Below are 144179 nucleotides of genomic sequence, written 5' to 3' on the forward strand. Positions count from 1 at the left end.
GGGGGGAAGAGAAGGGTGCAAGGTAGAGAGGAGATGAGTGCAAGGCAGAGAGGAGATGGGTTCCAGGTCTTGTGAGAAGGGTGCAAGGGGGAGGGGAGAAGGGTGCAAGGTAGAGAGGAGAAGGGTGCAAGGCAGAGAGGAGATGGGTACAAGGCGGAGGGGAGAAGGGTGCAAGGTGGAGGGGAGAAGGGTGCAAGGCGGAGGAGAGAAGGGTGCACGGCGGACAGGAGATGGGTGCAAGGCAAACGGGAAAAGGGTGCAAGGTAGAGAGGAGAAGGGTGCAAGGCAGAGGGGAGAAGGGTGCAAGGCAGAGGGGAGAAGAGTGCAAGGCGGAGAGGAGATGGGTGCAAGGTGGAGTGGAGATGGTGCAAGGCAGAGGGGAGAAGGCTGCAAGGTAGAGAGGAGAAGGGTGTAAGGCAGAGGGGAGAAGAGTGCAAGGGGGAGGGGAGAAGGGTTCAAGGCAGAGGGGAGAAGGGTGCAAGGCATAGGGGAGAAGGGTGCAAGGCGGAGGGGAGAAGAGTGCAAGGCAGAGGGGAGAAGGGTGCAAGGCAGAGGGGAGAAGGGTGCAAGGCAGAGGGGAGAAGGGTGCAAGGCAGAGGGGAGAAGGGTGCAAGGCAGAGGGGAGATGGGTGCAAGGCAGAGGTGAGAAGGGTGCAAGGCAGAGAGTAGGGTGCAAAGCGGAGGGGAGAAGGGTGCAAGGGGGAGGAGGGAAGGGTGCAAGGTAGAGGGGAGAAGGGTGCAAGGCAGAGGGGAGAACGGTACAAGGCAGAGGGGAGATGGGTGCAAGGTAGAGAGAAGAAGGGTGCAAGGCAGAGGGGAGAAGGGTGTAAGGCAGAGAGGAGAAGGGTGCAAAGCGGAGGGGAGAAGGGTGCAAGGCGGAGGGGAGAAGGGGAGCAGGGTGCAAGGCAGAGGGGAGCAGGATGCAAGGCAGAGGGGAGCAGGATGCAAGGCAGAGGGGACCAGGGTGCAAGGCGGAGGGGAGAAGGGCACAAGGTGGAGGGGAGAAGGGTGCAAGGCAGAGGAGAGAAGGGTGCAAGGTAGAGAGGAGAAGGGTGCAAGGCAGAGGAGAGTAGAGTGCAAGGGGGAGGGGAGGGGAGAAGGGTGCAAGGCAGATGGGAGAAGGGTGCAAGGCAGATGGGAGAAGGGTGCAAGGTAGAGAGGAGAAGGGTGCAAGGCAGAGGGGAGAAGAGTGCAAGGGGAGGGGAGAAGGGTGCATGGCAGAGGGGAGAATGGTGCAAGGCAGAGGGGAGAATGGCGCAAGGTAGAAAAGGGTTCAAGGCGGAGGGGGAGAAGGGTGCAAGGGGAAGGGGGAGAAGGGTGCAAGGCAGAGGGAAGAAGGGTGCAAGGGGGATGGTAAAGAAGTTAAAAATGTGCCCCCCATCGGAAAACGGGAAAAGGGTGCAAGGTAGAGAGGAGAAGGGTGCAAGGCAGAGGGGAGAAGGGTGCAGAAGCCGAGGTGGGCAAAGCCATGCTTGAAGTCAAGTCAGGATCCCCACTAGATCCATGTCCACACCACATTTACTCTCAGCTAACCCCTGTAATTTGCCCTGTCGTAACAAAAGTTCTGAATCTTTCCTTATGCTCTGCTACATTCCCAAGATCCTGGAAGCAGGCCCTAGTTACTCCGCTAGTAAAAAAGGCAGGATTAGATGTTAATAATCCTGCCAACTACCGGCCAATATCCCAGTTACCCTACCTCTCTAAAGTGCTGGAGAAATTGGTCAACAGATGGCTTTCCAGCTATCTGGAAATTAATGAACTGTTGGACGATTCCCAGACGGGTTTCAGGGTGAACAACAGTACTGAAACAACACTGTTGGCGGTGACGGATAACATTAGGGCCCAGGTAGATCAAGGCAAGACAGTCGTTCTGATACTCCTTGATTTATCAGCGGCTTTTGATACCGTTCCACACGACCAATTACTGAAAGCCCTGGAAGGGAAAGGTATACGAGACAAGGCATTGGGATGGCTAAAATCTTTTCTGGAGGATCGAACACAATCAGTGTGTTTGGGTGACTTCATATCTCCCCCGCGAAACATTAAATATGGGGTGCCCCAGGGGGCCTCACTCAGTCCAACTTTGTTTAATGTTTTCGTTTCCTCATTGGCAGCCATTGGAAGACGGTGGGGTGTCGAAATGTGTTCTTATGCTGACGACACCCAGTTAATGGTTACCATTGATGAAAAGGATGATCCTAAAACCCGACTGATAAACTGCCTGACTGAACTGGCCAACTGGATGCAAGAGCATTGTCTGAGATTAAATGCAGACAAGTCAGAAATCCTCTTGTTTGGCAAAAATCCCCAGCTCTGGGATAACAGCTGGTGGCCAAGCAACCTGGGGTTGCCTCCGAATCCCACACCAAAAGCAAAAAACCTGGGAGTGGTATTGGACAGTGCTCTGTCCATGAAATCACATGTCTCCACTGTCTGCGGCAAAAGCTTTGCATTGCTGAAAATGCTCAGACGAGTTTTCCCCTGGATCCCGACTGAATGTAGGAAAACTCTGGTTCAGTCATTGCTGGTGAGCAGATTGGACTATGGCAACTCACTGTTTGTCGGAATGGCAGACTATCTCTTTTCCAAACTGCAGATAGTACAAAATGCCGCGGCAAAGGCTGTCTGTAATAAAAAGAAATTTGATTCGGCTAAAAGCTGCATGCGAGAGCTTCATTGGCTCCCGATGCGACAAAGAGCCAATTTTAAATTACTATGTATCACACACAAGGTGCTATATAACGCAGGCCCTACCATTTTACATAATAAAGTTGAATTCCACAGACCACCGAGGAACCTCCGATCAAGTACATTAGGAAGAGCCACCACCACCCGGGTGAAGACTGTCAGGATGGGAGAGCGAGCCTTCTCGCATCTGGCGGCTACTAAGTGGAATGAACTTCCTCCCAGTCTTAGACTGACAGATGACCTTCTGTCTTTTAGGAAACAACTAAAGACACTACTCTTCCCTAAATCAGAATAAATCATCACTCAGTGTGGTTATTGTACCTCTCAGCATCCAACTTTAGCGCCGTGATATCCTACTCAGGATGATTGTTAGCGCTCTATAAATAAATTAAATACAAATAAATACAAATACAAGGCAGAGGGGAGAAGAGTGCAAGGCGGAGAGGAGATGGGTGCAAGGTGGAGTGGAGATGGTGCAAGGCAGAGGGGAGAAGGGTGCAAGGTAGAGAGAAGGGTGCAAGGCAGAGGGGAGAAGAGTGCAAGGGGGAGGGGAGAAGGGTTCCAGGCAGAGGGGAGAAGGGTGCAAGGGAGAGGGGGAAGGGTGCAAGGCGGAGGGGAGAAGAGTGCAAGGCAGAGGGGAGAAGGGTGCAAGGCAGAGGGGAGAAGGGTGCAAGGCAGAGGGGAGATGGGTGCAAGGTAGAGGGGAGATGGTTGCAAGGCAGAGGTGAGAAGGGTGCAAGGCAGAGAGTAGGGTGCAAAGCGGAGGGGAGAAGGGTGCAAGGGGGAGGAGGGAAGGGTGCAAGGCAGAGGGGAGAAGGGTGAAAGGCAGAGAGGAGAAGGGTGCAAGGTAGAGGGGAGAAGGGTGCAAGGCAGAGGGGAGAAGGGTGAAAGGCAGAGGGGAGAAGGGTGCAAGGCAGAGGGGAGAAGGGTGCAAGGCGGAGATGAGAAGGGTGCAAGGGGGAGTGGAGAATGGGGCAAGGCAGAGGGGAGAATGGTGCAAGGCAGAGGGGAGAAGGGTGTAAGGCAGAGAGGAGAATGGTGCAAAGCGGAGGGGAGACGGGTGCAAGGTGGAGGAGAGAAGGGGAGCAGGGTGCAAGGCAGAGGGGAGCAGGATGCAAGGCAGAGGGGAGCAGGGTGCAAGGCAGAGGGGACCAGGGTGCAAGGCAGAGGGGAGAAGGGCGCAAGGTGGAGGGGAGAAGGGTGCATGGCAGAGGAGAGTAGAGTGCAAGGGGGAGGGGGAGGGGAGAAGGGTGCAAGGCAGATGGGAGAAGGGTGCAAGGCAGATGGGAGAAGGGTGCAAGGTAGAGAGGAGAAGGGTGCAAGGCAGAGGGGAGAAGAGTGCAAGGGGACGGGAGAAGAGTGCATGGCAGAGGGGAGAATGGTGCAAGGCAGAGGGGAGAATGGTGCAAGGTAGAAAAGGGTTCAAGGCGGAGGGGGAGAAGGGTGCAACGGGAAGGGGAGAAGGGTGCAAGGCAGAGGGAAGAAGGGTGCAAGGGGAATGGTAAAGAAGTTAAAAATGTGCCCCCCCCCTCGGAAATATTTCTGCGTACGCCCATGGCAACACACACTACTTTGTGAGAGAGAGTGGGAGAGAGAGTGGAGTGAGAGAGAGAGTTTAGAGAGAGTGGAGAGAGAGAGTGGAGAGAGATAGAGTGTAGAGAGAGTTGAGAGAGACAATGGAGAGAGAGAGAGTAGAGAAAGAGGGTGGAGAGAGACAGTGGAGAGAGAGACAGTGGAGAGAGATTGGAGTGGGAGAGTGTAGGGAGACAGTGGAGAGAGAGTGGAGAGAGTGGAGAGGGAGAGAGTGGAAAGAGAGAGAGTAGAGAGAGAGTAGAGAAAGAGACAGTGGAGAGAGAGTGGCGAGAGAGTAGAAAGAGAGTGGAGGGAGAGAGAGGAGAGAGAGTGTGGAGAGAGTAGAGAGAGACAGTGGAGAGAGAGAGTGGAGGGAGAGAGAGTGAATAGAGAGTGGGGAGAGAGTGGAGAGATAGAGTGGAGGGAGACAGTGGAGAGAGAGAATAGAGTAGAGAGAGAGTGGAGGGAGACAGTGGAGAGAGAGTGGAGAGAGAGAGAGAGAGAGAGAGAGAGGGAGAGTGAGAGAGTGGAGAGAGAATAGAGAGAGAGAAAGTGGAGAGAGAGTGGAGAGAGAGAGAGTAGAGATAGAGTTGACAGAGTTGAGAGAGAATGGAAAGAGAGTGGAGACTGACTGACTCAGAGACTGAAGACTGACTGACTGAGAGACTGACTGGCTGAGAAACTGTCAGAGAGAGAGAGAGAGAGAGAGAGAGAGAGAGAGAGAGAGACTGACTGACAGAGAGAGAGAGACTGACAGACTGACAGAAAGAGAGAGAGACTGGCAGACTGGCTGACTGACAGACTGACTGACTGAGAGAGACTGACTGACTGAGAGACTGAATGACAGAGAGAGACTGACTGACTGAGAGAGAGAGACTGACTCACTGAGAGAGAGACTGTGATGGAATTGGGGTCACGGTGTGTATGAAGCTATGCAATGCCTCTTAAGATTGCTATTGTCTATTAATAAAAATGTATTATCAAAATGTGCTCTTTGTAGTTACATCTGCTTTTGAAATACTGCAATGTCGCATTGTCTAATGTTTTAAAACGGAAATGAAAAGGAGTAGTGGATGCACTTTTGTCAAAACTGAATGATGAGTGGGCCCGATGTTGTATATCATGACAGGAGTTTGCATCAGAAAACCCACCTAGAATTGGGCAAACTTCCCTGGCGTACTGATGGCAGAGACCCTGTAATGAATGAACCACCACCTATGATAGCCTGCTGGCAGACTAAGCCCAACCTTTGACTCTACCATCCAGTGTTACTTATAACGGCTGGATTAGTTACAGTGGTGTAACAATAGCCCCGCATCCCCCGCAGTATGGCGGGTCGCTGGCCTGAGAGCTCTAGACTGGCACGGAGGATGGGAGGGGGGCCCCCTCCATGTAGTTTGCAGGGGGGCCCCCTCAAGTTTCGTTACGCCACTGATTCGAGAGTTCACTTCTAACTAGCAAAGTTTGAAATGCTTTTTCATTAAAATCTTGTTAAGGAATAAAAGCGCGGGAATGTTCTTCATTTTCAGTCGTGTTCACATTCATTGTCTATGAGAGGCGGGCAGGTTTCCATTAGCCGAGTAATTTAAGAGCGCAGTAACGGCTGTCAGATTCTAGGGCTGCTGGTGAAAATCTCTGATTTAGAGATGCCATTTCGGCGCCAATTATTACTGGAATTAGCATCAGCCAAACCAGCAATCTCATAGCCCCAGGTAAGTGCAAGAGAGGAAACGGCATTAGCATTGTATTTCCAAGCCTCCGGGACGCGCCTTCTGTCCCATTACTCACGCGCAACTCGAAAGGGAAACCGAGGAAATGTAATCTAATCTGTAATCGGAGTCCACATTGGAGGGACTGTGGTGGCCTCCCAAATACAGAAGAGAGCTGGTAATATTTCAAGTATGGAAAACACAAGCTAATGAAGAAATGTGCACGTTCCTTGACGGTCAACGCGGGCCGTTACACCCATGAAGCATTGGCAAAAGAAAACAGCGAGCAGAACCACACGAGACCTGCTCAAAACCATCAAGGGACCCCAACCTGCTTGCGATGACGATGGCCCCTCAACTGCTGCTGGTGGTCCTCGCCTTGGGCTCAGGTAAGGAGGATAAGTCTTTATTAAAAAAAAGTCGCACAAATTCCATGCCGCAATATTTTTTATTTTTTGGCACAGAAAATGACGGGATGTGCTCAAACGGCAAACTCTGTCCCCGAGTGGTCATTTTGCTCTACCTAGAAAGACCCTGGAGGGTCGGATGCTCGGAAGGAGGGGTTCTCGCGTTCCTTCAGGTGATTATAGACGCCGATCTATGGGACAGAAACGACAGAATGATGTCGCCGAACCGCATTTCCATTCTTTCGTGTGATCCTCGCCCAGTGGCGGTATTTCTTTTTATGGGCATTTTAAGTACAGTACAGTCATTCTGTTTGTTGTAAATATGCGCCTACAATTCGAAAAAAACTTTAAAAAAATCGAAAGACACCACTTCGGATAAATGTACAAGACCAATAATGTGTAGATTAAATACAACTTCATTTAAAAGTGGGTCCCAACTCCGGTCCTGACACGAGGGTAGTAACCATGCCGACCGGTACCAACAAGTGCGTCTTTATTAAATATGCACTTTTCTATGTTCGCAGCATGCACAGACAGTGCTGGCTTTGTATAAATGTCATCACTGCACTGCTGCCGCGTTTAGCACTTATGTTAAAATTGTTTTTTTAAGTCAAATAAAAAACTAATTAAATGTCAGCTGGTCAAGGAGTCGTATGTTAATGATTTTCCATTAAGAAGCATCGTTGGTAAATATATTGTATTCGGACCTGACTTTATTGCAAACTCTAAAATTGGAATCCGACACCTCTAAGAGAAGGAGTTTTAGAAACTTTGGACAAACCAAAATCAGTCGGCGTTCACTTAAACTAGCTGACAAAAAGCAAGGGCTTGTTACATTGAAGAAAGTTCAATCCATGATCATCCACAGATGATGTGGCGTCTACAGACTTTGGAAACAAGAGACCGCAGTTCTAATCACTGCTACCTTACCACACTAAACGGTGTGATCCTGTGCAAATGATTGTATCTCCTGCCATGCAGTTCTGTTGTAGAAACCCTTGCAAACAATTAAATTCGAAGTCGATAATGAACATTTACAAATGCATTCGTTTTAACTTCACCTAACTCTCTCTCTCCAAAAACCCTGGGCCCTTATTTATGAGGCCTTGCGTCAGTTTTGCGCCGCCTGTGCGTCCCTTTTTTTTTGGTGACGCACCAGCGGCGTACAAAATGCGCCTTGTTGTGCCATATTTAAAAAGTGACGCATCTAGTTAGATGCGTCACTTTTTAAACCCCTGCGCCACATTATACCTGCGTCAGGTATATAATGTATGTTCCCCCGCAAAAAGCCTTGTAATAGTGATGCAGTGAAATCTATGAGATTTCACTGCGTCACTTTTAGGATGCTGTTGCGTCAAAATCTTGCGCCTGCCTCACAGCAGGCGTAAGACTGACGCAAGCCCTTTCACATGGGGCTTTCACCATGTGAAAGGACGCATTGCTGGAGTTGCGTCACTTTTGTGACACACTCCAGCAATGCGTCACTTTTGCGCTTACAGATGCGTCAGAAATACTGATGTATCTGTAAGTCCTTGCGACATGATGCGTCATACATTAAATATGACGCATCATTGGTGTCGCAAGGAGTGCGCAGTGAAAAGTGACGCATCGCTGTTTTCACGCAGCGATGCGTCACTTTTCATAAATGGGGCCCCTGGAATTAGAAAATATGCCGTAAGCTTTGGAGAAAGGGTACGATTCGGACACTAGTGTATGTATTATATGTGACAACTTGCACTGGTTACTCACTTCTCTGAGACTGCTTGGGATTTTATTTATTTGAAATTAAGTATATTTTGACTGTTGCTCCCTTATCCCATGGCTGCTTACCATATGTCAGGAATTACCACCATTAAGCCTGCGTCCAAATTATATGAGTGAGAGCACCTTCAGGCCGTGCACGCCCACAGTATGACGTGAGCTACCACTATAATGCAGAGGGCAGCATTATAGCAGAAACGGTGCCAAGGATGTTCGCAATATGTCAAGAATTGACTCTGTCGTGAGATAGACGTCCACGATCTGATAAGCATTACCAGCATTCTGCCAGGGTGAACATTCTGCCAGCGTTGGACACTTTAGTGCACTGAATTCCCACATTATGCCAACTACACTTCCATTATGCTACTATACTTCCATGGGACACTGGATTACACAATATGTAAAAAAGTACCACTGTTCAATCAGAACCAGCATTAGAACATTGGAATGTTGGGAGCTCCATTGAAGACAATGGAGTACTCTGGGCTTATAATGGCTGGTATAAGCCTGGAGCTCCAACATTCCAATGTTTCTTTGTTCACAGCTCTGGCTGTGAACAAAGGCTTCAGGGAACCTGAGGGGATTCCAATCCCCTCACGCTCCCAAAAGGCTTTGTTTTTTTTGTTAGAACATTCTGTCCTCTAGTGACAATGTTCTAATAGCCTTATAGCCCTTCGTAGATGGGCTATACCGCTATTAAAGTCCCTCTCCCTTGTTAAAGGCCCTCACCTTCGGCTCGGGCCTTTAACGCTGGAGAGGGCCTTAAATAGCCGGTATAGCCCTCTACGGCGGGCTATAAGGCTATATTATACCAGGGAAAGGTACTCATTCTATGTACGCCAATGCTATGCCTGGAATTACCACAATTACACCAAGGCCAGCATGTTACCATCAGTTAGAAATGTGTGCCATGGATGCCTACAAGTTCACACGCATTTTTACCATTGTGCCAGGACTAGCATTTACCAGTGTTGAGCAACATGCCATGGACACCCACAAGTTGCCAAGGTATGCCAACATTACGAGATGGTCAGCATTTCAACATTAGGCAAGATCCCATGGATATGCATATAAAAATAGCTACCCTAAAGTTGTATTACGTTACTGTATCCCTAGTAGCACTACTCAATATGAGTGCTGGGCATGTCAAAAAATGTAAAGGGCTATCCTCACACACCCCCAGGTGTCATGCTTCATCATAGGCAGCCATCGCTCTCTAGAAATTCGGTTTGATAGAAAGTGGGCCTACACCTGAAGACATGGACACACTTCTAATTATTTAAGTGGGGGCCCGCATGAGTAGTGAGTTAAAAACCAATGTAATCACCCAAATTGCATTAAATTGTGGGGTGTATTACTTGGTATTAAAATCTGGACTGGGAGATTAGGGTCCTATTACCCCATCAACACTTTTACCGTCGTCAACATGTTTCTGCCCATGGCTTTAATGAGTCTGCAGCATTCTTCAGGACGAAAGACGGGCTCCGAATATTGTTAGGGGACCTAATACCCCATCACCACTCTTACAGTTGTCGACATTTTTCTGCCCATGGCTCTAACAAGTCTGCGGCATTCTTCAGGACGAAAGACCGGCTCCTGGTATTGCAATATAATACTAAATATTGCTTTTTTGTTAGTGCGACCTGTGTCTGCCTCTAACCTAAAGTGTGATTCTTAGATACCCAGACGTAGGATCTTTATCGCCCCACGGGAAAAGGGTTCAGGGACCTCTGTAGTCACACGTGCCTCAAGGTACGTTCCTGACCGTACACCTAGATGCCTAGGTTCACGGTGATGAAGAATGCCACAGACTGGAATGACCTGCTTGGGGTCTACAGCAGACGGTCATTGCAATTGGAGAACGGGTCGGGCCTGACGGCTACCCACTCAGATATCGGTAGCAGGGAAAGCCTGGAGGCCGCAAGCACAACATAACAACAAGCATTTACAATGCAATGGTTTTGCCTTTGTTAAAGTTAGAGCGATTGGCATTGCTCTTGACATTATTTTTATTTATGTTTTTTTTTAACATAAATAAATGGCATTGAATTGACCCCTTGTAACCGAATATGAAACTGGGTTAGTGGCAGAACAGTCACCTGAGAGGGGCTGCAGCAGGGGAGGTGATTGGGGGAGGGGAGAGGGGTTGAGGGGAGATGGGTGGGTGGGGTGAACATGCAAAAACTAGAGGTGGGCTAGAAGGTTCGACCCAGATGCCCTGTTCTGGTTCGGCTCGAGGTCCTCTGGCAGTCTCGAGCCAAAAGCAAGCAGAGCCGAGAAGAGAAGCAGGTGCTACTGCTGGGTGGAGAAACTAAGAAGAGAGGGCGAAAGGCAGAGCAAAGGAGCCTCAGCGAAGCATTCTAGAGCCAAAGAGAGAGAGAGAGTGCGGAAGAGAAAGAGACAAAAAGAGAGACAGAGGAGGAGGGAGAAAACGAGGGGGCGAAAAGAGAGAGTAGCAGACTAAGGAGAGAGAAACTGACAGAGAGCGAAGGATGGAAAGAGCAAGGAAGAGAAAGAGACAAAAAGAGAGACAGAGGAGGAGGGAGATAACGAGGGGGGCGAAAAGAGAGAGTAGCAGACTAAGGAGAGAGAAACTGACAGAGAGCGAAGGATGGAAAGAGCAAGGAAGAGAAAGAGACAAAAAGAGAGACAGAGAGGAGGGAGATAACGAGGGGGCGGAGAGAGAAACTGACATAGAGAGCGAAGGATGGAAAGAGCAAGGAAGAGAAAGACAAAAGGAGAGACCGAGGAGGTAGAAAACGAAGGAGGGGTGAAAAGAGAGAAACGGACCGAGGAGGGAGAAACTGACATAGAGAGCGAAGGATGGAAAGAGCAAGGAAGAGAAAGCCGAGGCAGAGAGCAAGATGGAGCGAGGGTGATGGCTTAGCTCGTTTTGGCTGCTAGAGCCAGGCCCCTTACCCAAGTCTTCTCTGGCCTGGCCACTGTTACCGACGACTCGTAAAGGCCTCAAAATCACAACGTAGTTTGTGTACACAAACACTTTGTATGAGTCTTTCCACTATAAAAACGCATTTAAATGTGATCATAAAGTTAATGTTTTCACGGCAGGAAAGGGTTTGAATAACTACCATGCTGGGAGGGGTGCTGGGGGGCTATGCAACTCAACAAGTGGGGTATACATGCAAATAACAAGAGGAAACTTACGATGTGTAGATTTCCAACCTTTTTCAAAATGTTTGTGAATTGACCCCTGTATTTTTATCAGTTAAATAAAAAAATTGCTAAAGTAGATAGGTCTATTCTCCTCAACTCCAGCAGATACCTTAATGCGAATGCCCTTCGATAAAGTTATGTGTAACCTTTGGGTATGTGTAATTTTTGGGTACACCAACATATTCACAATTTCAACTGAACTAGTGTGGCTTCAAACCATCTTTTGTACATACTCAAATAGGATCTTCCTTTTCCCAAAAGCTTCCTTGACACTAATGCAGCATCCGCAAAGATTTCGAAATTTCCAAAAACAAGCAAATTGGACCAGTACAGCACAGGCAGCCATTTCCATCGCTGGAGGGGCACAAAGGCCGGAACAGGCCGCAGCCGGGGCCTCGAGTAGGCCACTCTGCCGCTTCCCCGCCTCCTTCCCGGGGTGCCGTTCTTACCTGCTGGACGGGGGTGTTGGGCCCCGGAAACCTGCTGGAGCCGTTTCGGTAGGGTGAGGGGGCCAGGAGCCGGGTCCGGGTGGAGTGCGGCCGCCGCGCTGTGTCTGTGTCCGGGCTCCGGGGGCAGGGAAGGAGTGGGGAGGAGCCGTCGCCGCGCTGTGTCTGTGTCTGGGCTCCGGGGGCGGGGAAGGAGTGGGGAGGAGCCGTAGGAAGAGTGGAAGGCGGGCACCCCCGACAGAGCCACCCCCAGCCGCGCCACCCACCAGGGAGTACGTTTTAATACAGGGTGGAAGCAGGGGGCGGGAAGGGGTAGAATTGGCAGGGGGCGGGAAGGGGTAGAATCGGCAGCAGAGCAGATTAACGGGCATTGTAGAACGGGAACGGGGGCCGGAGACACGGAGTGCGGGAGGGGGGCAGGAACGGGCATTGTAGAGCGGGAAAGGGGGCCCGGAGACACGGAGAGCGGGAGGGGGTGGGAACGGGCATCACCAGCGGGAGGGGGGCGGGAACGGGGGCCGGAGACGCTGCGAGCAGGAGAGGGGGTGGGAACAGCGGAAAATTAAAGCAAGCACTCACCTGGACTTCTTCCGGGTGCCTTCATTGCCGGACCAGATTCGGGGGCGTTCCCGGCTTTTGGCTGACGTCGCGTGACGTCGGCAAAAGCCAAAAAATCTCGGGAACGCCCCCGAATCTGGTCCGGCATTGACGGACAGGCCCATCGTCCAATGGCTAGGCTCCATTTATGGAGCCAGCCAATAAATGACGGGAGCCGTTCCAAACCACACTACAGTACTCATTAGGTTTTCGCCTGCGCGAAAAAGATGCGCAGAGCGCATCTTTTCGCCAGGCAAAACCTAAAAAGGGGGGCAGTCTCCCAAGGGTGCTGGCTGTGCTGGAAGTGCTGAAAGAAGCTAGAGTCCAATGCATCAGAATGTGATACTTAATAGATGTGATATTGTGTGAAATCATGGATCATGCAGATGACAAAAAGAAATGCAATGTTTATGTTTAAAAATAAACTGCAGCTGTTATGCATCAGCTAAGACTCTGACTTTGATTACACAAAGGTAGGTAGGAATCACCTGGTTGCAGCTGGAAGAGCCGGGAAAGTTGATTCTCGAGACTCATGCTTAGAGGACCTCCTAAATGTGGAGGCAGCCAATTGGTCTGAGATTGAAAACAGACCAGACTGCAGTTGGTTCCCTGATTGTCCATATCAATAAGTATGTTGTTTTGCTTTATTTCACATTGACAGCAGAGTGACATGATGTCGGTCCTGAAGAATGTATCAACAAAGGAGGGAGTTAGAATGCCACAGCATCTGGTCATCAAGGCAGAAACTTGTCGACCTAGTTTTATAGGGAACATCCATGTCCCCATTCCTCACACAGTTTTTAGCTCTATCCACTGGGGATACTTATTACATATATTTTCCTCTGATGAGATAGTTTTAAATCACTTTTGAATTATTTTTTGTACTCTGCCCTCACTGATTGAAACCTTGGAGGAAAAAACCTCACACTCCTCTCCTGAGGCAGAATTGTAGCCCACACTGTGTACCTTGCGGTCGCAGTGTGTAAGAGGGAACCCAATGATGAAGCATGTCACCTCTGGGTGAGTGAGGGTTCTTGTCTTTAGAAAGTAATTGCTTCCTATTTTTCAAACAGGTTCATAACCCATATTTACATTTAGTTAGCACACCATCCAGTTACTTTTTGTGAGTAGTATAGTGTACTACTTTTTGTGAGATTATAGGTAGGAATTGACGCCTGAGCAAGCCTGTAGGCGGAGGGAGGTTCACTTGCACGTCTGGGAGGGGTTCTGGAATGTGCAAGGGATATCTCCAGACAGGTTTTAGCAGTGGACATTATCCCATGCAGCACTACAAGGTGGCAGTAATAACGACCACTGTGTGAGGGCCAGCATTTTACCAGGGGAATCAACCCCTGAATAAGGGCAAGCAGTGTTGGACTAACTGCTCTGCCAGTATGGCACTGCCCGATGGGCCAGCTTGAAAGGGCTAGTGCACAGCCTGTTTTTTTCGGTCTCAACACGGCCCACAGGACCAAATAAATAGCCTATACACTGGCCCTTTCACGCTGGCCTATTTAGCAGTGGCCAAGCTGCCCAAAAGGCAAGCCCAAAACTGTTGGCAAGATGCTAACAATTACTTTTATTGAGTGAAGGGCATCATTTCACTGGGGTGGACAATGGGCATAGCATCCTTACACACATCCATGTGTGCACACATTTATACAGCTAAACAAACAAACAAACACAAACTTTTTTTTAGAACTTGTGTTCGGCTGGCAAGCTGCTGTCCCCACTCCAGCCGCGCCAGGCTGTCACTCCTTTCTCCATACAGCCAAAGGCTGCTCTTGGTAGGTGCTCCCATGAGAATGCAGGGATAGACGGGCCACCTTTACTGGTCACGCAGATAGGGCATGTGGATGTGCCTAAGAGGACAGCAGTGGAAGATAGCAAATGGGCTTGCCAAGGGGGAGCGAGGACAGGAGTAAACAGGAGTGCATGAAGTGGTAGGGATATGGCCTGCCCAAGTGAGGGGATTTAAGGAGTGAAAGAGGGGCAAGCGGGTGACATTCAACATTGTTGAGGAGAAGTACATTTGTGCTTGGGGAACCCGGGGATGGACAGTTATGGGAGCTGGTGGAGAGGAAGGTGTATCTGCTGCTAGTGGGAGAGCTTCTTCCTCTAAGGGAAGGGTTCCTTTTTGTGCTTGCCAGAAAGACTAACAAAGGGAGCTCATATTTTACCCTTTATCATATGAGGGAAGGTTTTGTCTACCTGGGTAACAACAAGGTACATAATTTTGTCTTAAGGTGTGTGAGACATCTTTTTGGGAAAACAGCCACAATAGATTCGCCTAAAGATGCTGGTACGCAACACAATTGATGGGAAACAAACACAAAATTACATTTTTGTAGGCATGTGTCCTTGGCAGGTGAATTATCCAACTGAACTAAATACATTTTTCTTTTGATCTCATATCATATTTTAAAATGAATATCTATATTTAAAATTTCATGTTTTCGTGTATTTATAGATGAAAACGTAGTTTTCCATTTTTGTAAACGTAGATAATTGACTGGCTCTGATGGAAAAACTTAAAATATTAAAACGATGAAGCAAGAATTCTGTCTCCAACATGTTTTATGGAATTAGAAGACTTGATAACGAAGCTTGAGTTGTAGATTTGTTTTTTATTTATGAATGAATTTTGAAAAACTTGGCACACAATGGTCGAAGTGCATTACAAAAAAATGGAAACTGTGATGCTGCATACAATGGGGATAGTGTGAGGGAACGTGGGTGGTGGTCAAAGATGTGGCTCAAAAAACAACATATTCTGTAACTTTTTTCTGTCTTTAACATTTAGGAAACTAAATATAAAATAACACACACCTCTGTTAGTTAATGCATTTCACCAGAGAGCCACAGAATTGAATCTTGGTTGGTGCAGTGGAGATTTGACATGTGTATGTTTAGTATTACAAGGTCGCAGTCTGTGATAAAATCACTGTCAACATGTAAGGCATTATTTTAAACTTGCACTACACACAGAGTAAGAAAGTCTGATACAATAAACACAAAAAGGTTTAGGATGAAAAAGTACTTCCAAATATAGATTTTAGTAATACTGTACACAGTGCAATTTTTTTAAAACTGCCTTTAGCACACACTTCACAGCTTAGCTGGTAGCTCCCTTATAATACCTATCAAAAGGAATAAATGTGTGTCATTTCAAGACTTCAAGTGATTCCATCTATTAACCCCTTCACTGCGGCGGCTATTCCGCCGCAGTGCTAAGGGGGCGGGGCGGCCGCGCGGCGGTCGCATGCTGGTGACGGAACCGCTCCGTCATCAGCCGCTGTTGGGCTGTGCTCATGACAGAGCGGTTCCGTCATGGCCCCGCCGGCTCAATAGAACGCCTAGCGCAGGCGCGGAATCCGCGCCGTGCAGTCGCGGTGGCAGGGCCATGACGGAACCGCTCCGTCATCAGCACAGCGCTACGGCAGCAAAGGGTTAAAGCCAATACCGACTTCCAAGCACCATTTACATTTGCAGATTGACCAGTTGCACACATTTACATTTCTTTAATAGAAGCAGGCACCCTGACAAGAAGGCTCGTCTAGCTGTCTGCCCTCCCTCGGATTCACAGCAAAGTCTTACACTTCAGCTGCACCATTTCAACTATCGGAATTAACTGTCCTGGGACAGTTGTCTTTCCACTGAAAGTAGGGGAACAGTTTTTCTAAAATTAAAAAAAGTGCGGTCACATCATGTCCCTCAGAACTCCCCCAATTGGACCACTGTCTACAGGACACAAAGACACTTCAGAGGCTTGATCCCCAATGGATGAATCAGCTTTAAAGGACTGTAAAAAATCAGGACAAAGAGTAAAAAAACAAAGGACAGAGGGTTGAAATTCAGAACACAAACTCAGGACATAAGGTCAACTTTGCAGACACTTCCAAGGAGAGGCCATACCCCACTACTTTATTGTTGCATTTATTTTCTATTTGCTACCTGGCACAATTTATTCACTACAGTCTTTCTGTGATTGCCTCTAGGTATACTACATTCAGTTGGCTGGCAGACTATGTCCTTGTTCAATAGTAAATTAATGCCCTGGTGTCCAAGGCATCATCCCAGTCCAGATTTACCCAAACGGTCCTCGAGAGAAAGCAACAGCAAAATATTGATTATGTTTCTAAACATTTTAAAAATTAGGGCAAACAGTTTGGGAAACATTAGGGTAAGTGACCATCTGCAAGTTTAGACAAGTTCAACAAAAACATCTGGCTCAACTCAACCTCCATTCAACGTTTAACCTCAAAGAAATAAATGAGGCAGAGCAAATAGTGTTGGCAACAGTCTCACACCCAGGGCTTTCAGTGGAATGAAAAAAATCTAGGGGGTCCCTCAAAGGGGCGTGGCAGATGTAATTGAGGGCATGACTTAAATACACCCAAGCTAATAATCTGTGCTTAGCATAGTGTGCCGCCCAACTTGTACTTTGCTTCTTCTGTCATTACAGGCAAATATATAATACTGATACAACAAGTAACATTACACCTACAACAAGCCAGGGCTATTGGGTTTGCCAATGGTTGTAGTCTGTGTAAGATAAATCAGGAACAACTATGGCTTTGTTGTATAGAATATTCTGTAGCTACTTTGTTGATCGCTCACCGTCAGGTAACTACATATATAATAGCGCACATCTTAACTGAAAAATAACTAAAAGTTAAAATAATCAGTTGGAAATGCACTTTTTAATGCCCTGAAACCTCTATTGGTGAATGTGATCACTAAAGATATATATGTGTACAACCAAAGGCCCACATAATTAAATCCTGTTTGGTGCTGTAGGGAAAAGTGACATGTATTTTTAGTGCTAGGAGGCCCCTGAAAACAACGTGAACGTTTAAGTCATTATTTTAAACGTGCATTATGCACAGTATAAGATAGGCTGCCACTAAATGCACATATACATTTATGTTAAAGATAAAAAGTGCTTCTAAAGTATACATTTCAATAATATGCAGATTATACCTTTTTTTACTAACTGCCAATTTGAAGCACATTCCCCATAGTTTAGCTTGAAATACCCTTACAGTACCTCTCAAATAGAAAGTATTTTGTCATTAGGAAGTTTCATGTGACACTATCAATTACATTAACCGATTGCAAACATTTGCATTTATTTGGGGAAGCAGACAGTCCACCCTGGCAAGAAGGTTTGTTTCTGTGCAGCTGTCTGCCCCTTCCCAGAAACACAGCACAGGAGACACTTTAGATGAGGAATCTCAATTGAATATTTTTGTCCTTAAGCTGAAAGGCTAACATTACTGGCAAACAGCAGTAAAAGTGCATTAAAAAAAGTATGGGAACTGTGATCCTGCGATGCTGTGTGCAATGGGAGGGGCGAGGTCAAAAACCTCTACTTAATGCACTGCCGAGGCCTGTAAGCGTGACCAGAGAGCAATAGAATTGAATCCTGGTTGGTCCATTGGAGAATAGTGAGTTTTTAATTATTGCTACGTGGTCCCTGCTTGTCACAGAAAGCACTGTGAACATGTAAGTCATTATTTTAAACTCGCATTACACGCAGTATAAAATGGACTTCTACACAATGCGCCAAAATGGTAAAGATTACAATTAATCCTTCCAAAATATAGATATCTGGAATAACCAGACTGTAGGAAGAGCAGATTTTGTTAATAGCTGTCAATTAAAAGCACACATTTTACTGCTCAACTGGTAACTCACTTGCAATACCACTCAAAAAGAATACATCTATGTCATCTGGAAGCTTCAAATGATTCCGTCAATTAAAGCCAATCCTGGCTTATAAACATTCTTTACATTCGCAGATTAACCAGTTGTGCACACTTACACTTCTTTTAGGCAAACAGGCACCCTGGCAAGAAGGCTTGTTTCTTTTTTTTATAATTTTTTTTATTTTATTGAAGTCCTTTAGTGACACCATAAATCATAACACAAAAGCAGGATAAACACAAAAGCAGGATAAAGAAGGCTTGTTTCTTGTTTAGCTGTCTGCCCTGCCTTTGGCTTCATTCCCCTGCCTTACACTTCAGCTGAAGCGATTCAACTGTAGGAATTAAAATTCCTGTCCCAGGACGGTTGTCTTTTGACAAAAAGCAGGGAAACTGTTTTTCTTGAATTAAAAAAGTATGGGGATGTTGTGCCCCTCAGATCCCTCCCACTTCGACCTCTGCTGACAAATTTAAGACATCAATCACGGACATTAGGGTTAATTTATGGACGGTCCATGAAAATTAGGAAAATGTTGTCACCCTATTTTAAGTTTTTTTTTCTACAGTTGGACACTGGGCAATTTTTTTTCGGCAGAGGGTCTTTATCCACTCTTAAATATACTTTGAATATTTGAATGCAGTACAACACATGGAATGGGAGGAAACTTACAAGGCAGATGTTTTAGGGCTTGCGTCCGAAACAAAAGCATATTTCCATCTAATTATGCATGTGATGTGCATATATTCACACATTTGTGATGACTCACGAAATTGTATATTCTTATTCAAGACAATTTACCAAATCATACATTTTCAGGTATACTTCAGTGGAATTTCCATATGGCAGGTAATCCAATTGAGCACACGTGCAAATGTACTTTTTCCCTTAAAATTCATTTTTTCCATGGGGAGTCCATTATTACAAGTGGAGAAAAGCTTTGGCTAAAGACCCCATGAAAAGGGTAAAAAATATTTTACTCCACCATCTATAAGGATTTTTTAGCTTATATTTCCAAGGTGCAAAACAACCTACAGAAAATTTGCAAACAGAGACAAGTGTTTGCTGATGTGCGTACAGCTTTTACTGAGCAGCTACTGCCCTTCTCCACACAGAATCTGCCTTCTGGCTGATCCTGATTATGAATGAGGAATAGAGACCTCTTGCTTGCAGATCAGATTTTTATGTATGTGTACAAAGGTACAGATTTACTAATATTCCACACAACACAACCAGGCCATGCAGCAATCTACCCGCTAAGTTGCGTTGTGTGATAGGGAGAGAGCAGATATACATATATCTCCTAAGATATAGTGCACTTTTGCTCTCTCCTTGCTCTGGCACACTGTGTGCTGCCTATCACCAGCTCAGGCCCCCTTACGTTATGCTGCAAGGATGCCTGCATTACAGGCATGACTGTTTTTGTGCCCAAAGGTATACTCAAGAGACAATTTTCACTTTCTATGAGTGATGCAAAGTGCATCACACATAGAGGAAGATACAAGAAGAAATTAATATATTTCTCCTTGTTACATGTCTAGCCGGTATATTCACCATTTTGGTGCAAAGTCAGTTTTACAAGTCTTTGTAAATCTGAGTTTGTATCAAAGTACATGGACGAATGCACTGGAATGCCCACGCTCCACTCACGTAATGCCTATGAGATGCAAAGTACTGCAGGGCAGCGCCATGCGCTACATTGAGTTACTCTGTACTTCCTAACCATGCTAAGCCATGCAAATCAACTTTGCATGACTTAGTAAATGCCAAAATGGATTTTGCGTCAGGGGTATATTACAAAAGTGACACAACCCTGACACAGAATCTTAGGAAATCTGGCCCAAAATCTTTTACAAAGTGGGTTCTGTCAAGTTTTGGCCTATATGAAGGATAATGGTGCATACCTTTCTTCCCAACAATAAATGTATGTAGGAAATACAATCTGGATCTGTAGTGTAAAGAGTGGTTTGTACAAAGGATTGTAGAGTATTTTTGAACTTCACAACTTTGCATAGTGCTAAGCTGCTTGTGCAAAAAAAGGGCATACGAGTGAGCAAGAAACCATTCTTGTTGTTACTTAAGGGTGCTCTCTATCACAATGAATGTGCAGGCGACAACCTGATGCTGGAAAATGTACATTAGTGAAATGTGGACCAGCTGTTTGAAACAATAAGTCTATCTTTCACTGTGCAGGCCACAGGAAGTCCTGCAGGAATCACCTGGGTTCCAGAGGACTCTAGTTGATCCCCTTGCCCCCTTCAAAGGGGTGCCCTCAGTGTGCCCACTGACTATGTGACACTTCTTTGTGGTATACAGTCAGTGCCTCCTAATGTATCTGTAACAAGGTGTGGGCAGAGAGGGGAGTGAGGGAACTCCCCTTTGAGATAGCTTTGGCACTCTGTGTGTGCTGGTGTGTTTTGTATTTCAGAGGTGGCTCTGCAAGCATCGGTGCCCCTTCTGTAACATTAAAGTGCCCCAGTGGCGCAAAAAGTGGGCACATATGGCATTTGCGCCTCCTTGGGGACTTTTGATAATATAGATCAGGGTCCATAATATAGATTTGATGCACTGCATTTCTCTTTCTCACAACATTAACTGGGTGCACTGGGTGCTGACTTGGTCAGTACTTCACAAAAAATGCACTATCCCCACCACAGAGGCTAACTTGTGGTGCCCTGGGGTTAGCGCACTAGTGAAAAACTGAGTGGCTATTTGAAGCTGCAGATTGTGATTCAAAATGTAGATGGCAATAAGCCTGCATTTTAAAGGGGGACAAGCATCCCACCACAGCATGCAGTGAGGGACTGCACCCACATACAAGGGGGATGCCCAGGGGTCAAACAGACTGCACACCGCCTCTCTGTGGTGTTTAATTAGTGCTCCCTTGACAGCTTATTTGCCTCAATGCCCACTTCTTTATTACAGCGTGAGCACATAGGCAAACTGTTTGGGGCCACACCCTATTCACATTTAATAGAGAGTACACCTATTTGAGATTGTGGCTGCGCTCCATGTGCTGCAGCACAATCTGTATCACAAAAGGGGTAGCTCAAGCTTCTGCAGCCACTTCTGTAATATCAAAGTGTCCTGTGGGCTCCAAAAGCGGAGAGGCGGGCGGAGGAGGGGCAGGGTGAGGGGTACTAAAAACCGGAATAAATAAAACTAATTTCGTAGCGTGCCCTGCATCGCAAAATGCGATGCAGCGCGCGCTACAAAATTCGTTTTGTTAATTAAATTGTTTACTTACCTCCAATTATCCATATTCTGGTTTTTAGCCCCCCACCACCCTACCCCTCCCCCGCCCGTCTCTCTGCCCCACCGTAACTCCCTCCACGGGCCGCGGCTGGCTATCAGTATTACAGAAAGGGAAGCACAAGCGTCTGCGGCCCCTTCTGTAATATCACTGTGACCCCAGGGGCGCACAAAGCGAGTGCACATGCCCGTTGCACCCCTGTGGCACAATGTATAATACAGGCCCTGGCCGGAAACCCCAAAAATATTTTGATGTTTTTGCTGCTAAACATGGCTTCTTTTCAGCCAGAAAATAAGGACAGGTAAAACAACTTTCGATTTTTATGCAGTTTGGCGTTGCAATTTTTCTTGCTTAGCTATGGAATGACCTTAGACTGAATATTTTAATTAATGGTATGATATCTATATTTTATGGTCCTTTGCACATTCTTGTCCTTGCGCTTTGCACCAAATGCACTATAAAAGATTGTTGCACTTTAACACCAGGAACAATTGCTGCAATACTCCACTTACATTTGTCAAGATGCTTTTTTTAAATTCTTTATTTTATATTTATTGTTTTCAGGAAAAATACACCCTGGGACACGAAGAATTGAGTAAAAATATAAAATTGCAATGTTGTCCAAATATATTTGTAGCATTGACCAAAATAATATATAAATCAAATGCATACCTAAAGACTTTCGAACTCTGTTTTTTTCAGAAAGTCACAATGTTGGGATACTCCAAGAGCATTGGCTTCCTGTTGCAGCCCATCCATACATATGCAAACAAAGATTCATAGATAACTGCTGAAGACAGAAACACTATGTGTTTAAAATGCACCTAGTCACACAGTACATTAGGGCTATGTCTATCACCTTGTGCAAGGTGTGACAGCTGTACACAGATACCTGTTCAATTAGCAGCGCATTCACTCATTGAATGCAGGTGTTCGTTAACCAGTGTGTCAGGTACTCATGCCAAAAAAAACCCAAATATAATTAATGATCCATAATCAAGTCTTTCAGGGGGGAGATGTAATTCAGTTGCTAAACTGCGTACCTTGGCACTTGGGTAGCTAGCTTACAATGCCAGCCTCAGCACTGACAGAACAGTGTGTGATTCTCGGTGAATCACTTATGACTAAAAATGTAAATATGTCAGATGCAACATTAAATATCTGAAAAGTTATTGTGTAATTCAAAGTTGTGAATCCACTGTTCGTGTACACGATCTTGTAAAATAGTTTCCCATCCTTCCACCGCTTCCCCTTAATCTATAACACTCAGCAACCTAAATTCATTCACCTAACACATGTTCGCACCCCCGCATCTCTGCACACAAACACACACACATGGAGACGCGCATACACACACACACATACAGCAACCCATTTCAAGTTTTGCCTTAGCCATGCCACATCAAATGTCATCTTCTCTCTTCATCTGGGTAGATGTTTTGACATAAGAGCAATTTTTTCCAATCATAAGCAATATCTCTCAAAGGAGAATTTGGATACAATTATAATTAGAACATTGGAATGTTGGGAGCTCCATTGAAAACAATGGAGTGCTCTGGGCTTATAATGGCTGGTATAAGCCTGGGGCTCCAACATTCCAATGTTTCTTTGTTCACAGCTCTGGCTCAGGGAGCCTGAGGGGATTTCAATCCCCTCACGCTCCCAAAAGACTTTTTTTTTTGTTAGAACATTTTGTCCTCTAGTGACAGAATGTTCTAATAGCCTTATAGCCCTTCGTAGATGGGCTATACCGCTATTAAAGTCTCTCTCCCTTGTTAAAGGTCCTCGCCGTCGGCTCAGGGCCTTTAATGCTGGAGAGGGCCTTTAATAGCCGGTATATCCCTCTACGGCGGGCTATAAGGCTATATTAATTCTCCAGATATACTGACTCACATGGGGCCCGCAGCGTCTCATCCATAGGGACTGAGGGGCCCGACCCCCACCGTTTTCCCGGCAAGAAGATGTCTGCCAGGCTGAACAAAGGTCAGCCTGACAGACACTCTTCTTTTTTTATTTTTTTTATTTTACCTCATTCCGCCAACTTTTTTGCTGGTATAGCTCTCACCCCTTAAGAAAAGAGGAACAGACAAGCATATCCCCACACAGAGTGCTGCTGTTTCCACATTCTCCTCACCTCCCGTAGAGACAAGGACGGAGGGGAGACGGGACATCCAGCATGCATGGCTTAATCATTGTACCCACTTGGCTATTGTCTTAAACTGCATACAATGACAAGACCTTCTCCAAACTTTTAAAGTCACAAGCAATGTCAGATTGACTCATATACTTAATGCTTCTGAGGTAGTCTACAATAAGTGGGGAATTTTTCGATTTCCAAAGTCTGCATATCTCCCAACTCACCAACAAAATTACATAGAAAACACATTTTGTTATAACTTCATTTGGTTGTAAACAAGCTTCTGGATGTAGTTCAAATGATATAAGTCGAGGGCTTACCTCCATTCGCCCACAGATCACTTCCTCTATAAAGTTGAATACTGACAGCCAGAAGGAGGCGATCTTCAGACACTGCATAAACATGTGCATGTCATCTGCTAATGGGAGCATACGCTTCAGAAATGCATATGGATTCCCAGTCACTCTTGAGAGCCTGGCCGGAGACCAATATACACTATAGGTGGAAAACAGGTGATTTCTCTTAGGTGAGGCGGCTTTCACCACTGTAAGTAGTATGGAGAAGGAGGCTTGCCATGTTTGTATTAGATCATCCTCCTCATATCTCTCTACCCATAAGTTAAAGATGTCTGACACACTCTTATCATCTACCTCCAAGAAGGCCCAGTACCAAATTGAGACTTCCCTTGTAAGTGGACCAGTTATCATTGCCTGTTCTAACCATGGCTCATCTTCCTCTTCCACCCATTCTTAGTCAACCCACCAGGAGCATAGCTGGTAATTTTTAATTTGTGTTAGTTTCTCCTTAATACAATTGCTTAGGACCTTTCAGCTCACTAAACTAGAACCCATTCCAAGATCTGTTCAGTAACCTAGACCCACAGATTTTAAGGGTTGGCTAAGCTGGTCTATCAAACAGTCCTCGGTGCCCGATGGATTCCAAATCGGTGCCAAGGATGAATAGTATGGTATACCTAGCCTCCTTCAAAAGTATAACCATGTTGTTAAGGTGGTTTTCAGGATCTTCAACCTCAACTTTTTGAAATGCTTCAGATCCCCATACTTTAACAAAAAGTGGCACGGCCCCTTACTTAGTTCTCCAAGCAATGCCTGAAAGAGTCTCCCCATTGGTGAGCTGTCCAGTTTGTTCGCTAACATACGAAAGTTCTTAGAATGGAAAGCATAAGAATTTATGGAGCTTCTCCTCAGTTTGTTCCATGCTATCCTGGGTCCCTTTGATGCCCAGATAAAGCTACTTATTTTTCCCTGGAGCTTAGCAATATCCTCTCTTTGAAATGTCAATGGTATAGAGTTAAAAAGAAAAGGGATTTTTGGAAGGATGATCATCTTAATCAAATTACCTCTATCATATATACTTAATGGTAAATTTGCCCATCTTGCTAACAGTCTCCCTACCTCCTGGCTCACCTTTTTCCAGTTAACTTTAGGGATTTCTACAAGCTTCTGTGTTATTAATATACCAAGGTAACTTATTTTGAATTTTTGCCCCCAGCTACTGTTTCCCTGACTCCAATCTATAACTTTGGTTTTATATACGTTCACCTTATACCCCTGATATTGTGCCAATGCTCTGAGCCTTTGCTATCAGGATAGGAATTGCAACCTGCGGATTGGTGGTATAAAGAATCAGGTCATACGCATACGGAGCTAATTTCGCTACTATCCCTGGTGTTTTAAAAGGGATTATAGTAGGATCCGCTGCCATTTTCTGTGCAAAGGGCTAAATATATAGATTGAAAAGGAGGGGAGACAGGGGACATCCCTGTCATATACATCTGGTAATATGAAACCAGTCAGAAAGCTCCCCATTAACCAACACCCTAGCTTTAGGGAGGCGATATAGTTTTTTTTTACAGAAGTCACTATGTTATGTGGAAATCTAAAGCTCTTAAGGGTTTGCTAGAGATATGTCCAGTGCACTTGATCGAAGGCCTTTGCTGCGTCTAAGGCCACTATAGTTAAAGGCAATTTCTGGGCCTCTGCCATATCGTTCACCCACATCATCCGATAACTGAGCTCATTTAACTGCTTCCCTGGATTAAACCCTCTCTGATCAGAATGTACAATGACCTTAAAATGCCGGTGCAATGCTCCTCACTGCCTTACTCATTACTATCTGCTTCCCTCTCTCGTTTGTCTCACTTTCCGGCCCTTCTCTGTCCCTTCCTTGGTGCTGTGACTGCATCCCCCCTCCGACCCCACTTAATAGAACTCTGCTTTTCTGTATATAGAGATAACTCTAATCTCTAGTATATGCAGTAGACCTTTGTACTCTCTACCATTCCTATGTGACTCTTAGAGTATATCCATTCATATCCCTTCCCTATGTATATAGAGATAACTCTAATCCCTAGTATTTGCAGTAGACCTTTGTACTCTACTATTCCTATGTGACTCTTAGAGTATATCCATTCGTACCCCTTCCCTATGTATATAGAGATAACTCTAATCACTAGTATATGCAGTAGACCTTTGTACTCTACTTTTCCTATGTGACTCTTAGAGTGTATCCATTCGTATCCCTTCCCTATGTATATAGAGATAACTCTAATCACTAGTATATGCAGTAGACCTTTGTACTCTCTACCATTCCTATGTGACTCTTAGAGTATATCCATTCGTATTCCTTCCCTATGTATATAGGGATAACTATAATCACCAGTCTCTTCTTTGTGTGACTTTACATCTTGTACATTTGCAATTTTTTTCTGTGTGTATCTTTTATGTAACACATGTAATCCTAAGTCCTTATGTTTTGCAACTAGTTCTTATGTCGGGTAGAGTTCGTGCTACATAAAATCGCATTACATAAAAAATTATTATTTCTTAAAAACCAGCATTACTCTTGAGGCTATCATCCCTGAAAAGATCTTATAATCAGTATTTAAGAGCAATATTGTTCTATAAGAATGTGCTCTTGTTGGATCTTTGTTTGGTTTCAAGTTTAAGACCACCGTTGCCTCTGACCAAAATAGGGGTGCATCCTCACCCCCTATATAAATAGTATTGAATATATCTTTCAGGGGTGTAATTAGTATAGCCATAATTTGGGTATAGAGCTCTACTGGGAGGCCATCTGGCCCACCCACCTTCCCAATGGTCATTTTCCTGCATTGTGCGCTGATTTCCTCTTCAGTGATTTCTGTCTCTAAGAACCAATTTTGCTCACTTGTTAATTGTGGCAGCTCCGTCCCCCTTAACCAGGTGCCTTTACATTCTTTCCTTGGTTGTATATCTTCTTTAAACAGTCCACACTTGTATCTCCAGGCTTTTCTCCTTATATCCGCACTAGTATTTAAGAGCACCCCAGTCTCTAAATTCATCAAATTAAATATTGAGTTTCTAGTCCCTTCCGTCTTAGCCTTCCACGCCAGTAGTGAACTACACTTTTCCCCATATGATAAGTGCTAGAGCTTACTCACTTCCCATTAATCCTGCATTATTTTATCTAGCTTAGCTTCATATTTCACCTGCAAATCTTTCAGTTGCCTTCGGAGCTCTAGTACCGTAGCGGTTCCCTAAAGCGATGCCTTCCGAAGTTCACATTCTTTAGTCTTAATTTCTGTGATTATCTCTTCATCATTCTGCCGCTCTGCCCGACTCTTGCCTGTTATAGTGGAGCTTATTATTGCCCGCATATATGCTTTAAAAGCATCCTGGATTACTTGTAATACGGTAGAGTCCTTATTATAATGGAAAAAGTCAGCTGTCTTATCTGCCAAGTCTAAAACCACCCCCTCCTCTAACAAAATAGTCCTATCCAAGGTCCACCTTCTTTGCCTTACTTGTTGATGATGATTTAATGACAGAAACACCGGCGAATGGTCCAAGAGAACTGCGGGTTACAGCCTCATCCTCGCCTCACTGCTCCTGGTCCACCAGACAGTAATCAATGCAAGAGTGGTGGCCATATTTTTTGCTATAGAAAGTAAAACCCCTATCCGCCCCCCTCCCACACCATATGTCTACCAAATTAAATTCCATCATCATATTTTTAAACTAGCAGGTGTCTTGGGGAGTTAACATATTTTGCTTTAGATGTTCTACCAGCTCCTTATTTAGAGCTTTGTTAAAGTCCCCACCCAATATGATTGGTGCCGTGGTCTCCAGAAGGCAATATATGAACTTTACTAAAGCATCTGGGGTATCATTATTTGGGTCATTGTATGTTGCATATGTCACAGTTTTGACTGGATCTCTATGCTAGCCACCAGCAATCTACCAGAAGCATCCGCCTTATACTTTAATAGCCTTATTCCTGAGTTACTTCTGATGACTAAGGCTACTCCTCTCATGGAACCTCGCTGGTCTGAGCACACTACACTCTGTACCCAACATAGCTTACTAAAACCGGACTCAAACTTCTTTCGTTCCAAATTAGTTTCCTGAAGCATTATAATGTGGGCCCACTATTCTTAAGATATTCTGCTACCAGACCTATCGTCTTCCTTGCACTCAAACTATTAACATTCCAGGATAGGAACTGGGTCATATTAGTCTTATTCATGTTTCTCTCCGTACCATGTACCTGTTGCACCTTTCCTGTCCAGATATCCTGTGCTGATAGAGCCCTGGAGTAATCTTAAACTGATTACAAGTTATCAAAATGAGGACACATTTTTTATTCTTTTTTATCCTATGCTCTCACCACCCTGTGCACCCATTCCCCCACTCCCCCTAGAGGAACCCCCTCTCCTATCCCAAGGTGATAGAAACCGCCCTTCGTGACCCCCCCCCCCGAAGAGAGATATTCAAATCTGCACTAAGCAAAGTGAAAACACAATTGGGCTGGCCATTACTATATATTCTTCAATTGATATTTGTGGTAGTGGATCATTACACACTGGAGCAAGATGTTGCAGCGGAGGCTCCCACCATTTGTACTAAAAGAGCGTCCACCTCTTCTGGGTTGCTGAAGTTGTGCTTCTTATTCCTTCACATGATTGCCGCAAACTTAATCTGGACCTGAGCTCCTTTACCACGCAGGTCATTCATCCTGGAGCCTAACTCCCATTGCCTCTGTGTAGTCCTTTTACCTATGTCTTATCTCACATGCTAATTAAAACACTTGAACTACAAGGATCTCTCCTTCAAAACATGCCCCAAAACCAGTTCTTTAACTGCGTATATAAGAAAGTTGACCACATTTTCCTCAGAGTCTTCCTATTAGATTTCAATTTAAAAGGATCTCTATGCACTCTTTGGATTTCATTCTCAAGATCTATATCTTGCCTATCTTGTAGTATGACCCCTCTTAGTAGTTTAAAAATAAAGCCTTTTATATCCCCTTTTTCTGTACCTTCCGGGATATTGAGAATCCTCAACTTATTGCACCTAGACTGTGTTTCAAGACATTCCAGATCTTGAAGGGTTTTGTTTTGTACCTTCAAGTCCTCTATGTCATGGGAGTTCTGTGTCATTTCGGCTGACAGAACCATCACCTCACCTTCGAGAATAACAGTTCGTTGTGCAATGTTATCCAACTTTTCTTTCAACACCACACACTTTTCCAGGATACCTCTTTGATTGACCTCTTAAATCTCAAATTTCATAAGAATACCATGCAGCAGAGTTAGTATAAAGTTTCCCAACTGATTCTCCACCTTTCCCCCACTCCGGGGACTAGCCTCAAGCTAGTTAATACTCCCCTTAATGAGTATCTCAATGGTGTCTTGAATTTGTATTGAGTTAGCACCCTCCTGACCTCCATCTACCAAGGTGCTGAATGGAGAAAAACGATTGCTGAGGAGGAATGCCGGCGGTCTCTCCACCACCAATCTAGCCTGTATTTGACTTACTACCCCCACCCCCGGGTCGAAGCTGCGGGCCTTATCTGCTCCATGATTTTAAAGTAGGAATTAAGCGAGGGTAAAGGTTTGGGAAATCAGCGCACCTCCTTTGCAAAACACTGTCTAGGTCTCCCCACCGCTTTTGCCGGTTTAAGGGTCGGTGACACAGTAATCACCTCGCAAACTACCCGCTCTCTTGCTCTCACACCCTTGGCTTTATTCTTTATTTCAGATCTTAGCTGATACCTATTCCTTACTTGCAATACTGGTGGATACACTTGGTGAATGAGCCGGGATATCTTTCTCACCAACGCCCCTCCTTGCTACAGTAACTGTATTTGTACTTTCAACTTCTACCTCCTCCAATAACCCCTTAGAAGTAAGAAGTACCTGTGTAAATGGGTCCCTTTCCATCAGTACCTGCTGTGTTCGCATGGCTGTACACCCTTCTTGCTCACTTTTGCGCTCTTCTGGCTCCCAGCTCCATATTTCTCCAACTGCAGAAAGCCATTATTGAGCTTCTGGGTCTCCCGTGCCTCCTCCTCGTGGTGCTTCTCTTTGCCGGTAGTTTGCCAGACAGTGCTGTCTCTGCCTGCCCTGACCCGAAAGCCTGCAAGTGCTGCCGCAGCCCGAGACCGCTTCCAAAAAGCTAACGCCCAGCTCCAAATGATCCGATGATGTCTCGCATCGGGTCTCCTCTCCTGTGAGATATGGTGTGTGGAACGGGGAGGACGTATACTCACCTAACCCCCACCTTCAGAACCCAGAAGAAAGTACACTCTCACACATTTACATTCCAGTAAGAATCACTGTTATTTCCAGCCTGAGTCTCTCTCTCTCTTCGCTCTAGGAGCTCCAGCGACCGGCATCAGCCCACCGCCATGTTCCCCTGACAAAGACTCCTCTTGTTCAGATCAGGCAGCCAGGGGCTATTCAGGCACTAAATGCTCAGGCTCCTGGCTGCCTGAGCTGAACTTTGCCAGGCTGAGGGTTTCACAGCCATGTGGGCTTGACCTCCCCAGCCTTGCAAAAGTGCCTTGAGGCCTTCCTCCTTATGACAAGTGTTAGCGTCACCCATTGCCTCGGGCCTGGACTCTTCAGTTTTAAGCCCTGAAGTACCCAGTGCAGATTGCCAATCAGTGACACCTCGCCTCAGAGTGGGATGGGGTCAGCAGCCTCACTGATCCCATCCCACTCTGTGACAAGGTTGGAACTGCTGCCTTAACCTCATTGGCTGACCTAAGGTCGGCCAAGGAGGGAAGACAGCAGTCCCAACCTTCCTGGGACTTCTCAGGCTGTCCTATTGGAGATGTGCATTTAAGGTAAGTTTTTTTTTTTAATGTTTGGTGCATGTTTGTATTTATGAATGTATGTGCATTCATGTGTATGAACTTGTTAGCAAGTGTTTTGAATGGGTGTGTGTGCATGTGTGAATGAACGGGTGTGAGTAATGTGTTTGTGTGCGTGTGTGCCCCCTCACCCCCTCCCTGGTAAAATTACCGGCCACCACAGCATGGTGTCACTGCGTGCCATACAATATTGGCTTCCTTCACACGGTCAGCGGGTGAGGAGCAAATATCACCTAGTGACAGAGAAGACAAGCTGGAAGACCATTGCAGAGAGTGGCTTTCCAGCTTGTCTTTTGAGGCTTTGACCAGCAAATATCTATTAAGGGGTGTCAAAACACTGCAGGATGATGGCAGCAGCCTCAGCATACTTTGGTTTGTTTTTTGGAGGAGGGGAGGCTGGTGGGAGGAGGGGGCAGAAGCGCCTCTTGGTCCTATCTCAGCATGATGTCCAACCCCCTCCACGTCCCCTCCCCTCCCCAACTTTTTTGAGGGGGGTGGTCTGAACTTTTACATCTTCTAAAAGCATTCACCAAAAGCACCAGTCTGTACTATATATATTTAGGCTCTTTACTCAAGTTTTACCCTGGTACTTGAGAGACTGAGTGCAGCTCAAAGTGATGCTCAGCAGCAATTAATAATATTAAAAATAATGGGTATTGGGCAGGATACTAGGTTTCAGATCCACTTCTCTGGATGCAGAAGTCTTTGTGAGCCTTCATTACATACAGTGTGCACTGTCCTATTTAGCGGAAGTGCCTGTGCAGACTGGTACAGTGAAACAAAATACCAATAATGCACTTCCCCCAGGTAAGCGGTAAATTCTAACCTGCTCTTGGGCAGTGCATTGATGAAAGGCAGAGTGGCTGTGTGAAGCAACCAGTCCACCTTTTACAATGCAGTCAGCAATGCGGCCTGCATTTTAAAGGAAGGTCCCGTTGCAGGCCAGTGCAACATGTGACTGTGCTTGACTACAGGGAGGATGATTGGGGAGTCCTCTGGACCCCTCTTTTCCCTGTTTAGGGTGTCACTCAAAAGTGCACTAAATATGTTCCACCTCTTTGGGGTGAATAGCTAGCGAGTTGGATGTGCTGAGAGACTTAAGTTATTCTACAATAAGAGCATGCAGCCATAGCCCCTAGAAGTCAGCAGTTTACTCAACCCATGCCTACCTAGTATGGCATAGTGAGTCTCCACACGCCAGTTTGCAGATAGTGTTTGCAGCCCAAACCTGTCCAGCATACTCAGGGTAAATGACCCAGGAGTTGTAAATTATCTGCCACAGCTGTGGGCCAGCTCTCACATTTTTTATTTACTTGAGTTTTATATAGCGCTGGCTAGACCCGAAGGTAAGAGAGTGCTTTACATGAGGAGAGTTATGTAGGTTACAAGTTACACATTGTTACAGAAGGTACATCAATTTCAAGTTACATCTGTTGGTTCATGGCGTGTAGAAGGGTAAGGGGGTAACGTAAAAGGGCGAGGAGGAGGGAGATTAAGCGGAGAATTGGCACAAGGAAAAACAAAGCAGGCAGGGGTAGAGAGATTCAGGGGAGAGAGGAAAGGAATAGGGGCGGCAAGCAAAGAATGAAGGAGGGTAGAGGTGGGGACGGCCCACCCGGGGCTTTGGGACCCCTCAACACAACTATGCAAACAGAGGGCGAGCCGTTCTGAATAGTCATTAACCCCATTGCTTCCAGTTAACAGGCTTACATGGTGGTGCTTCACTTTCATGTGACCAACTATTACCCCAGTAGCTTCATCAGCATGGCCGATGTTTGGGTGCGATTAGTTCCGCAAAGTCCTGAAGAGGCCATAAAGCACAAGGCCAAAACGCATCAACCTACATCTTCCAGGATCAACGCCTAACAAGAAAAGCAAATACCAAATCTAAAATGTTTTGATAGACCGATGATATAGTCACAGTTTATGCAATTTATTTGTTTACTGCATTAGTAGGTCTATTCTAATTTGTCACTCCTTCCTTATTTGGTTACCATTAACAAGGGTTGCTTGCCCGTCACTGTGTGTACACTGTCTACCTTAACACTATTGCTTTTTCAGAACATCTGTGTTCCTCTAAAAATATCAGTAAGCTTCATAAGAAGAGTGGACATGCTTTATTAATTTGTCTATTAGTTGTTGCTTTGTTTTCCTTCCTTTGAAAAGTATGCAAATTAAATTTAGTATAAGTAAATTTTGTTTTGAGAATAATCTGTTGTTGCCAGTGACTTTCTTTACAGCAGCACAGCAATGTATCCATGCAGAATCTTACTTAGGGCCACGTGCATCAACATTGCCATTTGCGATTCCTTATTAGCGAAAAATAAGGAATCGCTAATAAGGAATCGCAAATGGCTATGCATGAAGAAATTGCTAAATAAATTGTGATTTCTTAAAATTCCTTAATTGCGACTCGCAAATTGCGAATCGTAATTAAGGAATAGCTCCCCATTCATTCCTATGGGCCTCGAGGCCCGTAATTAGCAATTAGCGAATCGCAAATTGAGAATACGATTTCAAGGGTGCAGGTGTGTCCAAAGGACACCCTGTTGCACCCCTGAAATCAATCTGTGCACATATGTTGTGCACACACATGCCCTAAGGGCATGTGTTTGCACAACATGAAACTTTGAAAAATGCACAAAAGTGCATTTTTTAAAGTTTTCGCAAATTACCATGAGGTTCAACCTCATAGTAATTTGCTCCCCCTAAGTACGAATTAGCTATTTTTTCAAAGTTTCATGCATTGCATTTAAGGAATCTCAATTTGAGATTCCTTAAATGCAATCGCAATTTAAGTCATCGCAATTTTGCGATTTCTTCAATTGCGAAAATAACAAAAAATTATAATGCATCCCAAAAATTCAAATTGCATTCGCAAACGGACGATTTTTGCGAATCGCACCATTTGCGGATGCAATTTGAAATGACGCATGTGCCCCTTAGAGTATTAAAATAACACTGCTTTAATTCCTAAGGGTGTCTTTTCGCACCATTAAGGTGATAAATAATAAGTTGACCTCACTTTTGAATTGTATGGTTTTATCCTGCTACAGCCTTCTCTCTTAGTTGTTATTACCTTGTTCTCAGTAGCCATCATTGGTGGTTTGCCCATCAGTCCAACTCAGGTGTCAGGAAATAGAAGCCGGATCAAAAAGTAGCAGAGTTTCAGAGGTAGCATCTAATACTGGCATGGTGCTTACTTTTCCAGAGTACATGTCTACTCATGTCCTGTAGAATTAATAACATGGTTGCACAGCATGTCAAATTCAAGAGCAAGAGTACATCTGTTTCCTCTGTGGGAGCAGAAAGGCAGTGAGGGAGAAGCCTTGTGAGGCAGTAGAATAATGATATTTTTTTCATAAGACGTATGCACCCGGGATAATGTAATTAGGGCAAATATGTTAAGTGCTCCTCATGTTGGATGATGTGAGGGTGCTGTCTTCCATGTTACATGAAATCATTCCTCTTCTCAGGAAGCTTGGTGGTGGACGGCGCACATCCCGGGAACTCCACCTTGCACCAGCTGGCAGAGCACCTGTTGTGGAACTACAATCGGGGAGTAAGGCCCGTCAGGGATTGGACGATCGCCACAACTGTCTCCATCGACCTCATTGTTTGCGCGGTGCTTGACGTGGTAAGTGGAGGACTCACCAATGTCAGCATCTCAAGACCTTAGGAATGACCCTAGAACCGGAGTGTAACACAGAATGATGGATTCGTACCTGCAGGGGGCACGGAGTTTCCAATATCTCACAGATATTCATCAGCCTTGGGCTGAATGGGGGCCTGCCTGAGGATTGGCCTGCAGGGGGCTGCGTTAACCGCATGCGCGCTAGCGGTTTTCCCGCTGAGCGCTGCGATTTCGAAAATCCCGCGTTACGTGACAAGGTCAGTTCGTCACACGCGCAGCGCAGGTAACGCCCATGACAAGCTGACCTTGTCACGCGCATTGAAGGGGTTAAACCCCTGCTTGGAACAGACTGTTAGTCCTGCTTTTTAGATAATATGGGATTAGACCCGATTGGTCCAATTCACAATGCACATCACAGAGTTACGATGATGATTTGCAGACGACGCGGTACTCTTATCACGCACCAAAAATGGTCTGCAGCACCTTATTGATAGCTTTTCTGCCTTTATAGCCACACGGAATCTGGTAATCAATAAGGGTAAAACTTTTACCATGGCATGTGGGAAAAAGACAAAACACAATAGGACCTTCCTTCTAGATAACGTTAGGATAGAACCCGTCAAAAAATTCTGCTATCTAGGGATAACCTTCTCTGGGGACGGGGGCTGGACCAGCGAACAGGAGACTGTAAATCTAAAGATGACGAGGAACATCAATAGCATCTTTAGATTTGCAAATAAGTTAGGGAATCGCAGAATTCAAGAAATGATTCATATTTACATCATGAGGTGTCTGTCATCTGCATTGTATGGGGCCGGCGTTTGGGGACACAATAAAAGTAGCTGTAAGCTGCTCCAACACCAGGAAAATCTTTTCCTAAACCGCATATTGTGTACCCCGGCGTCTGCTTCCATAGAGATTTTGCACAGGGAAGTGGGTTTAGCATACGTTGGAGACCTGGCAGCATTACGCCCCCTATCCCTGTGGAGATCTATCTGGTCTAAAGCAGAAACCAAATTCACCCAATCTGTCATCAAGGACTGTCTAAATCTAGACAACCATATGCGTATTCCCTGGTTTAGGCACATTTGGTTCTGGTTTAAGACAGTCCTTAACCACGACCCCCTGTTGAACCCAGAATTGGGCATCCAGGTGACAAAAAAGGAGTTTAAAAATCTGTTCCTGGAAAGCGCCAAGAAGGTTAGGTCCGCGAGATATGTATCCCAACATACATATGTCTTCTATAACGAACATAACACCGTACAAGGTTTTCAACAATATTTGTCAACTGTCACCAGAAGTTCTCACCGTTTTGTTTTGACTCGGTTGAGACTGGGCACTGCTCATCATCTAGTGTCTTTTCCTCAAATTAGAAGGAGTAGCACTTTGCCCTGCCCATGTGATGGGACATCCAAACAGAGCTGTTGTCACTTTATGCTTTTTTGTAAATTTTATATTCCTTATAGGAAATTGTACCTTAAGCCTTTATTCTTAAAATTTAATACAAGAAGAACCAAAGATGCTTTGCAATTAATGTTTGACTTGAGTAGCACAGAGGTTTGCTTCCGTGTAGCTTCCTACATTTTAAAATGTGTTTCCCACAGGAAATCCATTATTTTATGATGCATATCGTCACGATATCATGATTTTAGTAATTTCTGTCTACCATTGATGTATTGGTGCAATCCTTCTAAACTAACTGACTATATTTATTGGATGAAATCACTATAGATTATGAATTTTAACATGTTTTTTAACTTAGTAATTAAGCTATATGTACTATTTCACCTCTATCTGATAAGTATTGGTAATATGCACTGCGTCACTTTACAACTGAAATTATTTAACACTGTATTTGTTTGTAACACATGTATTCTTGGGTGAAATACCATTATGATAACGCATTTTTTTTTCTGATGATGTTTTATGTATGCTATATGGTTATATTTTATACACCGAATAAAGCATTTGAAATTTGAATTTGATTTGCGCATATTTGAAAACATTTTGCATAGATTACACATTTATCAAAACCACTTTAAGAGAAGGGAACATAAATATCCCTGCAACCATCTATTCCTAAATATCCACTCATGTGGATATTCTGGTTGTATGTTCCAAACATGCTATTCCCGACCACGCGTGGCTGAACAACGCAGTCTTAAGACTGACGCATGCATGTTTTGACCATGCATGCCTTTACAACGAATTTGGCTTTAAAGACATGTTGGGTAAAGGAATATGCGTGGTTCAGGTTCAGCCCGAGTCCGGATGTTTGCCCTAAAACCTAGCCACCTGTCATGACCAAATACCCCAGCCCTTAAAACAACCCAGCCCCTCCACGCCCTGAGCCCTAAAACCCAGCCCCCATTTTTTAATTCGACCCGACCCCCTGCCCCTAAGCCCTAAAACCTTCACCTCTGAAGTCAACCCTGACCCCCTCCTCTCTGCCCTGAGCCCTAAAATCTTCGCCCTGTAACTAAAAAACACCCTTGCCCCGCTCCCTGAGCCCTAAACCCGTCTATCAATCATTGGCTAGATAAATATGCTTTCAAGGCGCTTACACAAGGAAATTCGATAGTGAGAAAATATACATTTCAGTTTACCTATCCTATGCGTAAACCAAATAAGCACTTGAATGTATGTTATGTGTAGACAGAAACAAACACCGCTCAATGTGGTCTTTCTAATGGTCATAGGGCCATATGTATCAACACATTTCCCCATAGACACAGAATGGGCAAAACCCTTTGATACATATGGCCCTTAGTCTCAGGGAAATGCCCAAATCTATCCATCACATCATTTTAGTAACAGTTGCATGGACTATGGCACAATTATGGTGCTTTAAAAAAACCAAATGTATTATGCTCGGGTACAACCAAACATTTTCACATGCACTCCTAGTTCCCCGAGTGCATTCCAAATACTTTTCTACATGGCAGAAAATACTCTTCAGTTTCCTTAGCTTAAAAGAAACGTGCAAATGAAAACATTTCTTTGAATTTTCATTTCAACCCTGCTTTCGAGGTATTACTTCTGCTCATAAAGTGGAAACAAGCATGTGAGTAATATTCGTCTGTCACATGAATCTTGTTATTACCACAGAATTATTTTTCCGAAACTCAATGAATAGATATATTTTCTGCGAAGTAAGAAATTTAACCAAGATAAGGCCAAGCAGATTGAGTCCATAGTTTTATTTCTTTTTATTCGTGCTTCTCAATGTGAAAATACACTGAAAAATCCAAGGGAAAGGAATGACTGCTCTTCCTTCAATGAAGATGACAAAACTTAGACATTCAGGGCCTTATTTATGAAAACTTTCGCATTGCTGCGTGAAAACAGCGATGCAACAGTTTACACTGCGTACTCCTTGCGACATGATGGATGTGTCATATTTACTGTATGATGCATCATGTCGCAAGGCATGACAGATACTTCAGTATTACTGACGTTTCTGTCAGTGCAACATTGACGCATTGCTGGGGTGTGTCTGAAAACAGGGGCAGCTCCAGAAATGTGTCCTTTCACATGGGGGTGAGCCCCATGTGAAATGGCCTGTGTCAGTCTTACCCCTGCTGTGAGGCAGGTGTAAGACGCAGAACCGTCCTAGAAGTGGCGCAGCGAAATCTCATAGATTTCACTGCGCCACTTCGATGAGGCTTTTTGTGGGGAAACGCCCATCCTGTATACATTATACCTGACGCAGGTATAATGTAGCGCAGGGGTTTACAAAGTGGCGCATATGCTTAGATGTGTCACTTTGTAAATAGGTGCATTTTTTACGCTGCCGCTGCATCACAAAAAGTGACGCAACGGCAACGCAAAAGTGACGAGGGGCTCATAAATAAGCCCCTCAATCTGCACAATTTTCGTATTTTACGATGAACAGTGCAAAGAGCAGGTGCAAATCGTGTCTCTGCAGAATATGTGTTTTAAACACCAACAAAAATCACCCAACTAAAGCCCCACTGACTAACATATGTCAACATTGTTTTCTCCGGGATTTATTATGTGCGTCAGACAACAAGTATATTTTGTTCCAACAATGTCAACTCTGGGAGCTGTGACATGTTTTAGTCACTTGGTCTTCGACCTCAGGTTACTCATCATCACCACTGAAGACATATTGGACCAGATGTATGAAGCATCCAAATAGCGATAAACAAATTGCAATTTTTTGAAAATTGCATTTCAAGAATATGTATTTGGTATGCACAAAAATTCTCATGTTTTTTTTGTGATCAGCTATTTATTCTATGCCTTATTTAGGTGATCACATTTTGCGGTTCTCTAAATTGCAATTTGGCTCGCAACCAGAGAAAGTCACTTTTTGGCCATTGACTAGGACCCCACAACCAGGAAATGTTGCTGGGTTGAAAATTGTTGCATATTCATGCTGGAGATTAAGCTGAGCCTCAAACTGAAATCCTCTTGAGTTTGTGCCATCAGCCATTCCAAATGATAAAAATGATAAGGGACACTGAGAAGGAGGCTGGGGCCAGAAAACATGAACTAAGATTTTCAGAAAAACAACTGGAAATATTGACCGAGGACTATGCTGGGCACCATGAAGAACTGTTTGGTAAATCATCTCTTACAGTACTTGTTTCTGGCAAGTAATTTAGGAGAACAGTAACTCTGATGGAGTGACACAGAGATACACAGAAGAAATATGAAAGCAGTTAGAAATTAGGTTTCTGGTTGGCAGAGTCCAAGAAGGAGCCACAATTCTAGTCAGGGTAAGTGACAAACACACTCTAAATTGATCTGTTTTCACCCCCTGGTAGCTTGGCACAGAGCAGTCAGGCTTAACTTAAGAGGCAACATGTAAAGTATTTGCGCAATACTTCAAACGGATGTATGTTGTTACCACGCGATGTATTACATCGCAGTACTTTACAACGCTCTTTTACAACGCAACCACGACTTGCGCTGTAGGGGTGCTGGACTTAGGAATAGTTACATTTACTATTCCAACACCAGCCTTCGTACAGTAGGGAAGGTGTTGGAATAGTAAATCTACTACTCCTTAGCCTAGAGCACCCTCCAGCGCAAGTCGTGGTTATGACTTGCGTTGTAACTGCACTGAGGGGTAACATCCGCGTTGTAAAGGATGTTCCCCACTTCAAACAGTAAAACAGTGAAAACACTACACAAAAGGATTCCACACCAAGTTAGACAACTAGGACTTAATTTAATAAATAAATCAAGGCCAAAATGACAACATTCCAGTAAGTAGAACTAGAGATAAGATTTTTTAAAGGATAAACTGCAAAGTAGCTCTTAGAAGCAATAAGCGCTTATCCGGGTTATCTGGTTGCGCTGGACTGGGACAAAGTCAAGAATTCAGGCCAACCGCAATATAGCACAGGCCTGATACAGGGACCCAGTGAGGCCCACTGAACAAAAGTACTTTAATCCTGGCTGCATTGACAAAGATGCGGGGTGCAACCGAGCGATGGGTCGGTGTTCCCTGAGCAGTTTGGGTGATGTGCTTATTTTCTCCATGCAACTGCAGCTGTGCATTGGCCCTGACTGAGGGTGATGCTCTGGGTTTCTCCACTCAGTAGAGACAATGCGCTGATCATCTCCACGCAGTGGCGACGATGCATTGGTTCTGAAATTCTGATTCCAAAGGTGATGCTCTGGTTCCAAATGAAATGCAGCAGTCCTGTTCCCACAAGGTCTGTGATGCATCAATTCTGCTCTCGTAGCAGAGGATGCATCAGTTCCACTGGAACAAAACACCTTAGGCCTACTACCAATGGTCCAGGACTGGGGTGGCACCACTTGACAGGGCAGACTTACAGATGGCAGAGTCCAGGTGCAGGAGCAGAATGATTGGAAATCTAAGACTTCAGATCAGGAGGGCAGCCAGGATGTATGACATTACAACGCATGCTTTTACCACGCATGCCTTTACATTGCAAGTTTTACAACGCATGCTTTTACAACGCATAGTGTTGAGGGGTGCTGTATAGTGAATAGTTTAATTTACTATTCCAACTCCAGTCCCCGTGGATAGTAGGGAAGGTGTTGGATAGTAAATTAAATCTATTCCCTATCTTAGAGCGCCCCCCAGAGCAATGCGTTGTAATGGCATGCGTTGTAATAGTTGCGTCGTAAAGGCTCTGCGTGGTAAAAGTTGCGTTGTAAAGGATGTTCCCCGGCCAGCCAGGAAGCCCTTGGAATCACTCTGGGTTCTGGGTTGGAGAGATGCAGATCCAGTCCTTCTTACTTCCAGGCAAGAGAGCAGCACACAGCAGGTCAGCACAGCAAGCAGGAGTCCAAAGAGCAGGGTCCCAGCAGAATGGTGGGCTATATAGCAGCACAGCCGTCCTTCTTTCTGGCAGAGCATGCACAAGTCCAGACGTGTACTGAAGTGGTGGTGTCTGAAGATCAGTTCTTATTCCCTTTTGGGCCTTTAAAGTGGGGGAGACTTCAGAGAGATGTCTTTGAGGTGCAGAGAGTCCCTTCCCTTACTGCCCTGGCTGCAGTCTCACTTCAGGGGGTATGCAGTCCTCTGTGTGAGGATAGGACAAAGCCTATTCAAGTGTAAGTGCGAGACTGTGTTAATCTCCTACTTCCCATCCTGCTAAGGATGGCTCATCAGGATGTAGAGAGTCTTTCAAGTCACACTTAAGCTGGCTTTGTGTGTGGCTGTCTAGAGAGAATGCACAATGTCAGCTGTCACCCACCCCAGATGTGTATTCAGAGACAGACAGCAGGCATCAAATGGCTAAAGTAAGAATATGCAAAAACAACAAGTGATGGACTGAATGTGGATCAATGTCACACACTCCCCCAGTCAAAAGATCTGGGCCCAAATCCATCGTTTTTTTGCACTCCACACCACCCTGGGTTAGACAATGGCGATATGCAAATCAGCTCTGACCCTGTTGCCCCATGGGAACAGTCCAGTCCGAACTACAAAAGCCATGTCCTTCCCAGAACGGAATCAAGCATCCGAGGACCGGACCGGTTTCGAGGTAACACCTCTCATCAGCCCGGCTAGCTTGACTCCAAGTGGTGTGGAGTGCCTGGGACCCACGTCTGGGCATCCCCAGCGCACTTAGGGCGGCAATTGCAAAAACAACAAGTGATGGACTGAATGTGGATCAATGTCACACACTCCCCCAGTCAAAAGATCTGGGCCCAAATCCATCGTTTTTTTGCACTCCACACCACCCTGGGTTAGACAATGGCGATATGCAAATCAGCTCTGACCCTGTTGCCCCATGGGAACAGTCCAGTCCGAACTACAAAAGCCATGTCCTTCCCAGAACGGAATCAAGCATCCGAGGACCGGACCGGTTTCGAGGTAACACCTCTCATCAGCCCGGCTAGCTTGACTCCAAGTGGTGTGGAGTGCCTGGGACCCACGTCTGGGCATCCCCAGCGCACTTAGGGCGGCAATTGCAAAAACAACAAGTGATGGACTGAATGTGGATCAATGTCACACACTCCCCCAGTCAAAAGATCTGGGCCCAAATCCATTGTTTTTTTGCACTCCACACCACCCTGGGTTAGACAATGGCGATATGCAAATCAGCTCTGACCCTGTTGCCCCATGGGAACAGTCCAGTCCGAACTACAAAAGCCATGTCCTTCCCAGAACGGAATCAAGCATCCGAGGACCGGACCGGTTTCGAGGTAACACCTCTCATCAGCCCGGCTAGCTTGACTCCAAGTGGTGTGGAGTGCCTGGGACCCACGTCTGGGCATCCCCAGCGCACTTAGGGCGGCAATTGCAAAAACAACAAGTGATGGACTGAATGTGGATCAATGTCACACACTCCCCCAGTCAAAAGATCTGGGCCCAAATCCATCGTTTTTTTGCACTCCACACCACCCTGGGTTAGACAATGGCGATATGCAAATCAGCTCTGACCCTGTTGCCCCATGGGAACAGTCCAGTCCGAACTACAAAAGCCATGTCCTTCCCAGAACGGAATCAAGCATCCGAGGACCGGACCGGTTTCGAGGTAACACCTCTCATCAGCCCGGCTAGCTTGACTCCAAGTGGTGTGGAGTGCCTGGGACCCACGTCTGGGCATCCCCAGCGCACTTAGGGCGGCAATTGCAAAAACAACAAGTGATGGACTGAATGTGGATCAATGTCACACACTTCACCCAGTCAAAAGATCTGGGCCCAAATCCATCGTTTTTTTGCACTCCACACCACCCTGGGTTAGACAATGGCGATATGCAAATCAGCTCTGACCCTGTTCCCCATGGGAACAGTCCAGTCCGAACTACAAAAGCCATGTCCTTCCCAGAACGGAATCAAGCATCCGAGGACCGGACCGGTTTCGAGGTAACACCTCTCATCAGCCCGGCTAGCTTGACTCCAAGTGGTGTGGAGTGCCTGGGACCCACGTCTGGGCATCCCCAGCGCACTTAGGGCGGCAATTGCAAAAACAACAAGTGATGGACTGAATGTGGATCAATGTCACACACTCCCCCAGTCAAAAGATCTGGGCCCAAATCCATCGTTTTTTTGCACTCCACACCACCCTGGGTTAGACAATGGCGATATGCAAATCAGCTCTGACCCTGTTGCCCCATGGGAACAGTCCAGTCCGAACTACAAAAGCCATGTCCTTCCCAGAACGGAATCAAGCATCCGAGGACCGGACCGGTTTCGAGGTAACACCTCTCATCAGCTAGCTTGACTCCAAGTGGTGTGGAGTGCCTGGGACCCACGTCTGGGCATCCCCAGCGCACTTAGGGCGGCAATTGCAAAAACAACAAGTGATGGACTGAATGTGGATCAATGTCACACACTCCCCCAGTCAAAAGATCTGGGCCCAAATCCATCGTTTTTTTGCACTCCACACCACCCTGGGTTAGACAATGGCGATATGCAAATCAGCTCTGACCCTGTTGCCCCATGGGAACAGTCCAGTCCGAACTACAAAAGCCATGTCCTTCCCAGAACGGAATCAAGCATCCGAGGGCCGGACCGGTTTCGAGGTAACACCTCTCATCAGCCCGGCTAGCTTGACTCCAAGTGGTGTGGAGTGCCTGGGACCCACGTCTGGGCATCCCCAGCGCACTTATGGCGGCAATTGCAAAAACAACAAGTGATGGACTGAATGTGGATCAATGTCACACGCTCCCCCAGTCAAAAGATCTGGGCCCAAATCCATCGTTTTTTTGCACTCCACACCACCCTGGGTTAGACAATGGCGATATGCAAATCAGCTCTGACCCTGTTGCCCCATGGGAACAGTCCAGTCCGAACTACAAAAGCCATGTCCTTCCCAGAACGGAATCAAGCATCCGAGGACCGGACCGGTTTCGAGGTAACACCTCTCATCAGCCCGGCTAGCTTGACTCCAAGTGGTGTGGAGTGCCTGGGACCCACGTCTGGGCATCCCCAGCGCACTTAGGGCGGCAATTGCAAAAACAACAAGTGATGGACTGAATGTGGATCAATGTCACACACTCCCCCAGACAAAAGATCTGGGCCCAAATCCATCGTTTTTTTTCACTCCACACCACCCTGGGTTAGACAATGGCGATATGCAAATCAGCTCTGACCCTGTTGCCCCATGGGAACAGTCCAGTCCGAACTACAAAAGCCATGTCCTTCCCAGAACGGAATCAAGCATCCGAGGACCGGACCGGTTTCGAGGTAACACCTCTCATCAGCCCGGCTAGCTTGACTCCAAGTGGTGTGGAGTGCCTGGGACCCACGTCTGGGCATCCCCAGCGCACTTAGGGCGGCAATTGCAAAAACAACAAGTGATGGACTGAATGTGGATCAATGTCACACACTCCCCCAGTCAAAAGATCTGGGCCCAAATCCATCGTTTTTTTGCACTCCACACCACCCTGGGTTAGACAATGGCGATATGCAAATCAGCTCTGACCCTGTTGCCCCATGGGAACAGTCCAGTCCGAACTACAAAAGCCATGTCCTTCCCAGAACGGAATCAAGCATCCGAGGACCGGACCGGTTTCGAGGTAACACCTCTCATCAGCCCGGCTAGCTTGACTCCAAGTGGTGTGGAGTGCCTGGGACCCACGTCTGGGCATCCCCAGCGCACTTAGGGCGGCAATTGCAAAAACAACAAGTGATGGACTGAATGTGGATCAATGTCACACACTCCCCCAGTCAAAAGATCTGGGCCCAAATCCATCGTTTTTTTGCACTCCACACCACCCTGGGTTAGACAATGGCGATATGCAAATCAGCTCTGACCCTTTTGCCCCATGGGAACAGTCCAGTCCGAACTACAAAAGCCATGTCCTTCCCAGAACGGAATCAAGCATCCGAGGACCGGACCGGTTTCGAGGTAACACCTCTCATCAGCCCGGCTAGCTTGACTCCAAGTGGTGTGGAGTGCCTGGGACCCACGTCTGGGCATCCCCAGCGCACTTAGGGCGGCAATTGCAAAAACAACAAGTGATGGACTGAATGTGGATCAATGTCACACACTCCCCCAGTCAAAAGATCTGGGCCCAAATCCATCGTTTTTTTGCACTCCACACCACCCTGGGTTAGACAATGGCGATATGCAAATCAGCTCTGACCCTGTTGCCCCATGGGAACAGTCCAGTCCGAACTACAAAAGCCATGTCCTTCCCAGAACGGAATCAAGCATCCGAGGACCGGACCGGTTTCGAGGTAACACCTCTCATCAGCCCGGCTAGCTTGACTCCAAGTGGTGTGGAGTGCCTGGGACCCACGTCTGGGCATCCCCAGCGCACTTAGGGCGGCAATTGCAAAAACAACAAGTGATGGACTGAATGTGGATCAATGTCACACACTCCCCCAGTCAAAAGATCTGGGCCCAAATCCATCGTTTTTTTGCACTCCACACCACCCTGGGTTAGACAATGGCGATATGCAAATCAGCTCTGACCCTGTTGCCCCATGGGAACAGTCCAGTCCGAACTACAAAAGCCATGTCCTTCCCAGAACGGAATCAAGCATCCGAGGACCGGACCGGTTTCGAGGTAACACCTCTCATCAGCCCGGCTAGCTTGACTCCAAGTGGTGTGGAGTGCAAAAAAACGATGGATTAGGACCCAGATCTTTTGACTGGGTTGAATGTGTGACATTGATCCTCATTCGGTCCATCACCTGTTGTTTTTGCAAACTCGCTATAAGTGTACTGGGGATGCCCAGACGTGGGTCCCAGGCACTCCACACCACTGGAGTCAAGCTAGCCGGGCTGATGAGAGGTGTTACCTCGAAACCGGTCCGGTCCTCGGATGCTTGATTCCGTTCTGGGAAGGACATGGCTTTTGTAGTTCGGACTGGACTGTTCCCATGGGGCACAGGGTCAGAGCTGATTTGCATATCGCCATTGTCTAACCCAGGGTGGTGTGGAGTGCAAAAAAACGATGGATTAGGACCCAGATCTTTTGACTGGGTTGAATGTGTGACATTGATCCTCATTCGGTCCATCACCTGTTGTTTTTGCAAACTCGCTATAAGTGTACTGGGGATGCCCAGACGTGGGTCCCAGGCACTCCACACCACTGGAGTCAAGCTAGCCGGGCTGATGAGAGGTGTTACCTCGAAACCGGTCCGGTCCTCGGATGCTTGATTCCGTTCTGGGAAGGACATGGCTTTTGTAGTTCGGACTGGACTGTTCCCATGGGGCACAGGGTCAGAGCTGATTTGCATATCGCCATTGTCTAACCCAGGGTGGTGTGGAGTGCAAAAAAACGATGGATTAGGACCCAGATCTTTTGACTGGGTTGAATGTGTGACATTGATCCTCATTCGGTCCATCACCTGTTGTTTTTGCAAACTCGCTATAAGCGTACTGGGGATGCCCAGACGTGGGTCCCAGGCACTCCACACCACTGGAGTCAAGCTAGCCGGGCTGATGAGAGGTGTTACCTCGAAACCGGTCCGGTCCTCGGATGCTTGATTCCGTTCTGGGAAGGACATGGCTTTTGTAGTTCGGACTGGACTGTTCCCATGGGGCACAGGGTCAGAGCTGATTTGCATATCGCCATTGTCTAACCCAGGGTGGTGTGGAGTGCAAAAAAACGATGGATTTGGGCCCAGATCTTTTGACTGGGGGAATGTGTGACATTGATCCACATTCGGTCCATCACTTGTTGTTTTTGCAATTGCCGCCCTAAGTGCGCTGGGGATGCCCAGACGTGGGTCCCAGGCACTCCACACCACTTGGAGTCAAGCTAGCCGGGCTGATGAGAGGTGTTACCTCGAAACCGGTCCGGTCCTCGGATGCTTGATTCCGTTCTGGGAAGGACATGGCTTTTGTAGTTCGGACTGGACTGTTCCCATGGGGCACAGGGTCAGAGCTGATTTGCATATCGCCATTGTCTAACCCAGGGTGGTGTGGAGTGCAAAAAAACGATGGATTAGGACCCAGATCTTTTGACTGGGTTGAATGTGTGACATTGATCCTCATTCGGTCCATCACCTGCTGTTTTTGCAAACTCGCTATAAGTGTACTGGGGATGCCCAGACGTGGGTCCCAGGCACTCCACACCACTGGAGTCAAGCTAGCCGGGCTGATGAGAGGTGTTACCTCGAAACCGGTCCGGTCCTCGGATGCTTGATTCCGTTCTGGGAAGGACATGGCTTTTGTAGTTCGGACTGGACTGTTCCCATGGGGCACAGGGTCAGAGCTGATTTGCATATCGCCATTGTCTAACCCAGGGTGGTGTGGAGTGCAAAAAAACGATGGATTAGGACCCAGATCTTTTGACTGGGTTGAATGTGTGACATTGATCCTCATTCGGTCCATCACCTGTTGTTTTTGCAAACTCGCTATAAGTGTACTGGGGATGCCCAGACGTGGGTCCCAGGCACTCCACACCACTGGAGTCAAGCTAGCCGGGCTGATGAGAGGTGTTACCTCGAAACCGGTCCGGTCCTCGGATGCTTGATTCCGTTCTGGGAAGGACATGACTTTTGTAGTTCGGACTGGACTGTTCCCATGGGGCACAGGGTCAGAGCTGATTTGCATATCGCCATTGTCTAACCCAGGGTGGTGTGGAGTGCAAAAAAACGATGGATTAGGACCCAGATCTTTTGACTGGGTTGAATGTGTGACATTGATCCTCATTCGGTCCATCACCTGTTGTTTTTGCAAACTCGCTATAAGTGTACTGGGGATGCCCAGACGTGGGTCCCAGGCACTCCACACCACTGGAGTCAAGCTAGCCGGGCTGATGAGAGGTGTTACCTCGAAACCGGTCCGGTCCTCGGATGCTTGATTCCGTTCTGGGAAGGACATGGCTTTTGTAGTTCGGACTGGACTGTTCCCATGGGGCACGGGGTCAGAGCTGATTTGCATATCGCCATTGTCTAACCCAGGGTGGTGTGGAGTGCAAAAAAACGATGGATTAGGACCCAGATCTTTTGACTGGGTTGAATGTGTGACATTGATCCTCATTCGGTCCATCACCTGTTGTTTTTGCAAACTCGCTATAAGTGTACTGGGGATGCCCAGACGTGGGTCCCAGGCACTCCACACCACTGGAGTCAAGCTAGCCGGGCTGATGAGAGGTGTTACCTCAAAACCGGTCCGGTCCTCGGATGCTTGATTCCGTTCTGGGAAGGACATGGCTTTTGTAGTTCGGACTGGACTGTTCCCATGGGGCACAGGGTCAGAGCTGATTTGCATATCGCCATTGTCTAACCCAGGGTGGTGTGGAGTGCAAAAAAACGATGGATTAGGACCCAGATCTTTTGACTGGGTTGAATGTGTGACATTGATCCTCATTCGGTCCATCACCTGTTGTTTTTGCAAACTAAAGTAAGAATATGGCAACTTTCTAAAAATCGCATTTTGTGTTCTATTCTGAAGAATGTTTATAGCGCACAGCTATCTGATCGGGCCTCCCAGACATCTGCCAGATAGCTCAAGTGCACTTCCAGGTAGGAGACTGTTAGAACTGGCACCATTGGAGTGGGTCTCCCTACCATTTTTCGCGTTTGTCTCCTCTGCGTTTGCTGGTGTTAGATGCTTTGGGCGCTTTGCCACTGCCATTCAGTGCTACATCGCAAATGCTCCCTATTGTAACTTGACTGTACGAATTAGTATTCCGATAATTGGCTCATTTGGTTTACCTGTTATTCCCTAGTATAGTGCAACGTGCGTGCCCAGGGCTGGTAGACCGATTACTGCTGGTGGGTCTGCAGCGCTGATTGCGCCACCCACAGAAGCAGCTTGTAAAGTGTATCCCAGACATGCCATTGCAAGTTTGCGTGCAGTCCAGAACTGCCGTGCTTATTGTGAAGTGAACCCACTTCCCAGTCTCTAAACCTTACCTTGGCATCATGTAAGTCACCCCTATGGCAGGGTGCATTGTATGTGAAAGTTAGGACATGCCTTGGTCTGTGTAGCATGTCGTGATAGTAAATTACACTCCATTTCGATTTTCACTATTGCAAGGCTATCTGTTCCCTTAGACCACGATGGGCAGTTTGATTATTACATTCTATAATCCTAATTGACCCAAGGAACATGATAGGAAAGTCGAACTTAGTATGCCTGAGCTCAGAATATGAAAGGGCATATTTTAGTGAAGATTATTTTTATATTCATTGTTTGAAAATACCACTTTAAGAAAGTAGATATTTTCTTGCCTGAGCCGTCCAGTGTGCTCTGGTGTTATGTGTATTGGCTGTCTGGTTTTGTAGGGACAGGGCAGGCTGAGCCTGACCTGGATTGAATAGAGAGATCTGCAGTTGGAGTATGGGAAGGGGTGACCCTGTGATCTGAGCAGGGCGGTGCATGGCAAGGTGAATGATGTCTCCACCTCCCACTGTGCGTCTGATGGCAGCCCCCCTCTTCCTGAAGGGCAGGATGCAGCCTTGTAAACAAAGTGCTCCAGGACAACACCAAATTGGTTCTGGCTGGGTTCAGGGGTTTTGTGACTTTTGAGAACAAAGACTTTTTGGGGTATAAGTATCTGTGCAAAACCCCCTACACAAAGTGTTACCTCTGGATGTCAAGATGAACCTCTGTCGGTGTAACTAGAGGAAGAGGACTCTGAAACTTTCATCCTTCTTGCTCAAGCAACTACCCAAGGGCCTGATTTGAGCTTGCTTCCTGCCGAAGTCTCAGTGACATTAGATTTCACCCATCAGCCGTCCGGATTCCTATTTGAGGGGGATCCTACTCGCAGGTGAGGCCTGCGATTCTCTGTTGAGAATTCCAGAGCCTCTGGTTCTACTGCGGGGAACGTGGGCTGAAAGTCATCGCATCGCTATTGTGGGCCGCCGCAGCTGAGGAGGGGCTGTTGCCACAGAGAGCCCGCCATTGCCTGCGTTACCAAAGTCATCGTTATCGCTATTGTGGGCCACCGCAGCTAAGGACCTGTTGCCGCTGAGAGCCCACATTTGCCTGTGTTACCAAAGTCATTGTTATCGCTATTGTGGGCCACCGCAGCTGAACAGCTGTTGCCGCTGAGAGCCCGCATTTGTCTATGCTACCAAAGTCATTGTTATCGCTATTGTGGGCCGCTGCTGCTGAGGAGCTGTGCCGCTGAGTGCCCGCATTTGCTGTCCTACGAGAATCATCGCTCTTGAGGGCCTCTGCAGCTGAGGAGCTGTGCCGCTGTGCGGCTGTGTGCCCGCATTCGCCGTCCTACGAGAATCATCGCTATTGTGGGCCACTGCAGCTGAGGAGCTGTGCCGCTGAATGCCCGCATTTGCCGTCCCACTAGAATCATTGCAATCGCTATTGTCGGCCACTGCGGCTGAGAAGCTGTGCCGCTGAGTGCCCGCACTAGTCCCCACTTCGAGCATCTTGTTACCACCTGCGTGTACCGCTGGGTGCCCGCCTTTAAGCCCCGTCCTAGGATTATCGTGAGTGCACGCCGCGGACCGCTACAGCTGGGAGCTGTGGCCGTTGCGAGTCCACCTGTTATCACTGTGGCTTCCTTGTGAGACTGCGTGCCGTACCCCTTTAAATCTCAGGTACATTGTGCACCACCAGGTCTCGTGGACCTCGAACTCATTTCATTCCACACACTTTTTGAGTGCCTTTATTGCCTTTGAGGTGAATCTGTAATTATGTGTGATCTCAATAAAGCTGTAAGTAAGTAAGTAATTATGTGCATTGTTCTTCCTTGAGCGCTTTTTAGCCTTGTGTTCATTCTATATAAAGATAACTATTTTTCTATAACTGCTTGTGGTGTCCGTTTGTAGCGTCTTCACTGCGTTATTGTGTATGGTCATAAATGCTTCACACACTGCCTCTGAGATAGGCCTGTCGCTTGTGCTACCAAAAGTAAAGAGAGTTTCTATACTTTAGGCGAGTATTCACCAATCCTTGTACAACCACTCCTGGAGAACGATAGCCAGCATAGCAGTTTTCTCAGAGTTCTTAAAATTCTGAAATAGCTACCAGCAAATTTCTTGGCTTTCATTTCCATGGAAAGTTTACTGTCAATCCAAAAGCCTAGGCTTTTAACTACTGGAATGGGGGAGAAATGCTCACCAAGGTAGACTGGCAACGAAAGTTCCAACCAGCGTGAAGGATTGTTTCTGACGACTAATACTCCAGTCTTTTCCCCATTCAGTTTTAGGCTATTTGTGGGCCCCCAATCTGCTACCCATTTTAAACAGGTATTTAGTTGGTTGGAGGTTTTTCCTGTTTCTGGAGTAAGGGATAGGACAATCTGAGTGTCATATGCTTAAGATGGTAGCGCAAGGCCGTGTGCTTGCACGATCTCAACTAACGGAAGCACATATAGGTTAAATAATGTGGTGCTTAAGGAATAGCCTTGAGGGTCTGTGCGTTTTAAGGGATGACCAGCAGAAAGCATGGATTTGTTGCAAACCTGGAAGCTCCTATTTCCAAAGAAAGCTTCTAGCCATTTGAGTGCCACTGCAGAGATTCAAGCCTCCTCCATCCTCTGTATTAGGATGGGATGGGAGACAGTGTCAAAGGCTGCAATTTGGGTGGTCTGAAGCCTGTTTGGGTGGGGGTAGAATACCTTGTGTTTCTAGTTAGGAGGACAGGTATTTTATTCATATACTAGATAAAGGCTTTGCTCGCCACTGGAGCAAGGAAATTGGTCTATCATTTTTGGCCCGTTATGGATCTGCCAAGGGTTTTTACAGTAGGTGTTTTACAACTGCATGTTTCCACACAGGGAGGACATTCCCACTGTCCAAGGAATGATTTAAAATGTCTGTCAAGGTGGGCAGAACTGCATTGCCCCCTTTCCTCAGTATGCCTGGTGGTGATGGGTCCAGCAGTGAGCTTTTAGGGTTTCTTCTGTGACCTCTTTGCTGATAGCAGCAAAACACAGTCAATTTGGCTGTAGCCACATAATCAGCATGTAGGGCCATCCTCGGACCAGGATCTTTTGCCAGGGAAAAGAAAATTTCAGAATTGCAATTTAAAATCCAACTCCATCATAAGTTGCGATTTTAAGTTGCGATTCCAGAGACATCAAACTTGGATATCCAAACTCTTCTCAATAGGAAATTACACTTCTAAAACGTAATAAGATAATTCCAATGTTGTCCAGTTGGAAGAGATTGGCCTTGCAGTAGAGAAAGATGCATTTAGTAGTTTTTCCTACTAGGGCATGTAAAACTTAAAAGTACATGTTCTACTTTTTAAATGTTCTAAAACACAAGAGAGTCCCTAATTGTTTGAAAATATCCTTGGGCAAGGTCCCTTATGTCATAAAGGACCCACTCTGACCTAAGAAACACAAGTATAAGTCTAACGTAGTCCTTGATCTCAGTCAGACTAAGGCAAATAAACCAACAACAACCAAATGCAAGTTAGAAACTCAGGGTCTAAGAAATAAAGTTAACAATATAAGAAATAAATTAAAATTAGAAATATAAGTCTTGTGGCATCCGAAAGAATTCCTTCAATATATCTTAAAATCAATAATTTTATTAAAATTCATGACATTACAATACATCACATTGCATATTCCATAATCATACAAAACATTATCATAAAAACCAAAGAGTCGACGCGGCGTTTCGGTGTCTTGACGAGTTAGTCACACCTTCAGGACGGTTTTTAAAATCACTAAAAAGAGAATGCCACAAATTAAACATTGTTTAAGACTTATATCTAAAAGACCCAGAGTATTATCACCTATTAAATTTCCAATATTACAGTCCTTTATCATCACCAAACATTCAAGTTCTCTAGCTAATTCAAATGAGTTCATGGCATCACTATTGTGTGTTACCTTCAAGTGTCTTTCATGTTATCCTCATTTAGATTTTACAGATTAAACACTGATCGACTATGTCTAGTCTACATACTGTCATATTATGCAAAGTTTTGATATTCAAGCATCAGACGCTTTCAGAACTCTTTACATTTATCCAACAAAACATTGCTTAGATCACTAGTGTCATCTCTAATGTTGTTGCAGTCTGACAAGTATGTTCAAAGTTATAGGTGTATAGTACACATTAACCCCAAGGTTGCCTTTATACACTATAGATGCTTACATACCTTGCATATCAAGTGAGACAGATATTGATTAATCGTCTTTGTTTGGCCTCTATTTCTTAATCCATTAGAGGTATATTAAACCATTGCATAAAATATTTCCACCTACAAAAATAAAATTATTTTCACATGACCTTCGACTATTACTCATTGAATTACATTGGTCTGTTTCTATAAATTAATTAACATGACATTATACCTTTGTCCAGATGTCTATATGCTGGAGAGGTTTGCTGCACCAGGGATGACCACCGTTTGGATTGATTGGTTTTGTACACTTCAACTAGATGTAGACAGAAATACTCACAATGCCTTTTTGTTGATAGGGTAAATCTTCTAGTTATGGTCAAAAAGAAGTATTTATTGTATATACATTTTATAATACCTTTCGTATTGAAGTTAAGAGTCACCTCATGGGGTCTGGAGGGGCTATGGATCCTTCCTCCTGCTTCCGACTTTATGCGTCTGCTTTTATTCTTTCTTTCTTTTTCAATCTCTCTATTAAACATAGAATGACATAATTATAATGATGCTTGTCATCTCTATGTATGCTAGCGTCTATTCTTAAATACTTGTGTATTACTCTATGCTTCATGGGGGGGTTTATTTTAGCCTTATTCTGCGATATGCCCAATTTCTGGGTCATGCTCCACACGTGTTTTATTCAACTTTAAATGACGTAAAGGTTGAATACCCCCATTCTCCTTCATGTGCATGTTGGCTTTTAAAGTAAACCTTGTTTATAATCTATTTCCCACTCTATTCCTAAATAGGGGATGTATGGCATGCACAACGACCGCAGAAGCGGCTTCATTAAACATGATGTTAGACAATAGTTGATCCCTGTTGCATGCACGGTAAAATCTAAACCGGCATGTTCACAGACCACAAAAAAACGGCTCCGCTGTATATACATTTTACAGTGTGCGCGGAGATTTTGTTGTTTATCAGCTACATAATGCACCGTTGGAGTTGTCACCTGTGGGTGCAACCGTGCGGGCGGCCCGGTTTTAACCCTTGGCCGGTATGCCTATAGCCCCAAATGCGCTGGTGGATACACACGTGTTGGCTGCTCGATATTCACAATTCGCCGTTATGCTTAACGTGACTGATGCGCAACCCGGCTTTAACCAACGATCGGTATGCCTAAAACGACTAATGCGCAGCCTGTCGGCTTACCTTAATTACGTCCAGCGGCCTCCCTGTCATCTACCTCCTGGTGCAGCATCCGGGATAGTGACGAAAGGAGCCCCTGGTCTGTTTTATTTGCCATATCCGGGTCAAAGGGGATGTCCCTTCCGGTCACGTGGTACGTGACGATTATTTTGCGGATGAAAGTGCAAATTCGTTCGTTTAATTATTTTTCTGCTTCCTATTTTCTTTGTTATTGTTTATGCTATCGGTATCTAAATAACAATGGTATTATTAAAAAAAGGGAAAAAAAAGGAATATTGTTCTAAATAATTTTCGTAGGGACCTGAATTTAATTATTTTTATCCAAATGGTTATTTTAAATAAGATGTAAGTCGTGCTAGATGTTATTCAACCCGTTTTTTTCTCATTAAAAGTGGACATGTGTTATCACATGCAAACCAATATATCTTTATACAGCCGGCGACGGCCATTTTGGAATGGGACTGCGTTATGCTATTGCTACCAATGAATATGTCAATATATGACGTTTAATCTATGTTACAGATGTTAAGTAAAGTTTGGCTAGTTGATGTGTTGGGGTCACATCTCCTTTATATGTCTGATTGTCAGAAAAAAAAACTTTTTACTCTCATGGTTATGATATTTTTGCCTTATTATGTGAGAGCTATTACTTGTTAATATGGGGTTATCCACTTATTTTTTCTGGTCTCCACGTTCCATTCATAAGTGGAGTAGACCTCTATTGCTAGTATGATCTTTTTATAGCTGCCCTGCTATTTTTGTTTTATTTTAATTTATTTCAGTAAAGGGTTCTGCCTATTGATTTAGGAGATATCTGCCCCTAGTAGATTCCTGTGTCTGTGCCAAAGCTGTTTGTGTCTGGTGGCACAGATATAGTAGTACTTTTTAAATGCACTGCACAATGGCCTTGGGTTGTCCAGGGCCTATCTTAGGGGTGACATATATTAAACAAGAATTGCATAGCCAATAGGTCTCACCTTTGGGACCTTATAAGTGTTAAGCCAGAGGTGAGGTGTTGTTATAACAAGTCTGCAGACTAGGGACATGTGTTTAAAAAATAAGAAAATAATAAATGGCAGCAATGTTTTTAAAGGCAAGTCTTTTCTCTAAGAATCTTTATAATTAGTGCGGAAATATGATTCCTCACTAATTTTAAATCATTTTCTGCAGCCTGGTGACATGCTTAGGAGGGTGCTGGATGAATTTGTTGGTACCACCAAGAACTTATTGGGCTGACCCTGTGGCTGTTGTTTTGGTTTTTAAGTGCAAGCTTGTGCTCTATACTGTTTCCAGTAAGAATGAACTCCATTGCTGGATTTTCAACACAAATGTGCACATCATTTTTGATTAACATGACTGAAGCTTTGAGAAAGACAAGCAATAAAAAACTCCCAAAAGGGTCTGCATTGCCACGGGTGGACAAATGTCACCTGATAAGGTAGTTCTGTTGGCTAACACACTTGCTGCACAGAATACTCTCAACTTCAGGAGAAAGGCTGAAAATCTAGTAAGAGAGGTTAATGCGCCAGATGCAGACTGTCATATTAATCAGCCCCCTGCAATTCACAGAGAGTCTGCTCAGGTGGTGAATGTACCTGCAGCAGAGATCTCAATACCAGCAGCACCTTACAAACAAGAATTGTAGTGAGAAAGCATGCAAGGTTAATGAACCTGCTGCTGAGATTTTAATTCTGTAGGTCACATGTTCTCACTTGAATAAGCCAGCTCAGAAGGCACCAGTCAATGAGAACTCTATGTAGCCTGTAGGCCATATGTAAGATGTGCAGTATGACAGCTCAGAAGACTAATGCAACTGTTGAAGACATATGTATGTCATCTTCAAAACACTTGTTAACACTGACTAAGACAACTGATAGGTTTCACCTACCTGCCACAGAGATGTGTGTGTAGCCTGCAGGGCCCAGGGCAGGATTCTAGGGAGAAGACGATGAAGGCTTGCGGAACCTGTACCCGAAAGGTCAGGGATTCACTTTCAGTTCGACAACTCAGAGGATTACTGCACCTTCAGCAGAGGTCTCTTTGTCAATTGTCACCTACAGTTTAGAAGTCTAGTAGGACAACTCCGTGGGTTAATGCCTCTTCAGCAGACATCTCTTTGTCATCTATAGGTTAGAAGTCTAGTAAGACAACTAACTCCATAGGTTAATGCACCTGCTATAAAGATCTGCATGTAACCTGCAAGTGACAACATTTAATCCAATAATACAAACATGCGCGGCATGCCTTTGGCCAGCGAGAGCACACATTGAGTGGTGAGAGAGCGTTCAGTTTGTGCTTGCACAATTTCAATGGTCAGATATGTATAATGCTGGTATCTACATTCATAATCAATTAAAGATTACTTGTTTAGAGTAAAGATATACAAATGTACTTTTCCGCATGTTGCTGCTGTGAGCAGATTATACAGTTGGAGGCTTTTTTGAGCTGGCTGGCACAGACCTGGAAGCCACTGTTACTCAGAAACAAAGAATTGGAAAATCCTTTTCCACTAGGCGCTGCGTGACACGTGTGTGTATACAGCGCTACCGCCAGTGTTGCTAAGCTCTGTACACACATGATTCATAACCCAGTGTCGTGGAGCTCATGTTATTGAGGCCTTCTAAAGGAAAAGGAAAGTTAGCTGAATTTTAGCCGGTGGCCTCCATATCTCATCCGCGACTGCACAACCCACTGAACTACGCCACAGTGTCATAAAGGTGTCTGCCAGGACCCCTTGCTCGCTTCCTGCCACTGACCCACTGCCCCTGCTCGCGTCTACACGTGCAGTACACACAAATCACTATAAAAACAGATTCATAAATGGCGTGCCCGCCCATTCCATGTTGGCGATTATTTTTTAAAAGTCCACAAACCAGCACATATGCGATCAAGGGTGTTACAAAACTATACGCGCAGACAATTTTTTTCAATCAAGTATAAAACAACGAAAACCACTTAGAAATTATCATATATATATATTAGTTTCACGTACATGTTGTCCATTCACAAACACAGAAGTTGACCTCTAACCCATGCACGAGCAATAAACAGTTTAAGCTGTGAATGGGAACAAATAAAACCCACGACTCTAAGAGGGCAGAGACAACTGATCTGCATTCCATATGCGGTGAGCTTTTGGGATCTGAAGTAAACCAGCAGAAAAACTCCCCTAGGGAATTTCAAATGTGCATTTCGGGAATACCCAAAACAACATAACCTGGGCCCCCTCTCACACGTGTCGACAAGGCTGAAGACAGCTGAACCTGATGGTCTGGCATCGCCAAAGGTGCCCCCAGGCATTCGACATGTAAACTGCTGATGACACGGGGCTGTGTCTGATAAAACGCGAGAGAGATGAAGAGGGCCACTACGAGGGACGAAGCACGATGGCGAGACTCGCACAGCGTTTCACTTGCGGGAGCGAGCAGAGGCGCCATCTGTTTTGAAAGCACAAGCACGATAATTGCTAACAGATAGTGCTGCTGCTCGCTCCCCCAAGTGAAATGCCAAACGTGCACGTATGCCAATAGAAACCAATGCAAAACATGCACGAGTTTCAAGCAAAGTCCTGAGCAATGCCAAAAGGCTCCCTTCTAAGCAGCGCTTGCACGCTGTGTAGGCAAGCCCTAAAAAGGAAGGTTTGGGACTGGCAAGAGGGTTATCTTGCCAGGTTGACATGGCAGTTTACAACTGTACACACAGGCTCTACAATGGTAGGTCTGAGACATGTTTAGAGGGCTGCTTCTGTGGGTGGCACGATCAGTGCTGCAAGCCCACTAGTAGCATTTATTTTACAGGCTCTGGATACATGGCTTGTATGACAGAAGCGTACATGGCTCAAACATGCATGACTCAACAACGCGGCCCCAACAACAAATGTGTCTTACCGAGGCATTCCTTTACCACGCATGCCTTTACCAATCAATTTGGTTGTAAAGGCATGATTAGTAAAGGAATACTTGATTAAGGCGCATTCGCCCAAAAACTGCCCCAGACCTGAAAAATGTCCCTTCCCTCCACCCTAAGCCCTAAAACTTGCCGCCATGTCTTAAAAAATGATTGTGATCCCAACCCCCTGCCCTGAGCTCTAAAACTGCCCCAGCCCTGAAAATTGTCCCCCGCCCTGAGCCCTTAATCTTGACCCCCCACATCCTAAAAACTAACCAGACACCAGGCCCCCACCCTGATCCCAAAATCTCACCCCACAGCCCTATAAACTACCCTGACCCCAGCAACCCCCTCTGAACTCTAATAACTCAACCTCCACCCCTGAAAACGACTCCGTCCCTCACCGCCCTGAGCCTTACAAAACAAGTCCCCAGCCCGAAAAACTACCCTACAACCATGAACCCTAAAACCTGCCCCCAGCCATAGAAATCTACCCCCACCCATCAAAATCTGGTCCCACCCCCACTTACCAGACGACGTTCTGAAGCTTCCTCTCCCTAGCCTTCTTGTTCCTCTCCCTGCACATCTAGACTGTGCACTGCCTTAACCACGAATATGCGAGGTTACGGCATATGTGTAGTTAAGGCAAGTGTGGTTGCGCTTGCGGGGGGAACAGACATGCATAGCTCAGCCTCCGTTGTAAAGGCCTTTTCCCGGGCACATGTAGTGCCCTTTACTAGGGACTTATAAGTGAATTAAATATGCCAATTGTGGATAAGCCAATTTTACAATTTTCTAAGCAGAGAGCACATGCACTTTAGCACTGGTTAGCAGTGGTAAAGTGCCCAGAGTCCAGAAACCAGCAGCAACAACGTCAGCAAAAACAGGAGATCTGAAGGCAGAAAGTCTGGGGAAGTCAAGCCAGGGCTAACAAAAGTGATGGTATGATCTCAGATCCAGGACAAAAGAGAAGGTGTCAAATAAGCTAAGTGAGGCCAGATCAACCCGAGGAGGTCCTTCTACCGTCCCGCCACCAACTGCAATTAAAGAACTGATTCAAACAACTCGGCAGCCTGAATCTGTATGTAGATGTAGTTTGATTAATACATCTGACACTTCATGAACCTCTTAAGGTAGGTGTAATATTGAATCTATAGCATACTTTTTGGGCTTTGTAAAAAACATGCACATTTAGACAACCTTTAAGATTCTTGTGTCACTAAATAGCTAATATACTCAGTATAATAGTTTACAATATACATTTAGCTTACTTTCATAGTGCATTATGGGATATGTAGTTATCAAAAATAATTTGAATTAGGTTGACATGATTTTTTTGTTTTGCCAACAAAACAAAACATTTTAAACCATAGTTTACTACATACAAAAAATATTGTTGATCAGTTTTCAAACAGATATTACTGCTCAAGGAAATGATGTTCAGAAGGCGAGGGCCATGATGAATCTCTAATGCTCCTTGATGATCCTATTGATTTTGCCAGCCAAGACACAACAACCCATGCTGAAACTATGAGTCCCCAAGTTACACATTGTATACAGTCCTTTAAAGAAGGTGTTGAAAGAGGCATATAGAGTGTCACCTAGGAACCTGTAGTGAGGTCAAGACAACTGTGAGGAAGATTTGGAGCTCGCACTTGCCATGGTGTTAACACACAAACAATCCAACCAAATGCTGGGTAATGTAAATAGGGCAGAAAATGTGCAAATCTTATAGTGGATTGGATGCATCAATGCTGAAGGTTCAGCGCCTGCAACAAAAACAAATACAACTTGTCAAATTGGTAACAAAGGAGAAAAGCATTACATCTAGTTTACAAAATGTCGCAAATACTCTTGCGGAAAACCAGAATTCTATTGATTAAAAACTTGACAGTGAGAGAGCGCAATTTGAATAAAAAGTATATCTATACCATATTTATAAGCATATCGCATAAACGTAGAAGTTGTAACGTGGAGTAGCACTTGTAGAGTAAAATTAGCCGATGTAACCAATGTAGTAGGAAATGTATTTGTATTCACTTTAGATTAGAAGGCCCGTATACGTAGTGGGCTAATATAGAAGTGTATAGAAATGCTTAAGAACAGTAGAACGTGCAAATCAGAATAGATGTACGTATGTAATTATAAAGAGGAGAAACGTTACGAAGTGTAAAGTGAAGAAATGTGCAGAGCATATATAGCACGGTGTAAGTATAAGGATGAGAATACAACATTTTATTCTATGTAAGATGTATTTTATGTAAGATGCATTCGCTTATAATCAAGTGATTTGCTAAATTCGATTATATATAAATGTGTGTTAAAGGTTATACTGTGTAGAAGAGTTTGTAGGAATGTTAGAAGAGTTTGGTCATGTGTGATTTTAACCTGACTGACCAAGGGTTCGCAGGAGTGTAGTCCGCTGTATGTAATTTAGTGGGCTCACAGGAATCGTGGATAGCCTTGATCTGTACGTGCGAGCCAAGAGTTAAAGGTCTTGTTAAATTTAAGGTGACAATGCTAGACGAAGTTTATGGCCTAAGTGAGATAAGAGACGCTTGGAATTTGGGTCTTGTTTAGAAATGACCGTTCACAGGACCAAATGAGGTTACGAATACAGTCGTAAAGAATAGAGTTCTGATGAAGTGATAGATTTTGATCTGAAAGTGTCAACTGGAATGTCAATGAAGTCACCAGCAAGAAGACGAAGATGGCGTCTAAGAAGAAAGGTCAACTTAACGGACGACGCGAAGAGACGAAGCTATGGAAAGACCTAGAAAATGAGCTCATGAGAATGTGTATGTAGTGGGCGTCGAAGGGGCGTTCCATCCATACGGTGATTGTGTATTTAGGGACAGCACCCAGGGGAGAAGAGCAGCACAAGAGCTCAGAGCGCAGAACAGAAGATCAGAGCGCAGATGGCCTGAGGAGTCATAGAGAGAGAAAGAGCAGAGCGCAAGAGAGCAGTAGGCCGAGGACCCTTAGAGAGCGGATGGGTAGGCAGAGAAAGGGTACTGCTTCTCGACATAAGTTACCATTAGAGGCTAAGAGAGTTTGAACTTCTTAGGAAGTCAAACTGCTGACACCTTTTTTAGGGTAATAGGAACTTGCGAAGTAGGGATGACATCTAGCATAGAGTAGGGACAGATTTAACCTGTTTATTTTTTTCTTTAGATGATGCAACGGAACCACTTTGTATCTATGCTTTTTAATCTGCTGATTCTTGAATTGACTTTAATCGTTTTCTTTTGTAGACTTAGGTTCTTTAGGGAATTTATGTTCCTTTTAGTTCCCGTGTATTTGTTGAATCTTATCCTGAGAGGATTGTATATGCACTTAATTCTGATTTTATATTAAACTTCTTAAACTTTATCAGTCGTAAGTGGTTCTTCAGAGTTGCGTCAGTCTATGGGGTTGGTTTAACCTATGTGGGGTTTGCCTTTTACTCAATGACAGAAAATAATCGATCCAAAATTGGAAGAATGAGATAGGTGTCTAGGTGATCAGAAAAGGTATCAAAATCTCATTCCCCGCAGTTGGTAGCAGAGAAAGATGGTTTTCTTCTTGAGGAAGGCAACCTAGGTCAGGTCTAGATTACCCCAAGGTCCCTAGTCATCGGCGACCAGAAGAAGAATCCCTGCCGAAGAAGGTGCTGACGGTGCGAGAGAAAAGCAGCAGAATCGGTCGAGAGTGAGTATAAGGGTCATGCGTTGCCAGATTGCGGTGTTTTGTGTTGTACCTGTGTTGTAATGTCAAGCGGAGTTGAATGCCTGTAGTGTGATTGAGGGAAGGTTGTGAGCGCGCGCAACCGGATAAAATCTTAAGATCCAGTGAAGGGCTTAAGTGGTTCGGGTGTATCGAACACCCAGAGTAATTTGTCTACCATTTTAAAGGGGGTCATGAGGTACCATTGATCGCCCGCAGACCGATGATAGGGGGAGTGTTTGAGTGAGTGTATGAGTAACGGACGCTGGTCGTACGTTTACTGTGTGTAAGTAACCTATCAGTTAAGGCGAGCGTCCGAAGTGAGAGGAAGACGTTTCGTCAGTTGAGGTGACAATTACAGTTAGACTGTGGCCGTACAGTCAGAGAAAAGTGATTGCTTGGACGGAAGTAGTCATTTTTCGGCGTATGAATGAGACGTATGCAAGACCGCGAGGCAAGCTGAGAAAGGAGGGGAACTGCTGCAGAGGGGATGAGTGACGTCAGCGTAGAGCCGCGCTGAGATTGGCCGGTTGGTGTAGAACCGCGCTGGGATAGGCTGGTTAGCGAGAACCGCACAGGGATTGGTGGTTGTCATCGGGAAGTAAATAAGGAAGAGTAATTAAGGAAAATCGTAGATTACTGAAAATGAAGTGTTTTAAGCGTTTAAGGGCGATCTTTAAGAGAGATAGAGGAAACTTGTATGCAGGAGAAGAAGCTCCACCAGAAGGCACACCAGCTTATTATATGGCTGTGAATGTAGGCTTACACTCAATACTATGGATCTTTGAGTGGAATAAGCTAACAGAAGGGAATAAGGAACTGACGTTCCCGAGATACGGGACGTTTAAGCTAGAAGTATTGAACCAACTGAAAGCAGTAATGCTTGCAACGAGACCTCTACCGAGGCCAACACAGTTCGAAGCCCTTAGTGCATGGTTTAGAGCAGCACACGAAAAGAGCTTGAATAGACGCCAAGAAAGAGTGAGACGATCGGTAAAAGCAGTGCAGGATGCTAAATGGGACGATGAAGCTAAAAAGTGGAGAGTGCAAAAGATAGAAGCAGATAAACTGTTCACAATGCTAGAGACTACGGGAGAAAAGAAACCTCTAGAAGAAGATGAGGATAGCGAGCCAGATGAGGATCTGATAGAGAGGCTATTATTAGATAGACCACCTCCGTACAACAGAGAAGTCGAAAGTCCCGAACTACAGCAAGGGGACGGAGCTAGGTGGGGGGAATATAAATCGCTCCCCACATCAGAGTGGGATCCTAAGAAAGGTGAGGAAGTATCTCAATCTAGTCCCGTACAGAGAGTAGTAGGACGATTCGTGGTCCAGAAGGTGCCCGAAACGGAGCATGCGAGGTCATATCAATTGCCGGATGCTCTACAAGTACCTGTTACCATAGGTCCTATAGTGTCAATCTACAACCCAGAGGGAGCTCAGCAGGAGGAACAGGCACGATGGGACAGGGAAAGGGCAGAAATGGAAAGTAGGAATAATACGATCAATTCCCAAAGGCAGTTGCTAGGACCAAAGAGTCGGAGTACCCCATTAGATTCAGCAACGGGTCCCTGGATAGAACAGGGGGGTCAGAGAGGACAGATGGATCTGAGGGGACCGAAACCGAAATCCTTTAAGGAATTAAGGGAGTACTTGAAAGAATGGGATGCTGCCGTAGAGACTCAGAATAAAAGAATAGAAACAGAAGCAGAATGGAGAGATCAGGATAACAGGATCCTCTCTCACTGCGGAGCTGGCGAAAGCAGCCCGGAGTGGCAAAGAGGGAGTCAAGGAAGCAAAGGAGATACTTGCCATACCACCAGTGGCAATAGACAAATGTGCGAAGACAGGAGTGCAGGGTGTGGGGGAGTGCCTCGCCTCATCCTTAGTGAGGGGGAACGAAGGACGCAGGAGTACCGAGATAGTTTCAGGTGCACTCACCATGCCCCAGGCGAAAATGTGCGACATTGGAATCACGAGAATATAGGGAGTCGCGAAAGGTCTCGCCATACATCCGGTGATCACGGACGAGATTGCGGGAACATGGAGGACCGTGAAGGATCTTATCGTTTATTGAGCGACACCAGACAGCAAGGGAGTTGCAGTGCTTTAGAACAGAACGGGGGATCCTATCTCGCACCTAAAGAGACCGATCCGAAAAGACAGGATGCAGTGATGGGGAATAGATCATTGTTCCACCATACCCCAAGGGAGGATGGAAAAGCTTGGGATCTAGAGAGGTGGGAACAAAGAGAAGCAAGAAGAACTCCTCATAACTCACCTGTACCTAGACGTAGGACTCATAGTGGGGGTGAGAGAGATGTAAAGGAACCACCTAGGAGTGAGATACTGAGAGCCGAGATAAAAGCAAAACGGCTCGATGTAATGAGTTTAAAATCAGATTTGGAGGACATAATAGACAGTACATTGCCAATGGAAAGGATAGAGCTGTATGAACCGGATGAAATACTGTATATGTCTAAAGATGTTACTCGAAAAGCGAGGTCAGTTCATGAAAATTTATCTAATTTGGCGAACAGGTATATGATAGACCTTTCACGAACTAAAGCTTTACAGGGTAACCATAGGCTAACGTGCACGGATCAGGATCTAGATGAGCGTAGGACGATTGGGCTGAAAGTACACATAAAGGAACTGATCCTGAGTATCAGAGTATGGAGGGATTTGGATAAATGGGAGGAAAGATGGTCCAAGAGGGGATCTGTTAGAAGGAGTACACTTACGAGGTCCCCAGATGGAGAACTAATGCGAATGGAAGCTTTCCCTTTGCGAGAAATCGCGAACGGAAGCTACGTGCATGTGCCCTGGAGTAGGGGGGATTTAGCGGCATTTACCAATTCCTTTCCAAAGCTAAGGGAGAATCCCGTTGAGTGGTATAAACAGGTAGAGAGGTTCGTGAAGATCTCTAAGGTACTGTGGATCGATTTGAACACTCTGTTTGATATCGTAGTACCCGGAGATTTGTGGACGGCATGCAAGCTTAGTATCGAATGGCCCACTTGTGAACCCGCGAGGGATGCACAGACGAATGGTCCGTCAGAGAGAGTCATGGAAAAGTACGAGAGGGTAATTGCATGGTTAAAAGAGAAAGTGCCGGTGCAGGACATAGACTGGGTTAAAATAGATCGAACAACTCAGGAACCTAAAGAGACCGTTCACGAGTTCTATGAAAGATTGCTGAAAGCATTCAAACAGTACAGTGGATTGGACGTGATGGATCCCAAAGACATAGGACAGTTTGTGTCGAAGTTTGTCCTAGGATTGAGACCAGACATAAGCCTGATGATTCAACAGCATTTGATCTGTTGGCAAAACAAACCTTTAGATGAGATTCTGAGGTATGCAAGGTACTGTAGCGATGAAATAGATTCGAAGGCAAAGAAACTTAAGGAGAAGCTGATGCTAGTGCAGATGCAATCAGCTGGAAAGGGTGGACAGCGACAACAGGGAACAGGAACACTAGGAAAGAAACAGAATAATCAAAGCAGAGATGAGGAAGAAAGACCGAGACCGAGGATAGATATTGCGACACTGAAAAAGACAACGAGGTGCCATCAGTGTAACGAGGTGGGACATTGGAGACGCGAGTGTCCCTATAATGTTGAGACGGGGGAATTAGAACAGGAGGAGGATGAGGTTCAAACCAGCATGATAAAGGGAACAGCAGTCCCAAAGGGAAAGTTTATCAAAGGGGGGACTCAGACTCCTCGAGCCCCATTCCCTCAACCGCCTCGAATTGCAAATGGAGGAAAAACTTACAGACAAATGCCACTGTTCGTAGGAGGAGAAGAATGCTACTACGTTGATCCCCTTACGGGACAACGAGTGAATAGAGAAGAAGACTGTACTCTAGGAGCAGCTCTGGAGGTAGATCAGAGAGGACCATATGTAGAAGCTGAAGTAGCTGGATGTCCTACGACCTTTTTGGTGGATACAGGGGCCACTCGATCCACTTTGAGATCAGCGGTAGTCCCAGGTCTGCCAATGTCGGGAGAAACGATTCAGGTGGTAGGAGTCGCAAATAGGAGAATGACGAATCCTCTGACAGAACCAGTGTCAGTGAAAATAGGGAATTACAGTGATGAACATCAGTTTGTGATTTGTGATTCTAGTCCTGTGTGTTTGCTAGGAAGAGATCTGTTGTGTAAACTAAACTGCACAATATATTGCACACCTGAAGGAGTAGAAGTGCAGACTAACGATGATGATGCCGATTTCAAGGTTGTAAACTCGCAGGAATGCGTGGAACTATACCCTACCCTAACGGTGGAGGAGCTTCCACAGGATTTGAAAGAGACTGTGTCAGCTGAGGTGTGGGATTTTACTGGAGAAGAAATAGGACTGATCAAAGGAGTAGAACCGGTAAAGATCATGGTAAAGCCCAATGCCGAGTATCCAAGAACACCACAATATAAGTTGACACCGGAGACGATTGCAGGAATAAAGCCTGTGATCGAATCCATGATTAAACAGGGAATACTGAAGGAGATCGTGGGAAGTCCATGTAACTCCCCGATTATGGGTTTGCAGAAGCCTAGTGGGAAATACAGAATAGTGCAGGACCTTCGAAAGATTAATAATATCGTTGTTTCATGTTGTCCAGTGGTACCGAATCCATCAGTGATATTGTTTCAGATACCGTTCCAAGCTGAATGGTTCACAGTGATAGACTTGTGCCAGGCTTTCTTTTCGATTCCTTTAGATGAAGATAGCCAATATCTTTTCGCTTTTAAGCTGGAAAATCACGTTTTAACATGGTGTCGTATTCCCCAGGGGTATACAGAAAGCCCATCGATTTTTAACCAGCTGCTGAAGAAAAATCTTGAAAGTCTAGTGCTGCCCATGAACTCGGTTCTGGTCCAGTACATAGACGACCTCCTAGTGGCGTCAGAAACTGAGGAAGCTTGCAAAACAGACACCATCACCTTGTTAAATCACTTGGCCGAGAACGGACACAAGGTGTCTCCAAGTAAATTGCAGTATTGTCTGACCGAAGTGCAATACTTGGGCCATAGGATTGAAAAGGGAAAACGGAAGGTGTCTCCAGACAGAATAGAGGCGATCATGAAAATGAACGTGCCTAAAACACAAAGAGAAGTCAGGATGTTTCTAGGCATGGTCGGTTATTGTCGGCAGTGGATAGCCAACTTTTCACTGAAGGCAAAACCATTGTTACAACTGACGCACAAAGGAGTGAGTGATCCGGTACCATGGGACAAAGATTGTTTGATGGCATTTTTGCAGCTGAGGGAGGACTTGTGTCGTGCCCCGGCTTTGGGAATGCCTGACTATGGGAAGCCATTTTTGCTTTACTGCTGCGAAAAAGAAGGTTGCGCTTTAGCAGTTTTGGCCCAGATACACGGCAATGCGCGTAGGCCAGTTGCTTACTTTTCGGCTACATTAGATCCAGTAGCCGCAGCGTTGCCCGGATGTCTCAAATCCGTTGCTGCAACGGGTGTCAGCATTGAAAGATGTGAAAATGTGGTAATGGGACATCAGTTAGTGGTGTACGTACCGCATTCTGTGGAATTGTTAATGACCAGGACCAAGACTCAGCATCTGACGAATAGCAGGCTCACACGCTATGAGCAAGTCATATTGGCTGCTGAGAATGTGACCCTGAAGAGATGCTCTGTTTTGAATCCTGCTACTTTGATGCCACTTCCAAGTGATATTGATGATGAAATTTGTACAGATCATGACTGCCTTGATGTGACTGAACTATGCACCAAACCGAGACCAGATATCGTAGATGAGCCATTGACTGACCCCGATGAAATTTTCTTTGTTGATGGTTCATGCGTAAGAGACGATATCGGTCAGCTGAGAGCAGCATATGCAGTTTGTACTATTACTGGAGTTGTGGAAGCCGCCTGCCTGGAAGGAGTACATTCCGCTCAGGTAGCTGAAATTATTGCTTTGACGCGTGCCTGTTTGGCAGGCAACGAAATTCGAGTCACCATATACACCGATAGCCAGTATGGTTTCGGGGTAGTTCACGACTATGGGCAGTTGTGGTCTCAAAGAGGGTACATGACCTCCTCGGGTTCTCCTATTAGGAATGGAGAATTCGTGAGATTATTGTTAGAAGCATTGCAAGGACCAACAGCTATCGCAGTTGTCAAATGTGCCGCGCACACAAAGAATGTAGACTTTGTGTCGCAAGGCAACCGTTATGCCGATGAGGTAGCACGTTATTGTGCAGAACAGGGGTATTCTCACACCAATGTAAAAGTGGGGGGAATACAGGAAAGAACTGATTTGACTATGTTGTTAGACACTGTGGATACGTGGGACGAATTAAAATGTGTTCAGGAAAATGCACCAGATGATGAGAAAAAGGGCTGGGAAACAGCTGGATGTACAAAAAGTGAAATGAATTTTTGGATTTCTGCAGATGGGAGAGCAGTTTTACCGAACGAACTTGTTAGTCCAATGGCAAGGAAATTGCATGGACCAGCACACATAGGTAGAGATGCTATGGTGAGAGTATTCAGACAAACGTGGTTTAATCCGAAGTTTAGAGTAGCGGCAGAAGCTGTATGTCAGCGTTGTGCGATCTGTCAGCAACTAAACGTAGGAAAGAGAACACCAGTCACGTTGAGTCACATAGGGAGGTCTGGAGGGCCTTTCAATAGAATGCAGCTGGATTTTATTGAAATGCCCAAGTGCAATCGACTCAGATACGTTTTAGTGATTGTCTGTATATTTTCTAGATGGGTTGAAGCTTACCCTACACGTAGGTGCGATACACTCACAGTAGCAAAATTGTTGCTTAGAGAGTTGATACCGAGGTTTGGGGTGCCATCCTCTTTGGAATCGGACAGAGGAACTCATTTCAACAGCGAAATAGTGAAGATGCTATGTTCAGCTTTGAGTATCGATCAGAAGCTCCATTGCAGTTATCGACCAGAAGCTTCAGGGATCGTAGAGCAAATCAACAGCACAATTAAATCCAGACTTGCCAAAGTTTGTTCATCGACATCCCTGAGTTGGCCTGATGCACTTCCATTGGTTCTTATAAGCATACGTAGCACACCAGATAGAAGGACAGGTCTCTCTCCACACGAGGTGCTAATGGGGAGAGCTATGAGATTGCCATCGGTTCCGACTGCAGCATTGTTGAACATCACAGACGATTTGATCTTGGACTACTGCAAGGGACTATCTGATGCCATTCATTCTGTGTCCCTCCAGGTCCAGGCTGCAGAGGTTCCATCAGCTCAAGACCTGTGCCATGACCTGTGTCCAGGGGACTGGGTCCTGGTGAAGAAGCATGTCAGGAAGAGCTGTCTAGACGTGCGCTGGCGAGGACCATTTCAAGTCATACTAGTTACGAACACTGCAGTAAAGTGTGGAGGCTTGCCCAACTGGATACACGCCTCACACACCCGAAGAGTGCCAACACCTCTGGAAGAAACAGCTCCTCTCTCGGATGAAAATCCAGCAGAAAACGGAGAAGCCACAGAGAGGGAAAGCCAAGCTGTAGAGGTGATTGAAGAGGCTGAGCCTGTGTCGGAGCAGGCTGATGACGGTCAAGACACCAGTGAGACCGAAGCTGTCTCAGAAGAAGAAAGTAGCTGGGAGTTCGACTCAGACATCGAACAAGCTATAAGTGATCAAGAGACGAGTCCAAGAACAAGGAGCAGGAGGACAAAGAATGGAGAAGCTAGTTGGCTGGAAAGAAGGAGAAGGTCAACCTTGAGAGCAAATCCAGAGAGCACCCTTGTCCCGATCGCTGAAGATTCAGATCAAGACGAAGAAGCTACGGATTCAGGTTCTGAGAGTCCGAGAAGCTCAAGAAGGGTACATGTGCCCTGCAGAAGGTACGCCACCCCTGAGTGGACTTATCTAGCAGATGTCTTGGGGACAGAGATCTGGGAGAGTGAGAGACGTGAAGGTGATCAATCTCGATCCATTTGTGGCAGTGGAGATATGGATGTTGACGCCTGGAATCGAGACTGAGGGGTTACTGACTTTCACACTTCCCATTCCCCTTTACCTAAGTCGGATCAAAGACCTAGTGCTAAATCGATTAGAGTTTCCGACTTTTGGACATCAAATACCAGCACAGGAAGAAAAAGTTATTCGTTTGGAACTATTGGAATATGTTATTAAAGCTGCAGGTACGAGAATAATTGTAGATGCATAAAGACTTTTGTGTTTAAGCTATAAAGAAGAAGATAACCTAGCGCCGAGTGGAAAGAAGAATAAAATTAGGGATTACATTTAGAGGACGGAGAAGGGTTAGGGTTGTCTGTTGCTAAAGATAAAGAGACATTGTTGTGAAAAAGAGACTTTTTGTTGATTAAAAGAGCGCTTCGAATAAAGAAATAAAGACTTGAAAAGAAAACTTTTCCGCGAGAAGGAAGGAACTACGCTGTTTGATGACATGGAGAACGACAACCCAAACCGAAAAGCCAAATGCATAATAGGTACACTAATAGCAGTAGTAATTTTTCTTATTATTACAGTAGTTACCATATCATACATAGTAGGACATACAAGCATAAAGGAGACAACAGATGTAAAGCCTGTAACGACTTTGAAACCTGCTCTTGTTGGGAAGAAGGAGGAGAGCAATGTCATTCGTGAAAAGGCGTTACTGGCAAATGAAGCTCGTAGATTACACGTAGATGAGTCACAGGGAAATTTTAGATCAAATGCATATGCCAAACTATTGTATGAGTATATCGATGCCATGGAGGCCAAAGATTGTTATGTCTGTATGCAATTGCCGGCTTCCGTAGATGAAGGCATCAGATATCATCATCTCCCACTGACTTATGGGATAACATGTAGTTTATTGCTCAGTATATTTTATGGTAGAGAAGGGTTTGAGTACTACTTTTCAAATTATGATTCGGTACTGCCTGAAGTCCCGAATTATAAACAAATGAATAAGTGGGACTACTATAAAAAGGAAGATAGATTGGCAAAATTCTTTCTTCCTTGGGATACACTAGATACTTCATATGCACGCAGAAATAATCTGACTTGCAAAGTGTCAGAGATAGAGAAGAAGTTCATAGGACAAGTAGATGACAGATACAGGAGGCAGAAGATTCTAAAAATGTCAGGACAGTGGAAAACTGATTGGACCGAAGAAGAAAAAGCACATAAAAAGAAGGGTAGCAATGGTCCAATAGCTTTGGATAGAACGCAGAAAGGAAAGTTATGTTTAACTCGAAGCAAGACATATTATGAGAGTGTATTTGTAGGTGAAGTAAATTGCGAACATGCTTTTAGGTTAGAGTACTATACGAAGGATTTCCTGAAAGAGATGCAAGTGATTCCTAATGTATATTTTGTATGTGGAAGAAATGCCTATGTAAAACTGCCTGACAATTGGTATGGTTTGTGTTACTTGGCAATTGTCTTCCCCAAAATATATCATGCAAAGGATTTAGAGATCATAGAAGGAAAGGCTTCGACAAGAACGAAAAGAGAAGTAGGAGATGCTGAAGTAGTTGGAGACATATTTGGAGCAATGTTTCCTATGTTAGGTTTAATACTTAACGATGTTAAGATCAGGAGACTAGCTACAGTTGTAGATAGATTATCTGCAAGTACTGCAAGGTCATTGATGCTAGTAGAAGGAGAGATGCAGTCGATTAGAGCAATGGTTCTTCAGAACCGTCTTGCTTTAGATGTTCTGCTAGCAAAAGAGGGCGGAGTCTGCAAGGCTCTGAAGGTTCAAGAATGTTGTACTTACATTCCAGATAATTCAAAACCACTTGAGAAAGTCATACATAACATTACAGAGATACACCAAGAAATCGAAGATTTAACAAAAATAAATGTTTGGGAAAAAGTAGGTCATGGAATGGGAAAAGTTGGAGATTGGTTTGCCAATTTTGGCAAAAGCATTGTGTGGTATATATTGAAACCTGTCTTGATAATATTGATTTGTATAATCACATTGTTAGGGTTAGTGAAACTGTACAGATGGTATAGGTCGAACCGGTTACAAAGGTCCATGAGAGAGCAAGAAAGGAGATTAGCTGCTTTACAAGATCAACAGTATAAAAGTTTAAGAGCTCTCGAAACGATAAAAAGAGGGAATCTTGTAACTAGTTCTGTGTAAGGTGTCATTCAAATTGCAATTAGTGATGACCCCTAGAGGTCATCAAAGGGGGGAACTGAGAGAGCGCAATTTGAATAAAAAGTATATCTATACCATATTTATAAGCATATCGCATAAACGTAGAAGTTGTAACGTGGAGTAGCACTTGTAGAGTAAAATTAGCCGATGTAACCAATGTAGTAGGAAATGTATTTGTATTCACTTTAGATTAGAAGGCCCGTATACGTAGTGGGCTAATATAGAAGTGTATAGAAATGCTTAAGAACAGTAGAACGTGCAAATCAGAATAGATGTACGTATGTAATTATAAAGAGGAGAAACGTTACGAAGTGTAAAGTGAAGAAATGTGCAGAGCATATATAGCACGGTGTAAGTATAAGGATGAGAATACAACATTTTATTCTATGTAAGATGTATTTTATGTAAGATGCATTCGCTTATAATCAAGTGATTTGCTAAATTCGATTATATATAAATGTGTGTTAAAGGTTATACTGTGTAGAAGAGTTTGTAGGAATGTTAGAAGAGTTTGGTCATGTGTGATTTTAACCTGACTGACCAAGGGTTCGCAGGAGTGTAGTCCGCTGTATGTAATTTAGTGGGCTCACAGGAATCGTGGATAGCCTTGATCTGTACGTGCGAGCCAAGAGTTAAAGGTCTTGTTAAATTTAAGGTGACAATGCTAGACGAAGTTTATGGCCTAAGTGAGATAAGAGACGCTTGGAATTTGGGTCTTGTTTAGAAATGACCGTTCACAGGACCAAATGAGGTTACGAATACAGTCGTAAAGAATAGAGTTCTGATGAAGTGATAGATTTTGCTCTGAAAGTGTCAACTGGAATGTCAATGAAGTCACCAGCAAGAAGACGAAGATGGCGTCTAAGAAGAAAGGTCAACTTAACGGACGACGCGAAGAGACGAAGCTATGGAAAGACCTAGAAAATGAGCTCATGAGAATGTGTATGTAGTGGGCGTCGAAGGGGCGTTCCATCCATACGGTGATTGTGTATTTAGGGACAGCACCCAGGGGAGAAGAGCAGCACAAGAGGTCAGAGCGCAGAACAGAAGATCAGAGCGCAGATGGCCTGAGGAGTCATAGAGAGAGAAAGAGCAGAGCGCAAGAGAGCAGTAGGCCGAGGACCCTTAGAGAGCGGATGGGTAGGCAGAGAAAGGGTACTGCTTCTCGACATAAGTTACCATTAGAGGCTAAGAGAGTTTGAACTTCTTAGGAAGTCAAACTGCTGACACCTTTTTTAGGGTAATAGGAACTTGCGAAGTAGGGATGACATCTAGCATAGAGTAGGGACAGATTTAACTTGTTTATTTTTTTCTTTAGATGACGCAACGGAACCACTTTGTATTTATGCTTTTTAATCTGCTGATTCTTGAATTGACTTTAATCGTTTTCTTTTGTAGACTTAGGTTCTTTAGGGAATTTATGTTCCTTTTAGTTCCCGTGTATTTGTTGAATCTTATCCTGAGAGGATTGTATATGCACTTAATTCTGATTTTATATTAAACTTCTTAAACTTTATCAGTCATAAGTGGTTCTTCAGAGTTGCGTCAGTCTATGGGGTTGGTTTAACCTATGTGGGGTTTGCCTTTTACTCAATGACAGAAAATAATCGATCCAAAATTGGAAGAATGAGATAGGTATCTAGGTGATCAGAAAAGGTATAAAAATCTCATTCCCCGCAACAGTTTGACCGAAGTAATGAATAGTTTTTTCTTAGAATTACATCAGGATAGCATGAGTCGGAGACGCAGAGAACATCATTGCTCAGCATGTATGTCAATAAATCCCATACATATACCGTATCCACAGTGTCACACCTCACCATGAACTTAGAAACTGAAATGGGGCACTACGATGGAGATGTAGCTTGAGGCCTCATTCAAGGTACAAACAAACATCACAAATTGCTAATGGCTCATAAGTAGGAGCAGGTAAAAGTGAGGATCAGTCCAGGGTCAGAGGAATTTTTGCAAGAGAAAGTCTGAATCTGCAGAGAAGCAGGAATAACAGTGTATTTGGGGGAATGCATGACCTACGACATCTGGTCGGGGCAAACACGAGCCTTAGTAAAGGACAATTGATGTACCTTTTGTTTTACCTTTGAAGCATTAAGAAATGCGAATTATTACTTTCCTTGCATACATTACCATACCTGAAAATAGGGAATATTTTGATTTTACAAACTGCAAAGTGTTTTCTTAATTTGTTCATAACTAATATTTAATATTAAAACTTACCCTGAAAATTAATGATTTGTTAGATTGGCACATCTACTCGTCGTTCTGCTGGCCTTGACTCGTGTACCTGAGGTGCTAGCAGCTCTTCGTCCTCCTTATCAGACTCTGACGTCTTTAATTCTAATCCTTTTCTAATAGCATTATTGTGCAGAATTGCTGGGCACCACCAATCTCATATTGTTTAGAGTTCCAAAAGAATGTTCAATTGCGCCTCTTGTTCGTCTGTGGTCAACAATGTAACAACACTCACTTTTTGTAGAGGGGACAGATATAAAGTCATTATCCAGGAGACTAGGGCATAAACACTGTCAACTACATACATCTAATAGCAAAGTAAGAAACAATACTCAAATAATAAGTTGTTAATAGTTACAATTGCTTAAAAAAATACCCAATAAATATCCTTCTTCAAAATCCCCTCTTCGTGGACTTGTGTACATGCCACTATGACTAAATATGAAAGAATCGTGGGTGCTATCTGGACATTGGGATACAATATCGCAAATCACATTTTTTACATCATACACCACTTGTATATTTAGTGAATGCATATTTTTACAATTGCATAAATACTCAATATCAAATGGTGTGCAGATAGACACACGTGTACTATCTATACAGCCAATCACATGTGGGAAAATTTGCAATCGTATAAAACCCTAATTTTGTATTTTTGTGAATCTTGTGCATAGTGAGGAAAATAAATATTAGTATTTATTTGCATTAGCATTGCATCCAGGAATGCACAAAAACACTCTTGATAGGGCACTCTGTGAATGCCCACCAGCTGCAGCTAAAACACCTTGGTAACTACCAGAGGCTAGGTGGAGCAAAGAACATAAAACCTGCTCATGGGTGGGATTTGAATTACTTCTCAGAGTATTACTCTCAAGCAGTGGCTTTAAATGAGCCATGAGTTCCAAACTTGAGGCACTCCTTAGCCTGTATTTTCCATATAGTTCTTCCTCAGTGTGTTGGAAAATAATCATTCCGATTCTAAACGTCATCTCCTATCTCCTGCTCCTCCTCTGCAAACCAGCCAGTATACCCATTCTTCTTGCCATCGCATATAAAGCTGCCATTGTTGAAGCTGCAGATGCATTATGGGGCTGTTTTTATAGTTTGCATGTAATTACCACCAGTTCTGAGTTGGTGGTAAAATATAGGGACCATCGGGCCATATGTATGAAGCCGTTTTTGAATCGCAAATGCCGAAATTCGCAGAATTTCGGCCTTTGCGACTCGCAAACGGCCGTTTTGCACGTTTTGGAATGTATGAAACATTCCCAAAATAAGGAATTGCAAACTTGTGCGATTCCTTATTTTTCCATAGCATTTAGGGAATCGCAAATTTGCGATTCCTTAAATGCTATGTATGTAGCAATTTTAGCTTGCAAATTTTGTTTCAGAATTCGCAAATTACCACCAACATTCAGTTGATGGTAACTTGCGAATTCTTCCAAAAATGCACAAATTGGCATTTTTAAAGGTGGCATATGATGCACACACATGCCCATAGGGCATGTATGTGCGCCATATGCACACACATGTTCTTTTCAGGGGTGCAGCAGGGTGTCTTTGAGACACCCCTGTACCCTTGCAATAATTCTCAAATTGCGATTAGCAAATTGCGAATTCGCAATTTGAGAATTATTTTGCATTCATTCCTATGGGCCTCCTGGCCCATAGGAATGCATTGGAAATTATTCCTTAATTGCGAATTAGCAAAATGCGAATTCGCAAATAAGGAAGCTTAAGAAATCGCAAAAAAAAGCAAATTTGTTCATACATACCATTTTTCATTTCCTAAATAGCGATTCCTTAAAATTCGCTTCTTAGGAAATGCAAAATAGTTTGATGATACATATGGCCCAAAATCATAATTTTGCGACTATTCCCAATTTGCAAATAGCTCGAACATAAGGAAAGCGAATCACTGACACAGCTTTGTTAAAAGTGACTCCCCTTCCTCTCCCAAAGGGTTCTGCCTGTAAAACACCATGTTTGAGATGCCACACTAACATGTTCATGGCGAGTGCTCTGCTGCTCTTTGTCCCTAGGTTTGCTTCTGTATCAAATATCGACAAATGTAATGAAAACAACAGAAACAACAATGAACTACTTGACAGCGGATTTGAAAGACCAGTTGCTGATGGATTCTTTTATGAAAGTTTTTCTGCAGTAAAATGGTCTCTGTGAGGCGCTCTGCTGCCACCTGGAGTCAGATCGGCACTATATCAAATATATCAATATTAATATTCGTAACAACAATAAAATACTAAAATGCAACGTGGATAATGCAGTAAAATATCATCTACATCACCTTATACCTGAAAACCTTTCTAATGTGCTATGCTACTCCTGGTGTATGGCCTGCACTATAACAATTAGCTAAAAATAAAACTAACACTGGCTTCAACAACCAAAACAACAAAAGTATTAATAGTAAGAACGATAGCAATAATGATATTAAGAATAATAACATGCCAAAGAACTCATAATTAAATAATATTTAATAATTATCCTAGATAAACGTTACTTAAAGCTTGAGAATCTACTCGGACAGTAAAAAATATACTCGGCTGCACCGTTAAGTTTATTCCACGTGATTTGAAATACCTTTTAGATATTTAAAGAAATAGTCATAGTCATGACTATGATGCTGGAGCCCGTAGGAAATTATTTCGGTGAAGCCAGGTATTGTTCGGAGAGCTGGGCCCCTCGAAGATTTAGAAACAGTAAAATGCGTGAATGCTAGTAGTGTCCTAAAGGCCAGAACAGGTAAAATCAACCAATGCAAGGTAATTTTGCACTTGTGTGGTGCTATCTTGCACCTTATTTCTGTTCTGAGAAATTCACAAAACTGTTCCATTACATTATGGTGTATATTTTAATCCTGTTTAGGTAAAAATCCTGTTGCAGGAGCACCGAAAGAACGCAAACAGTGAGCTGCTTGTATTTGTAACGTTTTTCAAAGCTTTTTTTGCAAAAAAACAACCATACATCAAAAATGCACATTTTACAATAAAATATAATACCAAATCCCAAATTTATATTCCATGTAAATTCCTATAATTTCCCTGCATTTTTCTGATGTTTCAAGAAATGACACTAAAAAAAGTACACAAATATTGCCCTTCCCTAGTTCAAATTTAATTGCTGAATTGATCGCTGTTGTGAAAAATTGACTGATGATGCTGAATTACCCAGCAGTTGTGACGTTTATCTGATCCGGGCCGTATCATAGAAAGTGCCCTCATAGCGCAACAGGCATGTGCACCCGCTTTGTGTGCCTGCTTTGTGCACTTCTGGGCACTTTACTATTACAGTAGGGGCCGTAGACGCTTGTGCGACCCCTTCTGTAATATAGATCTTGCTAGTGCACACGTAGCGCCAGCACTATCTTTAGATTGCATTCCCTCATTTTCATTGGTGCGTGGTCCGATGCAAATGAGGTAATCACTTTGCCTATGTACCTGCGCTGTATTATGGAAGCGGGCACAGAGGCAAACATGCCTATACCACAAAAGGGTGGCGCAAGTGCAGCACTTTGGAAGGGACATAAGGGGCCCCATGGAACCCTCAGACGTCCATTTGGAGGTGGGTGCAGTCACTCATCTCACCTGCCTGCAAGGGGATCTCTCTTGCGTCTTTAAAGTGCAGGCGGATCGCCAACAGCACCGTGAAACACCGAGTGGCTTTGAAGCAGCTGATCCGTATTTCACCTGAATGCGCTCCCCCCAGAACAGCACGAGTTTCCCGCTGCCCTGGGGGCATCACATTCATGATAATCAGCGTAATTTCCCTGTTTCGCACAGCACACCTATTTAAAGGTGCGCTGTGACGAAAACAGGGTAAGTGCACCGTATAACTAATACGGCCCCAGTGTCTAAGATCATGTAGAGGGAAATGGATAAATCAAGTATCTGACAGCTACAGCACCCTTGATGCAAGTGAACCAAGGTCACACATTGTGACAGCCAGGGAACTAACTTTATTATAAGTAAATGGTAAAATCGCTCTGTAGGAATGCTTAAATAAAAAGCATGTAATTTTTGCTCTCCACAGAGACTGAACCACTTTACATAAGTTAATCAATGTGCTCAGTAGACATGTATGATATAGAAAACTGTGCAGTATTTGCCTCAAAATTGAAATAGTGGGCGAGCCAACCAAGGCACAAGTCTTGCTCTGGCCAAATGCCTGACTGTGGGCTACCCCTGTCTCATTGGACTAGCGATGTCATCATCAATGGTTCCTCCTGTTTCTCACTCTAATACAGCTTCAGAACAATAAATGCTAAATAAGCAACGGCTGGCGATTATGAAATCTGAAAGGGTGCTTTTCTGCTAGAAGTGAAATGTGATGTTAAGCCATTGAGTCTATGAGGCCGATTAGCTCCGACCCTAGGTCGGAACCTTTCCTACGGCATTGTAATCAGCTGTTCAGATTTGTTTCTGTCTGACCCATTTAGATGGAGTCGGTCCGAAAGGAATCCTAACTGGATTTCTGAATGGCTTCTGACGGGCTTCGGAAAGCTTTCAGTAATTCCAAGGGCACCTCCGACACAGAAAGGCTGTCGGAAGACGACTTTGGGGGCCCCCAGCAGTGCCCCAATGCGTACATGGCCTCCAGTTGGAGGCCAAGGGGGCACCTATGGTGTAGATCCCTTCACCCTGTGGCAGGCACCTTGAGGTGCCTGCCACATGGTGCACGGATGAACTCCACCTCTTCTCTTTACAATGTAAACATGCATTCTGGTCTGAATGCATGCTCCCATTGTTAGGAATATGAGTGCGACTGAACAGTGTTCGGTCGCATCCTAATTGCTGGGTTGGGACCGCCAACAGGAGGTCAGTCGGTACCAGTACAATTCGATGTCGGGCGGACTCAGGTCTGTGCGACATCGTAATCAGGTCCTAAATATGCAGATTTTCTGCTATGTGGGTATTTCACACAAGCAAGATTAGGGAAAACACAAGCCCTACAGGAATCGCAGAATGATCGTAAATTTCCATCATGTGTTTTGCATCAAATGGTTGTACAACTCCGCTATATGAAGGTTTATGCCTCTGCATGGAGAAATATATATACTTTTTTGTGAATTGGGAATCGGGAATATTGTGGTATATTTATAAATACATGAGGTACATCTTTAAGCGTAATGTTTTGAGTTTGCAAAGGCTGAGGCAATGCCACAGAAGCACTTTCGAGTCATTTGAGTAAAGATAACAGATATAGATTATTCCTTAAGCATACTTAATCTAATGCAATGGTCTCCAAACGTTTTAATGCCACGCTCCAATGTTAAAAAGAAATGATTGGGCCTCACACAATCTCCCCCCAATGACAAACATTTTTCTCACAATTATCCTCTGAAATTAGTGGCTCTGAACATTTTTAACAAGTAAAAAATTGCAATTATGTCCAGTTACTCCTTTTTAAAAGAAGTAAATGCATCATTGCCAACTCTTTCTATTGGCAGCCACATCCCCCCAAAAGAGTAAAAAAATACACTGTGTGATCTTTTATCAGAGAAATGGGAGAAAGAAATTGAGAGAAATTTGGAGGACTGCCTGGCACCCCAGTTTGAATGAATGAATGAATGAATAAAATATTTAATAGAGCGCACGGTGGCCGAAGCGGCTTCCTGGCGCTGGGGACCTGATCAGAACTCAAACAGAGGGGACCCAAGGAGATTAAGAAGGGAATGCCTGAGAAAAGAGGAAAGTTTTAAGGGCTTTACGGAAATGAGTGTAGATGGGGATGGAGTGAATAGAGAGAGGAAGACTGTTCCATAACTGGGGGGCCAGGACTGAGAAACGGGTGCCCCCCGTTCTGGATTTACGGAAGCGAGGGATGTGAAGGAGAGAGAGAGAGGAGGAGCGAAGGGTGCGAACAGGGGCGTGAGAAGAGACAAGAGAGGTAATGAACAAAGGCGCAGAGCGGGAGTGAGCCAGAAAAGCTAGACAGGCCAGTTTGAAAAAGGATCTGAAACGAACAGGGAGCCAATGAAGAGATTTGAGAGCCGGGGTGATGTGAAAAGATTTAGGGAGGGAGAGGATAAGGCGAGCAGCTTGATTTTGAATGGCCTGTAGGCGGCGGGATTCGTAAGCAGGTATGCCCACGTACAGGCCATTCCCATAGTCAAGGCGGGAGAGGATGAGGGCCATGACTATGGATTTGAGTGCATCGGTAGAAAAAAAGCGTGAGATTTTCCGAATTAAACGAAGAGAGAGAAAGCAGGAGGACACAACGGAGCTGATCTGACTGTGCATAGGTAAGTCATGACTGACTTTGATACCGAGAGTGCGGACAGAGGAAGAGGGGACAGGGGGGGGCCAAAAGAGAGGGGCCAATGTGCAGGGGACCAAGGGTTGGAGGGGCCACCAGTGAGAACAAGTTCCGTCTTGTCTGGATTGAGCTTCAGTTGGTTAGCGCTCATCCAGTCAGAAATGAAAACTAAAGTGGAGCAGAACTTGGGAAGAGAATCAGGGGTAGAAGAAAGATCAAAGACGAGCTGAAGGTCATCAGCGTAGTTATGCACAGAGACCCCCAGCTCAAGGAGAGAGGTGATGAGGGGGTGAATATAAAGATTGAAAATGAGAGGAGAAAGAGAGGAGCCTTGGGGAACACCACAAGTGACTGGGCGGGGAGGTGCAGAGAAACCGGGGAGATGAACTGCCTGGGACCTATCCTGAAGGAAGGACGCCAGCCAGGAAAGGGCCGCGCCCCGAATGCCCGCTGCGCTGACACGGTCGAGAAGGATGGAGTGGTCAACCGTGTCAAACGCAGCGGACAAATCGAGAAGGACCAGGGCTTGGGGGAGGTTAGAATCGGCCTTCCCCTTAAGCTCGTCCAACCTACTATAAGACACCTACTATAAGCCAGGACGCAATAAGACGTTACTGATGCCCGATTACAGAGTGACTCTTTTCAATAAAAATGCAGCTCTCTTACATGCATTCCGTTTGTCTCTGTTTCTCAGGGGAATAATTAATTCTTCTCTTGGCCAGAGTCTGGCACCCCCACCTCAGACCAATTAAGGCCCCAAGAAGGACCCGAACCACAGTTTGAAAACGTCCTAATGCTTGGAGAAGGTGTGGATCCTGACTATTGACTACAGAGCAGTGAGGGACATTAACATACTCGACAGAATATTGAGGGATGCAATATTAAAAGATAAGTACCTGCGTAGATTTCAGGGCTCTCATTAATGTAACGTTTTGCATCGCAGGCGTAAAACAGCAATGCAACACTTTTTATTGTACCCTCCTTGCGACACCATGGATATGCTGTATTTGCACTATGGCGCTCTATGTCGCAAGGATTGATCAGATATGTTTGGAATCCTGACGTATCTAGTGGCGCAATAATGCCGCTTCACTGGAGTGGGTCAATCAACTGATGCAACTTCAGCAATGGTGCCATTGCATATGGGCGAGTTCCCTGCGAGGGGCAGTGGTTCACTTCTCATGCCTGCTTGAAGGATTTGATGCAGTCAAGTCATAGAAGTGGCGCTGTGAAATCTCATAGATTTCACTGCGCCACTTCTGTTAGGATTTTTTAGGGGGGAACGCACACCCTGCATACATTATACCTGACGTATGTATAATGTAGCACAGGCATTTAAAAAGTGACGCATCTGCCCAGATAAGTCACTTTGTTAATAGGGCGCAGTATGGCGCAATGATTACACTGCTGCAGCGTCACTGAAAAGTGATGCAACGGCTGCGTAAGGCCTTCATAAATAGGGCCTCATATAATTAACTCCACATATATATGCCTTGACGATATATATCTTTAAGGTGCTATCCATATACACTTTTGTTATTTTTCCCTTGACATTGTATTCATGATATTTGTGTGCCACAATATTCTTTTACTCAATATTCAATCCATGGAGCCTGTTACGCCCGTGCCAGGCCCAACCTAGAAGTTGTTGACTGGCAAGTCTTCCAATTTTCTAACCTCTTTTTCTTTCTCAGACAGAATTCTTAACTCCTTTAGATAGAATCAAGACTTTATCATAATACAGCTTTTTCTTTGTTTGACATAAAACTATTATTGCATGATAAAGTTTTACACCTCCCCATAGACCATACTATTACTCTGCACAGTAATTAGCGTTTAGAAAATATTAATATCAAAAATCAAAATCCGATCCTACCTCATTGTTCTCTTTAAAGCGACACGTATGTACTATTTACTTGCTCTCAATAAACAGACCTTAAATAAAAGTCAAAATCCACTTATAAAGACATCTCAAAGGGCCGATTCGTTAGACATCTCACAGGCCCTACTAGTTAGTAACTCAATTCCACTGGGCATATTTCATGGAATTTCCTAATTCTCATAGAATTTCTCACACACAAACCTAGACACTGGTGTAAACTATTGTGACCAGTGCAAACCGTTGATATTCCACAGAAGTGAACACTTGCAGAAACAAGTATTGTCAAAGCCAATAGGTTTCGCCTCTGCAAAGTCTATTAGTTTTGCTAAGTTTTTTTAGACATGTTACACAGCGTGTCATGGCTTGAAGTTAAAAAAAGTGATATGAAGTGGTCAATGCTGGCCGCGTCAAAGCGCTTAATTTTCTTTTTTTAACAAATCCAATAGATTTCGCAGAGTTGAAATCTTTTGGCTTTGACCATGCTTGTTTTACATTTCACCTGAGAGACCCACAGAAGGGGATTTATGATACTTCTTTGGTTTAGTTACCTCTTTTCAATTGTATCCCTTTAATAGCACTTAAAACCGAATTTAGGGCCATATGTATCATCAAACCATTTTGCATTTCCTAAATAGCGAATTTTAAGGAATCGCTATTTAGGAAATGCAAAATGGTATGTATGAACAAAATCGCTTTTTTATAGCGATTCCTTACCATTCCTAATTTGCGATTAGCAAATTGCTAATCGCAAATTACCTATTCATTTCTATGGGCCAGGAGACCCATAGGAATGAAGGGGCAATTTGCGATTAGCAATTTGCTAATCGCAAATTAGGAATTCTTTCAAGGGTGCAGGGGTGTCTCAAGAACACCCTGCTGCACCCCTGAAAATAACATTTGGGGGCATATGGCGCACATACATGCCTTAAGGGCATGTATGAGCGTCATATGGCACCTTTGGCTGTTTGGAAAAAAGCTTTTTTAAAAGAATTCGCAACTTACCACCAACTAGATGTTGGTGCTAATTTGCGAATCCTTATGGGCATTTTTTGAATATTTTTTCTTTGATACATTGCATTTAATTAATCGCAAAATTTGCGATTCCTTAAGTGCAATCGCAAAATAAGGAATAGCAAATTTTGCGATTCCTTATTTTGCATCAAACATGTTACATACATACCATTTAGCTAATTAGCATTCGCAAAGGCCGAAATTCGCAGAATTTCGGCCTTTGCGAATGCTAATTAGCTTGATACATATGGCCCCTGATGCCGTGCAGAGTCTGACCAGCCTGTATCTTTATAGTTCTGGCTGCCTCTCCGGTGCTTTGTGACAGCGGGAAACTGAAGCGTTTTCTGCAAAAAGCAACGCTTGCTAATTTGTACATAAAAGGTCAGATTTAGTGCTCCTGTGCAAAATCAGAAAATGTTCCTGCTGGAGTCCAATCACATGAACAGCAGAAGGTGGACCACTCTAAGCCTGATGCTGCACACGGGCTTTAGTGTGTGTATATCAATTGGTCGACAGCATACGGTATTCAAGCTTGAGGCTGTGTACCGGTGCTTGAGGGGTTGTGCACTCCTGCACGAAAAGATGTGTGTGTGTATGTGTATGTGTATGTGTGGGAGTAAAGGGGGGGTCATTGGGCAACTGATAGAACATTTCATGTAAGTACACCACACATGCACACTTGTGACCACACAGCAGAAAGCTGTTGGGGAGCTTCATGTCGCAACAATGGACAGCATGGTAGTGCTCCAGCTGTCTGTGATTAAAACCTTTATTTAAAAGTACCTCCAGAAGCATGCAGCCAGTGATAAGACACTGGCGCACCGGAAGCAGTACTTAGTCCAGGCTCCACAGCACTACAACAGAGGCGAGGAGGAGGCACTGACCAGCAAGGAAACAAGAGTGATGTTGGAGCTGGAGCCACACAGGAGCCAGCCAATGGTAAGTAAAGTGACATAGGAGCCACGTGGGAGCCAGACAATGGTCAGTAAAGTGACATGAGAGACACAGAGAAGCAAGAAATGGTAAGATACGGCCACATGCATCAAAGTCCGTTTTTACGATTCCTAATTTGCGATTTTTACCGAATCGCAAATAAGGAATCGCAAAACGGGATGCATGATTAAAATTGAATAAAATTTGCGATTCGGTAAAAATCGCAATTTTTACCGAATTGCAAATATTATGCGTATTCCAATTTGCGATTGCCAAAAGCCCATAGGAATCAATGGGAATTGCGAATTCGCAAATTAGAATTCGCAAAATGTTGATGTATTCCATGGGTGCAGAAGGGGGTCCTGTGGACCCCCCTCCTGCACCCCTGAAATTTATTTTGAAGTGCATGTTTCAAACACACATGTCCTAAGGACACGTGTGTCTGTAACATGACAGTGTTTTAAAATGCAAATTAGAGCATTTTAACACTTTTTTCGCAAATTACCACGAGGTTCAACCTCGTGGTAATTTGCACCCCAGATTTGCAAATTCGCAATTCTAAAATTAATCATACATTGCTTTTAAGGAATCGCAATTTTGCGATTCCTTAAAAGCTATCGCATGTTTGGAATTCGCTAAAAATAGCGACGAGGACGCGACCAGCGCCGCCAACTATGCCCAAATCTGCCCGCTGCCCTCACGTTACACCCGGGATGCACTGCTTAATCTACGAGGGTCAGCTCACGGAGGTAAGCTCACCTTTGAAAACACAGCGTTTCCTCTATCTGACTTCACCCACAAGGGCTTGATCTTGGGAGGCCTACTGAACGTCAGATCTCTACCTAAGCATGCTACTGAAATCAATCTCCTTATAGAATCCCACCATCTAGATGTCCTTTTCTTAACTGAGACTTGGACACATGCCGACTGCGATATTGATTTAGCATCTGCCTGCCCTCTAAACTTCAATATTCTGCATCTCCCCAGACCCAAAGGCCGCGGTGGCGGAGTTGGCATTATCTTCCGAGCCTCCTGGCAAATAAACACCATAGACATAGACCCAGTGCCCGGGATTGAGCTCTTTGGTCTGGCCATAAATTGCCACCTAGGAGATATCTTCACGGCAATCATTTGCTACCGACCTCCAGGGGCATTTTCCATCCCGCAACAGCAAGCACTTCTCACGATTTTTACAAACCTGGCAACCTCCCACAACAAACTAGTTATTTTAGGGGATTTTAATCTCTGGCCAAACGGCAGCCTCGATACAGGGCTAGACAACCTCCTGCTGTCCTGTGACAGCGTGGGGCTCCACCAATTGGTTAAGCAACCCACCCATTGTGCAGGCAATCGACTCGACCTTATTTTTTCGAGTCCTGATCTAACACATGTAGGCGACATTTTGCCTATGAGCTGGACGGACCACTCACTTATCAAATTCTACATCACCAGCACCACAACAAGAAAGCCCAACAAAAGCTTTCTACCAGAATTTATGTACCGAAATTGGAAAGCCCTAGAAAAACTAAGCTCCACCACCAAAGTCTTCAATGTGGAAGAAAGTTTCTCTCCTGCCAGCTCGGTTGATAACAACTACAGATCTTTCAGCACGAGGATAACATCCATCACGGACTCTATTGCCCCACTGAAACATTGTAAACCTAAAGGCAGAGCACCTGCTCCTTGGTACAATGACTCCCTGAAAACTCTCAAATCAGCTTGTAAACAGGCTGAGAGGAAGTGGAGACTATGATATTGTGACAACAATAAAACCCTCTGGAAAAACAAGCTCCGTGAATACAAATCTGCTATCGCAGAGAGCAAATCGTCCTACTACTGCTCCACTATAGTGAACGCAGCCAACAGTTCAAAAAGCATATTCCAGATCCTGGATAACCTCATACACCCTGACTGCGCCAAGAAAACTATCCCCCCATCTCAGACCCTCTGTGACAATCTCGCACAGTTTTTCACGGACAAAATCGAGACCATCATTAACAACCTGGCAACCCCCCCATCACAAAACACTCTAACCTCCCCCGGAGCTGTTTCCGCCAACCTTGATCCTCCAAGTTTAGCATGCCCTCCTAGGGAAAGTCTCCTGGCCTTTCCCCAGATCCCCGAAGCAGAATTTGAGAGACTGGCACTGGGCATCACCTCCGTGTCCCCCCTTGACCCATTGCCCCCTAAAATCTGGAAAGCATGCGGGAACAAATTATTCCACACCCTTCGGAGGATCTGCAATCAATCTCTCTGCTGTGGACTCGTTCCCAACCCCTGGAAGCAAGCCCTCATCACCCCGCTACTGAAAAAACCATCTCTGAATCCAGAATGCCTTTCCAACTTTCGACCCATATCACTTCTGCCCTTTCCGGCGAAAGTGGTGGAACGATGGGTCAGCACCTGCCTGTCAACATACCTTGAGCAGAATCACGTTCTGGACGACTTCCAATTCGGATTTCGTCCAGCCCATGACACCGAAACAGCAGTACTTACTGCCATGGAAGAACTTCGAGTACGGGCAGACAGGGGCCAAGCCGTGGCCTTGATCCTATTGGACCTGTCTGCCGCATTCGATACTGTCAACCACGTGATCCTGCTAGAGAGGTTGAGAGAGGCTGGGGTTGACGGCACTGCCCTGCTCTGGTTTCACTCTTATCTCAGTGATAGGAAACAGGCTGTATCCCTCCCCCCTTTCCAATCTGCCTTCTCCCCAGTCCCTCACGGTGTACCCCAGGGTTCCTCTATCAGTCCGATCCTTTTCAATGTTTACTTAAAGCCACTGGTCACTTTAATCAAAACCCATAATATGACTACAGTAAACTACGTGGACGACACCCAACTCATTTTCTCTTGGGAGGGGGAAGATTCCATCCCCATGGAAGCCTTCCACGACTGCCTAAGAGACACTGCAGGCTGGTTACACCCTAATTCCCTCCAATTCAACTCCTCGAAAACCGAGGTTTTGTTCTGTCCTGCGAGCCAAATCCCTCGCCTTCTGCCTCTGGAGTTCTGGCCCCCGGAAAACCCAGATAATCCGCTACCTGTCGCCAGTGTTCGTAATCTGGGCGTCATGCTAAATAATAAACTTAGCATGGAAACGCAGGTAACAAGAACAGTCGCCACCTGCTCGGCCCTTATGCGTTCATTACGTAAAATCCTGCCATTACTACCACCTCAGGCCCGAGCATTGATAGTCAGGTGCACTATTCTTAGTCGCCTGGACTATTGCAATGCCCTCCTGCTCGAATCTCCTACGGTACTGTTGGACAGACTCCAACGAGTCCAGTCGGCAGCAGCCAAATTGGCCCTTGGATGGACCAGGAGATCCTCGGCCACTGCTGCCCTAGCCGAGCTTCATTGGCTTCCCTTGAAGCAACGAATAGCCTTCAAGGCTCTCTGCTTGGTCTTCAAGGCATTACACGGATCAGGACCAAGATCCCTACAACAAATGTTTTCTTGGTACATCCCAACCAGAACTCAACGATCCGCAACCGCCTGCCTTGTGACAGTACCCAGATTTAAGAAGGCCAGGATCGGGGGAAGATCTTTCAGAGTAGCTGCTGCTAAGCTTTGGAACAGTCTGCCTGCCGACATTCGCCAAATTCCACAGCTCCTACCTTTCAGGAAACAAATAAAAACATGGCTCTTCCCCTAGCTTTCCCTCCACTTCCTTCCCCCATAATCACTTCCCATCGCTTCTAACCCAGGAGTAAGCTTCTCAGCGCCAGGATACCTGCCAGGTGACAGCTGCGCTCTACAAGTGTTTTAAATAAATAAATAAATAAATTTCACCAAAAATGCTTGATGCATCCCAGAAACCTATTTAGGAATCGCAAACGGCCGATTTTACCGAATCACACCGTTTGCGATTCCTAAATAGCTTGATGCATGTGGGCCTAAATGTAAGTAATGGGAATGTTTCAAGCCTCTTTTAAGATTTATTTTTTAATACAGGCGATTTCGTAAGCATGGCCCAAGTGCTGTGCAGACAAAACCTAAAACAGCAGTCCACGAATGTAAGTTAGATTTATTCCTAGAAAATATAACCTGATATATATTTTTACAGTACACATTCACCCCTTGGGGTAGCTTGCCACTGAATATCATTTAATTGTTGTTGCACAACTCAGTGCCACAAATTTTATCATTCTCAGGAAGATGAAAGGCTGAGTAGATTTGCTGGGATTGGAACCCGTGACTATGGCCAAGCACAATTTTTGACAGCTGTCCTGTTACCGCCTATCATTAACGAGGGAGTATTTGTTGAGCCAAAGCTTTTAACAGACGAAAATACTAAAACTGCTTGTGTCCCATAGGTCTCCGAGTCCACCACTGCACAATCTGGTCACTCGCTTCTTTCACATGATCTCTCTCAGCGACACATGGTTGAACGCCTTGGCCAAACCTGATGAAACACGCCATCGTGCTTGCATTAAGGAGCTATACAGTCTCTCGTTGGCGCTGGGTTTTGCCTACCCTGAGACTGATGTCTCAGTATATTCCACTCCATTGACTAAAACTCCCCAGCCAGGCTCAGAACATCTGCTCGCGTTCATGCCTTTTCTCACGTCTGGAGATAAAGACTACGCGAGCAGGGATTTGACAGTACATTTTGTAACCACCAATTGGAGTGTAAATAGGCTCCCTCTGTTAGGAAGACTAATGAATTCTAATTCTCCAAAATACCCCTTGCTCTTAACAAGCAAGATGGAAAGATTCCCAAAATGCAGAGTGCGGCAGGCAAGTCTAGTGTCGCTGTCACTAGACAACTAATTACTCCTTCCATCTGGTGCCAAGGAGCGTGTTTTATAAGGTGATGCCATTTGGCTTCAATATCAAGCTCACGTTTCTCAATGTCAGACATTTTGTGATAAGGGAGGTTGAAGTTGAGATACACGCCTCGTTTTGATGGAGTATTCAGTCAGCCAAACCGTAAATGAGGCCCTATGAACTAGATGTGCGGAGCATTTTTGAGGTGGCAAGCGTCCCAATTCTCAGAATCGGGCTGTTTGTGACAACAAAAATGCCTTTTCGATGTTGAAAGCCCCAATTGCGATTCAGGAACTTGTTACTGAATCACCATTTGGGTTTTGTGATTTGGTATTTGGAATGGGCATGTTGAGGAAGTCCCTTACTAATTCCGAATTGAAATGGTGTGTACAAATGTTTTGCTACTGAAATGTGGTCGCAAAACTTTCACAATATACCACCTTTTTAAATGGTGCTAACCCCTTCGCAAATTGGAAGGGGTCCCCCAGAGACCCCTTCCTGTTTGAAAATGGTTGGCAACATATTTTTTAAGAGCAGGCATTAGACCAAGGGACCGCTGCCTACCTCTTAAAAAAGAAACATAAACGTTTATTTTTTTAAATTTTTACATGCATCCTGTTTTCCTTAACGGAAAACAGGCTGCTTTTAAAAAATATATATTGCTTTATTTAAAAGCAGTCTTAGATATGGTGGTCTGTGTAGTGGCTCACAAATTGCGACCTACCTCATTAATATTCACGAGATAGGTCTAGTTGCGAACGACTATGAATCTCTAAATGAAACTCAATGAGGAATAGCAATTTCCTAAATTTGATTCGCAAAAAACCACAAGTAGGAAATCGTTATTCCTAATCTTCGTACATCAAGCCCCATGTTTTTTGTGGGAAGAGGGAAGAGGTGAATGTTGAGATGTTGTCTGAGGAGCAATAGAGTGGTTTGTTGGGAGAACAGTTTTTTTAAAGAGCTGCTCGTTTTGGTTGTTGGGACAACAGGTGACTCTTGATTCGCGCTTATTCACTCCTATAGCTTCAGCACTTTGTCCTTTGCTGATGACACTCAGCTTCTGGTCAAAATTTGAGAATCAGTTGGTCAATTTCATCAGACAGTCAGAAGGTTGTCTGCTGTACTGGGTATTTACCACTGGATGTTCAACATTTTTTTTTTAATTGGTGAAATGACTGAGCCGTTGCCTTTTGCAGCGGACACTGCTAGTTGGGTCTTGGGCTTTTTTAACTTGGCAAGTTTCCTTTTCCGGCAGCATAGATGACAAATCTAGTAAGCTTATCATTTGTAAGCAGTTTATGTTACTTGAAAAGCACTATAATACAAACTGAAGTGGCGCTATAGAAAGCTGAGTAAAGAATAAATAAATAAATAAACAAATGCAGGGCAGTTGGTTTCCATCCTTGGATGATGCGGAAGAATGTTCTTCCTTTTCTCCCAAGCGACCATGTGATAATATTGCTTCAGAGGTAGGGGCCTGTGTGCTGTCTTTTCTTGATTGTTGTAATGCATTGCCATGCTTCGAAGTCTCCCAAAAATGGCAGTAAGATTGGTGTGAAGAGCACATAAGTGTTAGCAAGAACTGCACACAGAGGCTTCCTGTAAAGTAAGAAAACTTTTTAGGGCATATTCTCATGAACTGTTCTCTGAGTTAGCGGCACTTTATCGCAGCCAAAGTGGCAATAAGTATATCGCCCTATTCACAAGCTGGTGCTAACATTTGATATCACCAGTTTACCTGTGATAGCAGCCGCAAAATACATCGCCACAGATGACACCGGCAATTAATACCAATGATATGCAGAGTAGGTGTTCCCATGCAAAAAGCAGTGACAACGCAACTTTGCAACATTGTCAACGACCAGTCAGATTGGCGATAAAACCCCAAAACATGCGATAATGAGCGTTAGCAGGAGGGATTTAACACCTACTCTTACTTGGTGTAAAATAGGAACAACAACCTGCACCATAAAAGGGAGCTCAGCCCAGAGCCACACCTGAAGAACAACAGATGCAGCTCGGACACCCAAGAGGGCCACCACACCCACCGCCACCACCCCCAGGACCACCCCCCACAAAGATGTTTTGCATCAACTTTATGAAATCATGAACAAAACAATTCGCCTGATCTCACACAATTTACAACAATTAACATTCATGTGTGGTCAGAAAAAGGAGAATCATTCATTCATCTTTGAATTTCCCAACAATTTTTTTTATTCAAATTAAACTCAAAACAACTATTTGGAAGAGTCATGGCGGGTCTTCTCTAGACAATCTGTAAGTCACAGCCTGCAAGACAAAATTCAAGATAAGGTGTTTTATGCGCTCATCAAAGGACAAAGAGAGAGAGAAAGAGAGAGACAAAGGAAGGGAGAGAGAGAGAGAGTGAAAAGAAGAGAGGGAGAGAGAGGGAGAGAGAGGGTGAAACAGAGAGAGAGAGAGAGAGAGAGAGAGGGAGAGAGAGAGAGAGAACGAGAGGGAGAGAGACAGTGAAAGGAAGAGAGGGAGAGAGAGAAAGAAAGGGAGAGAGAGAGAGAGACAGTGAAACTAAGAGAGGGAGAGAGAGGAAGAGAGAGGGAGAGAGACAGAGAGAGAGAGAAAGAGAGAGAAAGAGAGGGAGAGAGAGAGAGAGTGAAAGGAAGAGAGGAAGAGGGAGAGAGAGTGCGGACACTGCCCACCCAGGCCTCACTGCTCAACTGCTGCCACTGGTATGTCTCCAACCACGTGCCAGTATACACTGCAGTCCACCAGGTCCCTTATGTGAAGCAGAGTCCAGATTTATGAATGGCATGGTTCAATTAATTGCACACGCATCATCGCTTGCCCACCCCTGCACACACAGGCTGCTGCACCCCAGCCCCTCCCGCCGTCTAATGGTGATTGCCCACCCCTGCGCACCCATGCCTCAACTCTCACCTTCCACCACTGGTGTGTCTCCAAGAGGGCTCACCACGTGCCGGAGCAAGCTCCAAGCCCGGGGCCCGCGACCTTGGCAGCCTCCACATTATGTAGCCCCGCACCGTGGGCCACCAGGTCACACACATGATTCTGGGTCTTTATTTTGCAATGGCAGAGATCATATCAGTGCACACGGTATCATCGCAGACAGCACACCCGCTCAGCTCTTTAGGTGCCACTAACTCTGTGAACCGCGAGGCAAAAGCCACGTGGCGGTAGGCCCACGCTGCCTGCTGGCTCAGGCCTACACTGTGGTCCAGCAGGGTTCACACAAATCTTTACCAGTCCGGACCACCAGGACGGCGCATCATCGCAGGCTGCACACCCGCTCAGCACTTAAGGTGCCCCTACCTTATTGCACCGAAAGTCACCGTCCCGTGACGGTAGGTTCGTGCCGGCCGCAGTGTATCCGGTGCCACCAAGTCTGTGCAACGCAAGTCATTGACCCTTTATGATTGAATATCTTGGTGTGGAATCCATCATGTCACCTCCGGCAGTGGGGAATGTGATGTGGTCGGGCCCTAGGTCCTCATGCATAATAATAACGACACGGATACACCCAGATAGACAGTTCAAATGTCGTCAAACACGTGCGCCCAGCCCTATTTATTGACAGAGTAACGTGTCCTGTGATGCCTGTGCTGGATGGGAGTGGTCTGGATGTAAACCAGCCCTCAGGGAGTGGCTGTGGCATGCTGACAACTAGACCAGTGAGCAGCAGATCACTACAGGAAAGACCTGAGACATGTAGCGTTGTTGTCCCCCCTGTAAGCGTAAGTGGAGTGGGCTGGCCTGGCGTGTGCCAGTCCAGCGTAGGGGTGTGAACAATGACCACAGGGCTTTGAGCGTTGTCCAGTCCTGGGCTGGACAAGGAAGTAACTGTGTGCCTCTGTTGTAGTGTCGGCGCCACCCGGACTGCAATCGGTGACTCAACTCACACAACACGAGAAACATGGAGGCAACGGGGAATCATTGACCTTACATTCTTCCATACTTACACACTTGAATGATCATAGACATGTCACATCTGTGTGAATTTGAATGTTTAATGCACATTCAGTGGAGTGTTGCAGCTGGAGCACTATGGACCATGCAGCCCCCACTTTACATTGTTGGGAATGACAAGTATATCGAAAGAGTTCAGTCCGCAGTCTGATTGCTGTGCATTGGTAACCAAACAGAATATGGCAGTCCATGTCAGGGTCCAAGGTGAGTGTCACAGAGTGTATCGGGGGACAGTGGAAGGTGATGATGCAGAGGGCAGAACCAAGCAGAAACAGGCCATATGGCAGATATTAATGCTACTGCGTCCTTATTACCACTGAGGCAGAATCTTCTGCATTTTCATCCTCTGATGTATCATGTGCCTCACATGTGGGTGGTTTTATTCTGTCTCCAGCACTTGTGTGGCAGTGACACATCAGGGGCCGGAGGTGGAATGTCTGCCGCACTGTGTGGCACTAACATTTCAGTGGGCTGAGATGTGGATGCAGCAGCATTCATCCGTGCCAGGCCTTGTGGCAGCAATGCCATGAGGAGGGTCTGCAGGGCATGGAAGAACCCAGATACCTCTCGCTGGTGTGCAGCCATGGCAGCCGCTCTTTCCTCCTGCATCCGCTCCATGTTTTCCATGATCCTCCGCATGTGTCCCAATTCCCGGTTGACATCACTGGAGCCACTCTGACTAGACAGTTGTTTCTTGTCTCTGAGTCAGGACTCCAGCAATGTCAGCCATGGATCGTTGGAAAGCATGGAGTGAACTGTGGGTGTCTGTTATGGACTATGAGTGGTCCCTGATGGGACTTAAACACCCACGTATGACATCTAGTTTGGCTGCCATGCGGTCGAACCCCACTCGCACCTGTTCAGCCATCTTCTCCTGGCTGGTTGTGGTGGCCTCCTTGCAACTCCCGGTGGTAAGATTAGCACCTCCATAGCATAGCTTGCTAAACAGGTTTGTGTGGCTTGTCCTCATGTAACACAGCCAATGCGTCATTTCCTACACCTGGGTAACCGATGCGCAGGAATTTTGACAGATTTCAGGCTCTGTGTCAAGCTTGCCCATGGTGCGTCACACATTGTCAAAACCATAAATATCACTGCATGGATTTTACGATGGATTTTACGGGGGATCGCCTACCTTACAGTATATAAATCTCTGCATGGCACAGCCAGTTCTGGCACAGGCATTTTCTGACGCAGGCCTACCAAAACTGACACATTTGGCCAAATGCATCTAATTGTAAGTATGGAATACTGCCTGTGCCGCCATTGCATCTAAATTAGTGGCATAACGGCAGTGCAGCACTCTTATGAATAAGCCCCCTATGGTGTAGTGAGGTCCGTTACTAAGTCATAGGGTTCATAGGGACATCCAGGAGAGTGGTGAGAGACCATCATTCTGTGATATTTTTGTGGAGCATACGTATGCTTAGGAAGTCTACTTGTGCACCCCACTCTATACACATGTTTTATAGTCAAGCTTCAAGGTCCGGTGCAGAACATGCTGGAGTGCACATTATTTTACATAGACTTTCTTTGCTAAGGTACACTGGGGCATATTACCAACAACTAGCGATAATTATCGCTATGTTGGCTTAGCGGCAATATTTTTATCACCGTGCCGCGGCGATTTTTATCGCTTAGGAGCCTTGCTATTATCAAGTTTTATCCCCTAAGCGATAAAAATCGACCGAAATGCATGAATATTGCTGAAAAGTCAGCGATATTCATGCATTACCGAGCTAATGCTCTTAGCCATGTTATCCACCTCCCATTGGATAACATGGCTAAGAAATGCTCAGGGCAGGTGTTAGCTTTTGGAGATATTCGCGCTTAGCGCGAATATCTCCAAAAGTTAGTAATAGGAGATAGCGATGTTAGCGACTGTTTCAAGTCGCTAACATCTTGGCACGCCCACTTTGCATGTCATTAGTGATAAATTTCACTGACATGGAAAGCGGGGCCCAAGCTGGTCGCTATCTCCTACTAGCAGTCGCTAACTGGTGTTAGCGACAGCTAGGTAACAGGGAGATAATTTTATCTCCGCTTTCTTGGCTTTTAAAGCCAAAAAAGCGGAGATAAACCCCCTTGATAATATGGCCCACTGTTCTTCTTACTGCAGAAACTGTACATTGTACAGCAATGTAATTATAACATGCCCCCCAAAAAGAAAATGAAGTGTAGCGTGAGACTTGGCCAAGAAAAGATTTACATGAGATATGGTAGATAAAAGATCCATATAGCAGCCACAAAAGTGGAGTAGGTTTCATCTGGAATGAGTAACTCCTGCACTTTAAGCCCACAGTATGGCAGTAAATATCATGATGTGGAACATTCTGATTAATGCCTTGCAGACTAATTAAAGTGGGAGAAAGACAGCCAATCCATTCAGTGTCAGGAGCAGCTAAAGCGCTGCTTTGTCAAGGATGGAATAGTTACCATTGTCCAGACAGACATGAATAATGAATGAGGTTGCAAGAGCTGAAGACTTTTATGGCAATTCCACTTTTCCGCAGGATATTTCAATATATGAATTTGAAACTTCGTAGCATCCTAGCTCAGGGAAAACAAAAACAGATAATGTTAGATTGTTTTTAAATCATTATTTCATATAAACCTCGGAAGTATTTCTATTTGTAAAAAATATTATCCGAACAAACTCGAAACCAAAAGTCCCATTCAGTTAGTCTGAAATAATTTGTTTTGGGAAGAAATGTATAAATATTGTCATATTTGATTGAAATAATCTACATGAAGTTCTTCGTTTCCAGTGGTGGGGGCAGTGGGTGAGCAATTAGATCAATCAGGTGTATATATGTAATTGTTTTATAAAAAATAGCATTAACCCCTCTAAGGCTGTTTACTAATCTTCCGTTAGCTTATACTCCAGATTAAAGGAATGCTGTGTAATGTAAAAAAAGAAGAAAAAAAAGGAAAAACACAAATCTTGAAAAGTCATGCTAATGGAAATTTGGGGGCATATTACCAGCAATAAGCGATAATTATCGCTATGTTGGTTTAGCGGCGATATGTTTATCGCCGAGCTGCGGCGATTTTTATCGCTTAGGAGCCTTGCTATTATCAAGGTTTATCTCCTAAGCGATAAAAATCGGCCGAAATGCATGAATATCGCTTAAAATTCAGCGATATTCATGCATTACCGAGCTAATGCTCTTAGCCATGTTATCTGCTTACCATTGGATAACATGGCTAAGAACTGCTCAGGGGCAGGTGTTAGCTTTTGGAGATATTCGCGCTTAGCGCGAATATCTCCAAAAGTTGGGGTAATAGGAGATAGCGATGTTAGCGACTGTTTCCAGTCGCTAACATCTTGGCACGCCCACTTTGCATGTCATTAGTGATAAATATCACTGACATGCAAAGCGGGGCCCAAGATGGTCGTTATCTCCTACTAGCTGTCGCTAACTGGTGTTAGCGACAGCTAGGTAATAGGGAGATAATTTTATCTCCGCTTTCTTGGCTTTTAAAGCCAAAAAAGCGGAGATAAACCCCCTTTTGGTTCCATATGTATTGGATAATTTATTTTAAGGTGGTATTCATTTATCACACTGCATTAAGAAAGTTATATACATTTATTTGTGACTCTCCTGATTTTTGATCTCAGCTTGGCTCATCGAAATATCAGAGCACAACACAAATTAGAGCTTTCTCATTTGTGTTACAATTTTTGGAATGTGTTTCTCAACAACACACGTGAGAATGAAAATCATTTTACATTTAGAAAACTTTTTTAAAAACTTGCACTTTCTCTGATTTTATTACCATGATTAGCTAGACACGTTTTATAATGCTCCGATCACCATGATTGCTGTGCACATGCCTTAGAAGCAAATGCGTATGTGTATGGTTCGGAGGAATACTCAAATCTACAGTGCTGGTTCTAGGCAAATACAAAATCAACATTTTAACTTGTAGAGTGAGGATGGGGTGATCACACTAGAGTTATAGAGGTGGAACTGAATGCTAAACAACATAAAAGAAAGACTGCCATTGCGTAAATCATTGTAAACATTTGTCATACCTCTGTATAACATTTTTATTTTTGGCAGGATGGACAGAATCAAAAACTAACGACCAGCATTTGGTTTCGAGAGGTAGGACTGTGCATTTTATGTCTTTCATGCATGCTAAATGCCCCTCACCACACTTCATAATCAATGTCTCTTCCACTTATCCTTGCTGGTGCCCTACCACAAAATGTTGTGTGCTTCAACTAATTAACCAACATTTGGTTGCTTCCTTAAGTGCACAGTTTCAGCAAGCAAGTCACCAAAGACACCATCCTTGGCCTGTCCCAGCTGATGAAAGCAAATCTTTCCCTTACAGATGTGGACTGATGAGTTCCTGGCCTGGAACGCTAGCACTTATGATGGAATCCGAGAGGTGTCGATACCCTTGAGTGCAATCTGGGTGCCGGATATTATCATCAATGAGCTGTAAGATGTTCTGTTTTGTAGTGTACACCATTGCCGACAAACAATTGAAATTTGGAGGTGTGTAAGGAACAGAGTTGGGTAAAAAGCAACTTTTACACACGTATATTTTAGGCTAAACCCTGTTTGTTTGTTTTCGCCACATGACCATTGCTGTCATCCGTTGACAGGTGAGGAACTCAACATTGGTAATCCTGCATTTCAACTGCCTCCAGAGGTAAGTACTGAACTGTGCTCGTCACCCTGATCTGAGAAAGAGCCATCAATGCTATCATTAGAACCTTTAATATAGTTTGCACATGTAAATTCCCTACATTCAATAGCAAGTTGTTTTAAATAGAGAGACCAGTCGGCATCACAAGCACTGGGGGGCATATTTACTAGGAAGTGGCAGAGCTTCCTTGGCTTAACGCCGCGCTCCGCCACTTCAAAAATGTAGGGTTGCACCGTATTTACAAGGATACGGTGCAGCCCTTCGTTTCCCCATGCCCTGCCACTAATTTTAGCTGCCTAGTGCCAACGCAGGCACCCTTGCACCATAGTGCAACGGTGCGTGTGTCGTAGGGGAAGATTGTTTATGTGCAGGAAGGGGGTCCCTTCCTGCACACAAACAATCTTTAAATTGTGTTTTGTAACTTCTATATGTGCTGCTTAATGCAGCACACACAGAATTTGCAAAACATAATTTTTAGGTCTCGCATTGCTTAGGGGGACGTTTAGCCATCGCTCAGGACTTTTGTGTAAATGCGTGCATGTTTTCCATTAGTTTGTATTTCAACTCGTGCACGTTTGGCGTTTCCCTTGCGGGAGTGAGCAGCGACGCCATCTGTTTATAATTATCTTGATCGCGCTTTCAAAACAGATGGTGCCGCTGCTCGCTCCCACAAGGGAAACGCGAAAAGTGCCCGGGTGGCAAAACAACCCAATGCAAAACATGCACGCGTTTAAGCAAAAGTAAACGCTGTATGTGTCTGGTACCTGTTACCATGCAAAGACTGCTTGCTGTTTCTAATATTTGGCCTCCTTCTGCTCTCCAATGTGCCCCCTTCAAGATCCATCTCTCCTTCCGCACTCTGCCAGTACCCTCCTACCCAATAGACGTCCACCACCAGGTCCACCACCACCTCCACGTCCACGTCCACCACGTTCACCACCACCACGTCTATCACCACCACCATATCCATCCCCACCACCATGCCCACCACCACCACTACGTCCACCACCACCACAACCACCACCAGAACGTCCATCACCACCACCATATCCACCACCACCACTTCCACCACATCCACCACCACCTCCACATCCACCACCACCACCATGTCCACCATCACCACATCAACCACCACCACATCCACCACCACGTCCACCACCACCAAGTCCAACACCACCACCATGTCCACCACCAACACATCCTCCACCATCACCACCACCATGTCCACAACCACCATGCCCACCACCACCACCATGTCCACCACCACCACGTCCACCCCCACCACCATGTCCACCACCACATCCACCACCATGTCCACCAACACCACCACGTCCACCACCACCACCATGTCCACCACCACCACCACAACCTCCACATCCACCACCACCACGTCCACAACACCATGTCCACCACCAAGTCCACCACCACCACCACCACATCCACCACCACCATGTCCACCACTAACACATCCTCCACCATCACCACCACCATGTCCACAACCACCATGCCCACCACCACCACCATGTCCACCACCACCACGTCCACCCCCACCACCATGTCCACCACCACATCCACCACCATGTCCACCAACACCACCACGTCCACCACCACCACCATGTCCACCACCACCACCACAACCTCCACATCCACCACCACCACGTCCACAACACCATGTCCACCACCAAGTCCACCACCACCACCACCACATCCACCACCACCAGGCCCACCACCACACCACATCCCCCACCACATCCAGCGCCACCACCATGTCTGCCACCACCCCCAAAATGTCCACCACCATGTCCACCACCACGTTCACCACCACCACATTCACCACCATCACCATGTCCACCACCACCATGTCCGCCATGTCCACCACCACCACTATGTCCACCACCACCGACCCCGACCTCCACCACCACTGTCCACCACCACCACCACATCCACCACCACATCCACCACCACCACGTCCACCACATCCACCAGCACCATAACCACGTCCACCACCACCACCTCGCCACCACCACTACCACGTCCACCACCACCACATCCACCACCACCACCATATCCACCACCACCACCACCACCATGTCCACCACCACCACGTCCACCACCTCCACCACCACCATGTCCACCACCACCACGTCCACCACCACCACGTCCACCACATCCACCACCATGTCCACCACAACCACCACCTCCACCACCACAACATCCACCACCACCACCACAATGTCCACCACCACGTCCACCAACACCATGTCCATCACCACCACCACATCCACCACCACCACCACCTCCATGTCCACCACCACCACCATGTCCACCACCACCACATCCACCCCACCACCACCACACCCACCACCACCACCGCCACCACCACCAGTGATGGGTAAAGTGTCACTGGAGGGCAGGGATAATAAGAGTGTCAACCCTGGATGTTCATGGGACAATAAAGGATGCATTGGGTGCAAGAAGATGGGGAATAGGGGCTAGAGGTATTACACTGGACCCAGGATACATTCTGAAGAGGCGCAATGTCACAGGGGCTCCTGTAAAAGCACTCGCAGCATCTCTACCTCACAGTGGCATACCTGCATGAGCCTCTCACTCAAAACAAGCATTGGCATAGCCAATAGGTATCGCCTCTGGGACCTTATAAGTGTTTAGCCATGCAACACGTGATGTTGTTGCACCAAGGATATTGGGCCCTATGCATCAAACCAAAAACCGGTCGCGAACGGGCAGATTCTCAGAATCCGCCCCTTTGCCACTGGTATTTTTGCATTTGGGATGCATCATCTCAAATGCAAAAATCGCAATTTAAGGAATCTCTAAATTGCGATTCCTTAAATTGCAATTGCATTTAAGGAATCCCAAATTGAGATTCCTTAAATGCAATGCATGAAAGTTAAGAAATTAGCGATTTCGCTAATAGGAGTAGCAAATTACCATGAAGTTGAACTGCATGGTAATTTGCAAAAACTTTGAAAAAAGCACTTTTGTGCATTTTTTAAAGTTTCATGTGTGCAACATATGTGCAGAGATCAATTTCAGGGGTGCAACAGGGTGTCATTTTGACACCCTTGCACCCTCGAAATTGCATGAGCAATCTGCGAGTACCTACTGGTATTTGCAAATTGTTCATGCAATCTCCAATTCATTCCTATGGGCTTATAGGCCCATAGGAATGAATGGGACAGCATTCCTTAATTGCGACTAGCTATTTGCGGGTAACAATTAAGGAATGTTTAGGAATCTCTATTTTTATAGCGATTTCTGCATGCATAGGCTTTTGCGATTCCTAAATAGTGATTCCTTAAAAATCCCTGTTTAGGAATCGCAAAAGCCTATGTTGATGCATGTACCAATTAGTGCTGTATAACTAAACACTTATAAGGCCCGAAGACGAGACCTATTGGCTATGCCAATGCTTGTTTTAAATTGATTGTATATGTGCAGGAAGGGAAACCTTCCTGCACATAAACAATCTAGGGCCTTCTGCTGTTTCCAAGTGTGCTGCACAATGCAGGGCACGTTGAAACAGCAAAAATGGGGAGAAAAGAAACATTTCTTCTCATTACACCTGTTTAAGACCAGGTTTTCCCTGGTCTTAATTTTGGCACTGCCCCATATTTACGCTGCCCTTGTAAAAATGGGGCAGTGTCAAAATCAGTGGGTGTTGTGGTGGAACCCCCACCACAACAGCCATTGCTTGCCCCTTTCACGCTAAGTATAGTGTGAAAGGGGGCCCCATTTACAAGGCGGCACAAAAGGGTGTGGTGATGGACGGAGCATCTGAACCAATCAAACACTCACACCCAGTCAACAGATCTGGGTTTAATCCATCACCGTTCTTTAGCCCACTCTGCCACCCCAGTTCAGACATGGCCATATGCAAATCAGTCTGACCCTGTGCCTCATGGGAACAGTCCAGCCCGAACTGCCAAGCAATGCCTTCCCTGGACTGAAACAAGCTTCCTAGGACCGGTTTCTGGCATTCCAGCCGCCTTCAGCCAGGCTTGCTTGAATCCAGTGGCAAAGTGAGCAAGGGACTCACGTCTGAGCATACCCTGCCAACTAGTGGTGGACAAAGCGGCACAAAAGGGTGTGGTGAGTTTTGCCCAGCCTTGGCTTGAGCATTCCCTTTCAAAAGCCATGTGAAAAGTTGCTGTTGCCACAAAGTGGCATGAAAGTATTGGGTAGGAAGTGAAGTTCTTTGTCTCTTCTAATTTGGCTCAGCTTCTATATTTCCTTGATAGCATTAGGTGCTATCCAGAGTGCGACCTTGCCGCACTCCTCCATCTATCCAGAGTGCGACCTTCCCGCACTCCTCCATGTATCGCAACCGTGTTGCCCAGAAGTAGTACAACAGATTGGGAAGTGACTGTCTTCTTTTTGTAGTTGAGAGGTAGAGAACTGTAGATGTTTCTCCAGGTTTTATTTCTCCCCAAACAAAACTATTTATTGTGACTAGTGAATGACCCTGAAAACGGAGAAAGAGGTGGGGCTCAATGGACCAAGATCACAGTAGGAGGAGATATGCTATGCATGGGATACTGTTGAGTGTACATGTACAGTAGATAGATTGTGGTAACCAAGGTGAAACTGTCCATCATACGTGCAAATGTGTATTGTTATAAACAAAATAAAATCAATAAAAATATTTCCCACCCCCAAAAAATTATTATTTATTGTGATGTAGGAGGCCTAATTAGTGAACGCAGGTTTAGTAGTGGCAAGGACTTAATGAGGTAAAGAACAGGGGCGTAACAGAGACCTGGCCCATAGATCCTGAGAAACTGGGCCAAGTACAACTTCTGCACTTTACTCTGTGTTAGCTGTGGACTATCAGTCAAAGTCTCCCAGAGGGGAAGTGTAGATACAGCTTAGTGGTCACGACTCATAGCTCAAAGTGTACTCAGTACAGGCAATACATTCTCTTCCTTGCAATGTGCGTGGGGTTATTCCCCTTTCACTGGTAGCTGCATCCAATGAATGGGCACTATTAGGCCCTACTCAACAGTCCCATTTGATTCTTATAAAATAATCAAAAGTGTTTATGATGCTGTAGTACTTTCAGCAGCGAGTCCCCTTGAGCCCAAAATGTCAGTTTCAAGTCTTACCTGCTCGAGCAGCATGGAAGCATTCAGTGTTTCAGCGGGTGGCCCCACCGCAGGCACTTGCAAGCTCTGGTCCTGTTTAGAGGAGTCAGGGTGCTCACGGTAAATGCTGTGGCACCCAGCAGGTGCAGGCTTTCTCCTGAGCAGGCTGCCGACCTTAACAGCATTTAGAAGTGCTCCAAGCTTCTGTTGGCACAATAAGTTCAGTTCTTCCCACACGGGCAAAGGGGGTAATAATCATTCTCCTGACCAGATCTCAGCAAAGGAGCAAAGTCTTCTCGGCCTCCTCTGGAGACCTTGGGGTCGGTCAGGGGCAGGTCTTGATGCACAATTTCAACCTGCAGGTCGCAGTTTCAATGTTCCCGGGTGATGGCCTAAACTTGGCAAAACTCAGTACCGGCACAACCATCTGGCAAATAGGGTCACAGCAGTACCTGCTGGCAAGACATACACTTCTTCTGAGCAATCAAAGATAGCATGACAGTGCGTCCTTACCATAACACTGGTAAGTTTCAGACAAGTCTTGGTGCTTAGTTCAGCGACACGTCTACGGTGGCCCAGAGTTACTGCAATGAGGCAGTGTTAGACCTGCTATCCTTAGGGTGGTCTTCCCCTAGCTTTTTGCTTGCTTCCCTTCGCTTTGTTCTGTATCTTTTTGTTGGCTTTAGGACTATGAGCAATATATCACTGCTGACCAGTGCTAAAAAGCATGGGCTTCTCCAGCAAACATGGTAAAATTGGTGTACACCTCATTGGCATAATTAGTTTTTTTGTAAGTCCCTTGTAAAGGAGTATACCATATACCCAGGGCCTGAAATCTAAATGCTACTAGTGGGCCTGTAGGACTGGTTATGCTACCCACACAAGTAGCCTTTCAAACCTGTCTCAGGCCTGCCATTGCATGGACTGTGTGTGCAGTTTACTTTCACCTCCACTTGACATTTAAAACCACTTGCCAAGCATTAAACTCCCCTTTTATTACAAATAGGTCACCCCTAAGGTAGGCTCTGAGTGCCCTTAAGGATGCTGTGTAACTAAAAGCCAGGACATGTACTTTTAAGTTGTACATGTCCTGGCAGTGACAAACAGCTGAATTCATTTTTCATTGCTGTAAGGCTTACACCTCTCATAGGCTAGCATTTGGGATACCTTAAAACACTTTTTAAGTTCTAATTCCTTATGCAAAAGGAGTAGCTACATCATGTTTCATATCTTTGGAATGGTGGTGATAAATCCTCTTTAGGGGTAAAGTTCGATTTGACATTACCATTTTAGAAATGGCACTTTTAGAAAGTGGATATTTCTCTACTCTTAACTTTGCTCTGCTTGCCTGCAGCCTGTCTCCAATACACATCTGGGCTGAGTGACTGCTACACTTTGTGCATTCCCTATAGACAGTCACAAACACAGGAAAGGCTAGGTGTGACACAGGAATCATCGGCATTCTGATAGCCTTTCAGTGCAGGAAGGGGGAGAGGTGGTTCACACTTACATCTCAATAGGCTGTGCCCTGTCCTCACACAAAGGGCTGATTACTCCCCACAGATAGCCTGGCAGACAGGACTGGGTTGAAAGGTATCCTTTTGCACTTCAGAGAACTCATTTGAAGTCACCCCTACATCAAAGACACTTTTGGGTATAAGTACCAGGGCCCGACCCTACCAATCAGTACATTCCTGGACCTGGTAAGAACTCTGCTGGAGTAAAGACTGATGTGCTTTAAGGATTACCATTTTTCTGTGCCTGACTATTCTAAGGAACTGCTTTGCTGCTTTTCTGAGCTGCCCTGCTGCATGCTGATCTCTGCCCTGCTGAGGACAAGGACTGGACACATCTCACATGAACCCACAGTGACTCCAATGACTAGCTGGTTTGACTCCTGTTTTCTGAAGGCACTCTTCACACGGCACTAAATACGTGTCTCAGTCCATAGCGGGGTCACCAAATTGCTCTTACACATGGGCAATGACCCAATCGCTGCACAGCAATCTCCTAAACCTTGGGAACAGGAATCCACTTGGTTGTTTCCTCTACTTCTCATGTCTTCACCTGGCAGGCTTGGGCATCTAAAAAAAGAACCCTGGTTCCTCCATGTAATGTACCATTGCAGGCACATTTGCACTCAGTGTACATATGCAGCACACATACTGTCCAGTACTGTCACATCCATGTATTGTGCCACCCCAGGCACACATACACTGGGAATACAAAATTACTATCTAAAGACTGGTCATTACTGTATACTTTTTGTATTGTGTTATGGAGTGCTATTTGCAAACACACACACTGCCAGCACATACACTCATCATGTGCTCGCTGCACAACACTTCACCCTTCATGTGTGATACTTCTTGCAAGTACACATGCATCCAGCACAAGTTTTCATTGCACACGCACTGCACTACATCTCTCATGCAATATATTCCTAGCAGGCACAGATATGCTCAGTACATGCACCGACCATGTTGTACTGCACAGCACAGCTCTATTGCTGTACTGTACCCTTCCCAGACACACACACAACCAGCAAAGAGTCATCACTCTACATCCAACTGATGTAGGCCAAGGATGAGTTAAGCACAGACCTAACCCTAACATAGCACTCACACTCTCTTATACCCCCTTACACTCATTGTTATTCATTTTTACTTGCTCACCTGCATGCGCTCTTAATATACTCATGCATACTTACTGACACTCAGGCCCAGGTTTACTGATGATTTGTGATGGAAACCCGATGCAAAATGTTTGGGTGTGATTTACTTTTCAACGCAAATCCTGATTTGCATTTGATAATATCCCAAAGTTACATAACATTTAGTTATACACTGCCTTGTGGTATTTTGCCTCAAGTGGGCCTTTCATCGGTGGTGCATGGGAATTCTAATGGAACCACCCATGGGTTTTGACCCAAATCCCTATCTAGAAACATTGATGGACATGAGATTGTGCCAAAGACTTATGACTCCTTGAGGCGGGCATATTGAGGAGAAATGTTTCATTTCTTCTTATTTTTCCAACATTGCATGTGTGCTGCATTTTTCAGTGCACATAAAATGTGATAAAAGTCTTAAAGCGTAGTTTGTATACTGGAAGGTGCCCCGTTCAGTACTAAAAACCTATGCTTCATAGAACGCACACACCCTTTCACTATGGCATAAGAATGTGTGCATTGGCTGTGACGTCCAACGGTACACCGACATGCAGGGAGAGAAACAATGCACCTTGTTTTAGGAGAAATGATGTATTTTTCTATCTCCCTTGATTGGAAGGCAGCGCAGTATCTTTTGTGCAGTGTTGCCTTGCATCAAAGAATTGTAAATTTGGGCCTCACTCTCACACAATCTCACATACTACTTGTCACTGACACCTACTCTGTGACTCATATACAAATGTTTTCACATACAGACACATATGCACACTCTTTTCTCACCCACACACATCTCACCTGCATGCATGCTTACAACATACAATTTAGATCATTTTTACTCACCAGTTCCAGATAAGTGTGCTCCATTTCTTATTACACTAATAGTGAATAATAGAATATTTTTGACTATTAGTATAAAGAAAATCATGCTGAAAATGAGGCATTCAAGGAGCACCTGTGTTCTTGGCACCGATTTTGCCAACACTAAGGCCAGGGGCTGGAAAGGCAATGCCAATGGTCTCAAGGAGCAAGCCAGGGGTCGCTGCCACAACTCTTGACGACCCCTAAAGGACATCCATTTACATAAGTCAGTTTGCAAACTCCTACTCTGGTCACAAATATACTGATCACAAATTGTGACTAGTTTTCTAAACCAGCGTATCAGTACATCTGGCCCAGATTGTCTAATAGTTTCCTCACTTAGGGGCATATCAGCAACAACCGGCGATAATTATCACTAAGCGCACTTAGCGCTAGGATAATTATCGCCGGCTATCGCTTGTTTTTCTCACGGAGATAGCACGCTATCAGCGACGCTTATCTCCAAAGCGAAAAAAACAACCGAGTTAGCTGCCAAATGTGCAATTATCGCTAGGATTCCAGCGATAATCTTACATTGTTTGCGCTACGTTGCTGATAGAGAAGGGCATACTTGCCCATGAAATCCACCTTCCATTGGATATCATGGCTAAGTCAAGCTAAAAGCAGGTATAAGGAAAGTAGCGCTAACCGCTGTTAGCTCTACTTTTCTTATCGTTATGCTTGTTAGCGTGCCCATTGATAATTGGAGAAATGTCGCTTAACGACATTCCTCCAGTTATTTGGGGAAGGAACGCCCACTTTGCATCTCTTTAGAGATGCAAAGGGAGGCGTAGGGAAAAAGGGTGCTAACATGCGATTATGCATGTTAGTACCCTCTTGGTGATAGGGGGAAAATATTATCTCATCATTTCTGGCTTTTAACCCGTTCCGTGCTCCCGTCAGCCGTTGGCCGACGGAAGCACTACCTCGCGGGTGCTTCGTCGGCCAACGGCCGACAGAGCCACGCCCACTCAATAGAATGCCGGCACCGCGGCGGAAAAACCGCTGCGGTTAAGGCGTTAAAGCCAAAAAGCGGAGATAAGGCCCTTGATGATATGTCCCTTAGACTGTTAGTTTAAACTATGGGTAATGAGTCTCACAAGACTGCAAAGCTGCCCTTCCTTGTATATTACATGAAAATGTTAAGGCACATGGTCAAGCTACTTTTTCTAAAAAATTATTTTAATACATTTCTCAGGTTAATGATGGACAACCGCACATGTATTATGATGAACAGATATTTGGCTCAATTGTATGACATGATTGATTAATTTGCTGTAGAAAAGTATCACGGGGAGTGAAGTAAAGTATATATTGTGTGTATTTCTGCTTAGTAACACACTGGCTGATGAGAAAAGTTAACATCTTTTGAACGCCCATACTTGCAGGTTTCGTTAACACGTCTTAATTTGCTTTCATGTAGGGTGGAGGAGGGAAGATCACAAAGTCTGCCCTACGTCTATGTTAACTCTTCTGGAATCATCTGGAACAAAAAGCCCATGCAGGTGATATCCGCCTGCAACTTGGAAATGTACGCCTTCCCTTTTGACATTCAGAACTGCTCTTTGACCTTCAGCAGCTGGTTGCACACAGGTATGGCGTATTTCATCTTGGAAGAATAGGTGGCGGAAATGCAGGCGGAGCAATATTGTGGGGCAGATTTACAAGACTCTTGCGCCACTTTTGCATCACTTTTCCCATGTTAAAAGTGACGCTAAAGTGGCGCAAGGGGCTTGTAAATCTGCCCCTTAGTTCAATATTCCTGAATAATTGAACCATTGAATCAAGATTGAGTTTATCCTTTCAGTGAAAGATCTGAATCTTGCCATCAGGAGGATCTATGAGAAAAAGGACCAAAAACTGTTTATGAACGACGGCGAATGGGAGCTACTCGACGTTCCCTCACGTTACAAAATTGTGTCCGAGCCGGGTGGAGATTTCGCCCAGGTCCAATTCAATGTAAGTGAAAAATCTTTATCAATGTACTGACGAATCCCCCATGAAGGTCATTTCTGGCTTAAGCCTGATAATGGTAAAATAGCTCTGTAATATGGTCCTTTCTTATTTCAAAAATTAATTTTCAGCCAGAAATGCTGAATCGGGTTGAGTAAATAGGTTTTGCTAGTAATTCTTCATTCCACATGGCCACGTTTTCCTGTGAGGGTATGCAAGATTAGAAGATTAAAACATCGATATACTTACTTTTCTCTATGCACACATTTCTTCTTGAATACCAATATATACCTATGATAATTTGTAAGGTTTATGTTTTTGAGGTAACTTAGTTTACATTTGACTTACTTCTCTGTTTTATTTTTGTACTGTATAATTTGCTATTTTCAGCTAAATTTCGATAAATATTTGGACCAGGGAATGTTTTCTGTGCCAAAGTGCATTTTATGCAATATGTGGCTGAAATTCATGTTTAGGTATCTTGCATTTTTAGCTCCTATAAGTAAAAGCCTCTTGCACTGTTTATTGAATTTTATATTCAAAATAAAACTGACCATGATCTGCCATAAGAAATGCAGCCAAATATTTCATTTACTATATGTAATTAAATAGGACATAGCTAATAAACCTATAGTTCCATGGCAGACGTCCTTATTGTCACATACAAAATAAAATCTCTTTCTTGAATACTATTTTCTCAATCCTGTGCCTGCCCTTGAGGTACTGGTGCTGAAGCTATTAAATATCCAAATCGGTGTTGTTTTGTCTTTTACACTAAATAGAATGTCAAATAACTAAAATGCCAACTCTTACAACCTTTGGGTGACATTTCGTGAATTTAAAAGGGCGTATAAAATATCAAAATCTAGCAGGTATATTTACGTCAGGTAGAAAATATGATCCATAAAATGAGTACAATAAAACTGGGTAATTGCACCACCAATATTTTCATGGGGATTATTGTCTTGATTATTACTAATATTATCATTGTATTGCATATTGGTGTGCCTTTTCTATATTCAGACAAACAAGAATATAATATATAACTTCTAGGTATATGCAACCTCCCTAAATTTCGCGGCTTATTAACAAGCCCCTTGCCCCACTGGTGCATCACTTTTTGTGATGCACTGCTGGCGCAACCTCCTGCCCCATATTTACAAGGACACGTAAAGCCACCCTGACTGGCTTTTTCTGTCCTTGTAAGTATGGCCCCTTCCCATGCAACGCTTTGCGTGAAAGGGTCTTGAAATGGGTGTTGCTGTGGGTGTTCCCGTGCAACACCCATGTATTCTACCACATATCCAGATTTACAAGAATTCGTAAATCTGGAAGTGCGTCAGAATGCTACACCACCAGAAGGGTGGCATAGTGAGGTGCATCGAGGAGAAAGTTTTAGATTTCTCCTAATTTTTTAGGTCTTGTCTAGGCAGCGCTTGAGCTGTCTCTTCCAGACACACTATATTCAGGATATGGGCATAAAGCTCCACTCACTTTCCAACCATCTTTTTAATTGGCTCCTGTCCCTGTCATTTGGAAATAGTTGCTTTTTATTTGTTAAATAGGCTTAGTAGTCTCTCTTTAGTACTGCCTTGTCTCTTCTTGTAACTTCCCATGAGAACACCCTCTGTTACATATGTTGCAACTCCCTCAGTTTTAATTACAGCATCAGAGCAATCTTTTCTTAAAGGGCTTTAGCCAGGACACAGACTTGGTCTCTTGGCAGTGGTTACTTCACTCACTAGCACGTCTCACATTTATGTGAGACCTTCTATTCATTTTCCTTTATCAGCTCCACACAGAATACAACCTAATCTGGAATTAATATAATAATTATTTTGTCACATTTCAAATGTATTAATTGTATCTATGGGCATAGCTATTTGAATGTACTTGTGGTACTGTCTTGCATGCAATGCATTATGGGTAGGTTGGATTTACCATATCTTTTGCAGGGTGAGTAGCATATGTGACCAAAAGCGGACCTGGGACCTCTTTGGGCCACATAGGGTACTGCACCCTCCAACATGGGTAGGTAAAAAAAAATGGCATATGTAATGCCAATAAATCCAACTCCAACAAATGCGAGACCGATTGCATTTCCAATGCAATACGTCTCTCATTTGTTAAAGTTAGAGCTGTTGGCATTGAAAATGACAATGATTTTTACTTCTGCTTTTTTATACAATTGGCAATAGTGCTATGCAAATATAATAACTCCACTGCAAATAAAAAAGCAAGAGTAAAAAACATTGGGGCATATTATCAAGGGGGTTTATCTCTGCTTTTTTGGCTTTAAAAGCCAAGAAAGCGGAGATAAAATTATCTCCCTATTACCTAGCTGTCGCTAACACCAGTTAGCGACAGCTAGTAGGAGATAGCGACCATCTTGGGCCCCACTTTGCATGTCATTGATATTTATCACTAATGACATGCAAAGTGGGCGTGCCAAGATGTTAGCGACTGAAAACAGTCGCTAACATCGCTATCTCCTATTACCAACTTTTGGAGATATTCGCGCTAAGCGCGAATATCTCCAAAAGCTAACACCTGCCCTGAGCAGTTCTTAGCCATGTTATCCAATGGGAGGTGGATAACATGGCTAAGAGCATTAGCTCGGTAATGCATGAATATCGCTGACTTTTCAGCGATATTCATGCATTGCGGCGATTTTTATCGCATTTGCGACAAACCTTGGTAATACCAAGGTTTATTTGCGGTAAACATCGCCGCAGCTCAGCGGTAAATATTTGTCTCTAACCAAGCAATAGCGATAATTATCGCTATTGCTTGGTAATATGCCCCATTGTTATTTTCAACACCAACAGCTCTAACTTTAACAAATGTGAGACTGATTGCATTGCAAATGCTTGTCCCTCTTTCTAGGGGTGCTGCATTCTTCAGCACACATAGGAAGAGGAAATTACCTCTTTTTATTTATTTTGTTATTGTTTTTGTGCCTTGAGGCACCCCTTCCTAAACAGAAACAATCTCCCCTCAATGCAGGCAGCTGTACACCATGCTGCATGGGTGAATGTGTGGTGTACATTGTGTGCAAGCGCAGGGGAACCCACAGGGATTAGTTTTCAATGTGCCGCAGCTCGGCCCTTTCTTGTAAATATACCCCCTCATTTTTTACAGGTTGGTTGTCCCCATGGTATACTCTAGCAGTTATCTTCCTTTCGGAAAAATTCATAACGCAAGCATTTCTTCTGTTTCTTGTTGTGATTAGGCCAAGGTGAAATTTAAATAATGGCAGCATAATTTGCTTGATTTCAGTGACTTTACATTACACTTTTTACTCAAAATTCCCGAAATTACACCCTTACGCCATGTCGCATAGTTACGTTCCATTCACTGTAACATTTTACCACGAGTGCAGGGGAAACATGCAAACAGCCAGAACTTGTGCAGCTGTTGCTCCTGCTACTTGTATTTCTTCCACTATTTTTTACTGCAAAATGGGTCCTCGTTTTACAAATTGACTAGAGGCTGCTTTTTGTAGTAAAATTTTGCACAAAATGATAGGTTTGCATTTTACTTAACCAAGCGTAATTTTGCCTAATTTTCAGACAACTGCGTAAAAGCAAATTACGCACATGTTTCACAACTCTAGTTGTGACCTGTAAGAGTCCCCACTGGTGCATTAGAGCTGAGTTTGTTCAACCATTAAATACAAAATAAAATAAGTTGCGTTTTCCGAATAACAAAGAAACACACAGCTCTCTAAAAATTACTACATCACAATGTAAAAAAAATTGACGGGATGTACAGTTTAGTGGGCTGGTCAGTCAGCCACTACTGCATAAGAATATTCTATGCGCTAGATAATTTCACCTGTTCCAGTGTCTGATCAGGAGTTGATGCCAATTGTCTTGCATATTCCAGATTGTGATCCGAAGGCGCCCCATGCTGTACATCGTAAGCCTGCTGATACCCAGTGTCTTCCTCATGCTTGCTGACTTGATGAGCTTTTACCTACCTGCAAACAGTGGGACCAGGATCATGTTCAAAACCAACATCCTGGTCGGCTATACTGTCTTCAGAGTGAACATTACGGACGAGCTCCCAGTAACTGCTATGAAAACCCCATTGATAGGTACGAACACCTCCTGTGCAGAAATCAGTGCTTAATTAATTTATGTGTTAAACCCCCCAGACCTGGAAATTCCATGTGGGGTTATGACCGGTAAGTCAAGTTCCACACTGTAATTCTTCATTCAATGGGATTCAGCTCATAAGGGGAGAGGAGTTGGCCTAACGGCTAGGGTCGACCTCGAATCTGGGAAACTGGGTTCGAGTCTCGGCAATGACGCTGAACATGCTGTGATTCTGAGCAAATCACTTAATCTCCCCATGCGTAACAAAAAAATGAATGTGTCCTCATGTAACGCAACTGGTGCAATGTAAAGCACTCTGATACCCGATTCTGGTCAAGTTTGTGCTATATAAAACTCTGTAAAAAAAAAAGTGATTGCATTGAACTGGTATGGTGTTACTACACAGTAACATACATTTTGGGTGCAGATTTACCACCCCTACAGTACCTTGCAACTCGTAATCAATTCTTTAGTGGGGTACTAAATGTTATCATCATTGTTTAGCAATCAGTTACTGAAGAACTCCTAAACAGGATATCACCATATCAACTCGAAGAGTTTGGTCCTCAAAACAAAAAATGGAGCAACACACATTTATGTTTTACATCAATTATATTTGACTAAATTAAACACAGTTTTCACCCAATTCAATATAATGGGTCAACCAGAAGGTTTGATAAACCATCCTCCTCCCATTTAACTTCTCCACCCCAGGAGTAGGACACAAATGCAGAGCATTAGTACACTATCTACATTCTTCTTTTTCCTGAAAGTTTCATGCCTCACGTGAACATTTGCCAAACATGAGAACTACTCTCACGAATGTGCCATTTGAGAATCACCTCAAGGACTTCCATTTCACAGAAAGGGTCTTCTGGCACTCTAAAAATTGAGTATTTCTGTGGATTTGATGTAAATCTAGTCATTTGCTACCAGAATTAAATTGACTGACATTCACCTATACATTTAGAACACATATATTCTAAGATCATACGGCTAAATTCTGATATAGCTTAAATCTTGATGGAGAATTGATTCCCCACTATGGGATTTTGTAGTGTGGCACTTGTTTACTCTCTATCATCCCACGATCAATGATATTTCTTTGTCATATTGCTATCCTAACATCTTGCAAACAGCTAGGCATTGAGGCTGAATAGATCCAGCTCAGGGCATCCATTGTTAAGGTGTACTTTTGTTGTATCCTAGGAGTGTTCTTCGCAGTGTGTATGGCTCTCTTGGTTTTAAGTCTGGCTAAATCAATCCTGATTGTTAAGTTCTTCAGTGCTGATGAGGAAGAGAGCAAGGATTTACTCCTGACATCTTGTCGACATCCGGCAAACGGAGAATTAGACATTGGTGATCGAGAGAGTGATATGAAAACACTGAACTCGAGGACTGAATCTCTAGGTAAGCTTTGAACACCTTTTGTTGATTTCTTGAATTTGTACAAATTTTTACCCTGCCCTTTAGATTGCATTATTTAAAAAATCTCCCCACACAGATTATTTCACCATTTCTTATTGTATGTTTTATGCAACCATTTGATTAACCAATTCTCTGCAGGTAAAGTACAAATCGAAGAGCTATATCTAGAGATCAATAATCTTATTTTGATATACTCCCACCTCAAACACCACTATGAGAGAAGGAGAAACATATAAGTACTTAGGAACAACTGAGGAAACAGTAGCCCCAGCCAGTTGGGATATAATTGTAAAATGGGCGTAGTGGCAGCAGGGATTGGAATTGTTAACTGACCACACACTTGATTTTAAGCGAAACTGTTGTAGAATTTCTTTCAGCATTAAAAATCTAGATTAAAAATGCCAAAATCCACATCAGACCAAGCGTGACCAAAGTTGTTTGAGGAAGATCAGATACATGTCAGATTATTGGGATAGTCTTGTTAAGAAACGTTGATACACAAATAAACCAAATGGAACTAATGTACAAAGCTGTTATCCTGAAAATCTGGCAGTGGGTCAGCCTGTCTGAGCCCAAGTTGGACACCACTGCATTAGATTATGAACCCCAAAACAAATCATACAACCACTTTAAAAAGGATGTGGTGGGTAACCAAGAGAGCAAAAGGTAGACAGATGGGTAGATAGACAGTGATAGATGGACAGAAAGAGAGGCTGTGACTGTGATGAATGGAGATAGCTAGATAGATAGATAGATAGATAGATAGATAGATAGATAGATAGATAGATAGATAGATAGATAGATAGATAGATAGATAGATAGATAGATAGATAGATAGATAGATAGATAGATAGATCGGCCTGCTTTAGGTTTCTTTGCCTAATTTCATACAACCTACTTTTTACTTAATTCTTGTGTGAAGCACTCCTCTAACAGTAGTTGGCTACACATGCTCTTGTCATAGCTGATTATTTTCATGGTGGAGCGAGCATGCATTGTCTAATTAATTAAAACATTAATTAGTTGCTTCCAGTGCACGCTGGCGTTTCCCCAGATTCTTTGGGAAAGAGGCTTGCATAGATATGTGTGTAAATGGAATATGAGCTTCCCAGTGCTGCAAATGAGACAAAATGTGCTTTGGAATCCCAAAGATTCGGGGTCAGGGGTGGCATGGTGTCATGAGGAGATCAGTCATGAGGTTCAAAGTCTGAGAGTCAACTTTAACAAATATATGTTAAAAACTGTGTCCACGAGAATGGGGCAACAAGGACAATTGTGTTAGTAAATCTGGTCTCACTTAATTGGCCACAAACAGACTGCCTTTTAAAATATCTCACGAGTTAGGGCACCAGCTGCAGAACTCATTGCGATTTCCCTTGGCATAATAACTGTAAAATGACTCTAGTGGTTAATGCACTTGCAGTAGAAATCTGTGTGTGGTGTACTCACAGGTTTCACTCATCAAAAAAAGGCATAGAGGGCTAATGTGTCTGCTACACAACACACTGTGTACATGCAGGCCACAGACTTTAATTTCATGTAGACAATTCAATGGGTTTGCTCCTTTTAAAGCATACATCATTATGTTACCTGCATTATAGCGTAGTGAGATATGGACAGGTATCACAGAGATGCATGCAAATTGCAATCCATAAGTGTAGCACCTTACAGTGTTGTTCTCAATATGTTGTTATCCTGAGGCTACTAAAAATGATCCCTTAGGGTACAAATAAAGGGACATATTTACGAGGGCCTTGTGTCAGGCTTGCACCATGGTGGGACATGCACGACACAAAGCTCCATGTCAAATTTATGAAGCCACATAAAGCCAATTTGTGTGTCTTTGAGTGGCTTCATAAATATGATTAATGCAATGCAGCGCAAACCGCTACGTTGCATTACTCTGTGCAAGGAAGGCGTACCACGTGTGTTGGGGTGGGTGTTCCAACGCAAATCCCCTGTTTTTTAACACAATCCCAGATTTACCAAACCTGGGAATTCGTCAAAAATATACACCTCCCCAGCAGAGGCATAACGAGGAGAAATATCTTTATTTCTCCTTGTTAATTTCTCTTTCTATGTTGGCTGCATTCTGCAACACACATCGAAAGAGGAACAAGCCTCTCAAAATTGTTTTGCGCAGAAAGGTGCCCCTTCTTCCACAAAAACAATCCTCCTTACAACATAGGCACCTTGCATCCCGGTGCAAGGGTGCCCGCATTGGCGCTGAGCTGCCAAAACGGCACCAGCGCAAGGAAAAAAGACAGGACTGCGCTGTAATGGATAAATATGGCACATTCCTGGCCTTTCCCTGTGATGCAGGGCAGCGCCACAGGGTGACTTGCTGCGCTGTCCGGCGCCACAATATTAATAAATATGGCCTCAAGTTCTTCTAATGGTTGACCTGGCGCATAGGGGCTGTTACATTCTTAGTGCACCTGCTTTGACAAAATACACCAATATCTCTTACAATAGGTTAGTGTGGTAACACCTACTAAAGACAACCCCATACTATCTAAAAGCTCCCAGGTTTGGATCCCATCAACCACAAATACCCCTTCCGTCTGAGGTGAATAAATACCTTTATGTTTAGTAACAGTAACTCATATTGTTTACACAGTACTGATGTTATTGGCATTCAAAATGGGAGTCAATTTAGTCAAGTCACAAAGTAGTACATGTATTCAAAGCAATTATTTCCCTTTGCAGACATGCCATTCATTGGCGAAATGGAGGAGTGTGCCGCACAGAAGAATGAACTTGGGAACGCCGATTCAGAAACTAGAGGCTTGATAAAAGAAATACTGGGAGACGTGATGTGTATTAGCGCCTCTCTCTTTAAGGCGGAGGAGAGCAGCCTTCACGTTCAGTGGCTCGTGCTCTGTAACAGACTGGATACACTTCTGTTCCGCGCATACCTTTTTATTTTCCTTTCCTATGCAGCTACTCTGGGCTCCCTGTGGGCAGTTTGGCATTCCCAAAATGGCTTCCAGTAGTAACATCACAGGATATTTCAGTGCGCAGTTCTTTATCTACCAAGTAGGGGAGCTAGCAGGGACCTCAGCTTCCTTTAACCTTAAAATAAATACCCCCAAACCTTTTTAGGTATCGCCTACGCAGCGCACATGCGCTGCTTAGGAAAACCTTTAGCCATAGCTCTGCTTTTTTTAGAAGCACACACTCGTGCTTGTGGTGGCATCCACCTTGCGGGTGCGAGCAGCGGCGCTTGCTAATTGGCTGTTGCTCAGTCCCGCAAGGCAGATGGTGCCACAAGCACGAGTGTGCTTGAAAACAGCGGCTGCTTATTAGCGCAATCATTTTAACTTTCACGGCCGCGCGGCTGCGTCACTTTCACGGCTACGCGGCCAATGCTTGTTACTAGTAGTAGCCATTCATGCCTTTCAGCCGCACTGGAGAAAAACTTTTATTGCATATAACATGTAATGCTATCCGTTTTGGAATACCACTTCATTGTAAAATTAATGCTGTTTAACCCATCTGTGTTTTCTATTTATATTTACTTATGGGTTAATGCATTTTGCATTTGCCAAAAGCTGGCAAACCGTTCTCTAAAAACTGATCTGACACAGTTTGTTTTGGCGTCAGTCAACACTGATATTCCATTATGACCCCGAGGTCTGTTTTGATTTGTCATGGCCGCCATGAGTTAGCTAGGCATACGCCGCATGACCGCAGCCCTGGCAGCCCTCTGCATTTATTCAAACTCGGATTCCGGCTCCTTGACATATGTGACACTTGCAACCCCTGCCGGCCAGTGCACGTGAGGGCGTGCGCGAAAAGGCTTGCACTAAATACAATACGCCAAAATGTAGTCTTGTCAGAGAAGGAGTTTCTTTTCAAAAGCATTTCTTTTTGGATACATGTTTATATTTCTTTCACTTTTCCTTCTCAACAATTGCTTGGATCCGTGCCAGTCACTGGCACATCATTATATTTCCCTTACTTGCATGGCGTGCCAAGGGTACCAGGCAAGCAAAAACAAGCCTTGGCGTAGCCAATAGGTCACGCCTTTGGGACCTTATAAGAGTTTAGTTATCCAGCACAATATCCTCGGTGCAACAACATCAGTTGCTGCATGGCTAAACACTTATGAGGTCCCAAAGGCGAGACCTATTGGCTATGCCAATGCTTGTTCAAGACTGTGTTTACATTTAATAATATGGTTCCTAGTGGAATACAGCCCTGCTCCCCCCCCTTTCACCCTTATATAAATATATTACCCTAAATATAAAGATATCAAACATATTTTAACCTGGACAGGCAGTGCCACTTTCTGTGCTGATGCAAATATTTTTAGAGCCAAATGTATTGCTGTTTGGGAGCTTCACCTCTCTAGCAACAAAGCCTTTCACGGCTAAGTAAAGCGCCTGCATATGTTTGCCTGTGAGACTCCTTGATACTGGCTCCTTCCACATTTGGAAAGCGCCTGCATGTGTCTGCCTGTGAGACTCCTTGATGCTGGCTCCTTCAACATTTGGAACAGGTGGGATCAAACAGCATCTGATATTCAAAAACTTTTTCAAGCAGTCAGAGGGTGTGTGGCTAACTTTAGCGAAGTTACTTAGGGAGTAGCAGTGATACTTTGAATACAACTAATAAAAGAGGTTAAAGTACCTTTTAATATCCTGAAAACTGAAGAATTAATACAAAGACTATCAGATTGTAAATGGCCCAAAACCTTTCCGTTGTATTTCTTTCACAAGTAAATGTCAGCGGGGTATATTTACAAGAAAGTGGCGGAGTGCGGTTTGGCTCCAAAATTGCTAACTCCGCACTCAGTCACTTTGGGAACAATAATATGGCACTTCCCTCTGTTTCTCCCTGTCTTGGCCCTAAATTCATCTCCCTAACGCCAACGCAGGCACCCTTGCAACATGGTGCAATGGTGCCTGCGTTGAGGGAATGATTGTTTATGTCCAGGAAGGTGCCCCCTTCCTGCGCATAAACAATCCAGAATGCTGATTTGCAACTCCTATATGTGCTGCATTGGTCAGCACACATAGAAGTTGCAAATCGTCATTTTTTAAATTATTGTTTATGTGCAGGAAGGCACACCTTCCTGAACATAAACAATAATTCATGGCAATTTGCTGTTTCTATGCAGCATATACACAATGAAGAGACGGAGCACAGCATTAGCCTTGTTTGTGTAATGCCGCGCTAAGCCACTTCAGAAACGCAGGGCTGCACCGTATTTACAAGAATACTGTGCAGCCCTGTGTTTCACCCTGTGCTGGCGCTAATTGCTGCTGCCTTGCGTCAACGCAGGCACTCTTGCACCATTGTGCAAGGGTGCCTGCATTGCACCAATGGCATTTTGTAACTTCTATGTATGCTGCAGAATGCAACACACATAGAAGTTGCAACGTGTCATTTAAAAAAAAGATTGTTTATATGCAGGAAGGGCCTTCCTGCACATAAACAATCAATGGTGTTTTAGCAAAAACAAAGAGAAATAAAGCATTTCTTTTTGTTTCGCCAGGGTAGGACAAGGTGAATGGGTGTTGTGGTGAAACGCCCACTGCAACACCCATTGTCTGCCCCTTTCACGATAAGTCTAGCGTGAAAGGGGGCCTTACCTACAAGGCAGCGTAAAGCCACATTAAGTAGCTTTACACCACCTTGTAAATAAGACGAAGCCCTTATCGACACAGGAACATTGCAAAAAGTGACAATTCTGTGGTGATAGGGGCCTGTAAATATGTACAAGTGTTTCACCATGAAATCAACACTGCCTCTTTGTAAGTTCGGCAATTAATTTTCTCTTCTGACCATATCAGCCCTGTCTGTACGTCGAGGTTGCCAAATTGTGGAACAGATTTGATTCCAGCAATGTGAGTTTGAAAATTAACGTTCAACATTTTTACTGATGATGAGGGTTGTAGGGAACACAGCTATCATCAGTTATGTGTACCTGCCAAAGAGAAAGAAAGTAAAATGTATGAGAAAGAGGAGGTGAGAAAGAGTGGGGCGTGAATGAGAGAATGCAGCGTGTAAGGGAGGTCCAGGTGTATGAGAAGGGCAAGCAAAAGGGATTTGTAAGGGAATGGAGGGTTTGAGACAGGATGTGTAGTAAGTATGTCGAGATAGAAGAGGGAAAGAGGGGCAGGGCTAAAGGAAAAGTGTGAGGGAGATTAGGGTACAAGAAAAAGGGGAAGCCTCATAAAGGTGAAATAGGAAAAAAAATTAGAGGAGATTCATAAGAGAGAGAAAATAAAGCCGTAAAGAAGACCAGGAGAGTGGAAGTGAGGGAAAGCAGGACAAAGAACAAGGGAGTAAGAAAGAGAATGATAGAGAAAATGGACAAAATGATAGAATGGATAAAGATGAAGAACGGATAGACAGAGATAGTTGGACGGGGAAAATATCTAATAGAGAGAGGAGAAGTATGGATACCAGAAGGGACAGTGGAGGAAGGAGAACGCAAAAGCAAAACTCACATATTCCCTCACTCATCCACCCATACACTCTTCTCAATGAATTGGGCACCTTCTGCAGATATCACTGTGTCACCTCAATCCCCTTACACTTTAACTCCTTGGCTGCGGGGGTAATTCCCCCAGGTTGCGGGGGGTGAGCATGATGCTGCGGTGCTCGTGACGAGCCCAGCTCGTCATGAGTCACAGTGGAGCTGGGCTCGACACAACCCCGCCCACCGATTAATTTGCATGCACAGGCGGGGAATCAATCACGCGTGGCCGGCATGGAGCCATTTTGACGAGCCCAGCCCATCATGAGCACAGCTCCACTGTGACTCATGACGAGCTGGGCTCGTCATGAGCATCGCATGCTCTGTGAGTGATGGAAGCTTGCACTACTACTGCAGCTGCGATGAATATGTTGTGTGGGAAAGGGATGCTTACTCAGTGGCTGCCTTCTGCATGAGGGGGATGCATGTGTTGCTGGTGCCATTATGTACTTATTTTGTGAGAAAGCAAAGATTGCATTGCTGCTGCCCGTTCTGTCCTCTTCCAATGAGGAAGGAAGCTTGCACTGCTGCCATCTCAGCTGTGCGTGCTTTGTTAGGAAGAGAAGCTTGCCCTGATCCTGCCGAGCTGTATTGATTCTGTAAGAGAGGGAAGCGTCCACTGCTGCTGCTCCTCTGTACCTGTTCCATGCCAATGGGATATTTCCACTGCTGTTGTTCTATTTGTGCTCCAGTTGCACCCATTGTCTGAGGAATGGAAGCTTGCACTGTTAGTATCTGTGTTGTACTTAATCTATTTGTGTGACTAATGTTGTGCTGCTCCTCCTTCTGCTACCATCTGCTTTTTACCTATTCAATGTGCTGGGGAAAGTTGCACTACTGCTGCCTGCTGTGGTGTGGATGTGCTTGAGGTGTGCGCGCAGCACAGTGAGCAACAGCATGGCACTCAAAACACTTTGACAGGTACTCAACTGCCCGCCCCGGAATTGGCCAGACTCTTTATTGAACTTGGAATGTCACATCCCTAACATACTCATAAGGAACACCACTTCCCTAATGTACCATTTCTCCAACTGTAGAGCAGGCCCACAACATTGCGTTGCTCCCCAAATCACAAGACCAACAGTAGTCTCAAATGTAGCAGTCCTGACAAACATTCGAAAAAGCCCCTTGCCTATTGTATTTCTTCGTTGGGCACATACCTAAGTTGGACACTCGATTCCCATGCCCCTTGCCTGATGCTGCACCACTTCTTGGATGTTTCCCATCTGTCAAAACCTTTGTGATCACCCATTGTCTTGGGTTCCCAGCTGGGAAGATGGAGAGAGCCTTCCAACACTACTCATCTCATACAAACACTACTTTGGGTGATGTAGTATTTGACGGCACTCTCGCAAGAATTAGTATATGACCCAATCTAGTGGAGTGCAATCAAGATGCACAATCCTTATTATGTTATTCACAGTGCGCAAAAAGTGCTCAAATTCCCTGTTCACCTAAGGCCAGCAAGGAGTAACTTTCTTGTGTCTTATGCTGTATGACTGAAAGTAATCTGCAAGATCTTGGCTTTGAAACAAGAGCCCATTGTTGTGTTTTACTTCTTGGACAAGGCAATGGGTGACAATTACTTTCGAAACCTTCTGTATAACTTCACTGGCAGCAGTGGGATATCAATTCGCCTTCGGAGTAGTTTGAGTAGTCGTCCCCGATGACTGTCATGTACTGGTCATCTGGTAGGCTCCCAAAATCTAGACTGGCCCACACCCATGGGTGTCAGGGTCATTCTCCTGTAACAATGGGTGCATATGGGTCAGCCTTGCCAGTGGCCTGGCATTTGATACAGCTTCACACCACATTCTAAACTAGCTTGTCTAGAAGTGGGAACCATATCTTCTGTCTGTCTGAGATCTTGGTCTTCACCATGCCTTGGAGACCTGCATGTGCCAACTAGATGGTTTTAGTAAGCAGAGTTTGTGGTACAGCAATCCTGTGGCATCTTCATGAGCACCCATTGTTTATCTTTCAATAGCTTATGATGTACATTAATCAGAGCCTCAGAGTTTCCTAGAGTTCCAATGTTCTCTGTGTGCAGTGATCCTTGAGTCATTCCCACTGCCCTGAGGTAAGTGCACTGATGACTAGCTCTAGGCAATAATCCTGTCGAGTGGCAGCTGTGATTTCTTCCAGCGTCATTGGCCTGGGACGGGATTGCTCATGACATACCTGACATATTATTCTGTTTCCCGAGCTTCACACTCTTCTTGTGGTGTTGTTGCCCTGGGATGCAAGGACAAGTAAACAGCAGTATTGTGGTAACCCGGCTTATCCTTCACCTAAACGGAGTATTCATGGAGCTGAAGCACCTATTTCTCACTTTGGGCTGGTGGCTTGGACACTGAGCCGTAAAATAATGGTATTAAGGGATTTTGGTCCCTATGAACTACAAATGGATTAGCGGAGACATAGGTGGGAACGTGATGGCACCCCTAGTGGATCGCAACGTTTTTGTGCTCGAACTGCGAATAGCATTGCTCTGTTGTGGTCAGTGCTCTACAGAGGTATGGCCCACTCTCCACACACCTGTTCTTGGGCAAGGACCAACCACAGGCCAGTGAGGTTGCTGTCAATAGACAGCAAGGTGGCCTTTTTGGATCGACATAGGCTAGTGTTGTGTCTGCGGATAGGGCATCTTTATTCTTTTGCAAAGTCTCTTTCTGCTGTGGGCTCAAAGTCAAAATGGTGTTGGTCTTTGTGAGTTCTTGCAGAGGCAGGGTGAGCATTGTGAGGTCTTTGATAAACCACCCACAGTAGTTCACAATACGGAGGAAACTTTGGACCTCGGACACCCAGTAAGAGTTGGCGGCCAACTTGACATCCCAAACTTTGTCTGAGTCTCGGGCAACTCCCTTGGGAAAGAAGACGTATCTCAAAACAACTGATGCTGGTCCTGAGGAACTTGCATTTTGGTCTGTTCACTGTCAGCTCTCTGTCTTGTAGCCTTTGCAGCACGTTCCTTAACCCCTCATTGGCTCTTCATTGGAGATGGCGTACACAAGTACATCATTGTTTACATTGATGACCCCTGGGAGCCCTGCCAATACTTCCTTAATCATATTTTGAACAACTTAAACAGCACTTGAAATGCGAAATTGAGTCTCTTGTACCTTTGGAGCCCCACATGGATCAAAAAGGGTGTTATGTAGTGAGAGGCAGGGTGAGGGAGCCTGTTGGTAACAGCCAGATTGAAGGTCTCCTTCCGAAAACTATGCCGCTCTGCTTAGGTCCCCTACGATGTTGTTGACTGTGGGTGTGAGGTGCCATTCTCGCTTTATGGCCACATTCGGAAGCCTCATGACTACACAAACACCACATCAGGCTGTTTGGTTTTTCATGTTACCAATGTGGGTGACCCCCATTGTGTGGGAACATCTACCTTTTTGATTATGTCTGAATCTTCTAGTTTCCTCAGTTCTGCTTCCAGTTTTGGGCAGAGATAGAATGCGCAACTGGTTGGACTGTGCAGTCAATGTGTAGGGGCACAAATTTGTTTTTGAGGAAACTAATGTCTTCAAATATAGTTGTGAACTCTGCGAGTATGTCTCCTAGTTGACTGGTGTGTACTCTGAAGGCAAAGTGAAACAGGCGACGGTCTTCTGCGGTACGACAGCTCAGGAGTGTGCCATTTCCTTTGAGAGTGACATATATGTGGGTTGTTCATGGGTGACCATAGCAGTGAATTGTCCCTCAGGTGACAAAATCTTTTTTTTGTTTGCCCATAGGTTTGCTCCTGTGTTGATCACAGAGGTAAGTACTGTTGATGCCACCTGGATCATACACGTTGGTGGGGACCGAGTACTGGGGCCAGCTCGCCTGACATAGATCCCAGTGTGGACCACTGCTACCAGATCAACATGATCCAAAGCGCAGAACAGCACAAAAGTCCATATGCTTTGTCTGGTACTCAACTTCCCTCCTTCAAACTGACTGACCTCTTTGTTGAACCTGAGATGTCACGTCCCAAACATACTAACAAGGACCCGTCTCCCGGGTAATTTCTACAAACACCCCTGCGATTATAGATCTTTCCAACAACTGTAGAGCAGGCACTCAATATACACTGCCCTCTGTTGTATCATTGAAGCTTGTGGAAAGTGGTATGCAACTCTTACCACGCATTTTTTACCACGCATACCATTACCACGCATACCATTACAACGCAGAACCCTTCACCACGCATACCTTTACCACGCATTACACTACAACGCACATACTATTACAACGCATACCATTACAACGTAAGTATAGGTAAGTATATCATTTAATTGTATATATAGGTTTTAGGGCTGGGTTTGGGTTTTGGGGTACAGGGGTATTTTTAGGTTTTAGGGCTGGGTTTGGGTTTTGGGGTACAGGGGTATTTTTAGGTTTTAGGGCTGGGTTTGGGTTTTGGGGTACTGGGGTATTTTTAGGTTTTAGGGCTAGGTTTGGGTTTTGGGGTACAGGGGTATTTTTAGGTTTTAGGGCTGGGTTTGGGTTTTGGGGTACAGGGGTATTTTTAGGTTTTAGGGCTGGGTTTGGGTTTTGGGGTACAGGGGTATTTTTAGGATTTCAGGGCTGGGTTTGGGTTTTGGGGTACAGGGGTATTTTTAGGTTTTAGGGTTGGGTTTGGGTTTTGGGGTACAGGGGTATTTTTAGGTTTTAGGGCTGGGTTTGGGTTTTGGGGTACAGGGGTATTTTTAGGTTTTAGGGCTGGGTTTTGGGGTACAGGGGTATTTTTAGGTTTTAGGGCTGGGTTTGGGTTTTGGGGTACAGGGGTATTTTTAGGTTTTAGGGCTGGGTTTGTGTTTTGGGGTACAAGGGTATTTTTAGGTTTTAGGGCTGGGTTTGGGTTTTGGGGTACAGGGGTATTTTTAGGTTTTAGGGCTGGGTTTGGGTTTTGGGATACAGGGGTATTTTTAAGTTTTAGGGTTGGGTTTGGGTTTTGGGGTACAGGGGTATTTTTAGGTTTTAGGGCTGGGTTTGTGTTTTGGGGTACAAGGGTATTTTTAGGTTTTAGGGCTGGGTTTGGGTTTTGGGGTACAGGGGTATTTTTTGGTTTTAGGGTTAGGTTTGTGTTTTGGGGTACAGGGGGTATTTTTAGGTTTTAGGGCTGGGTTTGGGTTTTGGGGTACAGGGGTATTTTTAGGTTTTAGGGCTGGGTTTGGGTGTTGGGGTACAGGGGTATTTTTAGGTTTTAGGGTTGGGATTGGGTTTTGGGGTTTAGGGGTATTTTTAACATATATTTACAAATAATAAAATGTAAATTATTTTTAATAATTAAATTATTCAATAATTAAATAATAAATAATTAATTAAATAATTATAAAACAATTATTTACATTACATATAATTATTATATACTTACCTATACTTACGTTGTAATGGTATCCGTTGTAATAGTATCTGCGTTGTAGTGTTTTGCGTTGTAAATGTTTTCGTTGTAACATGACCTGCATTGTAAAAAATGCGTGGTAAAGGTATGCGTGCTAAAAGTACGCGTGGTAACGTCATATATCCGTGGAAAGTAGCATTCTTTGTAAAATGATTGGCGTTATGAATGCACAATGTAAACGAGAGAGTGAATCTTCACAAAATATGTGTGCTAAGCTTACGTTTGGCTTTGTGGGCGAAGCAAGCAGGTTTCGAAATGGATGAGACTGCCTTGTAAAATTTTAAAACATATTTGACAACTGGCTCGAGTCCATGTCATATGTTGCATGTTCCGCCCAAACTGTCTTTTTCTCCTACATCACTTTGCTTGTTTGGGTTTTTGAGCCCATAATAACAGCATTACATTTAAGCAGACAGCCCCAGAATGCAACATGCTGTTGGTTGAAAAACCAGGAATGGCTGATGGGATAACAAGTCATCGAGACACTTTGTCGCCCTGTGAAAAGCAAAATAGAATGTATTTGTTATTTTCAGCCTTTCTTACTTATAGGCACACAGTCTACTGTGGGGGAGTGCAGAGATGAATTTCAATACAAATGTCAATACCCCACTGTTAATGGGCTAAAAATAGCAGCACGCTCAAACAAAAGGGCATGTTATACAAATCTTTTAATCCAGAACCATGATTCAACAATGGCTTTAGTTTTAACTATGATTCATAGCTTCAGAGATTCCTAACATCTGGATTATCATTGATTGGCCAAGAGGGCGGCAACCATGTCGCGGTTTAAAGGTAATCTTTCAAAATATCATTGATTAAATGTTTTATTAATCTTTTAAAAATGTATCTCATGCGGATAGCTTGAAAATGTTGCACAGATACGCTTCTCTTGTGCCAATGTTGGCACACCTACATGGCATTTATGCACGTTCTTCTGTTAGCAAATGCATCTAATTAATAAATAAATCTATATCTGAAATTTCATTTTTCTCTTGCTTGGGGAAGCAACTTCATGTCTACCTGTGGCCATACAGTAATTTCAAGTGTAAATTCTCCTACTATACGTTCAGTGATCAAAGGACGCTTTTTAAGCACATTAAGATTTCATTCTAGGACGAAATTTGTAAAAAAAAAACGTGTAAATAAGGTTCTGGAAAATGGAAAACAACAATTCAGAAATGGTGATAAGTGTTCAATGTGGCAGAACATCAAGCACCTAAGCAGATGTTAATTGTACACTTACTGCTTTATGCCCTAATTATTTGGATATTTCAGAAGCTTTTCTTGGTTATAGTGGGAGAGAACATATCCTGGGATAAATATGGTAAAAACAAGGGGCCTTATTTATGAAGGCCTTGCGCCACCGGTGCGTCACTTTTTCCCATTTTAAAAGTGACGCAAAAGTGGCGCAAGACCTTCATAAATAAGGCCCGAGGTTCATGTCTGTTGCGCTGCGTGAGCAAAATGACCTCAATGTTATAATGGACACAAATTACCCGAAAGAAGGGTTGTTACGAGAGACTTGCGCTGCCGGAGCGTCACTTTTTTTTTAAAGCTCAGTGGGCGCAAGCCTCTCAATCATACCTATGAAGCCATGCAAAGCTGATTTGCGTGCCATTTCATGGCCTCATAGATTTTGGAGTAAGACAAAGCGGCGCAAGTCTTTGCATTGCCTTACTCTGAGTCAGGTAGGTTCTCCATGAGTGTTGGGGTGGGTCTTCCCAGGCAACACCCATAGATTTTGGTGCTGCCCCAGATTTACTTAATCACATAAAACTGGAGCAGTGCCAAAACCTTACGCCTCCCAGAGCAGGCGTAACAAGGAGAAATATTTGTATTTCTCCTTGTTTTTTCCTCATTCCAGAGAAAGAGGAAAATGCAAATTGTGTGCCAGCGCAGGGGGAAAGGACAGAAATGCACCGTATTTCCGAAATACAGTGCATTCCTGCCCTTTCCCATTGGTGTAGGGCCGCGCAGCAAGAAGTTTTGTGGCGCTGCCCTACGCCAAGTCCCTGTAAATGAGGGTCCAAGTGTTTGGTTAGCAGGATGGCTAAGTGTTTTATGAAAGAGAGACAGATACCTATTATCCCCATTAAAAGCTTGGGGTTGTGGCTAGAAAAATCCCTTTCAAGTGGAGCACAAGCATGGCGAATTGCCACCAGCTGCTATGGTCTTCTTAGAACACTTTGGTACATTTTAGATCTGCTCCCTCTCCTTTCTAGAAGGTTTATTGTACAGGCTTAAATACTTTTAGGGCCATATGTATCATAGTTCGGTTTTGCAAATTCTAAATAGCAATTTTTAAGGAATCGCTATTTAGAAATCGCAAAACGGTATGTATGAAAAAAATCTCATATTTTTTGCGATTCTTTAATCTTCCTTATTTGCGAATTCGAAAGTTGCAAATTCGCAAATAAGGAATAATTTCCAATTCATTCCTATGGGCCAGGAGACCCATAGGAATGATTGTGAAATGCCTTTCATTTAGCGATTTGCAATTTGCTAATCGCAAAATGAGATTGATTCCAAGGGTGCAGGGGTGTCTCAACGACACCCTGCTTCACCCCTGTAAATTACATGTGTGTGCATATGGCGCATATACATGCCCAAGGGGCATGTATGTGCGTCATATGCCACCCTCGCAAATGCACAATTTTGCATATTTACAAGAAATCGCAAATTACCACCAACTACAAGTTGGTGGTAATTTGCGATTTCTAAACCTGAATTCACAATTTTAAAATGCTTCATACATAGCATTTAAGGAATCGCAAAATTGCGATTCCTTAAATGCTTAAGCAAAATAAGGAATCGCAATTATTTGCGATTCCTTATTATGCTTACATTTCAAAATTGGTAAAAAGGCCCTTTGCGATACGCTAAGGCCGATATTCTGCAAATTTGGGCCTTAATGAATCGCAAAAGCCTTGATACATATGGCCCTTAATCCTGTACTATGGGTGTGCCTTATACCTGGGAAATCATTGATATGTCACCAGAAGGTTACAAGTTGTCCAAAATGCTGAAGCGTGGCTTCTGCTTAATATTCAAAAACATCATTCGGCTAAGAATGCCCTGGCTACTCTTCACTGGCTTCCCATTGATCAGCGGGTGAAGTTTAATGCAAAAGGTCCTCCTCTGTTACAGGCCGTTATGTTGCTTTATAACCCCAAGCAGGGCCCTGAGGTCAACCAATGCATGACTCATGAAAATTCCTCAAGTACGCAGCATGCAATGGGATGAGCGTTCTTTCTCTTATGTCGTGTCCAAGCTCTGGAATTCTATGCCCATTTGCCTGCGTCTGATGGAGAATTAACTTACATTTAGGAAGCACCTAAAAGCCTGGCTCTATGTAGCTAAGGGTCTGATTTAGATCTTGGCCGATGGAATATTCTGTCACAAATGTGACGGATACCCCGTGTGCCGTATTACAAGTGCATTATATCAAATGGCACTTGTAATACTTCAGATGGTATTTCCTTCACACCAAGGTCTAAATGAGGCCTTAATATTTAACTGATAGGGTTCCCCTGATAAGTATCAGTGTCAGTAGGATTGTGGATGCTAGCGTTGGGAAGCCTTTTGGTAGACAAGTGCCCTATAAATCCCATTAGAATAGAATAGATTAGAGAGAGAGAGATGCCCAGGATAAAATATATATTGAAGCATTTAGGGATGGACTCAGTGAGTTGAAGAGGTACACAGAGAACAGAACGTTCTGTTGTAAAGCGGAGATAGCATCATAGCTACGGAGAAGTGTGGCTCAATGGTTAGAGTGGCAGACCCTGATGCAGAGGTCTAGCCCGGGACTAGGGTTCAATTCCCCGCCTCGGTGGGTCTTGGGCTCAAAAATTCCATGGACCTAATAATTCTTGCCTCGGTGCCTATTCCAATCATGGAGTCCTCCTCTGCAACTCTGGGCAATAGCTTGCTTAATCTCCACAACGGCCCCCACAATGCTAAAGATGCCTGGCCTCCACCTTGGGGGTGCCCAGGAGTGGACGCCTCACAGGGAAAGTCAGGATGGGTTCCACAGCGGTATTCGTACAAGCACCTTGAGACCCTTACAGGTGAGTAGTGCGCTATACAAGTATCAATTTACATTCCTGTATTCAGTTATTCTTTGTGTGAATTCGGTGGAGTTTTTGCACTATATACAAGAAATTTAAACACCAACGTTATTCAGTATTTATATATTTTTCCACCATAAAAATCATCGGGCAGTGTTTTTCCAGAGCTTATTTTGAATGTTTTTGTTAGACCTGACAGCCTTAGAGTGGTCTTCTCCCAAAACATTGTAACTGCTTGCCTCCAATTATGCTGAATTCTGTTTCTTGGCCTTCTGAGTACTTTACCACTGCCAATACATGCTCAAGTGCAGTTGCTTCTCCTCTAAAACATGGTTTCCTTGACTTATCCACAATTGGCATACTTAATTCCCATATAAGTCCCTGGTAGAGTACACTACATCTGCCCACGGTCTGTAATTTAAATACCACTAGGGGGTCTGCAGCACTGATTGTGTCACCCACACAAGTAGCACTTTAGAAATGTCTCAGGCCGGGCACTGGAGAACCTGTGTGTGCAGTTTACCCTGCCATATTGACTTGGCAATAAAGCTCCTTGCCAAACCATAAACTCCCCTTTCATTGCATATGAGTCACCCCTATGGTAGGCCCCAGGTAGCCCATAGGGCAGAGAACTTTGTAATCAAAAGGAAGGACATGCAGTTTTAGGTTTTGCATGTCCTGTTAGTAAAAACACCCACATTTGTTTTTCCCTACTATGAGGCCAATCCCTCTCATAGATTAGGATTGGAATTCTTTATTACACTTATAAACTGTATTTCCTGATTGAGAGGGAGTAGATCTGTCATGTTTCTCATCACTGGAATGGTAATGATAAGTCCTCTTTACTGGTAAATATGAATTTATCAGAACCATTTTAAAAATGCTACTTTTAGACAGATGGCATTTTTCAGCCTGCAGTCTGTATCCAATACTCGTCTGGGTTGGGTGTCAGCTAGACATTTTGCATTTCCTCTAGACAGCCACACGCAAAGGGAGTCTAGATGTGATTGAGTGGCCATCCACATCATGATGGGCCATCCTGGGAAGGATGGGAGGGAGGTGCTGACACATACCTGAATAGGCTGTGTCCTCTCCCAGAGGGCTTCATACTCCCCTGGGGTGAGTCTGGAGCCAGAGCTAGGATGTAGGACCTCTGTGTACTTCAAAGCCCCTCTTTGAAATCACTTCGATTCAAAGGCACAACTGTGTAGAAGTAATAGGTCTCTGACCCCACAAAATCAGACACTACTGGACCTTTGAAGAGTTCTGCCAGGAGGAAGGACTGCTTTGCTGCTACAAGGACTGCCACACTGCAGGACTGCTGCTCTTCTGTTGTACCGTCCTGCTACCCTCTGCCCTGCTGAGGAAGGACTATACCCATCTCACTTGATTCCAGAGTGACTCCAAGGGCATACTGGCTTGCTCCCTATTCTAACATCCAAGGACTTCAAAGACCTCTCATCACCCTGCAACAACACCTGGAATTTGTTTCCTGTTAGTCTTGCCCTACCAAGGGCTGCCAACCCTGTCCTGGGCCCTTGGAAGTGGTTATAAAGTTTTGCAACTACTAAAATCGAAACATTGACAATGTTGCCCTGATTGGAACTGGTGCATCACCCTCGACGCCGACACATGACTGCTGCTGGACGGACCGCGGACCTTGTCTCCAGTTTCAGACGCATCTCCAAATTTCTGCAGCTCAGCGCTGACACATCACCTTGGATTAAGTGGTTTGACAGCAATGCATTGCCTTAGATCCAGCGGTTTGATGCTGACGTATCACCTCTTTATTTCTCACATCTCAGCTCCGTCGACGACGCATCCCAGGTAATTTTCAGCAGGCCAAGGCGGGTTCCTGTATCTGGCCCGTGCTCCATCGCGGCCGGGCTGAACTTTTGTATTTACCTTAGTCCCACACATCTCAGTTGGCGCTTAAGATTTTTAGCACTACAATTGTATTTATTCTCCAGTTATACTTATTGGATTTTTGTGAATTTGGTCTTTTTATGTTCATAGAAATATAAGCCATGTTTCTAAACTGGTGGGGAGTCTTTTTGTGGTGTTTTCACTGTTACTTTTTTGGAGTGTTAACCAAATACTTTACACATTGCTTCTTAAGATAAGCCTGCCTGCTCTGTGCCAAGCTACTGGAGGGGGAATACCGATTAATTTATGGCATTTATCTGACCTACCCTGACAAGGATTATGGTTCCTGCTTGGGCAGGGTCATTCCTCTGCCAACCAGAGACCCAATTGCAAACAGTTTCTATTGTAGTGTTGGGGGATACTCTGGCTGTTTGTAGCAGCGTTTTGGCAGCAAAGAAGAGGCAATAGGGACTCTGAGGTCCACACTGCAACGCGGCAGGAGGTGCTGATGTCACCAGCAGCAGCGCTCTTAAGCGCAGACGAGCTCCCGCAGCACGGGAAGCTTGAGGGCTTGTCCGGGCCAAGGGCGGGCCCGTCCGAGCCTGTCAGAGGCTGGAGGAGGCTGGGCTGGGCCACCCCCTGTGATCCCGTGCATCAAGTTGGACATCAGTCGTTAAATAATGTATTCATTTTGATTTTGCATATTCTGAGGATCAGACAGCAATCAAACATCAGTCACCAGACAGAATGAGCAAACGTAAGATCACAAGTTTACTGGCAGGGGGGGTCGTGGGGTCATTTCTGAGCAGTGTCTTACAAAGGCAAAAGCGAAAATTCAGATCCAAGCAGCAGGTAAATAGGCATCTCGAGAAACTGGTTTCGGAACCTGACAGAGGACTGGCCCGAACCAAGTTCCCAATAGTGGTGATCATATCCCGGTGGACCTTGGAGACGACTCTGATCAATGGAAAAGAATGGAGACTCTCATGACTGCTCTCTTGGGGCCTCTTCTATGTAAATTAGGGTTAATTGAAGGAAAACTGTCGCAACTCTTGAATTTTAGTAGCGCATCAGCTAATCAAGGGCCATGTAGGAGCACATGTGTAGTTCATGGGGCAGCTGAAGTTTCCAAGGTTCCGGCCAGACCTGCAGTGAATGAGCGTGTGGGGAGAAAGAATGGGGAAGGGGATCATACAATAGGAAAAGATGTTATGGGTTAATAGGGTACCTCACATACATCTTGAAGCAACTAGACCTGATGGGAGCATTAATAACACGGGGCTGAGGGAACCTAGGACAGGGACCACAGTGAAATCCCATAATACAGAAGACAGATGACGAAAGGACAGAAAGGGGAGACAACGCGCAACAGCTATCAAAAGAGAGGTCCCCGTTTATTACGCAGAGCACCCCAGGTCTTCCAGTTTTAGATTTGCCCCCAGCTAGCTGCCCGTACACAGTTGTTTTGACCTGTGTTCCAGCACCTATAAGTCTTAAAGAGCAATCCACGACACAACTGATTAATAAGGTGGCACATTGAATGTGTAGGCACACAGGGTTTAACATCAAGGAGCACCAACACATTTTGATGGCAAGGGTGTCCTGGATTGGTAGAACCAGGAAAGCCTTTACAGGGGACTGATTGATTGTTACGCTTAGACACCCTGACCTTGTGCACAAGATTCTTTCCCAGAGTAGGGGGTTCTATACAGCTGAAGTGGAATCAGGGATTACACCGCTCCTGCTGGGTTTCTTTTATAGACCACTGTCCAACTCCAGTCAACGATATTGTCATGTGGGTGAATAGGAGGGTGTAACTTGGTGGGTTAACTAAGTGCCGACAAATAACGTATTCGCCTCATTAAGAGACCTAAATGACATTGTTTGACTACATCTGACGGAGGAAGCAGATAGAGGCTGTGATACTCTCCTGACCAAAATAGATACAAGGGGAGGGGAGATGAGATCAACTCGGGGATAGCTGTAGCTCAAATCACATGTGAGCATAAGGATTCAAATGTTCTCATTGAAGATTGTACAAGCAAGACAATTACTAAGACCTGTAGCTCCCAGTTAATAGCCAACGCAGAAAGGACTTAATTAGAGAGAAATAAAAATAGTCTTCGGTAACATAGCAGGCCTATCCACCAAATTTAAGAATGAGCAAAAGCTCGTATATATAAGGGAATTTCAGATAACATGTTTGCAGGAAACATGGAAACCAGAAAACAACAATTTCTTCCTAGAGGGATATGAAACCTTCTTTTGCACTGCGCACAAGGCAGCTTCAGGGAAAGTGAGGGGAGAGTTGACTATATGTTTAGACCTTACATTACAGGGAAGATGGTCATATTTGGCTTGGGACTCAGAGGTTGCTCAGGGGCTCACATTTTTTAATAAAGGTTATAGGTTATTTCTTACAAACTTTTATAATGCTACGTCACATGCACAGGGATCCGCCAGCCTGTATGAACTGAATACCCAACTCACACAGACACAGTAGCGAGGTCAGATGGCGCGACAGTTGGTTTTAGTGGGCGACTTTAATTGCCACTTGTGTACAAATTTGAGGGTATCTCATGGGGACTGGTCATCTTGTACGCTCCACGACGGTCCACACATGGAGCACACAAAGGAAGGAAGGGAACTCAGTGGTCTATTAGATATGCATGCACTAACACATACGATAGACCTAATTGTTGTCAAACAGGGTAAAACGATTCACCCCACCTTTAAGGGAAGAGAATGTGTCTCATTTATGGACTACATCTTTGTTTCTGTCTCACTTAAAAACTGTGTATCTAGGAGGCTGCGATTGACACAGGCGATGCCTTTTATAGCTCTCTGTTTAAAGAAGGCGAGCAGGTTATCTTGAAGTGCTTAGATTTTGAAGTGGAAGGGGCAGAATTAGTTGAGGCTTTCAGGAGTGTTGGGCACACAGTTGCTAGCTTACTAAGAGCTCCAGCTCATATGGTCAAAATGGACACCCCAAGATGGTTTGACCCACAATGCTCACGGACCTAAAGAGAGTTGAAAGCCGCCTTAAAGATCTCACCAAGAGACAGGGACCCAGTGACTTCGTGCCGTAAAAAATATAGGCAAGATGTAAAGGGACGCAAGGGCCAATTGCAACAGCAGGCCTGGTAACACCTGACAGAGGCAATGTCATTAAAGGACTCTACTGCTTTTTGGAGAGTCATAAATAAGCCCTCTTTTCATGATGCAAGCAAACCTGGGTTAAGTAATAACATTCTTCCAACGCAATGGCATGATCACTCCAAGGGCTTTATAATTATAATCCAAGTTTGGACAAGACACAGGAGCAGAACTTGGAGCAGAACATACCCCCACCTACGTTTTCACTGGGCGAGGTGAAAACAGGAATCGAGGGCTTAACTAGGAATAAGACCCCAGGCCAGATGGGATTCCACCGGACCTTCTCATAAGTAATGTGGATTTATGGGCGCCCCTCCTAACAAGGGTCATAAATGCAGCAGTGGACACAGTAATGCCGGCATCATGGTCCACTGCTACGAACGTCCCTATTTTTAAGAAAGGTAGGACAGCCCACAATGTTATCGTCCAATTTCTCTTATTGATGTGTCGGCGAAGGTTTTAGGGCAGGTGGTTTTAAGTCGGCTGACAGATTGGGCAGAGGAACATCAAGTTATAACTGATATCCAATTTGGTTTCAGACCAGGGAAATCCACCACTGATCAATGCCTCAATTTATATCTCTTACAACCAAATACACAGTAGTCAACCCAGGGATGATGTATTTGGCATTTATGGACCTGACTGCGGCTTTTGACAGAGTAAACTGTGGGAAACTATGGGCAATTATGGGCGGGCTCTAGATGGATCCGGGGCTCATTAACATCTTAAAGCCCTTACTTCTTAACACCACGGCTGCGGCCAAATATAACCAGGAGGCAAAGGTAACAGAATTCTTTAAGTGTTCTAATGGGGTCAGACAGGGTTGCATATTAGCACCCTTTCTGTTCACCCTAAATATAAATGGTCTTGATCATGCACTGAGTACCAAACAGGAAGATACCCCCAGGATAGGTACCCACGGAATTCTCGTTCTCCTTTATGCAGACGGTACAGTTCTCCTCCCCTGAACCCCTAAGCGTCCACAGCTCCTAATAGACGGGTTTGTTGTCATTTATGGAGAATCTGGACTTGTCACCCAATCTTGCAAAATCCTATGTTATGGAGGTGGGGAAGAAGCCAGGTAGATCCTATAACTACAAAATTGGTTCTCAATGCCTAAGCAAGGTACAGTTCTTTTCATATTTGGGGATTTTATTTGATGGCCGATTACATTTAAAATATTTATTGGAAGAGAAGTGCCGAGCCATGACTAGGTGTACTGGGTCAATAACGAATTTTGCACACAGGCTAGGATGTTGGACCCTAGAGCAGATTTTGAAATTATTTAGCTCCATGTGCTGTGCTAAAGTGCTATGTGGAAGTGAGGTATGGGGATTTATTGAGGCTAAGAAACTGGAAGTTGAAGACAACATGTATTCTATACACCTGTTAAAAGTCCCCCAAAGCACGCCAGCACGCCAGGCATAATATTGATGAAGAATTGGGTGTCAGATATATTACTGACATGATGGCAATTAAACCCCTAGCCTGTTGGGTAAAGATCTGGGCAAATGAGGAGGCGACATTAAACAGGCTGGTTATACAAGACTATCTTTTCCTTGATCATGGGCTCAAAATCGCTTGGCTAAGATATGTGAAGGAGTCCCTTGAGAAAATGGGATGTGCAGATTTATTCTTTAATCCTTCTAATATGAGTATGCAGGATAAGGCCTTGGTCGAGGATGGGTTTTTTAAGTATTCTTTGACTCTCCGTGAGAATAGAGAGTTTGCAAAGCCGTCGGTGAGAGAACATCTAGTAGCTAAGTCTACCGAGGGCATTGAACCATACTTGTCCTGTTTAAGCAGTGCTCACAATAGATTCTTAATGACCAGATTAGGTTAACCCTTTTGCATCATGGTCCAGCGGATCCGGCAGGGTTTACAGCGTCCATAGAAATTAAGGGGCCCTGTGGCTGCGACCACAGGTCTCCACAGGACACCCTTCATTTCATTTTACTATGCCCATTTTATTCTCATCCCAGAAGCCTTTTCTTGAAGGGCCTCCTAAAGAAAGCCAGATTCAGACAAGTGCGTGTGGCTGTTATTTTTAAAATTGACATCAGATGCTTTTACACTTTTTTGTATTATTAATTTCTTAAGGGCTGCATTTAGATTAAGGATTACAAGGGGCGACGGAAGCCCATAGATCTCCTGCTTGCCACTTTTTTATACAGTTTTAAATTTTTAGCTACTCTTACTATGGCGTGCCATAGGCCCAAATCAGGTTTGAAGATTAACCAGATGGACGAGGGAAATGAAATATGTGATGAGCAAACTCCTCATTTATTTGTTGAAGCTGTGCTATGTAGAATTTAGAACGCTGAACCTTTTTATAATGCTTCTACCTGTAACCTTCTCTATTTTTATACATTGTATCTCTTATGGTATTTTTATATGCTGAATAAAGATTGTATCATTATTATAATTATTACTATTATTAATATTATCATTATCATTATTATTGGAGTGTTGTGTGTATAACATGCACTTTTGGACTTTTCATAATATATACAAGACTTGTTGATTAAAACAAAAGAGAGCTGAAACTGATGTGACGTGAAAATGTGTTCTGGCTGTGCTGGACTTAATTATGAGGAACATCTTCAGTAGCTACCACAGCAAAATGAAGTGTGATATAAGGGAATTTTGTTCATATGAAAGTGAATACATACATTTCGATCACATATCCGCATTGATTTCATATGCGGGCACGGTCATTTTAAAATTCAAGAAAACAATGAACAAGCAATAATGACAAATTAAAAAGGATAAAACTATGGAAGTATTTTGTGTCATTTTATTAATATGCAAACCAGATTCTTAACCTCAAGTTTGAAGCCAGTTAACTTGTCCGGAGACTGGTGTCACGGTGGAAGACAAAAGTATGATGCTTATGCTTGAACTATGTCAGATTGGCCAACCAGGGACTTTAACAATGGGGTACTCAGTGTGGATACATGTTTTAGAATTTGCCTGTAACCTATACAAGTTTTAGCCCATATACATCTGCCTAGTTCCCCAGGAACACACTGGTTTGCTTATTTTGCTTGTAATCTGCAGAACGCGACCTACATGTCTTGTCTCTTCTCATTTCATATCTCTTCTTTGTCCTAATAGAACATTTATTAGTCTTTTCTGCCCCAATAATGAATGAATGAATGGGGTTTTTTGTAGCGCGCAACTTAGCCCAAGGGCATCAAGGCGCGTAAAAACAAATATGAACGCGTCAGGTCTCAAAACACGGGGTCCATGGTTAAGAATAAGCCTCTCGGAAAAGCCAGGTTTTCAGATCCCTTCGGAAGAGTGCAGGAGATGGTTGTCCTAACAAATGAGAGGGGAGGGAGTTCCAGAGCCTAGGAACCAGTGTGGAAAAGGCCCTGCCTCCCCATTTTGCCTTGGCAAATCTAGGGACTACAAGAAGATTTTTGGTGGAAGACCGAAGGGCTCTGCTGGGTAGGTAAGGAACTAAGAGAGACCTAATGCCCGGCAAAGAAGCTTGAAAGAGATCCTGGACTAAACTGGCAGCCATTGAAGATCTTTCCTGGCCAGGGAGACTGAGGAGAGCCTAGGAAGATTAAGGACCAGCCTGGCCGCGGCGTTCTGGACAATCTGCAAACGGTAAACAAGACTCTTGTTCATGCCTGCATACAGTGCATTACAATAATCGAGTCTTGAGGAGGCCAGAGCAACCGTGGCTTGCTTCCTTGCCTCAAGAGAGAGATAAGATCCGATCTTTCTGAGGGCCCTGATGATACCGCAGCAGGTGGACACTGTCCTACTGACCTGACGGTCAAAGGAAAGTGCGGTGTCAATCAGGACCCCCAGGTTCCTGGCAAAGTGGGAAGGGAGAGGACAGTTCCCAAGGCAATCCGGCCACCAGTCTTTAGACCAGATATCCTGGCCACCCCCGAAGATCAGGACCTCGGTCTTTTCTCCATTCAGTTTTAGGAAGTTTTGGACCATCCAGCGGGAAACGGCCTCCATGCACGATCTAAAGTTGAGGGCAGAGTCATTCACCGACTGTGTCAGAGAGACCATGATTTGTGTGTCGTCGGCATACGACAACACCTCAAACCCATATGATCTCACTACCCTGGCAAGTGGGGCCACGTAGATATTGAAGAGACTGGGACTTAAAGAAGATCCCTGGGGGACCCCACACTGCACAGGGATGGAAGGGGACATATAATCTCCCAGTTTCACCCTCTGCTCCCTTTGATGGAGAAAGGAGGCTAGAAGACTGAGTGCGAGGCCATCGACACCTATCTCCCTAAGCCTGGAAACCAGGACAGAGGGTGACAGGGTGTCGAAGGCAGCCGTCAGGTCGAGTAGGACCAAAAGAGTTATATGGCCCCTATCGACCTTCGAGCGGATGTTATTGGCCACTACAGTAAGGGCGGATTCCATGCTGTGGGCTCGTCAGAAGCCATGCTGCGAACTGTCAAGCAAGTTCGAGTCATCAAGAAAGGTGGTAAGATGATGACTGAGATGGACTTCCAATATTTTTGCAGGGGCCGGTAGCAGAGAAATAGGTCGGAAATGTTTCAAGACTCCGGGGTCCAAAGAAGCTCTCTTCAAGAGTGGCTTAACCACTGCCAGTTTCCAGGAGAGGGGAAAAACACCCTCAGTGATGGCAAGGTTAAGCACCTCCAGAAAGGGAGGCAGAATCACTTCCCTGCAAGACTTCAAGATTTTCAACGGACAGGGGTCCAACAGGGAACCAGATTTTATATTATCGAGGATACGGTTTGTCTCCTCTAGGGAGAGAGGAGGAAAAGAAAGAAAGCCAGATCTGGGTTGAACAAACTCATGCGCTATAGTGGCCAGTGGAGGGGGAGGAGAGGAGTCTAATTCCCGGTTAAGGAGTTCCAATGAACTGTAAATATCAGCAATTTTGGTGTGGAAAAAAGAAGAGATTTTATGACATAACTCCTGAGATTCAACAATGGTATCCACCCTCTGAGGAACAGAGAGGGTGTCAATGATCTTAAAGAGATCCCTAGAGGAGTTCAAAGAGGTGGTCAGATTAAGAAAATAGGCCTTTTTTTCCTCAATAACGGCTGATTTATATTCCTTTAGGAGAGATTTATGTCGTTGTTTGTTTTCAGTGGAGTCCAGGTGGGCACGCCAAACCCTCTCCTGTTTTCTACAACCCTGTCTCAGTCGTCGCAGTCTATCAGAGAACCAGGGTGCGGAAGGGCTCTTCCTAGCAGAATAGTGTTGCTTAGCAGGGGCTAGGATATCTACAGCCTCAGTGATAGAGTTAAAGAGATCTGCTGCAGCTAAGTTAGTGTTCCTATTAGCAGAGGGGCTGATGCTTTTCATGAACGGCGCAAGTGCTTCATTGTCAATGTCCCTAAGGTTTCTTCTGAATTCCCATTTCTTGGGGTTCGAACAAGAAGGAGCATTGTGCTGGAATTTAAGCTCAAAAGGCACTGCCAGATGGTCTGACCAAGCCAAAGGAATAGGGGTGCCAGTCTTTACCCTGGGATCGCTAGAGAAAACACCGTCCAATGTATGACCCGCTAAGTGTTTCAGGCTATCCACGAGTTGGGTCAAGCCACAAGCACGCAGAGTTTCGATCAAAGACCGAGTGTCACTAGAGGTTAAGTCCTCTAAGGGAAAATTGAAATCCCCCAAGAGAGTGAGATTAGATCTATCAATGAGGGGTTCCAAGAGCCTCATCAGGTCTTGACTAAAGGAGGATCTAGGGCCAGGGGGTCTATAAAATAAAATGCCTGAGAATGAAGCAGTAGGAGTAGAATTGATGGAAAAATACATGGCCTCAAAAGAATCAGCTGGGGAAGAGAGGTGTTCAATTCTGCAGGTGAAGGAACCTTTGCGGAGTATACCCACCCCGCCTCCCCTTCGTCCAGTTTTATCCAATCTGGTCAAGGCATACCCCGTTGGAATTGCCTCTACAAGGTCGGGACCGGAAGATTTTGAGATCCAGGTTTCGGTAATAAATACCCAGGAGGGCTTCCTCAAGGACACAAAGTCCCTAAAGGCAATGTTATTTTTAATCAGTGATCTTGCATTGATAGCAAAGCCTAGTTCCATCTTTGAGGGAGCGGATTTAGGCGCCCCAGTATCTGGGGATATCGTCCTGGCAATCCCTTTACTACAATGGGCAAGATGACAAATACCACAATGTAGATAGGGAAGGGCGTCAGGGAGTACAGTGTGCTGACTGGATCTCCTAGGAGGTTTAAGTGATAAAAGAGTATGGGTAGAGTAAAGATTGCTTACTTGAGGTATACGAAACCGGGGACCAGCCCGCCTGGCCCCTGGCGCGTACTCAGCGCGGACGGGCGCAGACGGGCTAGACTTTGGCGCGCGCCTGCTGCGCGCGTCCGTGGAGCGCGGAGAAAGCCATAGAGTTCTAAATAGGGTTGGGCTTGAGTGTGGCGCCCCACGTGACCCGCAAAGGCAGAGACAACAACTGTATGCCAACGCCTTCCACAGCAATCGTGAAAACCCATGGTGGACCGGGGCGCTGGCAGAAGAGCGTATAATCAAAAAGAACAGATGAGGATTGGAATGCTGAACAATGGAAACCTTCACCCTTTTCATCCATTGTTCTTTTGCTCACCACGCCATCCATGTTTGGACCCAGCCATATGTAAATTAGTCCTGACTGGGCTCCTGATGGGAACAGTCCAGCCTGAACTGCCAAAGCAGGTCCTCCCTGGACTGGAAATAAGCATACTTGGACCCGTTTCAGGCATCGGCATAACAATAGCACCGGCAGGCTCCGTGGTGCAAGGTGGGGCCCCAAGCTCCAGGTAGACCCCTCCAGCACTGTGCAGAGGCTGTGAGGTCCCTGGCCTTAAAGTTCCTGACTGAGTCCGGAGTATGGGGGACCCCCCTCAAGTTTTGTTCTGCCACTGGTTCCGGGGTATCACCCCTCATCAGCCAGGCTAGCTTGAATCCAGTGGCACAGTGGGCACAGGACCCACATCTGATCAAGACGGATTTGCATATGGCTGGGTCCAAACTGGGGTGGCGTGGTGAGAAATAAAACAATGGATTGAACCCAGATCTGTGACTGGGGATTAATGTTCAACATTCTGCCCATCATTAGTTCTTGTTGCTTTTGTTGCCCTAAGTGGGAAGGGTATACCCAGACATGGGTCCCTTGCTCACTGTGCAACTGGATTTAAGCAAGCCTGGTTGATGAGGGATGATACTCCGAAACCGGTCACTTGGATGCATGTTTTTGGTTAAGGGAGGACCTGGCCTGGCAGTTCGGGCTGGACTGTTCCCATGGGAGGCAACGTCAAGACAGATCTGCAGAACGCTGGGTCCAAACTGAGGTTGTGTGGTCAGTAAAAAATGATGGATTACACCCAGATCTGTGGCTGGGGTTGAATGTTTGATTTGTTCAGCATTCCATCCATCAATTGTTCTTTTTGCTTTTGTTTCTCTAAGTGGGAAGGGTATGCCCATGCATGTGTCCCGTGCTCATTCTGCCACTGTATTCAAGCTCGCCTGGCTGATGACGGGTGATACCATAAAAACTCATCCTAGGATGCTTGTTTTTGGTCTAGGGAGGACCTTGTCTGGCATATCAGGATAGACTGATACAATAGGGAGCAGAGTCAAGACTGATTTGCATATGGCTGGGTCTAAACTAGGGTGACGTGGTGAGCAAAAAAACTTGATGGATTAAACCCAGGTCTGTGACTGGGGGAGAATGTTTCATTCATTCAGCATTCCGCCCATCCTTTATTCTTTTTGCTTTTTTCGCCCTAATAGGGAAGGTATGCCCAGACGTGGGTCCAGTGCTCACTGTGCCACTGGATTCAGACCAGCCTTGCTAATGAAGGATGATACCAAGAAACCGGTCCCAGGATGCTTGCTTCTTGTTCAGGGAGGAACTGGCCTGGCAGTTTGGGCTCGACTGTTCCCATGGGGAGCAGGGTCAAGAATGATTTGCATATGGTTGAGTCCAAACTGGGGTGGCGTGGGCAGCAAAAAATACTATGGATTAAACCCATACCTGTGACTGGGGAGGAATGTTTGATTTGTTCAGCATTCTGTCCATAATTTGTTCTTTTTACTTTTTACAATCCTAACCCGACCACTTCCTTTGTTTAACCTATCAATGCTATCCTGCCATTCTCTTCCTTAATTACTCTATTCCTTCATTCACTCATCCATTTTTCCATAACCCCATACCAATCCCTCTACTGAAGGCCTCCAATCAAACACCCACTCCAGATAATTTCATAGATGTAGCCTTGTTTTTGCTTCCACATATATGCTTTGTCTTGTCTCTTTTTTTCAGTTTTTGCATGCACCCTTGCTCTTCATTCTATTGCAATGCCTTTGTCTATGAACAGTTGAAAAATAAATATCTGCATCAATTATGTTAGGTCTGAAACAGTGTGTAAAATGGCTAACAGAATGATAGAGCATTAGGAAACGGTGTGACATAGCACAACAAAGGCTCACGCTACTCTTTGCAGATAATGTCAAACACCATTCAGCAGTAGCAATGCTATGGTTCTTTTGCATGCAACACACAAATACAATAACAACCAACATGAGCTAGAATTATTTTTGAATTAATGAGAAGCTCAATTAATATTTAGGGCTGTAGGAAATCTGAATTTTCATTATTTTTCGCCTTTTGCTGTACCATTTTCTGCACCATATATTTTTGTAGGTTTTAGATCTTTGTGCACTTTTTCTCTGCTACCCAGTAGTAAGCTTGTGCTTCATTTGTAAAAAGTACAAGTGCCAGGGCCCTCATCAGGAGGCGACTTCGGCCTGTTCAACCCATTGACAGTACCAACACAACTTCTAACCATCACACTCCTGCAAGTGTGACAATTCAGACTCTTCCAGGCCCCCAAAGATATTAAAATGGCTTGAGCAGCAGGTACTAATCATTTTAATGTAAATGTATTTAGTCAGCTTATGTTGTTATGCTCATCTTTAAATTATACAAACAGGGCCACCATGTGGTAGACTGTTAAAAGTGCCAGTTTTGGCAACTAAGTGCTGGTGCCGAGCACCAAAAACCACAGGCTCAAATTAAGCATTGGTGCTTCCCCTTTAAACATGGTCGAATTGGCATACTCCTAATTGGATATTTAATTTGCCTGTAAGATCCTAATATATGTTACAAAATGCACCCAAGGACCTGGAAGGAGAATCTCACTAGTGGGCTGCAACACCTATTGTGCCATCCACTATAGTGGCTGTACAAACATGCTTCATGGTTACCACTGCAACCTGACTGCAAGAGTGGAAAATATGCACTACGACCTGTCAAAATAAACCCCTTTTGAGAGGTAAAAACCTCCCTTTTAAATATTAGTAAGTCACCCCTATGTAAGCCTTGTGGCCACCAGGTAGGGTGCATGGTAATTAAAAGTGGGACATGTAGAAAAGTAATATTACCACGTCCCTTCAGTGACTCAACTGATTTCCTTTTTCCCTGTGGCAGGACTAGTTGTCCTATGTAGAAACACAGTGTAAGGAATACTTTAGTAATACTGTATCTTGGAAATGGGATCAGCTAGAAAAATGATTAAACAAGTATTTTATTAGTTATTAAAAATCAAATTCAAAAGTGAAGTTGGAGTTTTTGCAAACAAGAAGGAAAAGTAACTTCTGGGAAGTTATACTTTACCCTTTGCTCAGCCTTGATTAGGTGTGAAAAATGGTTGAAATGCTTCCCAGGAGCAAACAATAGGCTGACCTGAATGGGCAGCGATGAGTCCTCTGAAAC

At 44.7% G+C, this 144179-nt stretch overlaps 1 protein-coding gene across 1 annotated transcript; it reads left to right on the top strand.

The window, feature by feature from the left end:
* Positions 1-6315: 6315 nt before the first annotated feature.
* HTR3B (5-hydroxytryptamine receptor 3B) lies at positions 6316-116530 on the top strand. Its single transcript, XM_086954840.1, has 9 exons — positions 6316-6358; positions 34085-34245; positions 96754-96798; positions 97031-97140; positions 107409-107578; positions 107793-107944; positions 111827-112037; positions 113248-113448; positions 116176-116530. Exons 1-9 carry the CDS (start codon positions 6316-6318, stop codon positions 116460-116462), a joined length of 1380 nt encoding a protein of 459 aa, XP_086810966.1. The 3' UTR covers positions 116463-116530.
* Positions 116531-144179: the final 27649 nt, after the last annotated feature.

Source organism: Lissotriton vulgaris, chromosome 2_1, assembly GCF_964263255.1.
Source record: "Lissotriton vulgaris chromosome 2_1, aLisVul1.2, whole genome shotgun sequence".
NCBI lineage: Eukaryota > Metazoa > Chordata > Amphibia > Caudata > Salamandridae > Lissotriton > Lissotriton vulgaris.

What these genes read in the sequence shown, in the direction of transcription:
- HTR3B (XM_086954840.1), top strand. Translation starts at nt 6,316, where the DNA reads ATGGCCCCTCAACTGCTGCTGGTGGTCCTCGCCTTGGGCTCAG. An exon ending in GGTCCTCGCCTTGGGCTCAG is followed by an intron (nt 6,359 to 34,084) that starts GTAAGGAGGATA and finishes TCCTCTTCTCAG; the next exon opens with GAAGCTTGGTGGTGGACGGC. An exon ending in CAGCAGCTGGTTGCACACAG is followed by an intron (nt 107,579 to 107,792) that starts GTATGGCGTATT and finishes TTATCCTTTCAG; the next exon opens with TGAAAGATCTGAATCTTGCC.